The sequence below is a fragment of the Chenopodium quinoa genome, unplaced genomic scaffold (genome assembly GCF_001683475.1).
Source record: "Chenopodium quinoa cultivar QQ74 unplaced genomic scaffold, ASM168347v1, whole genome shotgun sequence".
Lineage (NCBI taxonomy): Eukaryota > Viridiplantae > Streptophyta > Magnoliopsida > Caryophyllales > Amaranthaceae > Chenopodium > Chenopodium quinoa.
This window is the reverse complement of record NW_018742879.1, coordinates 1,602,392-1,721,266: the sequence shown is the minus strand read 5'-3', so window position 1 is coordinate 1,721,266 and position 118,875 is coordinate 1,602,392. Positions and strand designations below refer to the sequence as shown.

Here is a 118,875-nt window from a genome sequence, read left to right as displayed (position 1 = left end):
TCTAAATGGTTTTATCCTAAGCCTACTGTTATGAGAATTTTGTAACACTAACTTAATAGGAGCATGGTCGGACCACTTTCTATCAATATGGATCAAATGAGCTTTCGTAAAACAACCCAGCCAAATCTCCGAAGCCAAGGCACGATCTAGTCGACACTGAATATTTTCCCCCTCATCTCTACCATGTCATAAGTGAATTCATACCCTGAGAAAGGGATATTTCGAAATTCACAAAAATCAACCGCACTCCTAAAAAATTATCCATTTGCCAAAAGGCTCTATCATTACCACCCGCCTTCTCGGAAGGAAACAATATTTCATTAAAATCACCCAAGCACACCCACGGTAGCTGAGATTAATGTTTAAGCTCCCTAAGAAGCTCCCACGAAAGATGTCTATTGTGCACCTCCGGCCAACCATAAAAGCCCGTCAATCTCCACTTCTCATCACCTAACCCCTTAACCACCTCAACATCAATGCGATGCACCAACATAGAACGAAGAACAATGTCTAGACCCTTTCGACTTAGGACACTCATTGAGCTCAGCGGGGTTGCTCAACCGCAACTGCCGCCTCCCGCCATCCGGAGGTTTCACTACTAACAGAAACTTTCTTCACCACATTCCCCACTTCTATTCCACCTCCCCCCTCTCTTTGTCTCTTCCCCAAACCTCTTTCCTCCTGATCATCCACCATCATAGTGTCTCCTGCCCCATTCCCTCTTACTATTTTTTTTTCCATTTTTTCCCTCCACTCGAACCCTTCGATCCCTCACTCTCCGTAACCACCTGCTTCCCTCAGTCCAGACTCCCTTGCTTCACAATAGAGACTTTCCCCACCTCACCCCTATTTTCAGCTCGTACATACTTATCCCCGTCATTCACACCTTCCTCACTCACCTCCTTCACATTATTACCTCCAATCACACCATCATTATTTTTTTCCCCTGAGGAAAAAACAAACTCCACCAGGGAGCTATTGTCAGGATGCACAAAATTCGTGGCACAAATAGAGGGAGCCCCACTGACGACCTCCGGCTCCTTCTCACAAGTATCAAGCTTGGTAACGAACAGTTGTTTCTTAGAAGCACAAATAGCTTCCTCTTCTTCCTTGTCACGTAGCCATCCCTTACTAGGCGACGCTTTTAACCATTTCCCCCATCGTAGCTTCGAATTCCTGCTCTCCTCCGACACAACAATATAATCACGTTCGGCATGACCCATAATCCCACAAGCATAGCAAAAGAAAGGAAGTCTTTCATAGGCGAACTCCAATCGAACTTCCTTTCCTGATATGTCAATAATACCCTGGTTCCTACGCTAGGATTTAGAAACATCAATCATTACTTTTACACGTCTGAACCGATCAAGTCCCAACAAGTCATCCTCTATCTCAATCAAGTCTCCCAACCCCGAAGCTAATTGTTTCACATCATCATTCGAGCGGCAATTGAATGGTAAGTGTTTGATTCAAACCCAAAATGGAGAACGAGTTAGGGATACCTTTTTTCTGGTTACTCGTTGCCTTCAACCTCTTTTAACAGGATTAACATGTTATCAAAACACCAAGGTCGGCCCTTGAGAATCTTCTCTTTGTCTTTCCAATGGAATAATTGGATAGCATACAAATTAGGACTTAAAACCCTAAAAACCACCCCGTTTGTCGGAGCCCACACCTTTTTCAAGGTTTCTCTGAATGCTTCCACATTGTATGGTTTATCCGTTAATAATTTACCAATTAGTAGCAGGTTAAACTTTTCATCTGAAATCGCCTCAGTACCACCGCTAAGGTCCACGACACTACTATCATCATCATCCAGTTTTAGTCTCGAGCATTGATTAATAATCTCCTCTGCCATCTGAATCCAAGCAGAAGGAAACCAGGCAGAAGCCGCTATCGACGGCAGGAAAACCTTCACCCTAACGAGAGAGCAAAACCCTTTCTTTCGAGGGAGTTCAAGTCAACTCATTTAGTAATAACAATTACTTAAATAAATTTACAGAGTGATCATTTAGAAAATAAATGAAGGAATACTATGTTATACATTAAAATAATTTAAATTAAAAAAAGGCCTCTTGCAAGGATCAAACTCTAGATCTCTTAAATAGAATCTCGTTGCCCTAACCACCACACCATCTCATTTGGTAAGATGTTGTACTACACTAAATTATGGTTTTAACCTGATTTTTTTTTTTTTTTAAAAAAAAAAAGTGGGAGGACAACCGTCCCCCCTTCACTCCTTGTAACTAGGGGTGTACAAAAATTGGCCCGGACCTGAAACCGGACCTGAACCGACCTGAACCGGACCGGACCTGACCCGGACCTGTTGATTCAGGTCCGGTCCCGGTTCTTAAAAATCCAGGTTCCCGGTCCCGGTCCGGACCCAGTCCAAACCCGGGGTTTTCAGGTCCGGACCTGAAACCCGGGAAAATCGTAATTAAAAAAAAAAAAAAAAAAAAAGAAGAAAAACCAAACTCTGAAAAATTGAAACTGAGTTTTCGTGGACTTATTTGTATTTTCGGTGGACTCATTTGTATTTTTGGTGTTTGAGAATCGGGACTTTATAGACTTTATGTAGTTTTGTAATTGATAATTTTGGTTTGTATGTAATTATTAAATTATGCAACAGGTCTAAAAATCACAAAACAGGTCCATATGCAGGTCCAACAGGTTTTGTATTAAAAAAAAACGAAAAGACACAAAACAGGTCCATTCAGGTCCAAACCCGGACCGGACCTGATTTTTCAGGTCTGGCCCGGAACCGGACCTGTTAATTTAGGTCCGGTCCCCGGTCCTCATAATTACCCAATTCAGGTCCCCGGTCCAAACAGGTCCGGTCCAGGTCCGGTCCGGTTTTGGACCGGTGTACACCCCTACTTGTAACCTGCTGGCTCTGCCACTCTATGTGATCAGCCGCACAAAATACGTGTTGTTCACATTAAAACAGCCAATTAAATTACTCCGTATTAATTTTCGCTAACCGAATTAGTTTATATATTAGTCTATACTTTCTCTGTTCTTTTTTACTTGACCTGTTTCTTTTAATCACGTTTGTCAATGCAAAACTTTAACGGTCAATAAATTTAATTCTCCGTAAGTAAAAATTATAAAAGTTATATATTAGGAAATTTTGTCAGGAAAAACCTTTTAAAGCAACTATTTTGTCAGGAAAATCCTTATAAAAAAATTTTGCAACTTAAAACCTGATTTAAAAATTTTTTTGTTGAAGACAACCAAATGCCACTTTCCCCTACACTACTTCCGGTGTTGATCACACAACTTCTGGTGTTGACCCCCATGTGCCCTGCACATGTGAATTTTTTTTCTATTTCCAAAAGTAAAGTGGTCCCATTTTACACTATAAATTATTTTGTTACTATTAGTGGGGTATGGAAAGTATGAAGGAGAAAAGGTGGTGGGGTATGAAAAAATAGAAGAGAGAAAGTAAATGGGGAGGTTAATAAATATATGTATGGAATTGTAAAATGGGAAGGGTATGTCATAAAATTAGTGAAAAGTAATAAAGTTAGTGAAAAGTGATGTGGACTAATAAGGTAAGGAGAGAGAAATTATGAAATTGTGAAATGGGAGGGGTATAATTAGTATAGCACCATTTTGAAAAGGAAACTTCACATATATAAGTACTGTATTATGTTTTGCAACTAAATTAGCATTGAAACAAACAATGTACTTCAAAGTCTCAATAGTTCCAATAAACATGACTTTTACGTTACTCGCCACTCACCAAGAGATCCATAAGAACAAAAAATAGAAAGGATGAGGAAGGCGGTTTACAATAAGCCAAGTTTTGAAACTACGCTAATTTTGTTGTGCTAATCAGATGCTCAGAAAGAGCTGCAGCTATTCATCATCATCTGCATCGATATCGAAATCTTTAACCTTCACATCTGCATCTTCTCCATACTGGATGCTCATGTCAATCTGCGACAACACATATTGAATGCTGTTCTCTTTCCTCAAGTCAAGAGGTATGAAACTCACCATGCTGTATTCATCTACCAGATCAATCAAGGCTTTGTTCAACTTCTCAAACTGTGGAGCCATGCGACGATTTAATTGTGACAGTAACATCTGTGGCTCGGGGCTCAAGAAATCGTCAAGGTCTTTCTTGTTCTTCACGAGGTCCATTTTTGACATGATATTAACGTGGGGCAATTCAAGCTGGATCATTGCAGACAGAGATGACAAGCAGCCACTGATAAATTTGGTAACATCTGTCATGAACTGTGAGTCGAGCAAATAAACTACACAAACATTGAAGCTCTTACGCTGCAAGTGCTCCACAAAGTTTTTAAGAACTGGAACATGAGAAAACAGTTCAATTTGCCCAGGACAATCAAAAACCAAATAATCATCATCCAAAAAATCATCTAGCTTTTCAGTAAGCCAGTCATCGAGATTATCTTCAAGTTCCTCCATGCAGTAAATCAAACCCCCATTAGGACCCAATCCAAGTTCATCCATAACATCCTCCAAATTAATAAGTTCCCTGATATCCACAGCAACAGGATAGTCAAAGTTTTCAGCAGCAGGATCTAGGTTTATGATATTTATTGTCCGACGCATGGTTTCACAGTGTCGATACAAGCTCGAGCAGTAAGTTGACTTCCCACTTCCTGCAGGACCAATGACTAACTGTGCGTACCCCATCACAACTTTCTCAAGGTTTTCCTGTCACCAATGAGCTAATTAATCAAACAACAACAGCATTCCAATTTAAAAAAAAAAAAAAAGAATCATGAGCATGAATGCGAAAAGAGTAAGATAAGAAACAAAGGGCACACACAGTAAACATGCAATTTCCATTAAAATAAGGGGAATTAAGGGAAATCCCTGTTTAGAATTAACATAAAGGAGGCAGAGCTGAATGTAGAAAGGAATATCTTTTATTTTGAACAAAAGAAAGTGGAAGTTAAAAGTAATGGAGTCCAATAATTGACAATAAAGAGCATGACGAAGATATCTGATGAGACACCACTTCAGGAACAATCAAATTCCACCAACTCTACTAAATGCACAAAAAGATTGAGGCCTGAAATTCAAACAAGCAGTTTAATTGACACAGCACAAACAAGAAGGGAGAAAACTAACAAATGCTACTAATTAAATTACGCTTACATTTGACCAGAAGAAGCAAGACAATATCTACAATCCAGATAAGACATAGGAGTGAGAAATTTCGAGATTTTTGAAAGCAAATCAAACACTCCATTGTGAGCTACATGCCCTATCCTGAAAGGAATGCCTAAGAAGGAGAACACTCTCTTCAAAATATGAATCTTTTACCGCATTACTTTGAAAGATATAACTAATTAAAAAATGCAACTTGATAGACTGAGAAGAAACAAATTTTCAATCAAATTCTTATAGGTTTTACTGGCATGCATCCATCACCTATTAGTCTATTACAAAATTCATCCATATTTGAAATTCTAAATCACCCATCTTCCATGGCTATTGCTTGACAGATTAAGTACTACAACCAAATGCCCTCATAACTAAAATATGCACATTCCTAAAGGACCTAAACAACTAATGACTAAGACTCAATGTAGAATCAAGGTATTTTAGATGACTTAAGATGACTTAGGGCCAGGCTGGGTTACAACATAACAGGCTTGGTGGACATATTTTAACACCAAAAACTTATCAGCAGATTTCAGTTTGAATTTCATTTAGATGAAATATCGACCGGTAAGTTCATTGATAAACCATTGAATTGAATTAAAGGGCTTCAGAAAATTGTGTTAGATTTGTGGAAGTGCACTTGTGAGAGTTGAAACACGATAGAATATGCAATTTATAGCCCTTCGAAATCCTGACGTGGGGCACGAGTAAATATGGTTGAGCATCTCTAAAATTTATCAAAATTTGGGTTGTAAAAATCAAATTTAAAACATTCCAATTTACGGTAGTATACTCACATAAATAGATTAAAGTTTGCTTTCAAGAAACGCAGATGTTTAATATCAGAAAAGACCCTTTTTAAAAAATCTGGGCAGCATATAAAACAGTCTAAACCATGTTTACAGTTCACAAAACATATAGTTATTGAGTTCTAGTGAAAGAGCCTAAGAGGTGTCCATGTGCTACCTTGGTGAAATCTAGCTCAATTCGGGGTTTTCTACCCTTCAATTTGCTCCAATACTCCAACTTAGTTTGCTCCTTGAGCATTGAACGAAAATTAACAAACAGGCCACATAAGCTAAAATTAGTTTAAATTATTTATTAAGTCAAGTAAGTAAGATTCTCAAGTTAATTTTACTTTGGAACTATTACCTCTACACATCAAGGATCAAAATTAGAGTCTTATATACTTGTAATCAATATAAAAACTCATCATAGAAATTATTCATATCAAAGCTAGCATCTTAAAGCCCCAAATACATCTTCAATACCTTACACACTAATTTCAACCATAATTTTAATTAATTGACATAGTATAATTCATCAAATACTTGAAAATCAGAAAAATGGAATGAATGAAAAGCATATAAGTTAGGGTTTGCTATATAAATATAATTTAGCATCACAATTAATCAAAAAGGGGAAATAGGAAGAGAAGACGCCACTGTAATTGGCAGCAGCAATTGTTTGAAACCCTAAAACGAAAAAAGAGAAGAGAGAAAAGGGAGGAAGATTACCTGGTACTGGGTCGGTGGTCGCCGGCTCTTTTTCCGGCGAGTAAGGAGAGCACTGAATTTTTTGTGTAGGTTTTTGTGTTTATGAGAAGTGCCGAATCAAGAAACGGGAGTTAAGCGTGTCTCGAGACTCTTGCCGGTATTATATAAGGTGGGTTTACATTATTTTTATTGTAAGACAATTATTTGAAAAGTAACTTTAATCTCTTTAAAAAGTAACTTTTAATTTAGTAATCTGTTTGATTGTTTTTTAATGTGTAACTAGTCATAAACCCGTGCGATGCACAATTGTTTATTACATTATTATGTTATCTGTATCATTGCGACATTGCCGATATTGGCAAATTAACAATTTTTTCTAACACTTTTATCAAAAAAGCTCATCCTCATATATTCATCTCCTTCCTTAATAGTTACCTCGATTCGATACCTACAACAGTTAATTGCATTTAGTCTTTAATTTTACATAGTGTAATATCTAATTACTTATATCTAGGCCTTATATAATGTACGATATTTTTTTAATTGTATGTACCTTTGAATAAGGAATTCTTCTTCCTGTTGGCATTTTTTGCACATGCGTTCTTCATCTAGCTTTGTTTTGCATGCTCTACAGGATTCGTATCTCCAATCAGATTCTCTCACATGTATCATTTCAATGTGAGCATGTCAAGTGTAATTTGCTTGCATATCTTACTAAAATGAGCAAAATGTTTCGTTGCAGTGTATATATATTGATCAGAGTATATGTAGAAGTGTTATCATACTTGGTTGTCTTCTTGTGCTAAGTAAATTTGTTGCAATTCTTGTAGAGTTTTGCGATTCATGTTCATTGCTTTTTCTTGCTTTGTGGCTCTGGTATTTGAATCTGGACAACATTTGGAATAACTCTTCCCACACTGACAATTTTGTTTTTTTTTTTTTTTTTTTTTTTTTTTTGTAAGTATTTTGAATAGGTTTGGGATTAATATCCTTTAATCAAATTGCTTTTATCGGAAACAACATATCTCATATACAAAATAGCACATTGTCAACACCAAGCATAATGCAAAAAAAATAAAAAAAGTGCCCTTACTAATCTCCCTTTCTCCATGATTAAATAAACCTTCATGCATTAGACAAATTAAAAATTAGACAATATCCTACACTATCAAATATTCAAAATTGGGGAAACCAAAGGTAAGAGAAACAAAATTCCAACCTAAGTTAAAATTCATACCAATTAATGAAAGCATAAACGTTATCGGAAAAAATTCAATCATAAGCAGTAATCAATTAATCAACTTATTAAACCATTTATTTACCAATCAACAAAAGCCCAGATATTAGAACAAAATTAACTTAAAAAATTATTGAAAAATAGGGGCAAACCTGTAAGTTTCAATTAAGCAAGGGCCTTTTAAAAGAAACAACTTTGTACAAGCATCCATTTAACAATTGCCATGAAGTCATGAACCTTTAAAAAGCATTTTAGTCAAGAAATTGAAACTTATATCAGGTACATATTAGATATTGTATGCACTATAGAAATTTATTTAAAATTACTAAAAAAGGGAGAAGGAGGGGAATACGGGGCCTATTCTATCTTCATTGATGGGCATGATACTAAACTCTAATGCCCATTATTACTCAATTTATTTATAAATCTTGGATGAAGAAACTAAGGGGAGGTTTGGTTAGTGTATTTTTGGATTATAAACAGATTCGATTAAATCGATATCGTTACCGTGTGTTTGGTTCGAAGGCATGGTAACAATTACCATTACCTAAGGGTAATGGTCACCCCTCATTTGTTACTTCTCAAAAAGTTGAGGTAACAAATACCCTTACCTTCCTCTTAACAAATAGCTTTTCCATGGTTAAACCAAACAAATGAAAAGGTAATAGCTAAATGATTCATTTCCCCCCTCTTGTTTGTTTTTTTCCACTCCATTTCCATTATTCAAACCAAACGCCCCCTAAGGGTGAATCAAACGTTGTATGCAAATTTTAAATGGTGAAACTGAAAAGAAGTGTTGTTTCGGAAGGATAAGCAACCGAATGGGGTAAATTAAACACAGAATAATTTTTTTATTTTTTTAAAAAATAAAATTAAATAAAATAAATAAAGAAAGAAGAAAAAGGAAAACCCAAAAAGTGACGTGGCACTCTATATGTCTTTTAAGTTTTCCTGTTATTAATTGAGATGGAAGAGGGTTTTTTTTTTTTTTTTTTTTTGTAACTAAATAAAAATTATTTTAAAACAGGAAACAACAGGAGGAGGACAAGTGTCCCTCCAACTTCCTGTTTTAAAATAATATATAGTGTTGATTTATAATTGATAATATGATTAATCTAATACAAATACATTATTAGTGTTTTTATGGGTAAAATTTATGCGGTGCTTTTTCTATGTGACTGACCACACTGTGTGGTCGGGATTACTTATTCGGAGTTACTCAGTCAATCAGGGGTTACTTATTCAAGGGTTAATCAGTCGATCAAGGGTTACTTATAAAGATTACTTATTCAGGGGTTACTCAGTCGATCAGGGGTTACTTATAGGGGTTACTTTAACCCCCTATAACTAACCCTTGTCACACGGTTTGACTAGCCACATATAAAATTTTGTGAAACTTATGTTAGAAAAATAGTAACTTTTGTATAGTCTGTATAAGAATTTCTGTAAGAGGTTTTGATTAATCCCTCTCTATTCCTATTCACTTTCCTTTAATTATGAGAAATGTAAAACCTTATTTAGCTCAATTTATTTTTACTTAATTATTTCAGATTAAATAAGTTCAGATCAGATTAAATCAGGAAAAATAAGTTTAGATCAGATCATATCAGAAAAAATAAGTTTAGATCAAATCATCGTTTTATGTGCAGTTTTTAATCGCTAAATATCTTTAATTTCATAATGAAAAAAATTATGAAAAATACATATTAATTAAATATATATTATTACGAATCTAATAAGACCTCACTTGATATATTTTTTCATTATAAATTATCGTACACTTAAAGTCAAAGTTTGGTCAAATTCGACAATCGTATCAAATCGGACTACACAAGATCAGATCAAACTATTTCTATATAATAATATAACTATTTCTAAATAATTTTCTCTTTCGTATATAAAAAGTAAGAAGGGACTGACATTCCACTTACGATGATTACTATTTCTAATCAATAATCTAATACTAAAACAGACACTGGGAGTAACACGTGTTACATTTTGGTGCTGTTTTTTCCCTCCAAAACTCCCCTCCCTTTATAGAATTTTTTATTTTTTAGAATATGTTTGTATAATACAGCTATAATAATATTACTTCAAATCTTTTATATCTTTATAATAAATATATTCCTATTTATTTGGTTTTTTATTTTTTATTTTTTTTATTTCTCTTCCATAAACATTTACCTAAAATATTATTCTAACTCGTTTCTAACTATCTTTTAAACGGATTATTATTATATTTTTCTAAAAAAAAAGAAATAATAAAACTGATTCATATATAAAACTAGATGAAGCCCGTGCGATGCACGGGCTTCATCTTGTATTTATTTCAAATAAAATAATTACTCTCTCTCTCTATGTATATATAATAAAATATTTACTCTCTCTCTCTCTCTCTCTCTCTCTCTATGTGTGTATATATATATATATATATACTTTGTGATATTTCCTTTCTTACTACTTGAATTTTTTATTATAAAATGAATTATAAATTTTGTTATCACATTTAGATAAAATTCTTGATATAAAAAAGATAATATTTTATTTCACAAAGTTGCATGTGTAGTTGGCTACCGTGTGGTTAGGATTACTTGGTCTAGGGTTACTATGTTGTTAAGGGTTACTCGATTGATCAGGGGTTACTCGAACGGTCAGAGGTTACACGATATGGCAAACCACAAAAAACGTGCTAATTTTACTTTTATAATTAATATAAAATTTTAGATCTAAAATAAATAGTAATTCTATTTTTCATCGGCTAAAATATAACATTTTCCTATGTGACGCTCTAAAATATTTTACGTAGTGACTTTGATAATTTTTTATTTTTTATTACAATCTTACGTGGTGGCTTTAAAAAAAAACTAATCTTACGTGGCATAATCCTATTGTAGCATTATAAAAATACTAATCCTACGTGGCGGTTTTTTTTTTTTTTATTATAATCCTACATAGCATTTTAAGAACGTGCTAATTTTACTTTTATAATTAATATAAAATTTTAGATCTAAAATAAATAGCAATTCTATTTTTTATCAGCTAAAATATAACATTTTCCTATCTGACGCTCTAAAATATTTTACGTAGTGGCTTTGATAATTTTTTATTTTTTATTATAATCTTATGTGGTGACTTTAAAAAAAACTAATCTTACGTGGCATAATCTTATTGTAGCGTTTTAAAAATACTAATCCTACGTGACATTTTTTTTTTTTTAATTATTATTATTATAATCCTACACAGCACTTTAAAAATTCTAATCTTACGTGGCATAATCTTATTGTAGCGTTTTAAAAATATTAATCCTATGTGGCTCTCTAATAATTTTTTAAAAATTAAAATCCTAGGTGGCGCTCTAAAATCTCGGGAAAAAACTCCACACACACACACAAATACTATTCACATGACTATGTTATACTATTAATATATTAAATATAACATAGTCATGTTGGGTCTTATTTGATTCGTCTCATTGAGTAATTTATTAGAATTCAATAGTTATATAATTTACTAATACGCAATCAAAAATATTTATAGTCAAAGTAATGTGTTGACCAACATGTACAGTTAAAGTAAGAAGTTTATTTTGAAACTGAGGGAATATTACTTTATTTTACATGAAGAATAAATGAGAAACTAAAATTAAGAGAGAGAGAGGATGAAAAGGTATTACAATGACTACTTTGTGAATTGAAATTTACTTGTGAAAAAGTATTATGATGATTAGTTGATTACTTCGATAAATACTACCTCCATCTCTAAATGATTGTGTCTGTTTTCTTAATCGAGCGTCCCAAAATGATGTATCCGTTTCTAAGAATAGTAAATAATTTTATCATAATCCCATATGAAATACACATATATCCAAAATCTAATATTATCATCACTTAATTTTTATCATTCTTATACAATATTCTCTACTTTATTTATTTATTTATTTTTTTCTTTCTCATATAATATTCTCTACTTCTAATCTTTCCATATAATATTCTCACGCTCCTCCCATTTTTCTTAATTACATGAAAAATAAGAAACAGGCAGATCATTTAGAAATGGAGGTAGTATATTATGTAAATTTACATCGGTATCAATAGCTTAGTGTTTTAAGGCAAGTAAGTTCACTCAGGGGACAAGTGCTCTTTGTAAGCCTCCCCACCCCCCCCCCCCTCTCTCTCTCCCGAATGTAAATGTAAATGTAAATGTGTATCAAAAGCATATGATTTGACTGCATACATGTCATTAAGCCAAATCATCAAACTTTAGGGCATGCTTGGATTGAGATCGAGTATTGTGTTACTAGGGTAATAATAAATAAAAAGTCAAAGTAAACAAAATGAATATAAATATAGGGGAGGAGGAGAAAGTGATGGAGTAATTGCAAGGAGTTCTATGTAAAGGTGGTGTGGTGACAGGTGAATTGAAGATAGGAGAACTATTACCCTCATTTTGGGAGTAATGGTTACACTAGGGGGAGGGCGGGTAACTAAAACACCTTGTTATCTCCTTACAACACCACATCTAATCACTTAATTATATATGTTTTTCCTAACTTGACTTTTATTACCCCCCAATCTAAGCATAACCTTACAATAATAATATAACTAAAACTCAATGAAAGATGAAAGATGCATTAGTCTTTACAAAAGTAACTAATATACATGGAAATGGTTAGGGAAGAAGCCATCTGTAGAGCCATCAAGCAATATACAACTTGGTATGGCGGTTTATTACAACACCTTTCTTTGACATACATAAACAAAATTATTACAAGCTTACAACTCGTACCATATGATATGACAGAACTCATTTTAAGAATTGCATCAAAAATCTCTCATCAACTTTTGCCCAACCCCCACGGCACTCAGTGCCTTAAATGTTTTTATATCAACACGGACAAAATTTTTAAAAAAATAACAAGTGATGCTATTACGAGTAAGATTTTATTTGGTTGATAGCTAAATACATGAAAATTAGGAAATAAAGGTTTGAATACAAAATTAATTATGAGAAATTCCACTTCTCTCAAAATAGGGGAATTTGCTTACCTAATCTCCTTAGGGTAAATACGAAGTACTACGTATAAATTCTCATAGGAATTTCATGTTCAATTGTTTAAATGATCAACCAAACAATTTAGTTCACTTCTCTTAAGTGAAACTCCATGTAAATTTCAACTTTAGCAAAACATGCAACCAAATGACCTTGAAATCGAGGGAGATGAGAAACAAACTAACAATGCAAAGTTGGGCAAGTAGTTGTCCTCGCCTATTATTGCTAGTGTACTACTCCGTATTATTGATGAGTAATTGAGTATGTCTTTCCAAGTCAACTTCTAAGTCGTCGGACTTTATATCAAGCATAATAATTCAAGGCCTAAATAAAATTCTACGTGTAGTTTCTTAATCTATAAATAAGACTTGCACTTGATAGCCTTAGTATAACTCAATAACACATAATAGCCAAACCTCAACTAATAATGGGTGTTAAAATTTGGTCATCTCCTCTTTTCTTGCTAGTTATAACTTTAGTTTCCTTGGCCTTAAAAGCCAATGCTGGAGGAATTGCTGTTTATTGGGGCCAAAATAGGAATGAGGGAACATTAACAGATACATGTAGAAGTATGTTATTTAAGTATGTTAACATAGCATTTCTTTCCAAATTTGGGAGTGGCCAAAAACCCGAAATCGACTTGGCTGGCCACTGCATCCCTAATGGTGGTGGGTGCCAAAGAGTGAGCGTTGGCATCCGAAATTGCCAGAGCTTGGGGATTAAGGTCATGCTCTCCATTGGTGGTGGTAACGGGAGTTACTCTCTATCATCGTCCGAGGATGCTAGAGGCGTTGCCGATTACTTGTGGGATCATTTCCTTGGAGGCCAATCCCAATTTCGACCACTAGGTATGCACTGTGTACGCATGTTTTGCAATTTACTCAGATCGTAGTAATTTATGTTAAAATTTGGTATAATACTCCCTGCAATTTATTATTATTATTGTAACACTTTGGCTGACATAGAATTTTATGTCTTACTGAGAATTTCAATTTATATTTGATTTAACATATCAGACTAGATCAAATCACATTAGACAAATTAAATTGGGGGAAATAAAAAAAAAAACATAGACTAGCATTAAGTTGTGCATAAAATAATTTTTTAAAAGTGTTTTGAAATTCTATTATTCTCATCTTCTATTCATTCTTCCTTTCCCTAGTTTAATACTTAGCTTAATTATGGAGTGCATTGATATAATGATGTTGATTAATTAATTCAAACTAAGTTGGAGTAATTTTAGGAATATTGGTTTTTAGTCTTTCGTTAAGGACTTAGTGCGTGGTCATAGGATATCTAGTTGAGATGTTAGTGGGTAAGTGTGTTAGCTAGTAGTGGTTTCCATATTTGGCTTTGGTAATTTTTATGATTATCCTATTTAAACGAATGGATGTATCTCATTTTTCTGAAGCAGTAATCACAAACATTTGAAAAAATCGAATCTACAATAAAATATTGTATATTCACTACAAAGTTACCTTAAAATGATCAAAAATTACCCTTTAATGAAATAAAAGTTACCCAGTATATATAAGTTACCCTGATATAAATAAAAGTTATTTATGCTTTATTAATAAAAGTTATCCAAAAAAGTGTAAAAGTTACCCTAAATTCAACAAAAGTTAATATTACTGTACATGGGATGTATACAAATGTTTTTGAGCAATAATATATTAAACGTTCACGTAGTTTTGCTCCTTTATCTTTTTCATTAGTTTCATCTTTTATATTCAACAAATGATATGAATCATATGATCTTCTATCTTCTCACCAGGCAATGCTGTACTAGATGGCATAGATTTCGACATCGAGTCAGGTAAGCCACACTACCAAGCGCTAGCACGGAGACTCACCGAGCATGGCCAACAATCAGGGAAGAAAGTTTACCTAAGTGCTGCACCACAATGCCCTTTCCCAGACCAAAAGCTCAACGGTGCCCTAAATACTGGGCTTTTCGACTACGTTTGGATTCAATTTTACAACAACCCTATTTGTGAGTTCGATGTTAGTAACCCTGAGAAGTTCAAGAATTCTTGGAGAACATGGACCTCAAATATCCCAGCTAAGAAGTTCTTTGTTGGGTTGCCTGCTGCAGCAACAAAGAGCGCTGCTGGAAGTGGGTTTGTTCCTGCACAAACACTTATAAACCAAGTGCTCCCTTTTGTTAAGGGAGTTGGTGAAAAATATGGGGGAGTTATGCTATGGGATAGAGCTAATGATGTGAGAACTAAATATAGTCAACGCATCAAGAATAGTGTCTAATTATGTACGTGGTCAATAATGAACCTATTTAAGTTTGTGTACTCGTAATTAAGAGTCTAATTAAGTACGTGGTTAATAATGAAGCTTATATACTGCTGTACTCGTAATTAAGTGTCTAATTAAGTTTGTGGTCAATAATAAAGCTATTGAAGTCAATGCCAAATTAGTTTATGTTTATGTTAGACTGTAGTAATTAAGGTGCTAATGAAGTTTTTTTAAATTTGTAAGAATATATTACGTGTCTATGTATGAATCGTATGATGTATTTTATCTCAATTATCCTTCTATCAAATACGAATTGAGGTTTCAGTTAAAAATTTTGGATGTTAATAAGTGGGCCAACCATTTCAACCAATAGAAATGGTTGTCTATGCGGGGTACACATAGACTTTGTCTATGCTCACCCTTTAGGCCTTTACATGAGGTGATGTATTTCATAGTTTATACTTCTTAACTCTCATAAAATACAAGAAGTTTGGTCTCTAGTTATATAGAACAATATTTCACTACATTCCACTGGTTCAAACTCAATAACATGGGTCAGAAAAGCACACCACATGTTTTAAGTTGCATAATTATGGCTAATTCTAGGCTCCTGGGAGTAAGGTTAGTTCATATATACTACTAAGGTTCGTATGAAATTTCTTTCAAAGTACCTTTGAATTAATCCACATAATGTGTAGGCGAATAAAGGTGATTCCTATCCCATTGTATGTATCAATTGACTTATAGGAGACTTACATTTAGTACAGACTTGAACAATGTACAGTACATCAGACCATCAATTGTAAAACTGCAATTACTAACCTTGGAACAATTTTAAATAAAGGTGTGTGGTAATTGTAGCCAACTATTTTTCTCAAAATTCATATCCCTCTGGAGTTGTGAAATTGAGAATACAAATGAAATATTTACTAAAAGTTTGAGAAAGAAGGAAGAACAAAAAAACCATAAATGAACAAATTTGGGAGGAGTTTTTTCCAAAAAATAAAATAAAATAAGAGTAGATTTATTTTTTATGGGGAGTGAGAACAATTGAAGATATAAATTTATGTGGAAGAAAGGGAGCGGTTACTATAAGAATTTTTTTTTTAAAAAAATAAAAAATTCTTAATTTATAATTGTAGATAAGAGAGGTAATTTTGCAATTTGAGAGGAGTATGTAATTTGGGAATAGTGAAATTTATCACCCAAAATACCCTTTCACTTTATATATAGGATATAACATATTACATTCTCCGTCTTCTAATTATTGTCCTTACAGGTTTGAATGTACATATTAAGAGTAAATAGAGGATAATGTACATTTATTTATAGTTATAGTTAAGTGTAAAATAAGTAGGAGGATCTCATATCGATCATATGAGATACGATTATACGAAAAGAGTGAGAGAGAGAGTGAGATAGTTAATGGTAAATTGAGTTCACATCCATGAGATAGATGGGTTGGGTTACTTGGGTAAGATGAATTTTTCATTTAAGCCCCTTTAATATAAAATGTTTTCATAAAAAATAATTTCCAATTTCTTTTAATTTGCTTGATTGAGAAGGGGTGTTTAACAATTTTCCCAATAGTGAAAAAAATTGGTGGGAAATTGCATCGGCAGAAAATATTTTTCTTTACTACATAAGGGAAATCATATTTTCCTCCTTCCTCCTTATCTACATTTTGTTTTCCTTTCATCCATCCTTACATTATTTCCATTCCAATTTTTAATTTCTTTTAACTTTCCTTGTAACAGGCAAACAAAGAAAAATTAATTTTTTGCAAATGTGTATTTTCTTGCAAATATGTTTTCTATGAAATCTAATTTTTCAATGAAAATGTTTTACATATCAAATCAAACAGGGTCATAAGGTTAAAGATAATTATTTCAAGATCGACCAAAATACTTCGCAGCTTACAAGACACTTATTTGAGGATGGAGAGACTAATTAGTAGACTAACTTTTGACAATATATGTACATCTATGCATGTTTGGTGTTGCTGAATGCACATGTTCTATTACGTCCCTCACACAAAAGCTCTTTGGGCTTGAATTGTGGAAGGACTCTTCTGTATATGCAGCACGAGACTCCTTATACCTAGTGTAAAATATCCCACTTATAAAGAAAAGTAGATGAGATTTGAACTTATAATACTTTTGTCACATACTCACATTAGCTCTTATTACAATGTTACATGACCAATTTAATCAAAGTTTAAGGTTATGATTGAAATCAAAAATATGTTATATACTTTATCAATATCATTAATTATACATTAATTAAAATCATAAAATTTTACATTGAAATTATATAATACTCTATATAAATAATATAGAGTATAGAATAGTATAAACAATTAAATTGTGTCAACTATTCAATTTTATTTTTTGATGTTTAGAGAGTCATAAGGGCTAATAATGAGAAGCAATCTCGTAATCTCTTAAAATCGAAAAGAAAACTCTAGCTATTTAAGTTAAACCTCAATCAAATTGTGTCAACTAATTATTTATCCCAACACTTAAACGGATAAAATATACAACGTATACTTTCCATAAGTGCAATTGCATCAACAAAAGGACGACACGCTATGCAAAAAATAAGAAATCGTCTTAAAGAAGAATTTGATTTTGTGGCACTATCCTTAAAATCTTTTTACAAGGAAAACTAGAAAAAATCTACAAAAATCTAAGGAAATAATAGATCTAGAAATGACGTGGCCAGCCCCCTATCTCCAATAGACTATCCTATTTCATATTGTCCCTTTTTCACTTTTCCTTCCTCCGTGTCCTTTCTCTTTCATCCACGTCCCTCTACTTTGCTAAAATGCGCCTTTCACCCTTTCACTTCAATCTCTCTTATACTAATCCTAGATTAATCCTAATCGTCCACGTACCCCATTATATATGTAAGCATCACCCACTTGACCATTTAATATTTTGTATTGCAAATTGAAAATTAATTAGGCTATGTTCTTTTTGTATTATTTAATTATTTAAACTTGTTCTCATTGGAATTAGGTAAGTACAGAAAAATTCTTAGGAGTATTAACATAATTATGGAGCTATCTTAATTCAGGTGTATAATATAATCTTAGCTCGTCTCTTTTTAATTATGGCGTACATTTTTATTTTTAAGTTATATTTCACATATTTTAACTATATACTCCCTCATTTCCAATATATAGAAACTGTTTGTGTTTTTTCACGGTACTTAAGGAATACATTAAGGAGAAAATTGATGAAATACATTAATAAAAGTGAAAAGTACAATTATAGACAAAAGTTAGAGAGAGAAAGTGGAAAAAAGTATAAAGTATGTGCAAAATTCAAGGGTAATTTAAGAAGTATAATAAATAAAGTTAAAAAAATGAGGATATAATGGTCTTTATATACTATCCAAAAATAAAAACAGGAACAACATTTTGGATCTCTAAAATAAGAAAACAAGAACTATATTATGGGACGGATGGAGTACTTCATATATAAATACAATGTCCATAACCCGTAAAAATAAAAATAAAAAATGATGTCCATAATTCTGTTTTGTATTCCTTGATTTATGCTTTCAATAATTGGATCAATTGGACAAGATTGTATTGTAGTGAGGGGGTTGATTTAGCCCGATCATAGTCTAAAAACACGAGAACGGCTAAACAAAATGAATTTAAACAATATTTTAAGCTCAACTAAAAGTAAAAAAATTTACCAGTAACATTCAATACTTACCTATTGTAAATAAATTAGGCCATGACTAGTTCAATTTTTCGGCTTGATTAAACAAAAATTAATTTTATTTAAATGTAAATAAATTATAATACATTAATATTATTATTAATAAATAATAAAGTAAAGTCACATTATCATATATAAATTCAAATAAAATAAGTCCAAACAAAGCAATTTGTTGAGTTGTCGTAATATAATTGGACGTCAAGAGACTATTTTTTTTTTTTTTGATAGGAGGAGACTCTATTTGAACTTGCGATGATAATTGGAGAAGTGAGAGAAAATAAAAGCGAAAAAAAAAATTGTTTGGTCGGGGAAGAGGGCCCCACAACCTACTAACATACGCCGTGTAGGTCCCACTAACCCTCAATCTAACCGTCCAATCTCCATCAAAGCTCAATCTCAGCCGTCCAATTTTGTTGGTTCTCAAATATCATGATGGATATTTACCCTCCTCTTTCTCTCTCTCCTGAAAAAACTCTGGAGAATTAGGAGATGATGAAAATGGCGTCTTCAATTAAAATCTTCACTGTTCCACTTTCTCTCTCCTCTGCTTTTAGCAATTCTGCTGCTCTAATGGAAGTTCTATAGTTACGAATTAGTTTCTTATTAGTTCTCAAAATCAATTGAAAATATTCTTCCATTTTAATGGCGAAAATCATGAGATAACAGAATTAGGGATTTTTTTTTTTCGATTTTTAATTTTAGGGTTTTGTTTTTGGGGGAAAATGGAGATTGATGAAGTTGGGCCTAGTAACGTGAAGAATACTACTGATCAGTTTATTGATCGAAGCAAAGTTAGAATTTTGTTGTGTGATAATGATTCGAAAAGCTCTCAAGAGGTTTTCTCTCTCCTTTGCAAGTGTTCTTATCAGGGTAATTTTATTTAATTTGATGTTTTTAGTGTTGTTTTTAATCTTTTAATTGTTCTTTTAGTTAATTAGTTGTACTTTTATTTTGGAAATATCTGTTGGATATTTATGTTAGATATTTTTCTATGATACTTTTAGTACCCTGAAAGTGTCTAATTTACATATAAAATCTATAATATTCTTGTTATAGAAATAGTTGTTATATTGTTCCGACTCCTCATAATTAAGGATTAGCAATGATTTCGATTTCGATGAAATCCTGTAGTAAATAATAATTGTATGATTGTACCCTTGAGATCTTTTTGAAGTAATTTTTTGGATATTAGATGTACGGAGTAAATTCTTTTTACGGATATCTTAAAATAGTATATGTAACTATTATTTCTGGACGGATGTAATATTTTAACGGAAATTAGAGTACCGATATGAAGCAGGCCATGTTAATATTGCTATTTTGGGATTAGCTGTACTTTAAACTGATTTTATAATGATAAAGAGTATTGAGAGTTATGCTGAATGTTGGAAATTCGAGTTTGTGGAGTAATGTAAAGGTGATAAATGATGTGATTAGATGATATTGAATTTAGGGATAGGAAGGGTACTGCTTACGATTGAAGGATTGCAATAAGGTTTTAGGTTTCCCATTTAGTTAGTGGTTTGTGCGGATTTGAATTTTTAATATTGAAAGATGCTCGATGGATTAGAGATATGCTGAATGTTGGAAAACTGAGCTTGTGGAGTAATGTAAAGGTTATAAATGATGTGATTAGATGAGACTGAACTTAGAGGTAGGAGAGTACTTCATATGATTGAAGTGTTGCAAAGGTTGTTATTGGTTCTATGTTTCCCATTTAGTTTGTGGTTTGTGCGGATTTGAGTTTTTACTATTGAAAGATGCTCGATGGATCGGACATAGTCAAGGCTGTCAAATTTAGAAATAGGAGGGTACTTCATATGATTGAAGGGTTGCAAAGGCTGTTATTGGTTCCAAGTTTCCCATTTAGTTTGTGGTTTGTGCGGATTTGAGTTTTTACTATTGAAAGATGCTCGATGGATCGGAGATAGTTAAGGCTGTCAAGCTTCTCCTTAATCATGGTACTAAAAGAGTGTTTGTACTTCATAGTTGGTTTAGCTGCATGTTTCTTTTTGGAAAGTTATATTGTTTCACTCCTTGGGTTACTATTGTTTGCACCTGACATCTTCTTCTTTGCTTCTTCTGCTTGAACGCCTTAATCCCACTTCTTCTTCTTCTTCTTAATCCCATAAGTGTGGTCAGCTACATGACCCAAAAAATTTGATGATTATGGTGAGATATAAAGGAAGTTTATGCTTGGACTATTGGATAATTTGGTTATTGCAATAGCATAAAGAAATTACTGGTGAGTGACTCAGGTGAGTGATGTTTTTTTTTTTTTTGTTCATACTTTGTATATATTCACTAAAATCAGGGGAACTTCTGTTTTGCACTGTAAAGATCTGTTTCTCCTCTGTAAAGGATTTTCATATAACGTATTGTTTTTGGAATTCTTGTATATAACATATTGTTTTTGGAATTCTTGTCGTTTTTTAGTTTGATTTTTAATGTTATGAACAGTAACCAGCTTTGGTCCTTTATGGATCTGCCACTGACTTGTGACTAATATGACAAATTGTGGAGGTGATATTTTTTGGTAAAAGTCGTGTTCTACCTGTCTATCTTGTTGCCATCTCCCATCCATCTAGCTTCCAAGTCACATTTTCTACATCCAATTCCTAAAACCATTCCTTTGGACTATCCTTTGAGGGGAGGTCTAAGTAAAGGGTAAATTATGTATGACACACCTTGCAATCGAAGAATGCTTATTCATAATATTTGGATGGTCATTTATTCCGGTAATACTAGCTTGGCGAAATCAGTCTAAGACTTTAGAGTCCTATTAACAAATGTGGATTGCCTTTGTACATGTCAAGTATCATCTGACGGAATTTGATCACTTGTCAAGCTACATGCCAATTCAGTATATTTATCTCTTTGTTTTACTTTTAATTACTTTGCCCATGGTCTTACATTTTTGCACTTTTTCCTTTTAATTTGTGTGGCTTTCATTCTTTTATGGAATTAATTGTGTAGATGTGGCCCATGTGGGGAGGCCTAATTTTCTTGTTTGCATATATTTAATGATCTTCTGGCTACTAACCAATGAATTTACTTGTTCCTATGTGTGTTTGTATGCTACAGTGACATCAGTCAAGTCTGCTAGGCAGGTTGTTGATGCACTTAATGCAGAGAGTTCTGACATTGATATTATACTTTCTGAGGTTGATCTTCCTACAAAAAAGGGGTTCAAGTTGTTAAAGTACATAATGCGGGATAAACAGTTGCAACGAATACCTGTGATTAGTATGTTTGCCACTATTTCCAATTTTTTTGTTTGAACTTAATTATAATTTATTTATTTATTTTTATTCTTCATCTTTTTGTTAGTGATGTCAACACAAGATGAAGTTACTCTTGTTGTGAAGTGCTTGAGGCTGGGAGCAGCAGACTTCCTTGTGAAGCCATTACGGACGAATGAGCTGTTAAACTTGTGGACTCACATGTGGAGGAGGCGACGAATGGTAAGTGTCAAGTAGTTTACATGCCAAATTGCTTGTTACTGATTTTGTGTGATCCTATGTAGCTACACCCTACAATTTATTTGAGATGAAATAATTGGTTTTTGCTTGTGAAATTTAGAAACCTCAGTCTGCTCATGCTTCATTTCCAACTAAGAAAATATTTTTTTATCAGTAAGAGACATCTAATTATTTGGGCTACTTATTATATTGGCAGCTTGGCCTCGCAGAGAAGAATATCGTGAGTTATGACTTCGAGATAGCTGCATCAGATCCCAGTGATGCTAATACTAACAGCACAACACTGTTCTCCGATGACACAGATGATAAGTCCCGGAGAAGTGTTAATCCAGAAATGAGCATTGCAATGCAACAGGAGGAGGAGGTCAGTGTGTAGACAGGCATAACATTGCCCCTTAGATTTTATTTGTGTGTTAAAAGGATTTTTACATGCACTCCTCCACTTTTGTCCTTGATCTGTGCAAGCCATTTTTATCAGTTTGAGCTTTTCTTTATTTGTGCTCTGTTTTTGTTTATAAATCGTCTGTATTAATTCTCAGTGCCTATAGAATATTTTCTTGCATGAAGTGTGAATTCCTTGCATACATTAAAAACTAGTTCTAAATTAGTGATTGAGAAGCCTGGGGAGTCTCATTGGATAAATTTGTTTAACAATGTTGTATATGCAAGAAACACAAATGCACAATGCAAGCTACTATTTGCAGCCTTTTAGTTTGTTTTTTTTTTGGAGGATGGGAAGGATTCTTGGGAAAAACTGATTTTTTGGCCTCTATCTTGCTATCATGAAATGATTGTTCTGCTACCTTTCTGTAATGCTTTGCATATAGGTTCTTTTGCGAGGTACAAATTTATCCTGCCCCCTCTCCCAACAAAATGGGAAAAAAAAAAAAAAAAAAGAAGCCACGCTTGAAATTGCAAATCACTTTAGTAGTTTAACAAAACTATTTACAGAGTACCAATTGACATCCTTTAATGATTTTATGTACGAAAAAGTATGTTGTTTCACTTTAACACTTGATTAGGAGAGGGGAGAATACGTACTTGGCATGAGACCTTGTGTGTGTAAATTTGAAGGGGGTTCGGTGTTTGGGGTTTGTGACAAAATGTGGTGGATGAGGAAATGGACTTGGTCACTCATATTGGAACTTTGCTTTCTTTGGCACAGAGTGACTGGAACAAGGTATGAGCTTTAGTGGAATGGATCAGATGTTTTTGTAGGCAATCATGTTTGTTGCTCTAAAACATGATGCTAACTTTGTTGGTTTGTTCACTCCTACAGATTATTACCCTGGTTAGTTACTAAGCTGGATGGTCACAATCCTGGATTTTACACTTTAGATGAGAATCTTTTAAAATGACGAAACTGACTGTTCTTCTTTGGGTTCTTGATTGTTTATATATTAATAATTTCTGATCAAAATAAATAAATTCTGATCTAAGTGTTCGTGTAAGGAGGCTCTTCAATTTTCAAGTGTAGTTTTTTGTATAAACATAAGAGTTACTGCCTAAGCTAACATTTTAACTGTGTCAATTCATCTTGCCAAGTGAGAACACTTTATTCTTTTGGTGTATTACATTTTCGGGAGTAGAGAGGATGGAAGCAGTCTATGTTTGCATGGTGACATGACTCAATTTTCATTTTGTATTCTATTTGACTCTCTGAGAATGGTGTGAAATAAATGAGGAAAACATTTTGGCATCAGGCTTGCATGGCTATGATTTTATTTTATTATTTCTTTTTTGTGTATGTGTGTGTTGGGGGAGGGGGGGTGTTATGGATATATAGGGATGGAATGACAAAATATTTCGATGCTGTGAGTTGAAGTTTTCTTGGCTTTGGTCTTGTGGCTTTTCTAGTTTTAAGTGGATGAATTTTATGTAATGTTGTTCATGATTGTCAAACTGTTCTTATAATTTGCATGGACGACTAATTGTCCTCTCAGTGATTATTCTTAAATTTGTCTATTTATGAAATTATTTATTTTGTATCTCTCTCTCTCTGCAGGATCAAACTCCCTCCATTTCATAATGTTTAACTCACATGGAGGACTAATTCTCCTCTTTGTGATTATGCTCTGTCTATTTCATAATGTTTGACTTGATTTTAGTAAACTATTAGCTCCTATAAATTTGGAAATAGGAATTGGGTTTAAGTTATAGTGTTAACAGCAAGAGAATTGGAGTAGCAAGGTGGGTTAGTGTAAGAAAAAAGCTGGTAAAAATAGGAGAAAGTGAGTGGGAATGTGTAAATATTGTGGGGTAAAGAGGGTAGGGTGGTAATATTGGGTTGCCAAAAAATAAAATGAAGTGGAAGTTGCCAAAAAATAAAACAGAATGTGAGTAGAACATTATGTAATGAGGGGAGTATGTATGCTTTTTTTTTTTTTTTTTTTTACCCTTGAAGATCACATCTTGCCTCACTTCTTCCTTCTGCAATTGACTGTTTCCATTTTCCTCATTTTTTTCTTCCTGTTTTCAGTGTAACAAAGTTACTCCTGATGCTGTGCCTGCAAATTTATGTGACTGTCGGTCTGCTATACCAGCTCCAAGTGACCGCTGGACAGGTAAGCTGCTTTGCATTTATAAAATTCTTCCTTTCTTATGGTTATTTATATGCTTTGTTTCCAATCAGGTTTTAGTTTAATTGTGCTGCAGTTCTAAGTCTTGTAATTACTGACATTGAAATATGACTCTAGAACATGTATAGAATCCCATGTGACTCGATTAAAACTTACTTTTTAGGTTTTTGTTTTTTCCCTTTCAGTGAACAGTGCTATATTTTCTGAATTACAGATATGCTGTTGGTCGTTCAAGTGAGTATTGTTTAATATAAAGGGGTTGAGAATTTAAAAACTAAATCAGATTTGTTACAGATGTACATTTTTGTTGGGTTAAGTGTGCAAGTCTATTTTGTCATTTGTCTGTGGTGATCATTTTGAGAATCTTTATGCTTGTTCAGGTTTTGTGCCATTTTCCAAAAAGAGTGAGCCATTTTTGAGAAAGAGTGACCTTTTTCCTAAGAAGAGTGAGCTGAAGATCGGTGAATGTTCTGCATTCTTCACTTACGTCAAATCCGGCGCAGTTGAGAGCAATTGTCGAACAGTTGTTGATGTTGAAGCTAATGCTGCTCAACCTTCCAGACCAGATGATAAAACAGATACTTGGAATGGGCATGTAATCAATGGCAATATGAGATGTGAAAATGTTGACGTGTGGGAAAATAACTCACATGGAGAAGACTTCCCCAGCAGTACCAGTGTACCTGATTCCACTTCCATGGAAAGGTCGTGCACCCCTCCTGTAACTATGGAATTAATGCGAAATAAATCTAATGATGAAGGCTTGTCCGAGGTGCACATGCAGCCGAAAAATGGGATGCAGTTTGATACCTCAACTTTGGCAGCACATACTGCTTATCCTTACTTCATGTCCGGAGTCATGAGCCAGTTTATGATGCCATCATCAGCACATACACAACAGAAGGATCTTCAAAATCATGGTCAATCAACTATGATGCCTCATTACAACCACCTTTCACATTGTCCACCGCATGTACCTGGGATGACACCATTTTCTTATTACCCAATGGGTGTATGCTTTCCACAGGGTCAGTCACCTGCTAACCACCAAGTGACATCATTTGGTAATTTACCTTCTAGTGAAACAAAATTAAGCAAAGTTGACAGGAGAGAGGCAGCTCTGATCAAATTCAGGCAGAAAAGGAAGGAGAGGTGTTTTGATAAAAAAATAAGGTATGTGAATCGCAAAAAGCTTGCTGAGAGAAGGCCACGTGTACGTGGGCAGTTCGTGAGGAAGGTGAATGGTGTGACTGTAGATCTTAATGGAGATCCATCTCCTGACCTTTATGAGGAAGATGAAGAGGATCCTAATTCATCTCCAGAAGATGACACTTCTTGACTACATATTTGAGGAAAACCATTTTTCTGATGGATCACTGCTGTTGCTGCCATAATTGTTTTTTTTCCAAATCTGTCTGAGCTCCATTTTTCATGTCCTTTACGAAAAAAATATGGCATGGATTTGTTATTGCTCTCTGGAGCTTGCAGGCCTGTACCTTCGACTTTGTAAGCATCTCTGTTGTGGGGTGATTTATGCAATCATGGGAAATTTTCATCTCCAACATCTGCTGTCCCATGAAGCTCCTTTTAGAGGGAGCTGCCTGAAGTTTTCATCTGGAGGTGGGTGGTTCACAAAGCATTTATATGGATCATCTTTATTCGTCATTCTGCAAGTGCTGCCGCGTGAAGTTGGGAATCCAACTTTATTGGTTAAATGAAGGGTTTTTCTTTATTTATTTTTCCTTCATGTCTTACCCATTATTGTAAAGAGGCGCATAGTGATCAGATGTATCTATAGAAAAGCTGAAGAATTTAACTTCACTCTTATCATGTCATAATAGCTGTGAAACCTGTTTATTTTGGTCTATGTTTATACTTAAATCAGGTGGTGCCTTCTTGATGCGCATCTTACTTATGCTGGGCGTGGCCTGCCAGAGAACTTGGGGATCTGCTTGACTCTCTATTTACTAGTAGTTGTTTTGTAATTACACCTCAACCACATTTGGATGTCCTTTTTCTCCTTTCAGGCTAGTTGAAATGCACACCGTTATCTACCATCTTTAGTTAACCGTCTTGGTTTCCTATTTTCAAAACTTCAACCATGTCCATGTATGATGAGAGTATGAGTTCAGTACATCTTCAAGGTCTCGAAACAGGACCTTGGGCAAATTCTTACCCTTGCACGGTGCTAGGATAGATAATCCTAGCACAACATATATTGTCTATGTTCGATAAAGTATAGGTGTTGTTTGGTTGGAAGATAATTTCCTTGGAAATGGAATTTCCTAGGAAGTATTAAAATGAAGGTGTGTTTGGTTGGAGGGAAATAAGCTAAAACATGAGAAATAATTATTCCAAGGGAAATACAAATTCCCACAACCCATGGGAAATTACTCACCAACTCCCCCTTTGGTGAGTTGAATTTCCTATATTGTCAACCAAATAATTTAGCTCAATTTCTAGGAAAATCATAAGGAAAAATCTTTGGTAGCCAATTTTTTTTTTTTTTTTTTTTTTTTTTTTTTTTTTTTTTTTTTTTTGGTAAATAGAAAATTTATTACCAAATAAGAAAGTTACAACTTATAAAAAGAGTTGCAACATAAAAACAACCAGACTACAAAGACCAAAAGGCCAAACAAATCCCCAAAACAGTTCAAGGCTTGAAAGTAACCACCTTCTAGGAAGGGTGCTAACTCAAGCCAAGAACTATCTGAACCCCTACTACTGACCACCTTCTAGGAAGGGTACCAGAAAAAGGGCCAGACAAACAACAAAGCCCCAAAGGACTACAACACACTACCAAATCTAGAAACAACTAACAGCAAAGAAAAACTCAAAATAGCCCAGCATCAGCAGCAACTACTAAAGAGCTCCACCATCAGTAGTCCAGAATAGCTTCTTTCTGTCATCAGTACAGTACTACACCTGCAAGCAACTCTATACACCAGCTGTTTGAAGACAATATCAGCAGGGTCACAATAGCCAATTAAACAAGACATTATTTCTTTGAAACCATATGCTATGGACTGCTTCAGCTAGAAACATCAAATGCAGCCTACTAATAGAATCAGTTCTTCTGCTTCTCTTGATAGCCCAGTCTGCTTCCTGTTTAAACCCTTGAACTGGTTTTGAACAGTTGAGAATCTTCAAAACCTTTGCCCAGATCCTGCTAGAGTAATTACACAGAAAGAAAAGATGCTGAACACTTTCATTTTCCTGTAAACACATAAAACAGATAGGATCACAGGACTGATTCCAAGTAAGGATTCTATCCTTAGTCAACACCCTATTCCAATTTGCTAGCCACAACATGAAAACACTCCTTGGAGAGGCACTATTATTACAAATAATTCTCTTCCAAGGGACTTTATCAGCTTGATGTCTTAGCTTGGCATATACTTTCTTGATTTGAATCTTATTATTGCCAGTCACCAAGTTCCAGCCACCTAAATCTTCAATAAAACTTCTGTATTTCATGAGTTTCCTGAGAACCCAAGATCCTTTTTGAGGTATTGCAGCTGTCCAGAAGTCCTTAGCCTTAAAGTAATAGACATGCAGCCATTTAACCCATAAAGAGTCAGCTTTATGAGTAATATCCCAAGGAACCTTGCAAATAGCAGCTATATTCCAATCACACAGCTCAATAACATTCCAGCCTCCACATGATTTAGGGAGACAAATTATCTTCCAAGCAACAAGAGATTTCTTTGTGGGGTTTGCCTTCCCTGTCCATAAGAAAGCTTTAAACCTACTTTCAATCTCTTTCATAATCTTTTTAGGAAGGATAAATATATGAGCCCAGTAGGTTTGTATTCCAAAAAGCACACTCTTAATCAATTGCAGTCTTCCAGCATAAGATAGAAATCTAACTGCCCAGCTTTCAATTCTAGTAGTGATCTTATTAACCAGGGGCTTACATTGCTGAATTGTTAGCTTTTTTGAGGACAAAGGAACCCCAAGGTATTTAAAAGGAATAGTGCCAGCAACCATACCAAGTCCTCTGAGAAGAATATCTTGTTCATCTTGAGTGATTCCCCCAAAGTACACCTCACTTTTAGTGAGGTTAGCTACCAAACCAAAAGCTTTAGAGAACTTCTGGAAAGCCTCAAACAGAAGCTGAACAGAACAGCTATCAACTCTTGTAAACAAAAGAAGATCATCTGCAAACATGAGATGAGTAATGGACAACCTTTCACACCTTGGATGAAAGTTAAAATCAGGCTTCTTACCAAGCTCATGCAAACATCGAGAGAGATACTCCATTCCTATAGCAAAGAGAAAAGGTGACATAGGGTCTCCTTGCCTTAACCCTTTCTTTGCTATAAAGGGAGCACAAGGAATACCATTAATCAGAACAGAAAAGGAAACAGAGGTGATACACCCCATAACCCAACCTATAAACACAGAAGGGAAACCAAGCTCATTCATTACAACCTTGAGAAAGTGCCATTCAATGGAGTCATATGCTTTCCTCAAGTCAACCTTGATCATGCACCTAGGGGTTATATATTTATGACTATACCCCTTTATAAGCTCAGTAGCTAACAAAATGTTATCCCCAATGTGCTTACCCGGGATAAACCCAGCTTGAGCCTCATTAACTACCTCTCCTATAACCAAAGCAAGCCTAGTAGTGATGATCTTTGAAATGATCTTGTAAAAAACTGTACAACAAGCAATAGGCCTGAAATCACTCACATATGAAGGAGTTTGAACCTTAGGCACCAGGGTCAATGTAATGTAGTTCCACTGAGAGCTCATAATACCAAGTCTCAAAAAAATCATTCACAGCCTCATAGATATCAAGTTTGACAATCTCCCATGTAGACTTAAAAAATTTCGAGTTATATCCATCAATACCAGGGGCTTTCTCATCAGCAATGCTCTGAATAGCACAATCAATTTCAGAGACAGTAACAGGAGCAATAAGCAAACCCTGAGAACCAGCAGAGAGTTGTCTTCCTGCTCTTACATTAACCAAATCAACAGCTTTAAGAACAGGAGAGTTTGAACCCATTAGATTCTTGTAAAAGTTGACTATTTCCCTTTCCACATCACCAGGAACTTTTAAGAGAACCTGCTGGTCAGTCAATATAGTATCTATTCTGTTCCTAGCTTGTCTGTGCTTCATCATGGAGAAGAAATATTTATTATTTGAATCCCCAAGCTGCACCCAATCAATTCTGGATTTCTGTTTATAGATGCTCTCCTAAACAGATCTCCAATGTCTCAACTCCTGTATAGCATGAACTTCCTGAGCCTCCAAATCAGCAACAGAAAGTTGAGAACTAGTGGCCATTTTAACCTGAATATCCAGAAGATCCCTCTGAGCTAGCTCAACTCTCTCATTAATGTTATTATAAGAGTTGAAATTAAGCTCCTTGAGGTGAGCTTTCAAAATTTTCAATTTTTTCAAGATTCTACTCATGGGTTTACCAGGAACCCCAACACTCCAAACACTTTGAACTATATTCATAAACTCAGGGTGACTGATAAGGTGGTTCAAAAACCGGAAAGGTCTTCCCTTCCTAGGAAGAGGGGGAAGGATCTCATATAATAAAGGAGTATGATCAGAGAGAGAAGGAGGAAGGTAAAGAGCTTCAACATTAGGAAATTGGAGAAGCCATTCAAAATTAACAAATCCCCTATCAATCCTGGTTTGAGTCCTAGGGCCACTGTGAGCTTTGTTAGACCAAGAGTAAAAGGGCCATTTACTCTTTATCTCAACCAAACTCAATCCTCAACAAACCTTCTAAAATCTCTGGTTTCATAATCAGAGATGTCACTCCCATTCAGTCTGTCACCATCATGCAAAACAGTATTGAAGTCTCCTGTGCATAACCAAGGGAGAGAGATAGGAGCTATATTTCTAATACCCTCCCAAAGGTCCTTCCTATCATGAATAGTATGCAAACCATACACAAAAGCAACCATAATTTGCCTACTATAATCATAGGTACTAACAGTGCAATGAATAAACTGAGACAAGACAACACTCACCTCAACATGAATTTTATCACTCCTCCAACCTAGCCAAATTCTACCTTTTCCAGAAGCTGTGTAATTACAAATTCAAGTATAACCATGAGAAATTTTGCACTGGATCCCTTTACTGTTCTTCATCTTGACTCTTGTTTCAAACAGACAAACAACATCAGCATTAGATCTAAGAAGGTGTTGTTTAACATCAGCCACCTTGGCAGGGTCATTAAGACCCCTAACATTCCATGCTGTAATAATCATTGTTGTGGAGGGGGCCCACCCCCGCTAGGCTCAGTGTTCTGACAACTAGGTACAGGGACTTCATCAATAGGCAATACATTAAATTGGTTAGTGATCAGAACAACACTATCATTAACAACATCATTCTCCTTCCCTTTTCTCTTAACTGTTTCCCAATTCCCAGTAGGCTTATCTTGGATCCCAGTGCCTTTTCTCCTTTTTTGCACCCAAGTCTTTTTTTGAGTTTGTGCCTTAGGAGCATTCTGGTCTTGAGTCACTTTAGGCTCTTCACAAATGTGACCAGCTTTGTTACATTTTTTACAGAACGGGGGGGTCCATTCATACACAACAGCCAGCTCAATTAGGGCTCTCAACCCATACAGATTTAGGAAGAGGTTTAGTGATGTCAATTTCAACAAGCATTCTAGCAAAAGAGACTCTTAATTGCCTTGATGTGCACTCATTAGCACAAATTGGCACCCCCAAAGTACTACCTATTCTACTCAAAGTTTCAGGGCCCCAACAGTTAAGAGGCAGATTAGGTAATTTAATCCACAATGGAACAGTGCGCAAAATTTCAGCATGGAAATCAAATTTCTCAGACCAAGGTTTAACTATAACAGGCTTTTCAAAAAGCATATAAGGACCTCCACTTAGGACAGAGTTCAAGTTATCAGAAGAACACAGATTAATTAAAAAATATCATTCATCATGCCAGAACACATCAGGATTATTCACCAATCTCCAATCATTAACAATAAATCTTTTAATAGCTGTAATTGTAGGGTAAAATCCAACAACATATAAAACAACAGCATTAGTCCATTTTGTTCTTTCCTTCCTCAATTTCATCAACAGGAAAAATGGCAATAGACTTACCATCTTTAATCTGGGGGGGAACGAAATTTAAAGAAATCCCTTTTGCATTAAGTTTCCCAGTAAAGTCTAGATTTCCAGTACTCCCTTTCCCAATATTCTAAGACTCATTACCAAAGGGGCCAGTTGAATCACTTTGCAATCCAGGGTTTGCAGCCTGATTGCTAGGCAATGGAACAGTAATCGGAGGAGTTACTGTTCCATTGGTTTTAGGGCCAATCGATCCAAAGCTCAGGGCTAACATCTCAGCACGAAATTTAAAGAAATCCCTTTTGCATTAAGTTTCCCAGTAAAGTCTAGATTTCCACTACTACCTTTCCCAATATTCTAAGACTCATTACCAAAGGGGCCAGTTGAATCACTTTGCAATCCAGGGTTTGCAGCCTGATTGCTAGGCAATGGAACAGTAATCGGAGGAGTTACTGTTCCATTGGTTTTAGGGCCAATCGATCCAAAGCTCAGGGCTAGCATCTCAGCATCTCGCCTAGTTATCAAACCTGCAGAGGGGTGAACAAGTCCAGGAGCAGGCGTCACAAGTTCATCCCCTTCATCAAATACCTCATGAACAACTTGAAACCCAGCTAAAGCAGGAACAAATAAGGACTCAGTAATTTCTTTGGAGACCTTAGAGAGAGCAGGGGTAGCTTGCTTCTTCTTTCAAGCCATAGAACCAGAAATTGGGAAGAAAACCAGCAAAATCAAGCCACCATAGACTCAAATGTGTTTGAATATAGCCAAATATAATTATCTTTGGTAGCCAAATATTTTTTAAATTATCTACATTAGCCATATAATACTGTAACTTCATTAATTATAATACTGAGACCATTATTAGCCACTATTAACACTAATAAGTAACTATGGTTAACTAATGATTAATTTTTGAATTATAAAAAAGAAAAAAAAGCTACCATCATATTACGTATTAATTCTCTCTCTGCCCTCTCTCTCCAACTACAAACATGAAACATCACTTCCATGAACTCATATTCAGAAACCATCCATCTCCACCATAATTCGAAATTCGAACACCATCTTCTACCTTTCAAATTTTCGACCTTAGAACTAGGATTCGAGATTAATTTTTAATTTACGACAAAGGTGGATCGGAGTAGAATTGGGCTTATTTCAACCATTGGAGTTTACAAAATTCTGAGTTGCGATTGATCGAATTCAACGGACGACGTCTGGGTTGTGGTTGAATTTGCACATAAAGATCCTATCTTTATTGCGTAATTATTCAGGTATGTACTCTAAGTTTTCAATTGATTTAATTGATTTCGTGTTCTTGATTTTAATGTGCTCTGTTTTGTGATAGCATGTCGTGTTTTTCAATTGGAATGTAGGGTTTTTACAGAGTGTTTAATTGAGTTTTTTTCTTGGATTAAATGTAAAATAGGGGGTCGTTATTAGAATATTTGTTATATATTAACCTGTTGTGTTGAATTTGTTGCAGAATGAATGACCAAATAGTGCTAAGGTTTCAATACTGAAGAACTACGAGAATGGAGGAATATAAGAATGGTGGAGAAGATAAATGGGTTTTTTTTTTCTTCTGATTTAGGGTTAAATAAAGAAGGGGGAAAATTTTTTGGAGGGAAAAGGATGGTTACAGTTTGTAGGGAAAGTAATAAGGGTTTAATAGTAATTGTATTACTTAATTACACTTAAGTTAGCCATAGTTACTTATTAGTCTTAAAAGTGGCTAATAATGATCATTAGTGTTATAATTAATAAAGTTACAGTATTATATGGATGATTTAGATAATTTATAAAGTTTTTGGCTACCAAAGATAATTAACAAAACTTGATGGCTACCAATGAGAATTTCCCATGATATATAAATTTCCATGTGAACCAAACGAGCACATAGTTTGTTCGGTTTTTTTATTTTTATTTTTATTTTTATTTATTTATTTATATATTTATATATTTTTGGCAGGAAAATTCTAGTCTTTGTTAAAATAGTACAAAGTATAGTCTATGTTAATTGAAGCGTTCCAAAGTTATTAGATCTTAACTGAAAAAGTTTTATTTAGCTCCCTTTAATGAGTTATACATGACAAAGAAATAAGATTCATTTAGGCTATCTTGATATTAATTCTTGAAGTTGTTAACAGAACCATATTGTTTCAAATGTCAGAGTGCAGGGAATTCAGTATTTCTGTGAAAAAAACACACCTCTTTGCAATTTTTCACATGTTCTCCGCCCATATCATTTTTTAAGCAGCATGTTAATTTCAGTTGACGCACAGAGTATAAATTCATCTCTGGATTTCTGCATAGTCTAATGACTTCGAACTTCCCACAGCAGATAGATACAAGCAACAAGTATCAGAGGCAATTACCCATAGTATGTTTAGGGGGAAAAAAAATTACTGTAAAAACAAAGTACAAGTATTTGAAGTAGTTGTTAACTCCAAAACAAATATTTCAAGTGCAAACCTTTACACAATAGCTGCTGATTGACAAAGATGGGACTTAAGGGCAAACATTGACACACCAGGCTATATTAAACTTGGCCAAAGAATGTGAAGTGGCATAACATAATATGAATTGACGAACAAAGAAACTTAGCAACAACAAAATGATAAAATGATTAATCACACTGAAGATCATGGATATCAGACTGCCAACAAGGCGAGTTGCCAAATACTATAGAGCTTTAAATACATAGTTGACAAACTAATGGATCAACTTGAAGTAAATGATCAACACAACTACAAGGACCAGTACTGCGATGATAGTACCAATAATCCATTTGTTCCGGTTCATTCTCCTTGACATTGCAGTCAGAATTTTCTTGCTTCTGCCAACATTCTCGTCAACCCCGTGAAGCTGGGTACAATAATTAGCATAAAATTGATTAGAAAACGGACTTCACAAAAACCTCAAAATGTATGCAAATACTGAAGATTAAATTCAATGTTTACGGGTTTCCAAGGGAAAAAAAAGAGATACATGTTACACAAAAGGAAGCACTGCTTACTGTATTATGAGCATGCAAAAGTGAATGGCGTTGCGAATGCAAATCTTCTAGTATAGAAACCCCAATAGCTTCAGTTTCCTGCATGGTCATTCTGCTCTGCCTGACTCTGTCAGTGGACTGATTCAATCTCTCTGTTGACATCAATAGCCGCCCTCTTTGATCAGCAGAAGCCTGAACCGCGTATAAACAAACACAAAAAAAATGAAATGATCAGCAAGATTCATATAAGTAGTCACGTTTAAAAATATACTACGTACTTTATATTTTACAAACAATTCACAAGTTTCTCTTCAATTTTTGGATGAAGAATATACTTCCTCTGCTTTTTTTTAGTTGCAACACTTTTATTTTCACAATCTCCTAGGAAATTTTGGAAGAGGAGAGAGATAGAGAGAAAAATAAGAGGGACCCATGTGGGTAGGAGAGAGATAGAGAGAAAGAAATGTCAAAAATGGAAAGTCTTGCAAGTAATTAACAATTTTCCAAAATAGGAAAGTGTCGCAACTAAAAAGAAATGGAGGAAGTATAATAAGTCAACTAATTGACTAGAGTTGTTCGCCATACAGATAATGAGATAGGTCATAATAAACAAAATATACAACACTAACCATCAGTGCATCAGCCATGCCCGATTCCAGTAACGCATCTCGGGCGGCTTGACTGTCTGTAGAAGAAAGTCTTTTGATCTCAGATTTCAGGTTGCTTAGGTCATTTTTATACTCTCTAAGCTTGGTAAGTACCATAGCTTTCACATTCGGCTGCAATGCTCTTGCCTCCAGGTCCATTTTCCGGATCTGGATATGTTCAAAGAAGAAACATGTTTGTAACCACAACTTGCAAAGGGTTGACTTAAGATTAATGTTGATCAAGAACAATTGCAACAGAAAAGATCTTATACAATACCAGTGCTTCTGCTTCTTCCAATCCACTTTTGATTTCAGAGACTTTCTGTTTCTTCTGTTCTGCAAAGCAGCACTGGATAAATCAGACAAAAAAATGGCAATAGCCACACCAACGAATGATGATCCAATTAAAATATTATGATTAGGGAAGAGAAGTGCCATACAACATCTTGAGGAATGTAAAAGTTCGTTTTAATTAATGCAAAGCAGTATATATTTCTGTCTTAGTAATTTAGTATGCAGACTTGCAGAGTTTTCCAGGTTGTGAAGCTCCAACCTCCAACTATAATCAATAGTCAAAGAAAAATCAAAATTTGTCTCGTAGAGAGTGCTATCAAGTTGCCAAATGAGGAAAACAGACATTGCAGAAAAACACTGGATATCTTTCTTTAAGAAAATAACAGCGCAAAATCACCCATTCGACTGGATCTTATGGAGCCCGTTCATTCATCACATGATTTAGGGTTGATCATAGAATAGATTCATTAGATGCTGCACCTTAAGATGTCTATATATTATTTATCTTGACAGATTTAGCAGGATTGAAAGATAAAATTCTGTCCTCGAATTAAAAGTGTCAACATAATGCATCTTAATAAACTGTACTTTATTCCCCATGAAAAAAAAGTTGACCAATGACCTTCCAATCATCCAACTACCCCAACAGAAACAAAATCTTGATATTTGTTGTTGCTGGGGTAAGCTTGCGGATGGGCTTCCCCTGCTTAACCGACCCACAACCCTGCAACACTGAGAAATACGTATCTTCTAAAGTTGTATTTTACATCATTATAAACTCCAAGCTCTCTATATTAGAATTAAATGTGCTCCCATCACTCAGCAGTCCCCAGTAAGAAATATACGACAAGGATCAAAATGATTGTAATACAGAAAACATAGCTCTTTTCTCAAATAACACCATAAAGATCCCCTTGCTTTGGTAAGTAAAACCAATGAAACTTGCTTCTTCAAAAGTTTATGTTACCAGATAAACAGGTTGGTCAAGTCTTATTGATACGATCAAGATAGATCCCTAAGCGCAAGTTTGGAGGATTTTGAAGTGCACAAGCAACAAGGAAAAGGGTTTATAATTCGCTCTAGAACCCTTATAAATCAAGCATAAAGACTCAGCACAATAATCAAAAATCAAGTCTCTCTCATATAATACAACTAACCCTTAAAATGGGAAGCTCAATTGAACCCTGTAGAAAATCTCTACAACAATTGAAATATTAGAACTCTTAAAGAAATAATTAAAATATTATCAATACCAAAATTTATCTGAAGCTAACCAAATACTAACTAGATTGGGAAATTGGACATGCTGGCTTGGGCAAACTGTTGCTCCATTTCTCAGAACCCAAAAACAACTTTAAATCACTAAGTATATCCATTACAGCTTTGATTTACAAGATAAGCCACACCAAGATAATAAAAATCTCATTAAGATTATGTGATTTTGAGTAAGACCCTTTGCTACCACATCACCTATAGGGAGATCCTACCAACATCTACCTCTTATTCTCCCGAAGCTAAAGGGATCAAAAGTGGAATTAATATGAAATAATTGGTCCAACTACGATAAGCAGGCAAAGCTAGCAAACAACTTCAACCCAAAAAATGGCTATGCTAAGAATCAAGATAGATTCAACCCAAAAAATGGCCACGCTCGAGTATTCGATATTACTCAACTTTTGATTCCTTCCTGAAAAAGGGAGGGTATACAATGCTGCCATGATCAATTCCTATTCTAACGACTTCGCCCCAACTTCCCTACAAACCATCTGAGTTTAATAACCTTAGGGATTAACCCAAGACAATAATCCCAAATTATACAATCACAAACCATCCAATCATTCAACCATTTCTTTCCACCCACTTAATTATAACTGAAAACCCTCATTCTACATAAATAAAGAATTTGCCGCCATAATAACACAAAGTAGTTCACCAAAACAATAAAGGAATTCAGAAAAATTGGGAATCACCTCCATTGAGAGCAGCAGCAGCAGAACATTTCCGAGTCAAATTCGCTGAAATTTCACAATATTGACGCTCATACCCTTCAAAAACCTGACTCATTTTTCCGAATTTTTCTTTGATGACTAATTCTGAAATTTGGTCTCTGTCTACCCTGATTCCAACAAAATAAAGGGAAATTTGATTAACATCAAATTCAATTCGTAATGAAAACCCTAGATTAATCAATTGGGTTTGATTAAAAAGAAAATTAACTAAATAATTAAGGGGTAAGAAGACGGTTACCAGAAAATTGATCGGAAATTGACGCCGGTGATCGAAGGTCATAATTTGATTTATCGAAAAAGGAGAGATCCGGGAATTTCCAGCGAAAGGAGTTTGCAGCGATTATTTGGTGTTGGGGATGATCTTGGCAATGGCAAAAATGCAACTTTTTCAACACTGTTTTAAACAAAGGAACTTTCTTTATCTTGTTTTTTGGTCGACAGCTATTTTGTTTTAGAGTATGATTTTATGCGGTTTTAACTTGTAAGGGTTTTAACTCGAGCATTGTTTTGTTTTCTTTCGGTGTTCCCGACTTCCAGCTAAACTACGGAGCAGATGATATGAGTAAAAATAGTTGGTTTAAGTGTGTTTAGGTTAAGAAAAGTGCACCTTAGAAGTGAAATATGCTTAACTATTTATAAATTCTCAAGTTAGTGCTACATGTTGGTTCACTTAGTTATTTTGTCAAGTGGGTGGTGGGTTTCCACGTGGCCATAAGTAGTTTTCCACGTGGCTGGCAAAACAAGCTGATATAGATAATGGGCTGGTATTGGAAATGACCCAGATGTCAAGGCCCAACCAAATTTACCTGATCCATATCGGTGTCGGTATTGTCCCGCACACCTCTATGTTTCACAAACATAGAGACATTCCTTCGGACTATCCGTATTTTGGTCAAAAAGAGATAATCCGCCGTTATTTGTAAAAGTTACCGTGTCAAACATTTTAGTTAACGCCTACCTGCTATTACTTTTAAGTCATATCGACACATATACCCTTGATAAACATATCTCATTAATGGTTAAATACCCCAATAATATTTGTTATACGCCTATAAGTTATATTTGCACCATGCTCTCAAGTGTAGGATCTGATTTTCGATGTGATACGACTAACGAGTACGAGTATATACTGTTTGGGTCCAATTTACTCCAATTGGGCTACTTCACAAATGATTCAATTACAAAGCCCAAAAAAGGTTCAACTCTCCTAAAGCATGCCAAATCAATCAAAGGCCCGGTCAACATGGCAAACCTATCTGACTTCAAAGCCCAATTTATCTATTTGAGCAAGGTATAAAAGCCTTGACTTCCCTCTTTTTTACATTCATTCACTTCAAGCCTCAAGCAATTAACTCTCTTGCATAGTTTTCTCTCTAGAAACACTGTACTGACTTCGGTATCGAAGGGGCCTTCCTCGACATAACCCCCGAGGCCAGTTTACGTGTGTTTGCTATGTAGGAATCCCTCGTCCAGTCATCATTTGGGCCGAGTCCAGTTTTCAGCCCACAAGAAATATCCAGACGAAGGACCTATTGTTTTCATCCGAAACAATTTGGCGCCGTCTGTGGGGATGACATTAAAAAACAAGACAAAAATCCATCATCTTAGCAACATGACTAAGAGCGGAAAGAGCGCCAAGAGTGCCAAAAAGAATGGTCCTTCTTCCTCAAAGAAAGGCTCAATTCCATCTTTACCCTCGAAGAAGGAAGCACCTTCTTCATCATCTTCCGAGGCTACATCGTCAAGGAATGTTGTTGGATAGATCACCTCACAACACAGTTCAGCTGTCAAGTTCTCATCAGCCGAGCCAGTCAATTGCTAAGAGTCCAACTCCTAGTTGTCATTCCCAGTCCCGTCCAAGGGGGACGCCCTAAACGGGTCCCTCTACGGAGGAAATGGCAAGAGCCCTCACTACCTTCATGGATTTCATAAAGGCCTAAGCGACTCAGCATCCCCCACCTCCTACTCCCTCAGTGCGCGTTGACACCATAGAGCAGCCAAGGCACTTGAGAAGGAGGATAGGGCAAGAGGAAGGAGAGCGAGTTCCATCTTTTAAGGAGCTCGAATACTGGGACGAGGACACTTGGAGAACTGAACGAGAAAGAAAAAGAAACCTACAGTTCTTCGATGATTCCGAGCTCCGAAGTATCAAAAGAAGCAACACCGCATCCACGCTGCAAGAGACTGCCCGCCGAAACGTTCACGAACGCATCGGTCCGAGGGAGGGGAGCGTGCACAGTTGCCTCACCTACCTCGAAGGAACTGCACCTTACCTTGCATCATCCCAGCCGAGGACGAAAACCACTTCTACCTCTCTAAGAGGGGGAAGCGAGGTCCCATCACCTGGGAACAAGGGGAAAGTTGTGATGGTTCCCTCTAGTTCCCCATTCCAGAGCTGGATTCTAAAAGAGCATGTGGCGACAGTAAAAATCTCGGCACACATCACATATGATGGTACTTCGGACCCGAAGGACCACCTTGCCTCCTACGAGGGGCACATGCATCTGAACCCCAGGTCCGAAGTGACCTGGTGCAAATACTTTCCAACAACTTTGAAGGGTGTTGCACAAGCATGGATCACCAAAGGTGTAAAGGAAGGCTCAATAACTGGTTGGAAAGACCTCTCAAACAAGTTCAAAAGCAAGTTTTCTACGGCAAACCACCAAGAGAAAACAACTACAGAGCTCATGAGCGTGCATCAAGGGGAGGACGAAAGCCTCCGAGACTATAAGCGCGGTTCTGCTGAAGGAGGAAGACAAAGTCCAAAAGCCGATCTACTTCGTCAGCCACACTTTGACGGATGTCGAGAGCCGCTACCCTTTACTTGAAAAAGTTGCATATGTAGTAGTGGTTAGCGTTCGCAAACTAAGGCCCTATTTTGATTGTCATAAAATAGTGGTCTTAACTGATCAGCCACTGGAAAAATTGTGTGGGATCAACAGATGCTGACTACGTCCTTCGGGAGATTCACCTCGGCATCTTTGGGAATCATATCGGGGAAAGAACTTTGGCCCACAAGGCACCGAGGGCAGGGCATTATTGTCCCATCATGATCCTGGACTCTAAGGAACTGGTCATAAAATGCGAGAAATGTCAAAAATTCGCACCACTTATCCATCAGCCAGCCCGAGATCTCCAGCCGATTCTGAATCCTCTTGTATTTTCTTTATGGGGGTTGGATATCTTGGGACCATTCCCAGATGCTCCGTACCAGAAAAGATGGCTGATAGTCGGCATTGACTATTTTAGCAAATGATCAAGGACGAGGCAGCCTCGAACATCACTGAGCAAACTATCAGGAAATTCATCTAGCAGAATATTATCACTCGCTTCGGAATTCCGAAGGTCTCTGTCTTCGTTCATGGGGAGACAATTTGACAATCAGTCGCTGAGGTGGTACTCTGACCAATTCGGCATCAAGTTGGCCTATTCTGCGGTATGCCATCTGCAGAGCAATGGTCAAGCCGAAGCAGCAAACAAGTAGATTCTCAATGCACTTAAGAAGAGGGTTGAGGATCAAAAGTCCAAGTGGATATAGGAACTCCCTGGAACCCTCTAGTCACTTAGGATAACCGAAAAAGAGGTTACGGGACATTCACCATTTGAGCTGGTGTATGGGTCCGAAGTCGTCCTTCCAGTCGAAATTGACACAAAAAGTTTGCGAGTGCACCACTTCTCAACCGAAGTAAATGAACAACTCATGAAAGAATCCCTCAATTTTCTAGACGAGGTCAGAGATTCGGTTCGAGACAGAATGACTGCATACAAACAAAGAATCAACAAGTTTTATAGCCGAAGGGTCAATGCAAGACCACTCAAAATAGGGGACTTGGTTCTTCGAAATGCCGCAGTAGTGAAAAAAAGCCGCATTCATGGGAAACTCTCAGCCTCTTGGGAGGGATCTTATGAAATTTATGATGACCTTCAACCTGGAACCTACCGAGTTCGTCAGTTGGATGGAATCGGGTTGAAAAACCACTAGAATGCTAATGTACTGAAAAAATTTCATGTGTAAACCCTTCGGGGAAGAACAATCTATGTAAGTGCATCTTTTAAAATTAATGAAAGGCCTCCGAGCCACCGTTCTTATCAATTTTGAAAGTTTCTATTTTATGTCTTCTAGGTTTTTTTAAAAGGGTTTCTGTTCGGCACTGTCCGAGGTATAGCCCAACAGCGATATCATACTTCGGATTGCCGCCAAACCCGCCCAATAGGGAACAATGATTTCACTACCGAAGTATAGCCATATGAAGGCATGGTACTTCGGATAAATCAGTTTCTTGGGACAAATAGGTTGTGGACAAATTTGAAGCATAGCCAAGCACTGACATTGTGCTTCAGAGGTGTTATATCCGAGGCATTGCCATACTCTGGCATTGTGCTTCGGATAGTCATTCCCTCGAGAAACTTTCAAGGGTCGAGAGAATACCGCTCTCAAAGTCTAAGACTTCTGAGCAGCGAACTCATAGATTCTTCAAAAAAAAAAAAAGCATAGAAACTTCAAAAAAATTTTGCTTAATACAAGGCAGAACGAAGAAAGTCTTCATCTATACCAGTTAAACAAAGCAAATACCTTATAAATCCGAAGACTATGACTTCAGATTTCTGGGGAGGGCAAGAACCACTTAGCCAGTCTTACTTTTTCAGCAAGTGGGGACCAAATAGGTTCAAGCTGAAGCTCAACACTTAGAAAAATTAACAAAAGAGCTAAGTGCAAGACTAAGTAAAAGAGGCAAAGTAGTTGGAGAAGAAAACAATGCATTCAAAGCAGCAAATTATGCTCGGATCCCCGAGTTACAGCAAATCAAGTTCGGAATAAACAGAGACATATCCTAAATCGGCAGCCGTCCACTAAACTCTCAATATACCCTAATAACTACAAATAGTCGTTACTGCCTCAATAACCACGAAATTCAAATGCTAATTAATCATTTGCTTTCCTCCATTTTGCAAATCAAAACCCAACTCGTCAAACTTTCGAATCGAGTCTGGGGGGCAAGTTGTTTGGGTTCAATTTACTCCAATTAGGCTGGTCCACAAATGATTCAATTACAAAGCCCAAAAAAGGTCCAACTCTCCTAAAGCATGCGAGGTCAGTCAAAGGCCCGATAAACATGACAAGCCCATTTGACTTCAAGGCCCAACTTATTTATTTGAGCAAGGTATAAAAGCCTTGATTTCTCTCTTTTTACATTCATTTCAAGTCTCAAGTAATTAATTCTCTTGCATAGCTTTCTCTCTCTAGAAACATTGTACTGACTTCGGCATCGGAGGGGTCTTCCTCGGCACAACTTCCGAGGCCAATTTACGTGTGTATGTTGTGCAGGAAACCCTCGCCCTAGTCATCACTTGGGCCGATTCCAGTTTTCAACCCATAAGAAAGGTCCAGACGAAGGACCTATAGTTTTCACCTGAAACATATACTAACACACGTGCTCATTTTATCAGAGTTACAATCTTCCAGAAGTCCATTTCTTCGTAACTTGAATGGTCATTATCCATCCCTAACATAAATACATAATTAGAGATTTAGAGTTATCTCGTATCTCATCAAATTTTTAATTGCAAAGTTCCCGCGCTTCTCAAATTCGACCCATCAAACTTCAGATAATCACATTATATTCATTTCAGCTTCAAATTCAATCTTGTATAATCGTAAAAGAAGCGATCATTATTGTGATTTATGCCAACCAATCTTCAGCAACAATTTGGAATTTGAAGTATTTTTACTCTTATGCCTGAATTTGCGTGTATTGCTCTTGCTCACCAAGTGTTCGATGAATTGCCTAAGAGAACGTAATGTAAAAAGAATATATACCCTGAAGCTGAAAGGTTTTCGCTTTTCTCTGTATACCACAATGGTAACACTTCCTCCTACTACTGCTCTACAAAACCTTCCTGGGTTTCAGGAGCTATGCAGCCTTGTTTTGACTCCTATCGGTGGCCTAAATGAATTGGAATTAAGTCTTAAGAAATGTGAAGTTCACTTAACCCCTTCAATTGTGGTGGAAGTGGTGAATCATTGTAAAGAGGAAGCATCCACGAGGCGGTTGCTTCGTTTCTTCACATGGTCATGCAAGAGTTTGGGTTCAGCTTTGGGGGATAAGGACTTTAACCATGCCATTCGGGTTTTTGCTGAGAAGAAGGATCATAGGGCAGTTGACATTTTGCTGGCAGATCTTCGTAAGGATCAAAGGGTTTTGGAAGCACAGACTTTTGGAACTGTGGCTGAAATATTTGTGAAGATGGGGAGAGAAGGCGATGCATTGGGCATCTTTAAAAATCTGGACCTGTTCAAGTGTGCACAGGACAGAATGACTGTCACTGCTATTGTTAATGCGCTTTGTGCAAAAGGCCATGCAAGAGGGGCAGAAGGGGTTGTGTATCATCATAAGGATAAGATATCTGGTGCAGAGTCTTGTGTTTATAGGAGTATATTATATGGTTGGTCTGTGCAGGGAAATGTCAAGGAGACTCGTAGACTTCTCCAGGAGATGAAGTCGAGGAAAATTACTCTGGATCTTTATTGCTTCAACACATACCTTAGGTGCCTTTGTGAGTATAAACTTAAGAAAAACCCGTCTGGGCTTGTGCCAGAAGCTCTTAACGTGTTCATGGAAATGAAAACATACAAGATCACTCCAAATTCAATAAGTTACAATGTGTTGCTTTCTTGTTTGGGTAGAACAAGAAGAGTAAAGGAGTCGCTTAGAATCTTTGATTCCATGAGGAAATCAGGTTGTGCTCCTAATTGGGTGACCTATTATATTTTAATTCGGGTTTTATACTTGACAGGAAGGTTTGGAAAAGGTAATCAGATACTGGAATTGATGGCAGAAGATGGGCTCGAGCCACCAGAAAAGTTTTATCATGACCTGGTTGGTGTTCTTTGTGGGGTTGAGAGAGTAAATTATGCATTGGAGTTGTTTGGTCGCATGAAGAAAAGCTCAGCTGGTGATTATGGTCCGGTGTATGATGTTTTGATTCCAAAATTTTGTAAGTGTGGTGAATTTGAGAAGGGCAAAGAGCTTTGGGATGAGGCAGAGAGAATGGGTATTGCTCTACAATGCTCAAGAGATGTGTTGGATCCTTCAATAACCGAGGTTTTTCCGCCCAAGAGGAAGGAGATCTCTCTGAAATTCAAGGATACATCAATACTGAATACTATTGACAGGGGTTAAATCGGTCGCTACAATCTAACTCTCAATCAAACAATACTTATACGAACACCCTATAACCAAGTACAAAGGCAAATAAAGGTTCGGTCCACGAGGAACGAGAGTAATTACAAATCAATCTTAAACCTAAGCTAGTTCGAAATCAATGGAAAATGGTGTTCTAAAATACTACTAATAAGATGGAATAAATCAATAAACTAAGACACTAGGGAGAACGGGAATTCACCAAACCATCGGTAACTACGCAACAAGGAATCACAGAGACAAACGGGATATGCAAAGACTATATGTCTGATCAATATAATGTGATAGGAAGACAACGGGCAATACTAAGCTTGGATTTCTCATGCACTTAACATTACTCGATACATAATCAAACCACATTCAATAATGAAATACTCAATTCACAATCTCTTGTTCAAATCAAGGAATTCATGCAATCAAATTCAAGATTCTAGGTTAGCTACTCCTATTATAATGAATTAACATGCAATCGCATATAATCAATTTAATCACAATCCGTTTATCAAAATCAATCCTCAATTACATAGATTACCTAGGCCGGGTTTCATCCCGAAACCCTAGCTAGGAGACTACTCACACATATTCATAATCAAAGCAATAATGAATTCCAAAAGCATAATAGATATAAACATGAATTCTGATTAAGGAATAATAAAGCTTGATTAATAAACAAGAATGAATAATACCAATTGTATTGATGCGAATCAATGGAAAAGTTCAGAACTTTGATATCCGTCGTCAATGAATAATACAAAGAATCTTCGCAAATCTTGCTTCAAATCAATCCAAGAAAACTAAAATCTCTAGAAATATCTCTAAGAAAACTAATGAATCTCTAATACTAAGAACGTTCTTCAATAACTCTCTACAAAGGCTCTCAAAACTATCTCTAAAAACTGTCTTTTAATCCTCCTAAAATCGGGCCTTATATACGTCTTCTAATTCGGAGAAGTCAAGCGCGCAGTTAACCCTGGATCAGCACGGCCGTGCTGAATTTGGCACGACCGTGCTAGCTTGTCAGTAAGTAAACCGGGTTTCTTCTTCAGGTTGGCACGGCCGTGCTATATATGGCACGGCCGTGCAGCTTCCTGGCACGGCCGTGCTAAAAATGACACGGCCGTGCAGCTTCCTGGCACGGCCGTGCTAAAAATGACACGGCCGTGCTGAATATGCTCTAGCACGGGGCTCATACTGAAGCTGACACGGGCACGGGCAACATCTGGCACGGTCGTGCTAATGGCCTGCACGGCCGTGCGGGTGCGTGGATACTGACACGGCCGTGCTATTGGCTTGCACGGCCGTGCTGCCTTGCCTGGGGTTGCTTGCTTATAGGCCAGCACGGGTGTGCCTATGGTAACACGGCCGTGCTGCCTGTGCTATGTAATCAATGCACGACACTTGAACTTCCTTAACTCCTCGGACTCCGGTCAAGGCTAGCTCGGTTACGCATCAAGGGCTCGGGATCCGATTAAACTCGGTTGACATTACCTGAAAACACATCAAAAACAAACCGAAAACCCGTGAAGCACGTAATATGGGGAACGTAAGCATAACAAGGTAATAATCGGCCAAAGCGGCCCCAAATACATCCAAAATCATCCTAAAATATGCCCTAAAGCGCGCCCTAAAGTGCGCTTGTCAAAACCCCCCAAGCTACACTTTTGCTAGTCCTCGAGCAAAAACCAAGGGATACACACACACACAGGATCAAATAAACTATTGCCATTACATATAAATCCAATTTAGCACAGAATGAAGTCAATGGATCCTACTTAGAACAACCAGGCACGGAATGAAAACTCACTCAAACAAGCAACGAGACACACAATCCAAGGTGTCGTTGATCAAAATGCAAACAAAACCTAAACCAAGCATAGAGAACAAAGAAGTCATGCTTCCCTCTAAACCCAACCAAACCGGCCACGTCCTCCCCTTTTGCTTCAAATCACCACCCTAATTGGCCCCTCGTGATTAGGGGTGGCAATTCGGGTCAGCAGGTCGGGTTCGGGTCAGATTTCGGGTCAATTTCGGGTTATGCTTAGAAACTATTAAAAATGGTGTAAAACTTAATATTATTACGAAATATGAAATTTGGCTCAAATCGGGTCGAATTCGGGTTGTTCAGGTTCGGTTCAGGTCGGGTTCGGGTCTCTCTCAGTAACTTCGGGTCGGGTTCGGGTCAGGTTTTCGTGTCGGGTCAGGGTTTGCCAGCCCTACTCGTGATTCCTCGAAGGAACCGGAAAAAATGATATTTTGAGGAAATAACAAAGGTATCCCGACATCTCGATTACGCATAATCTTTCCATAGGGTTGAAAGGTATCTCCCTCCACCGTTTGAGAACCGAACACCTCTAAAGTCTAAGGGTCTTAAAAGGGTTGTAATGTATTGGCAATGGGTAAGGTAGGTGAAAACAATTTTAAAAAAAAAGTGGTGTTAATTCCTAAATGAGGCGCAAGAATCACAATTCTCAAAAACAATAGTTCAAAAGATGTAATTCACTTTCCACAATCTCATTGATTCACATTCTTACACATCTCGAATTATCCATATAATTCACACTCAAATGACCTCTTTCAAACTTCAAAACTTTATTTATGTGTCCTTGCCTTTTTCACAAGTCGGACGGCTTTTCTCCCTTTTTTTTTATTTTGATTTTCTTTTCCTTTTTTTTCAAAAACAAATTTTCATATTACATCTTTACAATTAATCTCACTTTCAAACTTGCTCAAACCAACTATCGATCATTATTCTTGATTTATACACAATAAGCTCAAACAAACCTTGCGAGGTAAACGCTTCACAACTAAGGGTTGGTAAAACATCGGCCATCGGGTTTGTAACATGGGTAACCAAGAATGGAATTAAAGGCTCAACATGGTTAGCAAGTAAGATGATGTAAAAAGAAAATTAATTTGTAACAAAACAAAAGGAACAAAATAAGAAAAATGAAAAAGGTGCCCTCTTCCTCCCTTAAAAGTGTCAAGTCGGTCTCGGGAGCTACTAGTCAACACAAAGATCGAAAAATGCGTAATCAAGGATCCAAATATGCCACTCAACAAGAATGATGAAGGCTAGAACAAATAAACCTCACGGGATCTATAAAACAAAGCAACTACCAATTAAGGGGATCAAATCTACAAATGGGAAGCGACTCCATCTTACCACAGCCCAAAGGCATAGAGTTTCACATGACAAAAGTGTTCTAACCAACTACCTTCGCCTAGACTCGTCTACATTGATCAACAATAGACTCAAACTGTGCATTCATTACTGGCTTAAGTAGAAATAGATATTCCACACACATTCATTCACGTTTTGAATCCAAATATGAGCATTATTCCAAAAGTTTATGCAATTAGACAAGTTATTCACGATCCAAAAATATAGGAAAAGACTATGAGGCAAATCAAATAAACTAGACTACACATTCTCATAACAGAAGCTTTTCCTATATTGCACACATATATAAACAACTAAGTAATCTAAACAAGCTAAATGGCTCATAAAGAGGCATGAAAATCACATAATAATCCCAATCGACAAACAAGTGATCGAATGATATCAACATCAACGATCCCAGGTTACTTAGAACCGATCAAACATCCTCGAACCATTCAACTTCTTCCTAAACTAAACTATCCTAAGCACACACAAAAAAAAAAGATCTCACCAAATTTGCTTCCCGGGAGCTTCAATTAACGGCCATAGCATCGTTCTTCAAACTCATGCCGCGTCTCGAATGTTCCCAATCTGCAAAAAGGAAAGACATACTAGCAAACAAGTTAAGGTTAGTCTAGGAAAGCAGTAAATCTTTTTGTTTTTGTTTTTCTATTTTTTTTTTTTCAAGCAAATAAAAACTAAACTACCAAAAATCCAAATCCCTAAATACAAGTAAGACCCCCCCCCCCAAGCTAGAATCAAACATTGTCCTCAATGTTTACACATCAAGGACTTACAATAGTAAGGAGAGGGAGGTAACTAAAGGGAAAGGGAAAGGGATCACGAGCTAGGCCCGCCCGGGCCATAAGGGAAACGGGAGGCCATATCATCAACACTCCTCTTCAGGTCTCTGAAGGCGGAGGTCATATCCACGTTCGACCGGCGCAAATCCGCTACCTCGAGCCTCAAATCTTCCATTCCTTGGCGGAGCCAGGCGAAGTCTTGCGCCGGGATCTGCTGGGCCGCATCCGGGCCACCCTCCTCGTCATCATCATCATCATCAGCATCGTCACCTCCTTGGCCCCCGTGGGCCTGCTCATCCCCCTGGTGAGGCTGGGGATTGCGGTCTACATACTCCGTGCCTCCGTCCTCGTTCCAGGCGAAGTCGGGGTCGAAGATCCAGTTGTCCTTGTTGTAAACCACCGTCCTCTCCGGATCGGGCAAGTAGGCGTATGGCTTGCCTGCTACGAGCCACAAATAGCAATCCGGCTGGGATGTCCCTTCAAGCCACTGCATGGCTCTCAAGGTGCGCATATCAAGCCTCGTAGTGCCTGGGATAGCCTGCAATCCAGAAAAATCAATCCCATTATATTGCGCAAGAATGGTGATCATGCCACCGATAGTAATATCACCCCTACCCCGGGCTACACCGTCGAGGTGGTCTAGTAACCACGCTCCCATGTCTAGACGCCCGTCCCCACGGGTGAGGTGCCAAATAAACTGTAACTCCCTACTGGAGACTACACCCGAACTATCTCCTCTAGCAAAGATAGTAGAGGAGAAGGTCCTGTGGGACAACCGAAAGGCGGGATTTACGATGGAAGTCGCCTTATCCCGACGGGGATCTCTATCCATTTTCCCCGTGATTTGCCGCCAAAACAACCCGGAGTTGTAGTGTTTTGAGTGGCCATCCTTAGGACCATATTTCAGGTCGGATGTCCACCCAAAGGCGGCATTAACTTGGGCTACCGACATTTGAATGGTGCCCGAGTTCATTAGTTGAAAGGACAAGTACCGGGGTGAGTTATTCTCATCCCGATGCACGTACAAAGAAGACAAAAACTCGAGGGTAAGCCTCTTGTAAGTGAGAGCATGCATGGTAAGGAAAGAATCAAAATTGGTAAATGAAAATAGTTGAACCATGTCGCTTTCGATCCCTAGAGCCCTAGCGGCTAAAGGGTCGTAGAACTTGGTAGGCCGGATCGGCCGGTGGGATAATCCTACAAATTTGTCCAAAAACGACGGGTTATTAAAAACAATACCCATGGTGTCCACCGAGGGTGGAACCATGGATGAGGATGCATCGTCCCGACCCGGTCTCCTAGTCGATGTCTTTGTTCTAGGCATGTTTGATTCAAGAAATTAAGCACAATATACCAATTAACAAGCAAGAAACTATCCTAGCATGCAATGTACTACCCTAACACTACTAGTTCACCCAAACTTGCAACAATAAAGCACAATTCAACAACAAATATTCAATAAAACGAATGAAATTGGACAAAAATTGCGGAAATCAATGAGTTTAAGAACGAATTCACCGAGGACTCCACGAAGTGGAGTTGTGGCGAGCTCAAAGAGGGCCGAATTTTGCGTCCAATCACTTGAAAAATGCTCTAAGGCAAGGAGGGTGCCGAGATCTTGAAAGAAGAGTATGGGGAATTAGGGTTTGATGTGAGGAATTGAGGGAGGAGGTTGGGGGTTTGGGTTAGTTTAGAGAGAAAAAGGGTAGGAGAGTTGGAGAATAATGAGAGAGTGTGAGTGAAATCGTGTTTAAAAACACGAAAGACTATCCGGAACCCGTGCTGCACGACCGTGCTATAACTGGCACGGCCGTGTTGGCTTGGCAGGCTTTTTTGCGAAATTGAATTTCAGATGGCACGGCCGTGTTAAAATTAGCACGGCCGTGCTGAAGTTTGGCACGACCGTGCCGAATTTGGCACGGCCGTGTTGGCTTGGCAGGCTTTTTGCGAAATTGAATTTCAGATGGCACGGCCGTGTTAAAATTAGCACGGCCGTGCTAGTACTTGACACGGCCGTGCTGTCTGATGGCACGGCCGTGCTGTCTGATGGCACGGCCGTGCCGTCTGCTGCAGTCTGCAGGTTTTCTTTTCCCTCAAGGCACTCATCACTCTCTTCATTCCGACTTCTAACCAATCTTCTACCTGCACAAAAACACACAAGAGCACACAAAACTCACACAAAATAGGAGCTAAACCAACTACAAAACAAAAGAAACTACTCTAGTAAAAGCAAGAAAATCGGGTTGCCTCCCGGAAGCGCTAAGTTTAACGTCGATAGCTTGACGTGGTCACATTCAACTCTTGTGACCGCATTCGAGCACATCTATCACACCAACATGGGCTCCCTCATAGTATGTCTTCAACCTTTGCCCATTAACCACGAAGGATTGCAACCCACTAGAATCATAAAGCTCAACCGCACCGGAAGGGAAAACATCTTTGACAGTGAATGGACCCCTCCATCTTGACATCAACTTACCGGGGAAGAGCTTCATCCTAGAGTTATATAAGAGGACTTTGTCACCAACATTGAACACCTTCCGCTCTATTTTCCGGTCATGGAACTCCTTAGATCGGGACTTGTATAGGTTCGCACTGTCATATGCGTCTATCCGAAGCTCCTCCAATTCATGAAGGTCCAACATCCGTTGCTCTCCCGCGCTTGCTAGATCAAAATTTATCTTCTTGATAGCCCATTGAGCGCGGTGCTCTAGTTCGACCGGGAGGTGACATGCTTTCCCGTAGATCAAACGGTATGGGGTGGTGCCTATTGGGGTCTTGAAAGCAGTCCGGTATGCCCAAAGTGCATCATCAAGCTTATCGGACCAATCTTTCCTATTCTTCGCCACTGTCTTCTCAAGGATGGACTTTATCTGTCGATTGGAGACTTCCGCTTGCCCACTAGATTGAGGGTGATAGGTTGTCCCGAACCGTTGATGTACTCCATTCTTTCGAAGCATCCTTTGAAAGGCCCCATGCACAAAGTGTGACCCGTTGTCACTTATAACCGCCCTAGGAACCCCGAACCTTGGAAATATAATCTTCTTGAAGAGTTTTACCACCACCTTGTGATCATTTGTAGGGGAGGCAATTGCTTCCACCCACTTAGACACGTAATCCACAGCCACAAGTATGTATTGGTTCCCACGGGAGGAAGGGAAAGGTCCCATAAAGTCAATGCCCCACACATCAAAGATCTCAAGTTCAAGTATGGGTTTTTGAGGCATTTCATTCTTCTTGGAAATGTTTCAACTCCGTTGGCAAGCATCGCAAGTCTTCACAAATGCCCACGCGTCCCTAAAGATATGGGGCCACCATAGCCCACATTGCAAAACCTTTTGGGCTGTCTTATTAGCCCCCATGTGACCTCCGCAAGGGTCGGAGTGGCACATTTTCAGCACACTATGAACTTCTTCCTCTGGAACGCACCTTCTTAGGAGACCATCTACACCTCTCTTGAACAAAATTGGATCATCCCATATGTAATGCCTTGCATCGCTCCTAATCTTCTTCCGTTGGTGCTTGGAGTAATCGGGGGGAAACTCCGCATAAGCTAAGTAGTTTACCAAATCCGCAAACCATGGTAGAATCTTCTCCTTGAGGAGGTATAAAACATCATCCTTCAACTCATCACAAATGGGCAGCCCATCATCTTCTTGTTGCTCCCTCTCCATGCGCGAAAGGTGATCCGCAACCACATTCTCGGCTCCCTTCTTGTCCCGGATCTCCACATGAAATTGTTGTAAAGATAGGACCCATCGGAGGAGGCGTGGTTTGGATTCCTTCTTTGAAATTAGGTACTTAATGGCAGCATGGTCGGTATAAACAATCGTTTTGGAACCAATGAGGTAGTCCCAAAATTTCTCAAATGCATGAACAATGGCTAGGAACTCTTTCTCTGTAGTGGTGTAGTTCCTTTGTGCTTCATTTAAGGTCTTGGACATGTAATAGATCACGTGAACCCTCTTCTCAACTCGTTGCCCAAGAACACCTCCAATAGCCGTATCACTAGCATCGCACATCAACTCAAAAGGTAGGTCCCATCGTGGTCCTTGCACAATCGGTGCCGAAATCAAAGCTTTCTTAAGTGTGTTAAAAGTTTGTAGGCACTCTTTGTCGAACTTGAAGTCGACTTCCTTTTGCAATAAGGCAGTCAAAGGCTTGGCTATAAGAGAGAAATCTTTTATGAATCCCCGGTAGAACCCCGCATGCCCTAGGAATTGTCTTACCCCTTTTGAATTGACCGGTGGTGGTAGCTTTGCTATAACTTCAACCTTTGCTTTGTCCACCTCTATGCCTGCATTTGAGATCTTGTGACCGAGAACAATACCTTCTTCAACCATGAAGTGACACTTCTCCCAGTTCAGGACTAAATTCACTCTCTCACACCGTTGTAGGCACTTCCCCAAGTTCACTAGGCAATCATCAAAGGAGGCTCCCCCAACAGAAAAATCGTCCATGAAAACCTCCATCTCGGCCTCCAACATGTCCCCAAAAATGCTCATCATACACCGTTGAAAGGTGCCCGGTGCATTGCAAAGTCCAAAAGGCATTCTCCTGTAGGCAAAAGTACCATATGGACAAGTAAAAGTCGTCTTCTCTTGGTCATCCGGGTTTATAGGTATTTGGAAAAACCCCGAATAACCGTCAAGAAAGCAATAATACTTGTGCCTAGTTAGTCTTTCGAGCATTTGATCAATAAAAGGGAGGGGAAAATGGTCCTTTTTGGTAGATGCGTTTAGACGTCTATAGTATATGCACATCCGCCAGCCGGTCACCGTTCTAGTTGAGATGAGCTCACCATTCTCATTCTCAACTACAGTCATTCCCCCCTTCTTAGGGACAACATGCACAGGTGAAACCCATCTAGAGCTTGAAATGGGGAAGATGATACCTGCATCAAGAAGTTTGGTGATCTCTTTCTTCACCACCTCCCCCATTTGAGGATTGAGTTTCCTCTGCCTCTCAATAGAAGGCTTCGCACCATCCTCGAGAGTTATGTGATGCATACATATAGCGGGGCTAATACCCTTGAGGTTATCAATGGTATAACCTATGGCACTTTGATGCTCTCTCAATACATCACACAACTTCCGAGTTTGATCCGCATCTAAAGAAGAATTCACAATGACAGGATAAGTTGAATCAGGGCCAAGAAATTCGTACCTTAGATGTAATGGTAGAGGTTTCAATTCTATTTTAGGGGCCTCGTTTACCTCTTTTGTGGTGGCCTCAGCAAGTGCATACATGGGTGTAATTTCCTTGAAACCGGTATCACCATCACCTTCCTCTAGCATTTGCTCCTCTATGTACCTACTCTCATCGGTATCACTTGGCTCAAGATCATGGTTAGTAGAAAGCAATAGTGTATGCATACTAGAGACAATCGAATCAATAGTGTCAATCATCATGCAGTTTTCGAAAGTAGACAAAGGATATTGCATGCTTTTGTTCAGATCAAATTCAAGGACCTCCTCTCCTACCTTTAAAGAAATCTTGGCACTCTTCACATCAATGAGAGCACCAGAGGTAGCTAGGAAAGGTCGCCCAAGAATAATAGGTATATGGTTATCTTCATCCATTTCCAAAACTACAAAATCCACAGGTATCACAAATTTCCCAACTCGTAGGGGAACATCTTCTACCTTACCCTTAGGAAATTTGATCAAACGATCAGCTAACTGTAGGGTAATGTTGGTAGGAAGAAGTTCTCCTACCCCTAATCTTTGATATACAGAATATGGCATAAGACTAACACTAGCCCCAAGATCACATAATGCATTATCAATTTTCATTTTATTAATAGCACAAGGGATTGAGAAATTACCTGGGTCTCCCAATTTTGGAGGCATCTTGTTCATAATGATTGCACTACAATTCGCGGTGAGGTTAACAGTTTCCACCCCATCACAATTCCTCCTGCCACTCAAAATATCTTTCAAAAACCTAGCATAGTTAGGCATTTGTTTTATAGCGTCGGTGAATGGTATGGAAAGGTGAATTTGCTTCAAAGTATCTAAAAACTTACCGAATTGAACATCCAACTTATGTCTCACAAACTTATGGGGGTAAGGAAGTTTTTGCAATAGATTGGGCTCTTTGAGTTGTGTTACTTCATTTTCATTTAAGACCTCTACAGTTTTATCATTCTCTCCGGTCCTCTCCTCCTCACTCTCTATAACAGTATCAGTGGTAGGTGTAGTCACAGATTGACTCCTAGGGGGTACTACTTCATCGCTCCCCCTCAATGTCTTTCCACTCCTAGTGGTGATAGCATTTACAGAGTTTTTAGGGTCAATACCTTGAGGTGGGAGTTTTGACACTCCAACCCCATCCTTTATAGCACTAGCCAACTGAGAAATCTGGGTTTCAAGCATTTTATTATGTGTCATCACTTCATTAAACTTTTTGTCACTGGTGGCCATGAAAGTGTTGAACATTTTGGTCTGTGCTTCCATCATCTCCTCCAAACTAGTCCTTTGCGATGGTCCTTGAGCATTGTAGTTGTCATTAGAGGCTCGGGAGCCACGCGCATTAGACTGTTGGGGATTTTGATTTTGGAAGTTGTTCCTGTTACCATTGTTATTCCAATTTCCCCTGTTATTGGCATTCATGCTCTGATTGTATTGCCCTTGATTACCTGCATTTTGTTGGTAATTATTCTGATTACCAAAATTACCATGTTGATTATAAGACCCTTGGGGATTTTGGTCCCTTTGGTTCCTGTTTCCCCACTGGTTTTGCTGTTGGTAGTCAGAATTATTACCCTGTTGATTATAATTGTTCCCTCTTTGATTAGGTGGTAAATATATGTTATTGTCATTCCTAGGTCTATTATCATAAGACAAGGCATTGACTTGTTCATTATCACACTCATTACCATCATTATAGTTGGATTGAAATTGGGAATCTACGTTACAGGCAGAGGTATCATGGTCATAAGACCCACAGTTTTCACAGAATATACATCCAGCAGGCATATTATTAGAGTTAGAGTGCATACCTGCTCCCTTAGAATAGGATGGAAGATTTTGATGCGGTGGATCGTTGAGCTTCTCTTTGATAATTGACATTTCCTTACCTAGATTTACAATTTGCGATGTCAAATTCCCGATTGCATTAAGATGGTCTACCGAATAGACCGCTCCTCCACTCTTGCTCATGGCCTCTCGCTCTCCATCTTGCCAATCCATGTGGTGTCGTACCACATCTTCTATGATATCAATGACTTCTTCTTCGGTTTTGTTCATAATGGGGCCACCTGCTCCCGCATCCAAACTGGTCTTCCCTTGAGGACTCAATCCTCCATAGAAAATCTGTAAAAATTGATATGTTGGGATTCCGTGGTGTGGGCACTCTCTTTGATACTCCTTGTACCTTTCCCAGGCTTTGTAGATTGACTCCCCACTCCTTTGCCGAAATCCCTGGATCAAAGCTCTAGCATCGGCCGTCTTCTTTTGGGAGTAAAGTCTTCCCAAGAATGCTGTCGTGACATCATCCCAAGTGTGTAGAGAGTTTGGCTTCACCTCCTTTTCTAACCATTCGAGAGCTCTCCCAATAAGTGAAAAGGGGAAAAGCTTCAATCTCACGAACTCTTGATTCACCCCATTAACCTTGATGGTATTGCAGTACTTCTCAAATTCGTTCAAATGAGCCAAAGGGCTCTCATGCTTGGCACCACTAAACTGCCTTCTCTCGATGAGGGTGATCATAGCCGGCCAGATCTCGAAATCATTGGCCTCAGTAGTGGGTGGAGCAATCACACTTGAAGCTCTATACGCCCCAGGAGTTCCCAACTCCTTAAGGGGTCGTGGTGCTGGCCGATTGGGTTGGCGCGGTATGTCTGCCATTGGAACCTGTTGTGTGTTGTGTTCCTTTCCTTGAGAGTTTGATGACGTCAATCGAGATTTACGATTGCTCTTCAAAGTTCTTTCGATTTCTGGATCGAAGGGTATTAATTCTCTCTGTTTAGACCTGCGCATACACACTAACCAAACCAATTAAATAGCAGGGCTACAAGTGTAGCCAAAAGGGAAAAATCTTTTTGTGCTTTTTTTATGATGAACTAGACTCAAGAAATCAAAAAGCAATTAACAAACACCGCTCCCCGGCAACGGCGCCATTTTGACAGGGGTTAAATCGGTCGCTACAATCTAACTCTCAATCAAACAATACTTATACGAACACCCTATAACCAAGTACAATGGCAAATAAAGGTTCGGTCCACGAGGAACGAGAGTAATTGCAAATCAATCTTAAACCTAAGCTAGTTCGAAATCAATGGAAAATGGTGTTCTAAAATACTACTAATAAGATGGAATAAATCAATAAACTAAGACACTAGGGAGAACGAGAATTCACCAAACCATCGGTAACTACGCAACAAGGAATCACAGAGACAAACGGGATATGCAAAGACTATATGTCTGATCAATATCATGTGATAGGAAGACAACGGGCAATACTAAGCTTGGATTTCTCATGCACTTAACATTACTCGATACATAATCAAACCACATTCAATAATGAAATACTCAATTCACAATCTCTTGTTCAAATCAAGGAATTCATGCAATCAAATTCAAGATTCTAGGTTAGCTACTCCTATTATAATGAATTAACATGCAATCGCATATAATCAATTTAATCACAATCCGTTTATCAAAATCAATCCTCAATTACATAGATTACCTAGGCCGGGTTTCATCCCGAAACCCTAGCTAGGAGACTACTCACACATATTCATAATCAAAGCAATAATGAATTCCAAAAGCATAATAGATATAAACATGAATTCTGATTAAGGAATAATAAAGCTTGATTAATAAACAAGAATGAATAATACCAATTGTATTGATGCGAATCAATGGAAAAGTTCAGAACTTTGATATCCGTCGTCAATGAATAATACAAAGAATCTTCGCAAATCTTGCTTCAAATCAATCCAAGAAAACTAAAATCTCTAGAAATATCTCTAAGAAAACTAATGAATCTCTAATACTAAGAACGTTCTTCAATAACTCTCTACAAAGGCTCTCAAAACTATCTCTAAAAACTGTCTTTTAATCCTCCTAAAATCGGGCCTTATATACGTCTTCTAATTCGGAGAAGTCAAGCGCGCAGTTAACCCTGGATCAGCACGGCCGTGCTGAATTTGGCACGACCGTGCTAGCTTGTCAGTAAGTAAACCGGGTTTCTTCTTCAGGTTGGCACGGCCGTGCTATATATGGCACGGCCGTGCAGCTTCCTGGCACGGCCGTGCTAAAAATGACACGGCCGTGCAGCTTCCTGGCACGGCCGTGCTAAAAATGACACGGCCGTGCTGAATATGCTCTAGCACGGGGCTCATACTGAAGCTGACACGGGCACGGGCAACATCTGGCACGGTCGTGCTAATGGCCTGCACGGCCGTGCGGGTGCGTGGATACTGACACGGCCGTGCTATTGGCTTGCACGGCCGTGCTGCCTTGCCTGGGGTTGCTTGCTTATAGGCCAGCACGGGTGTGCCTATGGTAACACGGCCGTGCTGCCTGTGCTATGTAATCAATGCACGGCACTTGAACTTCCTTAACTCCTCGGACTCCGGTCAAGGCTAGCTCGGTTACGCATCAAGGGCTCGGGATCCGATTAAACTCGGTTGACATTACCTGAAAACACATCAAAAACAAACCGAAAACCCGTGAAGCACGTAATATGGGGAACGTAAGCATAACAAGGTAATAATCGGCCAAAGCGGCCCCAAATACATCCAAAATCATCCTAAAATATGCCCTAAAGCGCGCCCTAAAGTGCGCTTGTCAACTATAATTACCAAGGGTAATCGTCTTCTACAGATCGCAAAGAAGCCAAAATTTCGTAACAAGAGAAGGCAGAAAAAGAAAAAGCCTAAGAAGAAAGCAGCATCAACTTGATTTGGTTCATATGATAAACTTTATTTGTTTTCTTTTTCTACCAATTCTGATCTAGTGTAATATTTATCTGACTGAAAATGAGCCTTCTTATGTAATTCTTGAAAGAGGCACACAACGGTCACATATGATTTTGATGAAATTATATACAAAGTGTCACGAATCTCATATCTGTCTGCAGCTACAAAAATTTAGTCTTTCCGACTTTCAGTACCCTTGTTCTCTTGAAAACATGTCTTCTGATGTCCATTTGAGGTTTTGGTTAGTTAAATCCTTTACTTATCAAACTGCCAGGTTTTTCAGGTTTTCTATTTAAGAGAGGTCTGAAATTCTGTGCAAAAGGATCTTTTGGTGATCGTAAGGGCCTCGATGAAATCAATTTTGAGCCGTATGTAGATGCAAAATTAGAAAGAATGCTCATTGCATAATCTAGAAGGGTTTACTGTGGATTGTGATATTAAGAAAATATACATTAAGACGAATTCAACAAAATTCCACGTGACTATGTTATCTTATAAAGATTAATGAGAATTTACGGCCAAAATTTTCATAGTTTAACCTAAATATATATCAGGTAGAGTATGACTCCGTATATTACTACGTGGATACAAGTAATGGTGGCAACGTTTAAACAAGTATTTGATCTTACCCCCCATATTATATTACTTGCCCCCAAATTATTTATATGCACATGATTACTCCTTATCTATACTATATACTCTCTCCGTCTCCTAATACAAAGCCTCTTTTGGTTTTTGCGCGAGAAATAAGAAAGTTGTAAATTCTTTAAAACTGAGAAAAAATTGACAAAAGTAATCTCAACTTTGTCTCATTCGCTCAAAATAATCCCAACTTTGGATTATTTTTTAATAATCTGAACTTATATCAATTTGGTACCAATAGTCCCAACTGGTCATCTAACTTGTTACAACAAGTTACCTGACACGCGTCGGCATGTAATTGGTCAAAAAAATAAAAATAAAAATAAAAATAAAAAAATATTTCCAAAAATAATTAATTCAATAACCAAAATAAACACCCATCACTTCATCCTCCACTAGCCCAACCACCCTATCTGGCCAGCCCTCCTGCCCCTCCCGCCGCGCCAAGATCCTACGCTTTCGCCGGCGTCGACACCGGCCCTCCGCCCCTACCCCTGTGCCGCCCCCTAAACCACCATTACCCCAATCTCGAAACCCCTCTCCCTCCCCCGAAAACCCCTAAAAAACTCCTCCTCCACCGCAAAAAGCCCTCAATTGCCCCTCCTCCACTTTCGAAACCCTTGCACAATAATCAAATGCTGCAATTCAGAGCTTTCTCTACTTTGACGCGGGCAGCGCAGCTGGCGGAGAATAATCGGATGGTGGCGGCGTAATGGAGATGACGAAGGTTGAAATTGGTGGGGAGTAGAGGTGAAAAAATGATCGAGGATCTTGCTGATTTCGGCATCTCGCCATTGTTGGGTATGGTGGTTTAGGGGCGACGCAGGGGGTAGAGTGAGGGCAGCGCCGATGCGAGGGCGGAGGGCTGGGCGGGGCAAAGGGCTGGATTGGGCGGGGTAGGGAGGGTGGCTGCTGGTGGTGGTTTTTTTATTTTTTTTTTATAATTATTTTTAAATTATTATTTTTTAAAAAATTAATTAGTTTTATTGAGTAGTTAAGTGTTAATTAATAAATAACACTTTTTTAAGAGTTAATTAGTATTTTTTGACTAATCACGTGGTGACACGTGTAAATAAACTTTAAAAAAAAAAACTTACTTATTCAACCAGTTACAGGTCACTTGGAACCATTGAGAGTAAATTGATATCAAAGTTCTGATTATTAAAAAAATAATTGAAAGTTGGGATTATTTTGAGCGAATAAGGCAAAGTTGGGATTATTCTAGTCATTTTTTTCTAAAATTGATTAAAAGTACATATGTGCATGTGGGGTTAGAGAGAGATAGATAGAAGAAAAAAAGTAGTTGGTAATAATTGAAAAGATAGAGAGAGAAAGTGTTAGAAATTGAAGTTAAAAATGCAAAAAAGTAATGGAAAAAAAATGACAACTCATAAAAAAAAAAAGGGTAATAATGTTAAAAAATACAATCTATTAAATAGAAAGAGGCATTGTATTTTGGGTTATCCAAAAAGGAAATAAGGCTTTGTATTAGGGGACGGAGGGAATACTAAAATAATTACCAAATACGACACTTGACACAATTCTATGATTTTTTTTTTTTTTTTAATTTGTATCAAATAATGTAAAATTATATTAATATAAAAAATATTTATGTAACAAACAACAATTTTAAGGGTATATAATAAACAAATTTAAAATTTTAAAAAAGAAATGTTACATAAGTCATTATTAATAAAGCTTACCATTATGAATATGTGGATTTGCACATGCACAAAATTAGTAATAATAATATTTTATCCATTATAAAATACTTGTCACCTATATTAAACAGAATATGGTGAAAGTAACATCGATCGTTGACCTCCAAAAATGAATGTATAAGCTAACGACCGAGCTATCTGGGGTAAATGCTAAACAAACAATACAGAAATCTCTCATACCAGAACCATGGAAGACAATAAGAAGCTCAACATAGTAATGTTCCCATGGCTAGCATTCGGTCACATGCTACCTTTCCTACAGCTCTCCAAACGCTTAGCTACAAAGGGACACCATATTTTCTTTGTTTCAACCCCTCGAAACCTCAAACGCCTTCCAAACATCCCTGAAAACCTAGCCCCTTTGATCACTCTAGTCCCTCTTCCGTTACCTCGAGTTGAAAACTTACCACCAAATGCTGAAGCCACAACCGACGTAGGCTTTAGTATGGGGTTTGATCTTCTAAAGAAGGCCTACGACGGTTTACAAGATCCTATGAAACTTTTTCTAGAAAATTCTGTTACTACTTATCCATTAGACTGGATCATCTATGATTTCAGTTGTTACTGGTTACCTCCTATTGCGGAAAAACTTGGAATTCAAAAGGCCTTCTTCTCCGTATTTGGTGCAAGAATGCTTACAATCTTAGGTCCATTAAGTCAGGATAATGGTCCTGCTGCTGATTCATTTACCAATGCTGAATTCCTGACTACCCCTCCACCGTGGATCCCCTTTCCGAAAAGCACCGTCTACTTTCTACCTTACGAAGACTTCTTCAGGTGTTTCTGATTTATTCCGTTTTAAGACTGTTTGTAACAGCAGTGATTTGATCGTTGTACGTGGTTGCTTGGAGCTCGAAGGTGAATACCTTCAACTTGTAGATAAACTTATCGCTGAGAAGACAGTGCTTCCTGTGGGATTGCTACCTCCCTCTATGGAGGAAAGCCCTGAAGATGAAGTGCATAACTCGATTTTTGGTTGGCTGAAGAAACAAAGAAGCGGTTCAGTAGTGTATGTAGCCCTAGGGAGTGAGGTTGAACCAAGTCAAGAACAGCTAACTGAATTAGCACTTGGTTTGGAATTATCTAAGTTGCCTTTCCTTTGGGCATTTAGGAGATCAACTGGTTCTTCTGCAGACCTGCCTGACGGATTTGTTGAGCGTACTCAAGACCATGGGTTGGTTTGGATGAGCTGGGCACCTCAACTCAAGATACTGCAACATGATTCAGTGGGAGGGTTCTTGACACATGCTGGGTTTAGCTCTATCATCGAGACACTTATGTTCGGAAAGCCATTAATAATGCTACCATTGATGGTGGATCAAGGGATAAATGCGAGATTTATGGTGGAGATAAGAGTTGGAGTAGAAATACCAAGGAATAAGGAAGATGGGTCATTTACTAGAAGCTCTGTGGCTCAATCACTTACATTGGTGCTCAAAGATGAAGCTGGTAAGATGTACAGAGATGAGGCTAAGAAGTATAAACCAGTTATTGCTAATGAAAGCTTGCACGGCCAATATATTGATAAATTTATTAATCATCTAATTAACTACAAATTTGAAACATAACGATCATCGATCAATTAATTCGCTTATAGATCTATATTAAGGTCATATTTCTCAAGACAAGAATAAAATGTAATATTTTGTTTCGTCAGTCTATTTTCAATTGTTGAATTTGCTTATAAACCTTTGTTGAGGTCATGTTTCTCAATAAAAGAATAAAATTCACTCTTTTATTTCCTCGAATTATTTTTAGTTGAAACGTGTTGTATCTGCACTATGTTCTTAGAGCAATATTTTATCTTGAAGATAAGTTTCTCAGCTCAATCTTTCAAACATACTTTGTAATCATATAGTATTCGAAGGTTAACTACTCAAAAGATATATTAAGGTGGGATCCTTGAACCGTGCAAAAGAAGAAAATTAGAATGTTCTTGGTGGCTCTCCCTGGAGATACGCTTTGCGATGTACCTCTGCCTAGTCTGCCAACATTCTTTAATAATTCAATTGGACAATTATCTCTTTCGATGTGGGCATGACAGTGAATTTATTGTGCGAAATGGAACAACTTAAAAGCGGAAAAGGGTACGAATAGGTATTTGTCGAGCTAGCTACCATTGTTGGGTATTTATTTGGTAGGATCTTGGACGGAAAAGCGAAGAAAAGCAAGAGCAGAGAGCTTGGAGCGAGGTTATCAAATTGAGCCAGAACTTTCTAGATGAGGGTGATTCAATTCTATAAGTTGAAACTTGAGCGAGGTTATCAACACTCGTGAAAGCTAGAGCAAATCTAGCTAAACTGGTAGCCAAATGTTCAAATTGAAGCTAACTTTAGGCTTCATTTTAAATTGGAAAAAAAAGTCAATAAAAAGTCCTATAGCTAAGCAAATCTAGTAAAACAATCTTCAACAGAGATTAACTTGGATTAAATAAGTGACATTAGCCATATATTTTACCATTACACGTATAACTGGGCAGAACCTGAAAACCCACATGTAAATTAGTCCAAGTTATTGCCGAAGCATCTGCTGCAACTGAAGGACTTGATGCCTTTGTTCTGGAGGCAAAAGATTAATCTGCTCTGGCGTGAGACTCATAACTTGCTGAAGCAATTGCTGCTCCACCTCAGGGGTTAACTGCAAAACCGAACACAATTTACTAGGTGCAAGCTTCAAGAATGTATAGGTAAATGCCTAAATCACCAAACTTATGTAAAATGCATAGGTTACAAATGACTTACTGGAGGTGGACGATGAGGCTGATTGCCAACAGGCTGTGGTCCTGGGCCCAAAGATGGTGCAGGAAGCTGTGCACCAGACGTGTTTTCTCGAGAAACAGGTGGCCAAGAGGATGGCCTTTCCATCTGCATTTTGTTACCGCTCTGGTGGTTAAAGTCAACGTTCATATGTGAGCCTCCTGACTGGGGAAAAAAAAGAATCAAATAAAGAGGTTTAATAATACAGAGCCACTTTGCCTAAACTCAATACACAATTTTTTACTACTTTAAAAGATTATTTAGGGAAAATTGAAAGCTGCTCATACAGGCAAAATCAGTCAAGTTGGCTCACAATGAAAATCAAACATCTAAAAATTTTCTACACAAATTGACAAACAGGCAAGTTTTACAATTTTGGAAAGATCAAGCACAGATGGGTTGCATGATTGTGTCAGATACTCTCAGATTAGAATGTTCTCAGGCTACAACATATTCAAACTAAAAGAGTTCTAAACCTAGCTCGGCAAGAAACCTCTAATTAAAGGAAAAAAACAGTATATTGGATTAATGTTCTTCATTAACCCAAGAAGAAAGATAATTATAAAGAAAGCTTGAAAGGAAATATAGAATTTCAGCAGAAGAAATGCATCATTTAAGACAAAAGTTCTCTTTGCTTATTACTCATTTTTTCAACATCAAACCAGTTCAGACTAGATCCCACAAAATAATGTATTTTCTTATATATTAGTGAAATAATACGGTCAAAGTTTTCAAACCAGGAGATAAGATCAAGATAAGACCACACCAGGCCAAATCAAAAATTTCAAATCAGACCAGATCAAACCTTATTTTAGTAAAGAGAACATAACCCAAATCTACATCATAATCTCTTCAACAAAACAGGTCAATACTCTTATAAAAAATTAATTTCATATAAGTACATGCATTGAGCTTTGAATTGATCAATGCTGGAGATTTTTTTGACTAGTTAGACTAAGCAGAGTTTAAGGTCTATACAGCCTATATACACACTTGATAAGTGTCAAAAATTTTAAGGTTCAGACAGTGGAAAATTTCCGAGATCATTACTCAAATCTTAAGAAAGTATGTCATGAAAAAATATATTGCCAAGATGAGTTTGAATGAGTTCAACTCATGTTTATAACAAATTAACTGAGCAGCTGACTTTTTTGCTCAATTTGACTTTGTATTATCACATTATAAAATAGATCTACTATAGGTTGCAATACAGTTCTGCATCATATCTTGCACAATCTTATCCAAATCACCAAGAATAAATCCTGAGTTAACCAAAGATAATTTCCTAATGACCGAAAGAAGGGCACATGAATTGATACTCCATATAAGATTTGGAAAGTCCCTCACACAGTAAAATGGCTGATGGCACATCCCTCAATTATGCCCATGCTTATCACCTTAGTGCACCTCACAACTTCTAAAAAATTGTAAGTGGGTATCTCTTAGCCAGATGTGTCTTTTATGGTCCGTTACGATGAAAGGAAAAGGAAAGCAAGAAAGACAAAAGGAAATAAATCAAAAACCCATATTTATCAAAATTCGTTGGCTGGAATTTTTTTTTTTAAAAAAAAAGAAAAAAAGGAGTTTCTATTCTTTATTTACTGTAAGGATGATGGTTTACATAATAGTACACTTCTACAAGTGTCCACTATGCCCCAAAAAATATCATCTTCAAACAATCTCTCTGCTTTCATCTTTAACCACAGCCTTCGTTCGTGTCACCACCCTCATTCTTGCCGTCTTTGTTGCATTCACTGCCAACTCCTAAGTGAATTCCAATTCCACAACTTCTCTCAACAAATGACAAGTGTATCACTTGCTGAAAAGTAATCGCTCTCAAGTTCCAAACATTGAATATCAAAGGGCCTAGACAGCTAGACCTTGACATTTGATGTTAGACCACCGAGGAATGATATGACAATCAAACAGCAAAATTTCATTTACCAGCAAGAGAGAGGAAAAGGCCTACACACTTGCCCTTCTTTTCACAGGTCTACTTATTTGGCCTTAAGAGGTGGTGTTGGGAGTTATTTAGGCATGACTAAAAGAGAGGTGGAGTTGGGCAGGGTGTGTGGCTGTAGTTGGGTGACGAGACAAAAATCGCTGAATTGACAGGGTCTTGGTGAGAGAGGAAACAAATGTGGGTTGTAAGCTGAGTATAAAGTTAAAAAGGAGGTGTTTGCACTGGATAAGGAATAACAAAGATGAACCTTGGCTAATTTGGCAGCTTGGTGGTGGTATTGGGATATAATGGGGATGGCTAGGTGGAATGTGGAGTTGCATATGGCCAAGGAGAATCCACATAGTCCCAGCTGAAAATCCTCCTCCTCCCCTCTTCATGGGGAGAAAGGCATAAGGGGTTAAGGGTAATTCTATTAGGAGGAATTTGGTTCACAAGGTGGTATGGGATTGGAATGAAGAATGAAATCAGGGTGGTAAGAGAAAACTTGAATTTTCAACCAATGTGCTTAGTTTTGTAGAGGAATCATGAGCCACACACACCTCTCCTTTTGGGTTTCTAAAATGCCATACCTTAGGTTTGAGGTATGGGTTTACAAATGAAAATCTCTAAACCAAACACTTTGCCTGGGTTTTAGCCATTCCAAATTGATAAATCATACCACTTTCATCCATGTGCCTATTTTTATCTTTTTAATCAAACTTTAAAAGTTTGACTGAAAATTCTCATTAATAACATACAAAAAAACAAAATCATGTGGCATATTGTTTTATTCGTCTCAATGTGTGGTTTTATAATATTAACTTTTTGTCATTTTTGTTATTGCGTAACTAAAGATTTTGATGGCCAAAAGCACTTCTTGAAGACCGCGTAAAAAAAAAAAGGGCACTATATTATGGGACGAGGGATTACCTTATTAGTGTCAACCAAAAACCCCTTAAGGTTGCTGGGAAATCGAAGAAATACAACGAAAGGTTCCATAATTCCCTTTCCTAATTACTTGAAACCAAACAAACCCTTAGCTTGGTTCTACAGCTTCTACTACTCTAAAGTTTTAACTTAGTAATAAAAATTTATTGGACAACATCCCTCTCTTACAACTTCAAAATTATGCTTCACAACACACTATATACACAAAAAGTAAAATGCACTCCACTCTACACCCATGTTCAGTACCTTGCGTGTCAATATACATGCCACCTAGCAACCCCTCACTGCACCAACATCACTTCCTGACCCCAAAAATGCAGAGAGGAAAAAGGGACACGTTGCTAGACAATAGAGCTTAAAAAGGCTACAGGCATAGTCGATAATATAACTTATGACCAAATAGATTGAATTGTAATTTTATGAGCGCAATCAAGGTTGTTATAGAAAACTTATATCCAGATACAAATAGAAGCCAACAAAAAGCAAGATAAACACAATTAATTGCAACACAACAATCACTTGCTTAGTAGCATTGCACTATTGAATATTTGAGCATTACAAATACCTGATAGAGTGACTGATGAGGTGGTTGATGAGGGAGAGGAGGCGGTTGCCCTTGAGTAAATGGTCCAGTTCCAGTAGGAGGCCTGCTACTTGTCTAGAAATGTCAATAGAAAGCAATTATAATGAAGTAGAATCATAACAACGTTGACAGATGCTAGGGAATAATACAAGCCAAGCCAAGCCAACCCATCCCCACCCCCTCCCCCAAGAAAACACAAAATGAAGACATAGTAACCAACAGTTAACATTCCCCCCCTCCCCTTAAATTACAGCTTACATGATACATAGGCTGAGAATGGTGCATTTGAGGGATGCCAGCATTCTGAAAGTTGACATTTGTTCCAATTTGTGATTGATACTGCATCTGTATTGGAGGCCTAGGCTGTGGAGGTAGTGGAGGTTGTAGCTGATGATGAGAAACACCAGTTGTTTGCATTGGTTGCTGTAAATGGCCAGGAACAGGTGGCATGGGGGGTTGATGAACAGGAGGCGGCTGTGATCCAGAATGCATCGATAGTGGGGGCATATTAGGAACTTGAGAAGACTGCGGATGTGGCATTTGGCTTGCGTGGGTATTCAAGGGACCCCTATGCTGCTCAACTACTTGTGGTGGTATGGACTGAGAATGCATACCCTGCATAGGAGTTGACGTGATTGGCAATGAAGGTTGATTATGTTGTTGCTTTCTCACAGGAACTTGAGCCTGGGATATATTTGCTTGGTCCGGCAAACTAACTTGCTTAGGTGCTGAGTGAGCTGCATGGATATTTGTTTGCTGAACAGGAGGTGATGGTTGCGGTGCTGCCTGAGGCTGATTGCTCTGAACCTGGGTCATAGACTATTAGTTATGCTAAACTAAGTAGCTAAAGGTGCAAGAAATTGTACACAGAGAAAAGTGTTACCGCTTGCGGCACCTGCACCATACCAAGCATGATTTGTGCCTGTTGGGGCATGCAATGGAAATTTAGAATCAACAGCAAAACAAAGGTTGCAAATAAAGACTACTTCAAGTAAAAAGCTATTCCAAGAGATAAGATTAGTGTGCGTAATTCCACTTATATGCAATTCGTAAAAGAGCAAACATGATTCCTTCAGAAATAAAACCCTGCCACTAATATTCTTAATTACATCAAAATCAAGACTCTCCAATACAGAAAGAAATACAACAGTATCAATATAGAAGACAATTACAATGCATGAAAATGCAGAATTGTTTGGAGTTTATACCAACACTGAATTTAACATCAATTACCAGCCACAAAATCTAATGGTCATGCATCATCAGATCACCACATACCAAACTGCTAAAGTTGCATAACAAGAATATCAAAGATTGAAATAAGAAATAATGTAGAGGTTACACAATCAAATACCATTTCATAACTTATTAAAGAAAGAAAATACATTTACCATCTTAGTGTGGGATTAGAGAGTTAACTGTAAGAGAGTTTCCCTCAATATTATTGATCAAGAAACTTTCAAACCAGTATATCAGCAGAAAGTATTGGTGCTGGATTGAAATTCCTGCAGCACTTGCTTGGTATTGTAAACTGAATTCCTTAACTTACAGCTTCCCACTAAATAAATACTCCTCCGTTCTTTATTAGTTGACACATTTCTTTTTGGCACAAAAATTAACAAGTGGGAGAGAAATGCTAAAGACAAAAATACCCTTATTCATCCCCACCCACACTCCAACCTTTGGATTAAAAGTATGCAACCAAGAAACCTCACTCATAGTATATTTGGTGCTCGAAAACAGTATCAACATCAGTTGATTATTATGGTGATTATGGTCGTGTGTATATGTAAATGTTTACAACAAAGATCAATCAATCAAAGCCTTAATCCTATAAATGGGATCGGCTACATGAACCAAAGGTGATTATTCTATATATTCATCCACAAAAATCTTCTTCCTCCATCCCTTACGATCAAATACCTCATTCTCATACAAATCCATATGCTTCATATATTTCCTAACTCCTTCCAACCAAGTCATTTTCGGTCTTCCTCTACCTTGTTTAACCTCTCCATGATCTCACTCTTCCACTATTCGTACCGGTGCACCTTGGGTCTCCGTCTTACATGCCTAAACCAATGCAGACGATTTTCTCTTAGTTTGTATACAATACTTGCAACACCCACTTTCTTGCGAATAACTTCATTTCTTATTTTATCTCATAGGGTGTTCCCGCACATCCATCTTAACATGCACATTTCCGTAACCTCCATCTTTTTAATGTGCTTCTTCTTAGAAACCCTACATTCTGTACCATAAAGCAACACTGGTCTTATGGAAGTCCTATAGAGTTTTCCCTTCAACGGTAAAGGAATGCTTTGGTCACATAACACTCATGTGGCCGCTCTCCATTTAAGTCATCCCGACTTAATCCTGTGGACCACGTCTTGATCAAATTCACCATTCTTCTTGATGATCGATCCAAGATATTTAAAACACTCACTCATGGTCAAATCCTTTCCGTCCAAACTCACTACAGCGTCACTGGTCCCCCTCTCTGTGCCAAAGCGGCATACCAAGTATTCAGTTTTACTTCGACTTAGCTTAAACCCTCTATATTCCAACCTTTGCCTCCATTGCTCCAATTTGGCATCAACCCCATCTTTAGTTTCATCCTCCAAAACGATATCATACGCAAACGACATACACCATGGAACCTCATCTTGAAGAATGTTTACAACAAAGTTTTTTAAAAAAAAGGGAACAGAAAAGAATGTAGTTCAACTAGCTAAAGAAAAGGCCATTATTCAAGAACAGATTGGAGATTATGATAGCTTCCTCTCTCATTCACCTCATCAATTCACTTTCTCCTGTCAAATCACTTAACCAATCCTCTTTCCAGTGACCAAAAGCCTTAACTGTTGTGACTTGCTATGTATCAATTAATGTTTTCAATTCATTCAACTGGATTCCCTGACTGCCAGTTGCATCCTCTCTCCCCTTGATCTGTCTCCTCACATTTTCAAAGGACTGCCGGTGCTATACTTCTTAAAGTTTGACCCCCCCACCCCCTCTCCTCCAGTGATAAAAAGGGCAAAAAGTCACTTAGTGACCCCAAAAAGGATGTGATATCGATAAAATTTTGGGCTCTTTACATTTGATTCTCCACAAAAATGTACCCAAGATTTTTTGTTACTCAGAGAAACAGTGAATCAGAAAGAACATAACATAGATTAGAGTGTAATTTCCAAGGGATGGAGGCATTTAATTACATGCTTAAGATTACATGATCCCGTCATCTACAAATGACATTTGCCAATAGCAATGCACTATGAAAGATCTGTACCATTTCGATAATTTTCACATGTCAAGGCCTCCATATGAATGTGGAAGTAAACATGCCTTCCTCTCATAACAAAGGAAAATTTAGTAGATTATACAGAGTACAATACAATTGCATTTCTTTCTTCCTTAAATTGTTAGGCACTTCAATACGTGACATAACATCGAATATAATCCTAATATCTCCAAGGTAACACATTTAAGATAGAAAAAGTTATCTCTACCATTAAGTACCACACTCCTTGCTATTTAAGCATCTTAAAGAAGTAATACCAAATATAATTAGAGATGGGCTAATAAGAAAGACTAATTCCTCAATGGAGAGAGGCGCGTTGATGATGTACGAGTAAAAGTACATTAATTCACCCAATTGCGTAGTAACATGTCCCCAAAACGGTCAAAACCATGCCAGATAATTCAGATACTCCAATAATCAAATTCAAAGAATATCAATTCACCAACATTGCAAAGAAATGTCTCGTAGCGACGTACAAAACCTTCCCAGACAATTCAAATAATCTCGTATTCAACTCCAAAATTCAGTTCACCCGAAATTGAACATTAATACTTCTATCCTCATAACCAGATAAATCAGTATTTTATGCAATGATAACAAGCTTATAAATTGGTGACAAACAACATAAAATTTTATAAAATCCCAAAAATAACTGATAAAAACCTAATTCAAACCTGAAATAGGGCTCTTGTTAAAAGAGGGTTCTGAATCAAAATCTTTCTCGCTTGATGCTGATTTTGCTCAATTAGCGACTGTAAAACAACAAAATTAACAAGATTATCAAAAAATTTCGCAAAGAAGTTTCAGTAATAAAGAGTGTTAATTGATTAGTTTTGTAGTAATCTAGCAATGAAAATAAAGAAAAATAGGTCGAAAATTGTAAAGAAAAAGAGAAGAAGAGAGATAAAAATTGCCTTCATTTGACACATGATGTCGTAAAGTTGATTTTTCGACATTCCGGCGAGGTTTGACGCCAGGCCGTCGCCGGAAATTTGATTTCCCGCCATTGCGTTCCGGTGAGAGAGAAAGTTGATGCTGTAGAGACTAGAGAGTCGAGTTCTATAATTATGTTTTTTTGAACAAGAGGGGAAGTAATTATAGAGACAATCTATCCTAAAAGGCTAAAATTGGTTACGGGTTACTCGTCACTATTATAATAAGTGTTATTTGAGTTAATTTGTTTTTTTACAAACAATCACATGGTGCACAAAACATACTTAATAGATCCGTAGTAAGGTTTTGTGTTATTCATCAATCACTAATAGTCACAGACCATTATTCGGAGATAAGTTTAATTAAGTTCTATCAACAACCCTTCAAAAGCGGAAATAAGTGTTACTGTTCTCATGAATAGTGATTTGTCGCTTTTACCCTTGTTCTTTCACTATATTTGCGAATCTGCCCTTTCTTTCACTATTTTCCTTTCATTTTTTTTAAAAAAAGGAAATTTAAATTGAAAGTGAGCGACAAAGAGGAGGATTGCATGTGTTTGTAGTGGTCATAGTTTAGGTGATTTTTTTTAATTTTTTTTTTTTTTGGATTTGCATTTCATTCTATATATAAGGTTTCATTTAATTTGGACGAAGTATATTTTTGGGGTTTGTTGAAGCTTAATCAGTGAGATTAATCATCTAATATTTAGGGAATTTGCGATCACTATATTGAATAGCTATGCATTGCTTTTGTGCCAAGAACTTACCTTTTCCAATGGATCAATATCCTACCTACTCATGACTATGAACATTACCATTTACTAAGGACCTTGAAGATGGACATATATGATATTGTTTTGGATTAAAGGTTGTTTGTTAAAAATAAGCATGAATTTGTTGGTTTGAAGTGATCAATGGATGTTTGATCTCTATGTATGACATGCATCCGTATAATGTTATTGATTTCAGTATATTTTTTTATTTGAAAATTGCTTGCTTTGACATTGCTGTATACCAATAATATTATTAGCTTTACTCCTTCAACAAAAAATAATTTGGAGGACCTATTTTTCAAGTCTTCAATGTATGCCTTATCTTTATGCATGACATACATTAAATTAATGTTATTGATTTATTTATATTTATTGATTTGAAAATTATGCATAATTTGATAATTCGAAAATAATTCAAGTTTTTGCTTTACATGCATCGATGGATTGTGATTGCTTTGTAATTAGTGTGTTTTGTTTTGAGAATGAGTTATTTAAATCAGCTGTGTGCATGTATCTTTTTGGGTTCTATGTGAGTTTGTTTATGGTTGTCGAATTCTCGGGTTGTGGACTCTACAGAGAGTTTCATTGTGTTATAAAATAGTATGCTAAAAATTGTGTTCTGAATTATATTTGGTGGTTTTATGGACTTATATTAAGGTTTTACAAATAATGACAGGTTATGGATGCTCTTCCTACACAAGTAGTGATGCCTTTTTGCCCTTTGTTGAAGCAAGTTACCAGTTACTTGAATTTTCTTGATGCAGATTTCCAAATGCTTGATGAACCTAGGAGCATTGCTTGTGATATTGTTAAGGCAGATAGTGATTCCGTTCCATGGTTTATGTTGGTGGGGATACTGATAATGTAAAGTAATCCTATGAAATTGCATCTAGGAAAGCTGTGTGTGATCTTATGAATAAGTATGAAATAGTTATTAAGGATGTAACTGCTCTACAAAAGCAAATGTATGATAGGAGTGGCCAATTGTACTATTTTAAGAAAGAGGAACTAGAACGTATTGAGAAAGGAGAGTCTAAGGTTTATATACATGAGAATGTCTCTGATAGCTTTGAAAACAAGTCCAAGAAGATTGTTATTGATTTTCTTGATGTGTTAAGGGCTATCTTAAGGTCTATTGATTTGAGGTGCACTCCGATTGAGACTATTGAGCATCTTCTTGATCAGTACACTTCTTGGTTTACTGTCATTCACCATAGGAATAGTTCAGGCTTTCGTTGTCTATTTAGTGATTACTGTGCAAGCCCATCTGCAACAAAGCAAAATCTGGCTAGGAAGGCTATTGATTATCTTATTGATGTGTTTATCATTCAGATAGTGGATGCTAATTATAGGGAAACAACATGTAGGTTTGATGCTATATTGTATACTTTGGAGAGGGAAAGTTATTTAAGTGTGAAGGAACGTGTGTTGGGAATTAAAGAAGAGCTGGAACCGTCTGCAAATCTTGTTGAGCAGGATTGTATTACTTCGGTTGGAAAGGAGGTTCAAGTCCCTCTGTCTGTGACACCTGCTAGACCTTCTAAGAAGCGCTCTCTATGATCTATAGTTGTAGAAGGTTTAGATGTTAGTTTTAAGCGTATAAAGTTTTCAAAGGACTAGATGTCTTATTGTGTAGTTCTTCTTTTTAAAAAAAGGAGCTAGGTTATTTTTTGTTTAATCGGCAGAATGTAGTTACTTCTGGTATGTACATGATGTAGAAGGTTGTTTTCTTATGCTTTTGTATTTAACTCTTTTATGAAAAGAGGTAGATTTTCTAGGATTTGTTATGTTTTGTGTATCGGATGTAATAAATTTGGTGTATTTTTTGGTAATAATATTTGCAATTAGTTTATGTCTTGTCAAAATCTTATACATTTACAGTTTGAAACTTGGTTGCATTCAGTTTATAATTTTATGACATACTAAGTTAGTGCCTATTATGTTATGGAAATTCAGGTATTATAAAGCATAGCTTTTGAGTTTTTTAGAAGAAGAAGAAGAAAGAAAAAAAAGAAAAAAAAAAGAAAGAAAGAGCAAACATCAAAAGGTAAAAGAGAGTTTGCTGGAATCAGCAAGTGTTGCAGCATATAGGTGAGTTTGATCAAATGCGTTCTAAGATTTGTATTTAAAGTTGTTTAGTTTATGTTTGCATGGTTTAAGGATTGTGGCTTATAAATGAAATATTTGTTAATTATGATTTAGATCGATTGTTACAAGCACCCTTGACATAAAGAGAATGTAAGAGTAAACATATAAGAGGTTTGCAGGTTGAGTTTAATGGTGGTATGCAAAGGTATTCATAGAAAAATCTTGATTCAAGTAAACTGATATATACTATCTACTATTTAAATATACCTGATTTATGTGAAAATGCAGCTAATTGGGAATATGTTGCAATTATTATCTTGCAGATTGCATGGAGCTAGAATCTAGCAACAAACCTACTAAGAAACCTTAAACCAGACATCCAGTGACAATTAACTATCTGACATTTTGATTATCTATTACTTCTTCTTCTTAGTTTTTACAATTTTGAAACTTTAGTGTAGTTATTTGCATTTGTTTATTTCAAGTAGAAGTCCCTGATGCAATAATTGGGAAAATAAAAAAATTTATGAAACCTATCAGCTTCCTGCTCCTACTTATTGTCATAGATGTATGGATACAAAATTTGCATTTGAATCTCTTCACTTTTGTTGTGGTGATGGTGAGATCAAAGTTGCTACCAATGAGTATCCTTCGCAGCTTGTGAGGTTGTTCACTTCAATGGATGAAGATGAAAAGCATTTCAGACAGTATGTGCAATTATACAACAATTTGTTTGCTTTTACCTCATTAGGTGGGAATTTTGATGCTAAGACAAAAAAAGGCATCTATGTCTTCAAGTTACATGGGCAATTCTATCACTATATTTCAAATTTAGTTCCAGGAGATGCAGGGCCAAAGTATATGCAGCTCTATTTTTATGATGGACAACATGAGATGGCTAATCGACTATGATGTTTTTCCAGAGTTAAGAGAAGATGTGTTAGCAATACTTATGGAGGTTTCTTAGATAAATCCTTATGTTAGATTTTTTAGATCTTTGCGAGAAATTCCAGTCACTGAATCAACACATATTTTGATTAATAAGACTACGGTTCCGGATCAGCGTGTTCATAATGCTCCTATAATAGATGAGGTTGCAGTAATTTGGCTGGAGAGCACTTTTTCCAGTGAATCTGAAAGTCCTCGCATATTGGTTTCTGGTCAAAATGATTCTTCTCATAGGATCATGCAATTATGGTTGTTATAATCCTTTGCAATATCCACTACTTTTTCCATATGGTGATTGTGGGTGGACCCAGGGCCTTAAGAAAATGTCTAAGGGTGGAAGACGGCAGATATAGTCTCAATCGGATCCTATTTCTTCATGCAGTGTGCATACTACTGAAGACTTATTAGAAGAAGAGGCCAGACATATGTCATTTACGTGTTTTGGATTTAAGGAGCATGTTTTCGTAAAATGTGATTATGTTTTATTACATATCAAGTTCAATGTTTTGCTATTGTTGTTTGATACAATTGTAATGAATTTTTCCAAATGTGGTTTTGTAGGTGCAAGTGCAAATGGCAGTTCATCTAAGACCGATAGTATTATTTCAGCTCGGGAATACTACGCATATAAGCTTCAATGTCGGCCTAATAATTTATTACTTAGATCTGGTAGATGTTTTCAACAATATATTGTTGATATGTATGTTAAAGTGGAAAACACACGATTGGATTTTTTCCGGGAAAATCAACAGACAATAAGGGATGATCTTTATCAAGACTTCTTGATACTATTGACTGTGGTGAAATTAAATTGTGCTGCAAATGTAGGCAGAAGAGTTATACTACCTGCAACATTTATTAGAGTTCCTCGTGATCTTAAGTAAAGATATCTAAATGCAATGTCATTGGTTCAAAGGTATGGTAAGCCTGATCTATTCATAATAATGACATGTAATGCTAATTGGCCAGAAAAAAAACAGGAGTTTGCTGTTGGAGAAGAAGCACAAAATAAGCTTGATTTAGTTGCAAGGATTTTCAGAGCAAAGGTACTTGCTTTAAAACACTTAATTAAAAAGAAAAAGGTGTTTGGAGAAGTAGCTGCGATGATCTATGTTATAGAGTTTCATAAAAGAGGTTTGCCTCATGCTCATTTTCTAATTATATTGAAACCAGAGTTCAAAATTAAGTGTCTTGATGATTATGATAAATATGTGTGTGTTGAAATACCACCTGTTGAAGATGCATATCTAAGGCAAATAGTGGTTAAACATATGATGCATGGTCCTTGTGGTCATTTGAATCCAGAATGTCCTTGCATGAAGCATAAAGAGAATCCTGGTTATTATAAGTATGGCTATCCAAAGAAACTTTGTGATTAAAATCTTAATTTAGTTTGATGATATAATTAGTGGTTTATTTTCCAACAGGCTAGTGATGCAGCAGCATGGAACATAATTTATCAGTACAAGTGAAGAAGACTAATTAAGATAAATCTTTCATTTTGCTTTTGAGAACTCCAATTAGCAACTTAAGATTATACATAATTATTATTAGACTAAATAGAATACCTAAAGTTAGCTATACCTTTCTTCCCCCTAGAAATAGGAAAAGCAGGAAAAAAAAAGATAATTTAAAATGACAAGTTCTTTTGCTTTTGGAAAATTAAATCTTTGCAATGTAGTTTGTGAGCAGAAAACTAAGTCCTCATTTGCTTAATAGAGTAGTTGCAAAAGGTAATGTTTAGACATGTTATCTATAAAAAGATTTGGTTTCCTTGATTTATGCAAAACAAGGTGGTAAATTACTGTTGCATGCTACAGAAATTACATGTATGCATTTCCTTTAGATCAAAATCCAACTTACTTTCCAGTCTACAGTCTTTTGCATGCAATTCTTTTTTTTTTTTTTTTTTAAAAAAATGGAAATAAATTAACATTACACCCCTACTATAAAAGCATTGTTAAGCTTGAGCATTATTCTCATTCCAAAAAATAGAAACAAAAAAAAACATTTAGAATAAACAAATTTGCAGCAAAGGCTACACCAAGCATTCGATTCCTTGCTCTTTCACAGATATCAATTACACATGAATTGCATTATACAAATTTGTAGTTGAATTTTAAAGTTGTGCATATATTGCTAATACTGATTATAGAGTAGGTTTAAGATTTAAAGCAATGCTATAAGTTCAATTAATTGCAATTAGTGAGAAATTGCATTATATAGAGTACAATATGATAACATTAAGAATTCCTATATGATGCATGTATAATTGTTGCTACTTTCAACTCAATCAAAGACTATTTTGAAACATGCTGAAGAAAAAAAAGGGGGGGTTTATATCATCAAATGTCAGCACATTCTAAAACCCAAGAAATTGTGAAATTAGTTAGATCAGAATCTCAAACAGTGTATTGTTTGAATTTATATATAAACTCTAAAGTGAAAATTTGAAAAGAAAAAAAAAACCTTTTTTCTTGAATCAGAATAATATTTGTACATTTCATAAGACATGCATGGATTTTAGTGTCTTCACTGTTACCATATCAATTTAATATTGTAAATTTCTTATTTGAATCCAAGATCTCAGTTATAAAGTGAAAACATTCAGGAAATAGAATTATTCTTCATTTGAAAGTAATATGTATATACTTGATTAGGCATGCATGTTATTTAGTTCCTTCATTGCCACCATATTGACTTAATGTGCTCCATCATAAGTGGATTCTTATTGTTGCTACCTACACTTATTTATAAAGATTACTTCCATATAACTTTAAATCTGGTTGCAAGATGAATTGTCATCTACTGTGAAATTAATTATTGCCTTTTCCATAGTTAAATGAGTAGAAATTATGTTTATCAAATGTAGATATAAACTATGTACGATAATTTGTTAAACTATGTTAACTCATGCCTTAGTCAGGGCATTTCCATGGCACCTTTACGAAAATACCTAAATGAACTTGATACAACAAGCAGATGCTATAAGGGTAAAGTAAGGGTTGCAGAAAAAGGCCGTCCTCGAAAATCTGAAAAAATGTACGCTATTAGTATATTATCTTGGAAGATGACAAGGTACAATAACTCTAATCATTACGCGCCTATATTCCCTATCATAAATCACAAAATTAGAACAATATTGTGATATGTTTTTGTAATAATTGCTGTTGACAGAAAAACCGGATTAAAATGAAACTTTTTGGCAATCAAATTGAAGCATATTGGAATGTTATCAGCTTCAGGGGCAACTATGAAATAGCTAATGTTGTAGTCAGAACTTTGGATTTACAGTGGAGAGGTAGGGAAGATGACCTTCCATTTTAAATGACATTGGGAAGTAAAACTCTCATTCAATCTACTGACCCTAAAGGAGAATCAGTTTATCCTAGATATCAATCTCTTGCATCTATCCCAATAGTTCCTGTTGATGATGAGACATATGGTAAACAATTCAATTAAACTACCAACATGCAGAGTTTATCTTCGGTTTAAATATATATATATATAAACTATACCTAATAAAGAATACATACATTAGCTTCGTTTATTTTGTCATAGACATTCTTGTGATTGTCCTGAATGTTTCGAAGGAACCAAGAAAAATAGTGACAACTCAGAACAAAGAAGCATCTGTTCGAGATCTAATGGTGATTTATCACAGGTAGTAGTTGTTACAATATAGCTAAACTAATTGCAATAAATGGTTTTCATTTCATCAAAACACACTAATTATTATTAATATTCTAACTACAGTACTGATCAACCGGTGAAAGTGTCTACTTGGAATGATCTGTCTAGAGATCAATGTGAAACGCTTGTTTCAGATAGCGAGTCTCTTAAAGTAGTTGGCTTCACAGCTTTGCGTCCTATCACTCGCTAAGGTATGACATAAACTCTATTCATTCACTAACCCTATAATGTAGCACATTTATGAACTATAAATATAAGAACACAGGTATTGACATTCAAAAATTTTGTAGGGTTTGCGCTTGAATCAACCATGTCTACTTTCATAATTAAAAATCCTGAAGATGAAAAAGCAACAGTTTTAGCTGAATGGTATAATATCTCAAAATTGTTTTGAATTATTTAATTTAAAATGTATAGATACTCATTTATAGTGCCATTAGATTCTTATATTTCCTTTTTTTAACGAGTACAACAAAGGGCAAAGAAACATCAAGCTATGCTAATTGATCAGCAGAGACGGCTGAATGCTACTTGTAATCCTTCAGCAGAAAGAACTCTAACAACTATAGGCCGTCTCAAAGGGAAAAAGGTACATTAATAAGATATAACACCTAATTGATTTCTAGCAATAGAATGCACAATTAACTCTGCTACATAATATAAGTGTTTAAAACTTCACCCTAATTGTACATGTTATTTGTGCAATGCACTCCACAGACACACTTCCACAAGAGGCCTTTTGGTTGAGAGTTGTCACTCTTGATCTAGAGTTTGAAAAATTGAGAGCATACATTGGATGTTCTTACCGCGGTAAACAAACAGATGTCCCTCTTGGGACAGTTTATGATTGCATAGCGTGTTCAAGGAAGGGCATACATGCTGCTTATAGGTATTGCATAGCGTGTTCAAGGAAGGGCATACATGCTGCTTATAGGTATTGCATAGCTCCTAGCATCAATTAACTTCTATATTAATGAAATGTATAATACAAAACAAATTTAACATTGTTTTTCATAATATATAGGGCGACAATTACTTTCAATGTTTCTGATGGAACTGGAGCATTACAGTTGAATGCTTTTGCAGATGTTGTTGTCAAACTATTTGACATGCCGCCAATAGAAGCTATTTATGAAATGAAAATGACAGTAAGCAATATAATCTATAGAAAACAAAAACTTACTGCTTACATCAATTGTAATTACTTTTGCTTATTGGTTTCTTCACTTATTATTTATTGGATATGTGATTAGGAACATACAGATAAATTCGATGAGATAACTTTTAGGCTAGCCACAACACATTTCCTGATCAAGATTAGACCTATAACTGCACTCACAAAGAACAAAGTCTTACTATGGGGCTTCAAGGATATACAATTGGCAAACACACTAACAGCTACCACTCCTCAGAGTAGCTCAACAAAGGCTGAAGTCAAGATGCAGCGAGATCCATCAACATAGAAACTGTTGATGCTGAAGTTATTGGTCAAACTCAAGAGAAACCAAAGGTAGATTTATGCGAGATGATTAAGAAAGAGACACTAGAAAACATCGACCTTGCAAACTTAAGCTAAGAGGAAGAAGATGCTTGTGTGATAGTTGAAAAAATGGCTGCAGAAAATGAAACTTCCCAAAACAATATAGAAGATCATGGACACAAGAGAAAAAGGGATAATACTGAGTCAGAAACTTATATCATAACACCATCCAAGGATGTCATAAATCTGCTAGTCCAGAATGCATCCAACAAGTCAACTATCACCACTGAAAAGGAATCACAGCAGACTACTCTTAATGCTATCAAAGGTAAGGCAATAAGGCTTGAGGAGCAACCACATGGAGGAACTATGCTCCAAACAATCAAGCAGGAAAAAATGAGCACGCGTCGGTCATTCCAATTTCATGATGATGAATAAAAAGGTCAAGGGGAACAGAAGATCTTAGCTCTAACAGATCACATGGAAAGCAGCTTCAACAACAAATTAGAATATATATAAACTTTAAATTCTACTTTAAATATTTTGTAATCAGTGGCTTTGATTAGGAAAAAGTTTACTATAATTACCTGTTCCTGATTAACACCACTTATTTAAGTATCGGCATTAACTTTGTACTTAAATTTTTTGCTATCGGCTAGGAAGTCAAGTGAACAAGTAGTGCTTTTGGATGCTAAGTATGTAGGAAGAAGTAAGCAGCTAAACAAATATGTAAATAGGCAACTTTAAGCTATATTCTGAAGTACCTTCAGAAAATGGCTTGCTATGGTAAGGAAATGTACCCTCAGTTTTTTATGTGAATATAATAATATCTATTATCTAATCATGATCTCCAAAATCTGTAATCTCCATTACAGAGTTATTTAGTTCATATATACAATCATTTGCATACATATTTCTCTGAATAACTTAATTTAAAAAAGATGTCCAATCACTTCAACTTAGGAGACAATATCAATGCTTTATTTATAAATTCCAAATATTAGATTACATAGGCTTACATATTCTTATCCCTTTGAATAGGTTCAATACTAGCTCGCCTTTCAATCATAGAAAAAGAAAAAATTCTGACATAGAATTCCTTATTACCAGCATAACAGATAATCATTGTTTCACGATCAACCATGTAATTTTCATTAACAAAACTTTCCCAACCAATATCAAGACACATATTAATTAGTTCTTGTATCTTCAGTAACCTTCATCAGTTGCATAGGCCATATACGGCTATTAGGACCTCGAAGAACCTCCATAGGACTACAAACTCTAGTCAACAAGGCAGTCCAATCCTTTGGAAACACCTACAATATTCATATATAGAGTTATTTCCAAACACAAAAAACATGCTACAAGTCTTTGGGACTAACAAATTAAACAAGCAAATAATTTACCAGCTTGTGTCTACAATCATCTCCAAAAACAACAACATGACTTGGAAAGCTTCTATACATCTTTAGAACTAACAAAGTATGTGAAATAACTTATGTTAAAAACGCACCTGTATTTATACAGAATCAAATTCCATTAACAACAAGCATAAACTACATTGTCAAAGTGTCTTAATTATGTAAAGACATGCTTAACCTAATTAAATCAATCTAAAAATAGGATTAAAGGTCATAGTATTCTTCAATCCACTTTGACTGAAACAGTTTTATCCTAATTTAACTCTCAATTCAGTCTGTCAAAAATAGATCTATCCTGATTAGGGGGATTTTCCCTTAATCCACCTCTCGCCATGTGGACCAATTAGGGCCTGACAAGTGTCACCCAGTTGGACTTATCAGGACCTGCCACATGGCGCGCTTCCATTGGTCCACCATGGACCTCCTATGGTATGCCATGTAGCCCTCTCAACCTTGCCTAAACAGGTAAGATATTGGGCCCAATTCCCAAGGAAGCCCAGTCAGTCCTAGGGTTGGCCAAAACCCTAGAACCTGGCACGCTTCCCAAGGCTATAAATACGGTCATAAATGCTCATTTATGACAAGAGAGACTGTTCACAAAAAACACTCGGATTTACACAAATCCTAAGGCAATCACACACTACTCGGTACCGCCTGCTAGACCCGTCCTAGCATCCGGCACCCATTTACACTCTGCTTTACAACTCCTTCATCTACTAACTTGATCGTTGGAGGCGGAGCTCCCTACCCAAGGAGTCTCTGTTATCTTTGCAGGTACAGGCGCGTGGTTCCAGCCTCGAAGTTGTAACTCTCCCAAGGGACGTAGAAAACCCCGGAACATTTTGGCGCCGTCTGTGGGGAGAGTACCTTTGAGATGGCATCACAATCTGTACCGACTAATGGTGACAGGCGTCCAGAGGACGACTACCAAGAAGACGAGCCTCATGTTGTTTCTGATCAGGACACTGAGCCTGAAGTCGAGACTCACACGGCCCCAGACGGGTCCTTGAGGGCTCGACACACTACTCCTCGTGAAAGGCAGGAAAGGAAAGACCAGGCTAGTCCATGCCAATCAGTTGGGCCATCGACCGACTCTCACCAAGCGGCCGACTGGACAGCTCCTGTCTCGAGAAATGATCTCATGGTCATCATGAGAAGTTTCAAGGGTAAGATTAAAGATCTCATCAACAAAAAGGCGGTCGTCCCCCAAAAAGGGTAGTCGAGCAAGAAGCCTTCCTATTCAGGAAAGAAGAAGTCATTAAAAGACCGTGAGGCAACCCCCCACCCTCGCCAAGAGGAGAGGCGGGTACCTCTACTCAATCTATCCAAGCACCGTATCCCAGCCTCATTGGGAAGGAAACCAATCCGCCTGGTCCAACCAAACGACTCAAAGAAGTCCTACTCAGACGCCCGACTGCTGATTCAGCAGAAAAGGAGCCAACAGCAGTCTGAGTCGGCCTCCACTTCTGATTTTCTTGACAGTGTACAAAACACCTATATGAATCGTTCAAGGTCAAACTATGAGATCCAGACAGGCAGTACACACTGCGGTTCTAGCTCTCGCCAACAACAGTCGGCACCATATGCCACTCAGCCGCCATATGTGCCGCAAACTCATTACTTTCTGTAAGCCAATGTTCTGAAGTTGTTGACACAGCCGGCTGGCAGATTGTCGAACCACTGCTGGGCGACTCCCTTCAGAGTGGCAGGAAAGCATCTACACCATGTGGCATTGTCCAATCCTTGAAGGTACATTAGATTGGTGAAGGCTATAAGGTGATCCTCTAGGTTAGCAGTGCCATCGTAGGCGCCTATTAACACATTTTTCACTTTAGCCGGCTGGGCGGCTTGTAAAATTTCCTTTGAGAAGGCGGTTGGTTGTTCTCCCAGCTGGAGCAACCGTAACTGCCAGTCCAAAGGCGGGACATTCTTAGCCATCTGACCTCCAAAAGGATGAGGCGGCAGAATACTTATTGATACAGGGAGTTCGTCGGACCTCATCAGCCAAAAGTGCTTGACCAAGCTCAAGTACAGGCCTGAGAGCATACAACCTGTCTCCCACCCTCTAGTAGGATTTGGGGGGGGAGTCTTCCATCCAATTGGTCAGGTTGACTTGCCCGTACGTCTGGGTGAAAGAGGTGAGGGTCGCCACATGGTCATTCGTTTCCTGGTTGTGGAAGAGCTTACTGCCTACAACATGATCCTAGGGCGCCCTACCCTTAATGACTCCAAAGAAGTTATCATTCCGTCCCTTATGTTGCTCAAGTTCGAGAAGGACGACAAAATAGTCGGCTCCATAAGGGGGGACCAGAGAATGGCCCGAGAATGTTACCTCACTGACATCAAGACAACGGTAACTTCAGACGGCCCAACGGGAAAATCCATAGAAGACGCGTCTGCCCAAGAAGCAGGCGGCAGGAAAAAAAAATCCTCCGAGACGGAGGTCCAGAAAAAACATAAGCAATATCAATCACTGGCTGAGGAGCGGCCGGATGAATTCCGCCCTCGGCCAGCTGGGGAGCATGTTGATGTCGCCCTCGATGACAGTCGGCCAGACCGAACTGTTAAGGTAGGGACGACTGCTCTGACTGAACTTGGCAATGACCTCTGCCAACTGTTGAAAGAATTCCAAGATGTTTTTGCATTTGAGGTGCATGAGATGCCAGGAATTAGTCCAGACCTGGCGGTCCATAAGCTAGCTATCGACCCAAAAAAGAAATCAGTGCGACAGAAGAAAAGCCATCATGGTGAAGAAAGAAACCAGGCGGCCGCTGTCGACGTAAAAAAGTTACTTGATGCGGGATACATTCGGCAGTGTTTCTACCCAGAATGGGTTGCAAATGTTGTTCTAGTCAAGAAGCCGAATGGTTCCTGGCGCATGTGTGTGGACTACACTGATTTAAACAAGGCATGTCCGAAAGACAGCTACCCTTTGCCAAATATTGACAGCTTGGTCGACTCAACAGCCGGCCATGCCTTGATGAGTTTCACGGACGCCTATTCAGGCTTTCACCAGATCCCTCTATGGAAGAAAGATCAAGAGAAAACTGCCTTTTTCACAGAACAAGGGCTCTATTGTTACACGGTCATGCCGTTTGGTCTGAAGAACGCCCCGGCAACCTTCCAAAGAATGATCAACACTGTGTTCTTTGAACAAATTGGAAGAAATGTTGAGGCGTATATTGATGATATGATTGTAAAGTCAAAACTTCAAATGGACCATTTGTCAGACCTTCGAGAAACATTCGCCACACTCAGGCGGCACCGAGTCATGCTTAATCCAAAAAGTGTGTCTTTGGAGTTGAGTCTGGGAAGTTTCTCGCATTCCTGATAAATCAAAGGGGAATAGAGGCAAACCCTGACAAGGTGCAGGCGGTCATTGACATACCGTCCGAGAGGTACAAAAGCTAACAGGCTGCCTGGCAGCCCTTGGAAGGTTTCTAAGTCGAGTAGGCGACAAGTGCCTGTACTTTTTCCAGGCAATCAGAAAGAAAGCAAAGTTTGAATGGGGGCCGGATGCTGAGTCGGCCCTCCAAAAGTTGAAAGAGCATCTGCATTCCCTGTCGAGACTCGTCAGTCCTTTGCCAAAAGAAGTGCTTTACATGTATCTCGCAGTATCAGATCATGCTTTAAGTGACGTCCTCTTAGCTGAAAGAGACGGCTGCCAACTTCCAGTCTATTTTGTCAATCATGTTTTGAAGAATGCAGAGTTGAGGTACCCACTGGAGGAGAAGTTTGGACTCGCCCTGTACATGGCAGTGAAAAAATTGAAGCGTTATTTCCTAGCACATCTGGTGGTCGTCTACACAGACCAGCCAATCAAGCGGCCCCTGACGACCATGAGTCGTCAGGGCGGATGATAAAGTGGGCAATTGAGATCTAAAGTCTTAAGGTCACTTTCGAGCACAGAAAAGTTGTGAAGGGGCAAGCCTTTGCAGACTTTATAGTTGAGATGACCCGGCCACCAGAATGTGAAAAATTTGACCAACTCTAGAAGGTCTATGTTGATGGGAGTTCCACAGCAAATGGTTGTGGGGCAGGTATTGTATGTCAGTCGCCAGAGGGCGACAAGTATGAATATGCTCTTCATTTCAAGTTTCAGACGTCAAACAATGAAGCTGAGTATGAAGCCCTTTTGGCTGGTATCCGCATGTGCAAAGCAGCCGGGGCAAGAAAAATAGTCGCCTGTTTTGATTCACAACTCATAGTCAGCCAGTTCAATGGGGATTATGAAGCCACTCATCCAGCTATGGTCAAGTACCTAGAGGCCGTCAAACAGGCGGCAAGCTCGCTTGAAGATTTCCAGTTAACCCAGGTCCCAAGGTCCGAGAATAACCAGGCGGACGCTTTGTCCAAACTGGCGTCCTCGGCCGCATGCGACACTCCTAGAACTGTATTCTGGGAAGTAATGGAAAAGCGGAGTATTGAGGAAAACAACGTTGCAGTCCTTGATAGAAGCTCAACATGGATGGCCCCAATCAGGACATACCTGACAGACGACACCTTGCCGAATGATCATCATTAGGCGGCCTTACTAAAGAAGCGAGCGTCCAGTTTTGAAATGGTAAAGGGAGAACTCTACAAGAGAGGGTACCTTAAACCCTTCTTGAAATGTGTTACCCCAGAAAAAGGGCGAGAAGTCCTAGACGACCTACACTCTGGATATTGTGCCTCTCACATAGGCGGTAGGTCGCTTGCTCAGAGAGTGAGGCGGCAAGGGTACTTTTGGCCGACTCTGGAGGCGGACGCCATGGATCTGGTTGAAAAATGCGACAAGTGCCAGAGGTTTGGTAAATTGATTCATCGTCCAGCTACAGATCTAACGGTTATCCACATCCCAATACTATTTTCTAAATGGGGCATGGATATTCTGGGACCCTATACGCCTGCATCAGGTGGCAGGAGATACATCCTGGTAGCGGTCGACTACTTCACCAAATGGGTGGAGGCCGAAGCAGTCAGGGGCATCAAGACCAAGGATGTCATCTCCTTCATTTGGAGGAATGTGATCACTCGGTTCAGGGTGCCTATGTCCATGGTTTTTGACAACGGTCCCCAGTTTGAGACGCTTGTTCTCAAAACTTGGTTGAGAGATAAAGGCATTGCTTACTTTTTTGCATCAGTCGGACGACCGCAAGCAAACGGCCAGGTCGAAGCATTTAACAAAATCATCTCAGACGGTATAAAGAAGAAAATTGAAAAAGCAGGCGGCCTATGGGCAGACGAACTACCACATGTTCTATGGGCCATAAGGACGACTGAAAAAGGAGCGGCTGGAGAAACACCTTTCCTCCTAACATATGGGGCAGAAGCCGTCCTACCCATTGAGCACTATGAGCAGACTCTCCGAGTCATGCTGTATGATGAAGATGCAAACTGGGAGGCAATGCGCCTAGAATTGGATTCCCTTCCAGAGCGTAGGGGCAATGCTGCTCTACGCCATGAAATATACCGCCTGAGAATGACTCGAATCTACAACAGAAGAGTACACAAGCGCCCACTCAAAGTAGGGGACTTTGTACTAAGGAAGATGGAATCAGTCGGCAGGGCCAACGAGTTGGGAAAATTAACTCCTAACTGGGAAGGACCCTACCGAATCTATGAGGAGGTCAGGGACGACACCTACCGTCTGGAAACTCCCGAGGGCCGACCCCTACCTAGGACTTGGAATGTAGACAATCTGAAAAAATATTACTTTTGATGTAATCAATCAAAGTTTATTAATGAAAGTTCCAAGTTTATCCTCTTTTTATATGTTTCAAAAAGGAGTACCTTCCTTCTGTCTCAAGACAGGCGGATACCCTCCATCACATACATACTAAAGGGCACGCCAGTTTGTCCACCATACGGCTAATCAACCCAGGCACCAAGCTGCTTGATTACGCTTAATTTTTAAATTAATACGACCTGTCCCAATAATTAGCAGGCGTTCGACGACATGCCATTTGTATGAGATTCGTCGCAGAGAACATCTCCCATTTGGGTGGAATAATGCTCTATAAACTACTTACACGGCCCCTATACGGCTGTCCACAAGGACAACGTATCCGTTTTGAGACAAGGATAACTCGACACTTTCATGAGTGTTAGCAGTTGACATCTGCGTCGGATAGTCGCCTGTGTTACTTGGGATAGATACAGGAGGCGCCCACTGAGTTAATAGTCAACCAAAATTGACGAATCAAGGGGATTAGTCGGCCATTAACGACTGATACCTCTACTACTCAGGATTAGGAGTAACCACAATTGGTTAACGCCATAGTTAAACTATAGTTGTTCTTCCATACTTGGTCTGGAATCATAATAAGTTTGAGCAGTCCGCCTGGTCTTTGGCAAAAAAGGCACTCAAACAAACATTCCTACTAAGATATGCTAAATGAATCCGAGCAATTTAGAAGGACCTCTCGGTGTCCGACTAGATGCGATAACACCTACTATGTCTCTCGTAAACATACTAAGGGACTTATGACAATCGATAAAACAGTGACTAGCCGACTAGGCGAACCCCTGTGTCTTGAAATGCTCTATAAGTTGGTTAATTCAGTCGGTACCTTACCACTGTGACTAAGTGCATTTCAGCCAAGGCTGGTTATGTTTGTTACCAGGGTCCGACTGTCTATGGCCGACTAATTACTCACTTTTCAAGAAGTAATCTAGTCATCCAGGGGCAAGGGCAGTCGGCATCAAAGTGCAACATCCTAGCTAAAAAGTTTAACATGGATGCGCCATTCAAGCGGCTACTAAGTTGCGAAGTTTAAAATGTTTGGCAAATTCAACAAAAACAAAAAATCAAAAATAGCCTTATGTAGCAGCAAAGACGACTCTACAGTCGCCAATTCATCTCAAATTAAAGCCAGACAAGCTGGCAAAGTTAAAGTTAAAACCAGACTAGCTGGAAAATATTCAGAAGCCTCAGCCTCCTAGCTGGGTAAAGATACATGAGTACACGGTACGAAGGCCGGATCAAGTTTGAACATAGAAAAGCTTAAACAGTTAGAGGGACCTCGCCTTCAGCAGCCGCCTTCTCTTGCTGGGGAGGGGACACTTGATTGCTCTGAACAGTCTCCTGTTCAGGCGCCTTTTTTGAAGACTCCCCTTCAGCCCTAGCAATTGCCACCACCTCTTTAGAAGAAGAATAAGACTCGGTTTCCCCCTGGCCATCGCCTTCTCCCATGACCGCCTCGTCATGCTCTTGAGTGCAGGCGGCAAACTGGTCCCCTTATGTTGAATAGTCGGCGTTTGGATAGAGGCGGTCCCAGGTCATTTTCATAATGGCACCGCAATCCTCCATCATGTCAGCGACCAGGGCCTTTTTCTCCTCTTCGAACCTCGACTTATATTTTTGGGCCAGTTGTTTTTCCTGGTTGGCCAGGCGCTGCTTCAGGCGGGCGTTGCTGGCTTTCAGGTCCTCCGCCGCCTTCACAGCTTCGTCATGGGCGTCGGCCTTCCCCTGGTTCTCAGAGACTTTGAGCTTGAGCTCCTTTATTTTCTCTTTGGCCGCCTCCAGGTCATCCTTGACTTGCTGATTCGCAGCCTCCTGTGCAAGCAATATGTCATTCGTCAAGACTTCATTTTGAAAAATAGAAAACATGGCCTTATCCATAGTGGAGGCGGCGAGCTCTTTGGCATACTTTACCTCTTTGTTCTTTTCTTGGATGGGCCGACGGAGACCGTGCACTCGCAGCATCGACTAATAAAAAACAAAAGAACAGTCGGTCAGCTAAAGGTCCGTCTCTCAAAAGTAAAGCACTTTGTGAAGGCTTAAAGAATACCTCGGCCAACAGGGCAACGATGCCGTCTAGGTTAAGGGTGCCGAACCCTCTAACCGTTTCCTTCTCTTGAGAAGGGACCGCCTGCAACATAGTCTTTGCTCTGGCAACGAGGTCTGGCCGAGAAGGATGATCACCTGCAAAAAGTGGCGGATGGTTAATATCCGGCTGGCAAACTCAAAGAAGTTCTCAAAGAAGTGTGTAAACAAAGTTACCATCAGGCGCCTTCTCCTTGTTTTTCTCGGTAGGACGTTTGTCCTTTTCCTGTTGCCGACCCTTCTCTAAAGGGAAGTTAGCAGCAGGGGACGACCCATGTTTGGTCGCCACATGTTTACGGGGACGGAAAGGGGTGCTTGTGTCCCCTCCCGCTAGCTTTCGGGCCTTCTCGGGAGGCGGCTGAGGGGTCGACTGGTCCTACAAATAAACATCACAGTCGGTCAGTAGGGCTCACTGAAAAGCAAGAGGTAAAGAGATTGGATTGAATCATGAAGCCTTACCCCAGCCGGCTTATTGGCTGGCGATTCCTCAGTTGGGCGTTTGCCCAAAACCGCCGAGCAGTACTGTGCTGCCGCCTTTTTCAAAGCAGAGACCTTCTCCATTGCTTCAGCTGCATCAAGAAATCAAGAATCAGAAAAATAGACAAGTGACTAAGTCAGTATGGGAAACAGGCGGACAGCTACCTTCAGACATTTCGGTACTTAGCCCACAGGCGGCCAAGTACGTCCCATCGTACAACCAGTTGTATTTGGGAACATATTGTTGGGGGACAAAAACTTTCTTCCCAGATTCAGGGTCCGCCTGAATGTCAACTTTAAACAAGCCAGCGTCTAAAATCTCACGCTTGGCCTTGGAAGGAACATGCGGAAGGTCTTTGCCGGCTAAAAAGGATGGATCCCTATTCCATCTATTGTACTTAGCATTTTTGGCCTTGTCAGGGCAGGTGATAATGTAGAAGGTGGTCCGCCAGTCCTTCCACTTGTTCTCCTTACCCTGTGCCATGGCATATCCCCTATGGGATGTCAGCTGAAACCAGCCAGACCCTGTTGCTTTTAGAGTCCGACTAGGGTAATTCATTTGAGCAAACGCCTCGAAACTGGCGTCTACTCCATGCATTTTGCACCCGGCCACATAGCCGAGTATGTTGAACCAGGAATTGGGGGCCAGCTGCCACAACCTAATCAGGTATCTGTCTAAAATGGCCTCGACGGCCGGGTGAAGAGGAAATCGAAGGCCGGCCTTAATAGCCGCCTCATAATAGCCAAAGCACTGGTCCTCATAGCTGGAACCAGTCGGCCAAACTACTGTATCTTCTCTATCAGGGACCGACACTAAGTAGTCGTTCCCCATTACATGCTTGGAGATGAACTCTCCAAATCTCTCTATCATGACCTTCCGCATCCCTTCAGGCACATGGTGAAAATAAGGGGCATAAAAGTCTCGGTAGGATGCCATGGGCTCGGCCCAGTTCTCCCCCATTGACACACTTAAAGACTCTCTAGCTGTGTGAATCCTAGAATACAGCTCTTTAGAGTCGAGAGAGTTCTGGCTTTCGCTACTGGCGTCCGACTTGTCGTTAGAGTCCGACGAGTCGTTTGGTTGCAAAGGTTCGGTCGATGCCGCCTCTGTTTTAGAAGGCGACTCCTCAGTTTGGTTTGAGGTTTGAGAGGGTCCGGTAGGGACCGCCTCCTCTTCAGGAGACGACTCCCCAGAGTCATGGAGGATTGAGTCGCCAGGTGTACTTGGGGTACCCGATCTGTGATCAGGAAGGTCATAATGTGTATAAGAGCCGTCTGAGTTTGTTATTCGGCCAGTAGTCTTAATTCTTGCCATGATGTCCTGCACAGACATGGAAACAGTCGGATGTTGTGCAAAGGACAAGGGTGGTCCTAGAAAAGTGGAGTCGGCACTCCTAGTCCTGGATTCAGCCGTCCCCGGTGACCGACTAATCGAAAACCTAGGTCGTGCCGAGTGTCTTTGAGACACCATACTTTGTAAAATAAAAAGAAAAAAAAAAGATTCAAAGAATGGATGTTTACCTGAAGTCAAAAGTTGAAGTAGACTGGAAGTAGGCGCCCGAGAAGAAAGTAAGCGGCGGGGTACGACTGCTCTGTAAAATCACAAAAGGCAGGGGTCCGAGAGATCTCTTTATGAAAGCAAAGTGAACAAATGTGAACAAAAGACTTGTTGACCAATCCTATTTATAGGGAAAGAATGAGCAGCAGGGCATTCAAATTCAAAAACTTGGGCGGGAAAATTCTCGGCCAAGCTATCCGTCGACACCTGTCGTCTCCCCATTGGACGACGCCTTCCACAGGTCACACATGCCAGGTCACGTGCCACCTGTGAGGGGCAAATGATTAGGGGGATTTTCCCTTAATCCACCTCTCGCCATGTGGACCAATTAGGGCCTGACAAGTGTCACCCAGTTGGACTTATCAGGACCTGCCACATGGCGCGCTTCCATTAGTCCACCATGGACCTCCTATGGTATGCCATGTAGCCCTCTCAACCTTGCCTAAACAGGTAAGAGATTGGGCCCAATTCCCAAGGAAGCCCAGTCAGTCCTAGGGTTGGCCAAAACCCTAGAACCTGGCACGCTTCCCAAGGCTATAAATACGGTCATAAATGCTCATTTATGACAAGAGAGACTGTTCACAAGAAACACTCGGATTTACACAAATCCTAAGGCAATCACACACTACTCGGTACCGCCTGCTAGACCCGTCCTAGCATCCGGCACCCATTTACATTCTGCTTTACAACTCCTTCATCTACTAACTTGATCGTTGGAGGCGGAGCTCCCTACCCAAGGAGTCTCCGTTATCTTTGCAGGTACAGGCGCGTGGTTCCAGCCTCGAAGTTGTAACTCTCCCAAGGGACACAGAAAACCCCGAAACATATCCTATTTTCACTGACAATAACACTTGACCAATTTAAAAAGTCAAAATCTACTATAATAAATAGTCAAGCACTATTTTCAATGTAACTTATCTTTTTAGCAATTTAACTCATAGCTTTAAATCTGTATAAAAGCTTAAATGAGGGTATAAACTCCATTAACAAAAAAAAAAGCAGCTGAGAAAGAAAAACTCATTCCTAAACAATACAACTTTATACTCATAAAAACACTTTACTCCTAGCTGAAATATCTTTAGCTTCTATGCAAATTTCATCAAACATGGAGTTTTGAGGAAAAACTCCATGGCTTAATGAATGACACTTGCAGTGTGATTCTAAGGCAAATCAAATATGAAAAAAGAAGCACACTACAACTGTCACTCATTTGAGACATGGGTTTTTTTACTCCTTGCTAAAAGATCTTCAACATCTACACAGAATTCATCAAACATGCATATATAACTAAGATCGAACACACTTCCTTCATGTGGGTCTATATTCTAAACCAAGATCAAATTCACTTTCCTATGGATGATTGTTTTGTTAACTCTTTTATGAAAAGAAATATATTAACAAGGTTTGATATGTTTTTGTATTTCTGCTACAATGAATTTTACATATTTTTTTGTGATTAATATTTACAATTAGTTTATGGTTTGTCAAGATCTTCTACACTTACAGTTTGAAACTCGGTTACTGAAAATTAAATTAGGCTTCTTAGCCAAATCATGTAGCTAACTACGATGCTTTAAGATTAAAGGAAACATTCAATTTAACACTAACCAAAAATAAACTTACATATCCAAATGCTTAATTAAACAAGCTGAGATACAAATTCAAAAGACATCAATCTTAAACCAACTCCTAAATAGAAATTTAGCACTCTTCTTATTAGTCCCTTCACAAAGACATTACTAGAAAAATAGAAATATAGTCTTACTAACACAAACTCCTAAATAAGACAACCATTTCTAAATTTTACACTAAGACTAAATCTGCATAAAAAATAATGGGATCTCCTTTTCTAAATTTAAGCAAAGCACCTTCATCTACTTGGACATTGTAACGGTCAATGAATTCTTTAACACCATTCCTAATAGTACACTAAGTGATCGCTTTATACTTCTTCGCAATTTTCAGCTGCACTTCAAACTGTGTATCAAAATTCTGAAGAATTACATTAGTTGACTCAGGAAAACCATTGAAATGCTTTTTAGCAAAATCCAGAAAGACATTTTTCCATAAGAAAATCATCAAATTAAAACAAATTGATACACAGAAAAGTAAGTTAAAAAACAAAAGACAAAAAGACAGAAAAGAAAATGACAAACGTACTATAATTCCTTGATTGATATAAGCTTTAGAAAAAGAAAAGAGGAAATAATCTTCACGGCAGGAAGCCGCAAGCTCAGCAAGCCAAGAGTTTGTCTCTTTCATTTTCGGCGAGAGCCCTTGAATAGCAGGCTTATGTCCACGCCTTTTTCCAGAACTGCCACTATCCTTATTCTGTCCTGCTCCTATTGCCTTCTTACTTCTCCTAGAAGCATGAATCTCAATAGAGAATGAACTATCCCCTAAATGCGTAAATATTAAAGCGTCACTAACATATAAACCATTATTTTCCACAAAATCTGACCACCTTGAATCAAAGTATGTTCCCTATCCATTGGCACATTCTTCATGTACTAAAGTAACAAACCAAGATTTATCACCACCACCCAAAGACAATTCAATATTCAGAAATCCATCATCCAACACATCTCTGAAGCAATCAGGAATACGTTGATCATACATTTTAAATCACAAGTTAAAAAGACAATCTAAATTATAAATCTAATAGACAAGAACACTCAATATCCTAAAAATTGTTGAAGACACAATAACACAGCAAAAAAACAAAAAAAACATACCAACTTTTCATGTTGCTCATTATCTTTTATCGAACAGTAAATGTAGCTGGAAAATCAACCATAGAATTCCTTATTAGAACAACTAATTCTGAAAGCAATAAGAAATGAAATTTAACAGAACAAAAAATTTCCAATGTAGTCACTGCCCTTAACAAAAAGATGCTATATATAGACAAACAAAAGACTTTGAAACAACTATAAAATTAATTACAATTGACTTAGAAAAACAGAAAAGCATATACATCAAAGAGTAAGACTTTGACAATTGACCTTGATAATACAACTGATATCTAAGATTCCAATAACCTATGCCTTTAAACATTTAAGACAACCTTTGCCACATTTCAGCAACAACAATAATAATGGTAAATTAACCAATTTTGAAAACAGCCTTATCAATACAATCCATTTGTTCTTTATAGTGTTACCAAATAAAGTATCACTGCTATTACACTTAATTGATATATACATGCAAGCAATTTTTTGCAAAATAAACAACAAATGTTTGCCAATGTGCTATCAATCTTATCTTATTTGGACTACTATCAACTAAAGAAAGTACAAAATCACAATAAGTATTCACAACACTAAGTGAGACCTATACATGTGGTAATGAAGCAAACAACCTTGGAGATGACTATGGCAGCATCATGTGCATCTATATTCTATACTATAAAAACCAAGATCAAATTCATTTCATAAGGTAAAACCATAATAACAATGATAAACAATAGCAATGAAGAAACTCACTCCTTATTCCAAATTGAAGAATTTGGTTTCCTCCAAGAGTCTTGTTTCTCACTATCTTTTCCAAACTTGGTCCCTTCAGAACCCCAACCAAATGAATTCCCAAACTGCTTTGACTTATCAAAAGTCCATTTATCAACACTTATTGTAGACTTCTTTGAAGTTACATCTGTAATACCCCGTACTTTTATATGTATTTTAACTTACATAAGTATTTCGATCTTAATGTATTTAAATAATTGGAAATGAATTATTTATGGTGTTTCATTAATTAAAAAAGAATTATTTTAATTAAAAGTTTATTTTTAATTATTTAACAATCTTGAAAATATTTTATTTCATGATTTGAAAACTTGGGGCATATTATTTTATAAAAGGAAATTTTAAAAGTCAACGGGTGTAACACCCTAGAAATTCCTTTCCTTTAAAATACATGTTTTGCCCTTTTAAAATACGAAATAGGAAAATCTAAGACAATACCGCCACCATGAAAACGGCTAAGGCAAATATCAAAGACACACAGGGAAGACTTTATTTAAAACCATTCAAAACAAGTCAACTTAATAAGTCAAACCAAAAGAAAGTAAAGCTAAACAAAGTCAAACAAAGTCAACCTACAACTTGGAGCCATTATAGGCCCTTAAAACCAAACAATACTAAAAACCTTTACGTTAGTCTCATGAGCATAATAAAATAAATAATATTCAAAGCAAATAAAACACATCATACTCCTATGGAAACTAAGAATGATTCGCTCTTCACTCATGCCCATCATGAAAATGCTTCATCACTTGAAAAACTTCTCTTTACTTGTCCCCACTACTCGCCATTAGAAATAGGACGTCGTAGGGTCAAGGTAAAGACAAGGCCAAACAAACATACAACACACAATCACACTACTAGAAAACACCTTATTTATGACGGAAAATATCCGTCGGTACACCTTATAAATCTGTCGGAAAGGGCTGTTTCCGATGGATTTTCGTTAAAACACGTTGTCGGAAACCCCTTTGTAGGAAATTTGGCTTATACCGAGGGATTTTCCATCGGAAAAGGCCCTACCGACGGAATTTAAATTGTCGGAGCCTATGTTTGACCTGAATGGGCAGTCCGTCGCAAGCTTTCGACGGAAAATTCCGTCGGAGTTGGAGAGGTTTCCGACAGAATTTTCCGTCGAAAAAGGTATATTCCGATGGAATATTCCATCGGAAAGGTCAATAAAAAAAATAAAAAAAAAACAGGCCACCCCCACCCCACCCCACCTGCCCAGACCACCCCACCCAGACCCACCCAGACCCACCCAAACCACCCCCACCCACACCTACACCCAACGCCACCAGCCTACATCCCCTGCCCCCATACCCATCCCCTGCCCCATACCCCTTAACCGCCACCACTCCCTACCCAGATCCACTTTCCCCACCCAGATCCACCCCCGCCACCAGCCCACCCCCTGCTCCTCTACCCACTTTCCCCACCCAGATTCACCTCGCCACCCACTCCACCTTGCCACCCCCACAACACCAAGCCCTTACCACCACCACCACAATAAACCAAATCGAAAACAAACGAAAAAAAATCCGAAAAATAAACGGAAAAAATCCGAAACAATAACCAAAAAATCGAAATAAACAATTTATAAACATACATTACAATTTCATTACAAAATTACGAAAAAATCGAAAAAAAACAATTTATAAACTTACATTACCAAAAAAATCGAAAACCCAGATCTAAAAACGTACATTACAAATTTATAAACTTACATTACAATTTCATCAAAAATATAATTATAATCATAAATTTTGTGAAAAATAAACCTAGATCTACAAACTAACCAATATTCCACCTATATTTTCGGCCTTCTACAGTGGTTAACGGTGGATGACGGTGAACGGTGCTCCCACGATGATGCTTGACAGTGCTCAATCTACTACGGTGCTCCCACGATGCTTGACGATGCTTCTACGGTGGACGATGGTGAACGGTGCTCCTACGATGCGGTTGTGTTTGTATATGTTAAAAGAGAAGAGGAGAGGAGGGAAGCAGAGAAAGGGGAAAAAGAAGAGGAGAAGAGGCGGTGAGGGAAAAATGCGAGGAGAGAGAAAAAGAAAGGGGAAAGAGAAAGAAAATAGAAAAGGGGAAAGATAGAAAAGAGGCGGAATTTTAAAGGGGGGTGGGAGTTCATTAGGGTTTCAATGTTTAAAGGTTTTTTTTTAAATAAGATTCCGACGGAAATTTCCGACGGAATGTTTGGTATTTTCGAGGGAATATTCCGTCGGAAATTTTCGACGGAATTTAATTCCGTCGATAACTTGATGTTCTGACGGAAAATTCTGTTGGAACCCTATTTTTCCGAGGGAATTAATTTCCGTCGCAAGTATTCCGACGGAATTTCCGTCAGAATGTACCTTTTCTAACGGAATTTTTTGACAGGTTCTAATTCCGTCGGAAAGTACAAATGTTCCGACGGAATATAGGTCCGTCGGAACGATTCCGTCGGAAAACGACCTATTTCTAGTAGTGTCAGTAATGCTGAGTACATAAGCGTAATAAAAGCACACTAACATGCTTTTATCCTATCATCACACAACTTACCTTGTTGCACCTGTAAACAAGCATACAAGACACTCAACACTTAACTAGACAAATACAATTGTCCATTTAATTTTGATTACGCATCGAACGAGTTTCTAACCAAATCCCTGCCCCAATTAAATTGAGGTAAACTACACCGGGAGCTAACCAGGTAGGCAAATGTCACATGAAGTGAGTAGATTTCCTACGCATAAAATAAATAAAAAGGAAAATGCAGCGTCCTGTACTCCCAGTAGAAGCTATGGTTAAATATAAAACCCCATAACTCCCCCTATATGTTCATACTCAAGGTATATACGTTCCAAGAGTTTTGGTGCGTAATCTCGTTCACTTTACGTTGTTTACATATTATTATACTTGGTGATGACTCTCAAACCATAACACAATCAAACGTTATACTTCATTCAAGCAACCAAACATACCAATTTAATTCCTGAATAATTAGTGACCACATAAATTTAATTGTTGAACCCTTTTTATTCTACCTCAGTGTCAAAGACACCTTAAACGCATAATGTGCCGCATCTATGCCTCGGTGTTAGAAACACCTTAAGTGCACATAGGCACTGCAATATAATTTATTCATGTGTACTAAGACACTTAAATAGCTCCTTCCTCATGCTTATAGCATCAATAAAAATTATACGAACCATAATAAAATTTCCTTTTCATATTCCAAACCAAATTAAATATTTAGTTTAATTAATCATCCTCTCTATCATGCCAACAATAAAATTGTGGTTCATAATCAACATGCCAACATAATTAATTCAAATCACCAATTCATCATAAATAGTTCATACATCACAAATCATTTACCAACATCAATCCAATCAACAAATTCAACCCAACACCTATCATGATACTACTTGGAATTAATTTATCAAATCCTAGCATGCTCCTACATATTCAAATAATTACCAAGTACGCGAACGTACCTTGAATATGATCTCAAAATTGCCACGACTAAATAAAATCACTCACTTGGAAGTCTCCTACAAACCAAAATTACAAAGAGGCATTAATACCTATTCCACACAAATTTCCAGCAATATATACACTCTTTTAATCACTCATAAACCCTCTAAAATAAGCTGAAATTTAATTTAAAACCCTTACTTTTATTCCCAATTAATGGGTAATTAAAAATCCTTTCAAGAAACTTAATTGTAGCTTATATATAAAAATTCCAGCTTTATTAAATCATATAAAATTGCTGTAATTGTGTTTTAAAACACTTATTTCAATAATTTAAATCATCCATAAACAATTTCCATCAATATATATATATATATATATATATATATATATATATATATATATATATATATATATATATATATATATATATATATATATATATATATATATATATATATATATATATATATATATATATATAAACTTAGAAACCTAAGGTTTATAATTTGGGGCTTTTTAATTCAAAATCAAATCTGAAAATTTATATACAAAATACTTATTATCAAACATCATAAAAATCATCACAAAACCCAAAAACAATAATTAGATTAAGGGTAGATTTAATTAAAATAAAAAAGAATAAGTTTTTTTTTTGTTCGACACCCACAGCCCGACACCACAGTAGGGCTGCTGCTGCGCGTCTGCTAGTGGTGCCGCTGCTGTCACCAGCGTCTGCTGGTGGCTGCAGCGGTGTTCGGTGGCGTGTGGTGGTGGCCGGCGTGTGTGGTGGTGTGTGTGGGCGGTGACGACACAAAATAAAATAAAGGGGGAAGGGGATAATTAAGGGGAAGAGAAAATAAGAGGAGAGAGAAAAAGAGTTACCTTTGGGTATTCTCCACCTTGGGCAAAGTTTAATTTACCCATGTGATGGGTATTTATACTCTCTTTTCTAAAACCTTCCTAGACTTAAATTCCCTTTTTACCCTTAATGATCCATTTCCTAGTCAAACTAGTAGTTTGACCTTTTTTAAAAACTCTTTGACTTTTAAAATTTCCTTTTATAAAATAATATGCCCCAATATTTCCAAATCATGAAATAAAATATTTTTAAGATTGTTAAATAATTAAAAATAAACTTTTAATTAAAATAATTCTTTTTAAATTAATGAAAAACCATAAATAATTCATTTCGAATTATTTAAATACTTTAAGAAATACTTATTTAAATTAAAATACGTATAAAAATACGGGGTATTACAGTATACCCCCCTTAAAAGAAGTTTCGTCCCGAAACTTGGGTAACAAAATTCAAACTTTTTCCTCACTTTGTATTATATTACTGTACTCTTTTGTCATACTTTTGCCTTTAATGTCTCTTTGAAATCAAAATTACTCGAAATAACCATTAAAAATGTGCAAAAAGCACAAAAATAACTGAAAATTCGGGGAAAAAGCGCGAAATTCTACCACATTCTACCCCCTTTAAAGAAAACGAGTAACGTCCCCGTAACTCACCATACCTTAAACAACTCAGGATATTTCTTTTTCATCTCATCCTCAGCTTCCAAGTTGCTTCTTCATACTCTTAGTTAGACCATAGCACTTTAACAATCTTAACTTCCTTATTGCGTGTACTACGCACTTTACTGTCAAGGATCTTGACAGGTCTTTCCTCATAAGTTAAGCTTTAATCTAACTCAATGGTTTCAGGTTGTAGTACATGTGACTTATCAGGGATGTATGAAATACATCATGCACTTTACTTAGCTCCATAGATAAGGCCAACCTATAAGCCACTTTGCCTATCCTTTGCAATACTTCATATGGACCAATATACTTTGGGCGAAGCTTTCCTTTCCTTCCAAATCTCATTACACCTTTCATTGGTGACACCTTTAACAATACTTTGTCACCGACCTCAAATTCCTCCTCTATACGCTTCAAATCCGCGTAGCTCTTTTAGCAATCTTGCGCCGCTTGAATCTCCCTTACCTTCTTAACTGTATCCTCAATCATTTGAGGCCCTAAAACCATTGTTTCACTTATGTCGTTCCAACAGATCGGATTGCGACACTTCCTTCCATATAATGCCTCAAATGGAGCCATGCCAATGCTTGTATGGTAGCTATTATTATAGGAAAATTCAATTAAGTCCAAGCTATCTTCCCATCCCCCTTGGAAATCTATTACACAAGCCCTCAACATGTCTTCCAAGGTTTGAATGGTTCTCTCAGTTTGCCCATCTGTGGCAGGGTGAAATGATGTACTCATCTTAAGTGTTGTACCAAAGTTTTCCTGCACACTCTTCCAGAACCTTGAAAGAAACCTAGAATCTCTATCAGACACAATATCTTTTGGAAATCCATGCACCACATTTTTTATGTAAGCTTTTGCAAGTTGCTACATCTTAAAGGTCTCCCTTATTGGTATTAACGCTGCAGATTTTGTAAGTCTATCCACCACAACCCAAATGGTGTCTATCCACTCTTTGACTTTGGGAGGCAAGTCACAAAGTCCATTGAAATACAATCCCATTTCCATCCAGGAATTTCCAATGATTGCACAGTTCCTTGCAGCCTTTTGTGTTCTATCTTCACTTTCTGACAAGTTAGACATTTTGCCACAAATTCTACAACCTCATTCTTCATTTAGGGCCACCAATACATCTTCTTCAAGTCTTTATATAGCTTGTCCCCTCCCGGGTGTACTGAATACGGCGTGTTGTGGCCTTCTTCCATCAACTTTCTCTTTACTTCCTCACATTTTTATAGTACACACCAACTACCCTTGTACCTTAAATCCCATCTTCATGAATTTTGAAATTTGTAGCTTTTCCTTGCTTTATTTTCTCACGAATCCTATCCAACTTTACATCTCCTGCTTAATTTTCCCTTATCTCATCAAATATTGTTGGTTGAATACTTAGGTTCGCAAGTATGCCTGCTAGCACTTCCCATTCTACCACTTCTAGATTCATTTTCCTCATTTCTCTACATAACTCATCAGCCACTATTAAAGTGTTCAGTCCATGACTGGTCTTACGACTTATAGCATCTGCAACTACATTTGCTTTCCCCTCATGATATTGTATGTCTAAGTCATAATCCGTCGTATATTCTAACCATATTCTTTGGCGTGAGTTTAAATCCCTTTGAGTGAAAATGTATTTCAAACTCTTATGGTCTGTGTAAATCCTACATTTCACTCCATAAATCTTTAGCGCAAAAATGATTGCAGCTAGTTCTAAGTCATGAGTAGGGTAATTTACTTCATGAGTCTTTAACTGTCTTGATGCATACACAATCACCTTCCCATTTTGCATAAGTACACATCCTAGACCATTCTTGGATGCGTCACTATCTACGTCATAAATTCCACTATCGTCTGGCAGTGTAAGCACTGGCGCTGTGTTTACCTTTTGTTTCAAGAGTTGGAATGCTTCCTCACACTTGTCATCCCACTCAAACTTCTTGTCCTTCTTCATTAGAGAGGTTATAGGTTTAGCAATCTTTGAGAAATCTTTCACAAAACGCCTATAATACCCTGCTATACCTAAGAAACTCCTAACGTCAGACACTATTTTTGGCGTAGGCTAACCTTTCACTGCCTCAATCTTTGCTGGATCTACTTCTACCCCATCTTTGGACACAAAATGACCTAAAAATACTACTTTCTCCAACCAAAACTCACACTTAGTGAACTTTGCGTAAAACTTGTTTTCCCTTAGTGTTTGCAGAATTGCCCTCGGATGTTCTACATGTTCTTCTTTACTCTTCGAATACACTAGTATATCATCTATGGACACTACCACAAACTTGTCCATAAATGGATGAAACACCTTATTCATCAAGTCCTTAAAGATTGCTAGAGCATTCGTCAATCCAAATGGCATTACTGTGAACTCATAATGTCCATACCTTATTCTAAATGCAATGTTGGGAATATCTTCATCTGCAATCCTAAGTTAATGGTAACCAGACCTTAAATCAATATTAGAAAAAACAATTGCTCATCTCAACTGGTCAAATAGGTCATCAATCCTTGGCAATGGGTACTTGTTCTTTATAGTGACCTTATTTAACTCCCTATAGTCAATACATAACCTCATACTTCCATCTTTCTTCTTCACAAATAACACTGGCGCTCCCCAAGGTGATGCACTTGATCTTATGTATCCCTTTTCTAACAAATCCTGCAATTGTTCCTTTAACTCACTCATCTCTGCAGGTGCCATTCGATATGGTGCCTTGGAAATTGGTGCTGTTCCTGGAACTAGCTCTATTGTGAAATCAATTGCTCTTTTGGGTGGCATTCCAGGAATCTCTTCTGGAAACACATCCAGAAACTCATTTACTACTTCTATATCTTCAGGCTTAGTTGTCTCTTCATGTTCCATGTTCCTCACACTACAAAAATACACTGGATGCCCCTTCTTTATATACTTTGCCAATTGGATTGGATCATACAGAGAAAGTGAGAATTGAGAATTAAGCTAAAGTTTGCATTCTTCATGGCATGTATATTAAATTTTGGTCTATGTAGATGCTTGGTTGATGCCGATGGTTAAGATTTCACTATTAGATTATCTTTTGAACGGCCACGAGTTACAGATTAACCTGAGAGTTTTATCTATTGACATAAACATAGTGTATGTTCCTACATACTACGTACAAAATGATTCTTGTTGGAATTCTTGCTATTTATCCGTGATGAATTAGCATAGTTGAATTTAAGCTGTGTTCATACTTTACGAGGGATGGGGGGCAGAACACTATGATGCAATAGAAGCTCTCCGTATTCATACAAGAAGATGAATCCTTTTTGTGTGCCATTTGCAACAACAAATATGGCATCGACCATGCTTTTTTCAAGATTAGCTTTTTTCATAGCCAATGACTGAAGATACGTGTTCCCGGGTTGGTTGGGAACGACAGATTTCTTAGATGAAGAAGCACCATTAAATCCGGCCATTTTGAGCAAGTAAAAGAAATTGCAGAGAAAACAAAAAAAAATTGCAGAGAAGACTTTAAGAGACAAACTTTTAGAATATGGAAGAAAGCTATATATATATATATATATATATATATATATATATATATATATATATATATATATACATATATATATATATATATAAATTATGCAGAAGAAATAAATACAATCAAACCAGCACTCATTCGCTCACTTCTATGTCTCTTCATCTGCAAAACGCTACAATGAAGTAGTGTGATGACTGATAAACACAGCTTACGTTTTCCAAGGAAACACTTGATATTCTCATTGTAGCATTATATACGTACTGCATAAGAACATTCTAAAAATAGAAAAAGATACATATGTACTTATTCGTAGGAAATTAATGTACCAAAAATTAGTCGCACCGCTATTTCTCCCGCAAACATGATTTTTAAAAAAAAAACAAAAAAAAAATTTCTATGTTCATAATTAAGTAATTTACATGTAATAAAAAGTATGCACTTATCAACATAAATTTATAAGACAACAAAATACATTCCTGCAAAACCAATTGAAAAAAAAAATCCTACCTTTTCAAAAAAATAACAAATACATACAACACGATAAACATCTTCTTTATAAAATAATCTAATTACAATAGCACAAAAAAAAAAAGTCCTAATATTTAATTTTTTAAATTCAAAATAATAATTTACAACCAAACCTTACTTTTTGGAGGCCACAATGGTCATTACGTGGCAAGAACCATTTACTCCCTCAATCTCAATTGATATTTGTTCTTTTCATCATTTCTTTAAATTAAATTAAACCATTGACCCTCGGCTTAAAACAATATCAACAATAAAAAATATTATGAAAATTAAACTATTAAGGCCCTCAATTTTTTTATTAGTATTTCAATATTCAATTTACAATTTCAAATTTCACATTATACTACAATTCAAATTTCTTTTAAAAAACTTAAAACAAATAATAACTACACCGCTTAACAACCACGCATACACACCAAAATATCCACACCCGGTACATTACCATTTTGGGCGATCGCGCCCAAAACAGAAATGGAAATGGATCCACAATATCCACAATTTCTCATTATGCTTTTGTTGTGTTGTAACAAATCTTTGATATAATAAGGACCACATGAAGAAAACAAAAATGGGAATGAATCAGTGGAAGCTTTGCCTCCACCTACACCTCCTCCAGCAGAAATACCTCTTCGCTTAAGCCTTTTCTATCAATTTTGCCTCATTTGCGCTACTCATCAGATGAAGATAGTTATAAATCTAAATTTAAGAATAAAGTGAGGCAAGAAATAAATCATTGTATACCATTCTGATAACTAATCCAAGTCAGTCTAGGCTAACAAACTAATTAATCTAAACTTGTAACATCACAACAATAGAAAGAACATCTAGCAGCCACAACATTGTATTTTGTTTCATTTTGCTTTGCTTGTTGAGAAAATATTCTTCAAATTAGAATGCATCATCCATCTCACCATATTAAAAGTTTAAATGGTATTAATGCATTATCCAATTTCATTTCACAAGATAGGCTGACAATTTTCTTGCATCCTTTCTCAACAACATTATCATACAAAGGTGTAGTCCATCCAATCTTTCTACACAGGTACATTATAAAAGTAGAGAAGAAGAAAATTTGATAACCAATACAACTTATCAACAATTACAATCTGATAATAACAACTTATCAAAAGTTATACAAAGATAAACAATTGCAAAAAAAACAATAAAATCAACAAAAAAGAATCTATTTCACATCTAATTACTTATATACACATAGTTTCATTAACATATTTAAAACAAATATTTAAAATGGAAAAAAAGTTATTTCAACTTCGATTCCTTAAAATGAAACAAAATTAATCCAACCAATAATTATAACCAACAAAAATACACATTCCTTTTTTTTTTTAAAAGAAAAACAAAACAAAATTAATCGGTAAATATTCAAAAAAAAAAAAAACCTACCAATAGTATTCACAATTCCTCTTACCAAAAGTTACTATTCATGCATTTCTTTTCTTATCTTATCTTTTTTTTCAAAATATAACCTTCACTATAAAAAGAATACTAAAGCAAGTACATAAACAATTAAAGTAACAACTATAGAAACAACAAGTTATGCTAATCGCAAATACTAATACAATAATCACGTCTAAAACTTATTAATAATCCTAATTATAATTTTCAACATACAACAATATTTTTTTTTTAAAAAAAACACCGAATACTAGCATACCCACACTTACGTGACAAAATATGCAGACTTGATAATATCATTTTGGGCTAATGCGCGCTTTGCGCTCATTTGCTCAACTAGTTCTAACAAAAGTAAAAAATGAAATTTATTGTATCTATAGTACTATATAAAGAGAAAGGGTTTCTTGGGTGATAAATTTGCTTTTTCCCAAAATAGCCTTTCAATTTGCAAAATTACTTATTCACTTTTTTTTTAAACAAATTCACATATTTTTTTTAAAACACAATTTATTTTGTTCTTTTTGTTACCCTCCCTAAAAAATATATATATATAAATTGTTTAAAAAAAAAATTAACTGCTCACAACTGAGTGTTTTTTTTTAACGTTTCACAGTATATATATTTTTATCCAAAAATTCACGCTTTTTTTTATTTTTTTATTTTATGTTTTACAGTAAAAAAAATTTGTTGGGTATGATTTCAATGATATCAATTTCATGCGTTTTTTTATATTTTTTGTATGCATATTTTCCAAAAGTTCATGTCAATCGCTAAAGAGTACAATTTGTCAATAAATAAAATCACAACCACTAAATCTTATAACATTTTAAAAGGATAATTTTATCATTTATAGTACTATATAAAGAGAGAAGGCATTTTGGTTGATAAATTTGACTTTTCCCTATAATAACTAACCCTTATTCTTGGAAAAAAAAAACAAAAAACAAAAAACTACCCGGTATTTCTTTTATTGTTTGTGATAAATAAAAAATTTATAAAAGTACTTCTAATATTCTGTTAAATTTTACAATAATAATCATTACTGAAAAAAATCAACAATAATCATCGATCAAATACGGTATACATGTCACTTTCCCTCATCAACAATATAGTACTGGACTAATCGCATCTATTGCTTAACTGAAGGGATTTACAGTACGTTTTTATCTTCTTTTTTTTGTTGCATAGAAACTATAAATATATTTTTAGAATTATTTTACAAAAAATCTATCCTAATGAAAATATATATATATATATATATATATATATATATATATATATATACGGGGAGGTTCCGCTAAAAACAGAGCTTATGGTGAAAACTAAAAACAAGCAATCTTAGCCATTCATTACTAGCACAAAAGATCAGACGGTTCTAAAGCCCTAAGATCATTCCAACCTTACATATAATCAATTCAACCGTTTTAAAGGTTTTTTTTTTTTTTTTTTTTTGACAAACGCAACGTTTTAAAGGTCACTACATGCTAAAATAAAGTAACTTTATCTAAATTGACGATATTTACATAGAGTCACTATATATAAAAATAACGTAACTATATACAAAAATAGGGTAGCTATTTCAATTTTTACAATATTTACATTAAGGTCACTATATACAAAAATAGGGTAACTATTTCAATTTTGACCATATTTACATAGAGGTCACTATATACAAAAATAGGGTAACTATAACAATTTTTACAACATTTACATTAAGGTCACTATATACAAAAATAAAGTAACTATATCGTCTGAGTTTTTGACACCATTTACATAAAGGTCACTATATACAAAAATAAAGGTCACTATATATAAAAATAAGGTGACTGAAACAAAATTTACAACATTTCCATAATTCTAAGGTCATTATATCGAAAATAAGGTAACTATATATTAACTTCGGGTAATTATATCAATTTGACACCATTTACCTAGAGGTCGATAAATATAAAAATAAGTATTAAAAAAGTCTATGTAGGATTCGAACCTACATCCCGTGATTACACGGTGCTCGACCAATTGAGCTAATAGGCTTTCAACATACCAAAAACGTAGAGGCTTAAGACCAACACAGATTTTAGATTCATAAACATATTCACCGAAGTCAAGTACCTTTACAAATAAACTCCTCCCAGGTTCTCATGACACAGGCCCTAAGATTATAGGAGCTCCGGAGAAATATTGTCATCATGTATACTCAGATTACCTATGGCAGCCTTGAAACTCAACGAAGAAGGAAACACCTAAGCAGAACAACTTCAGATCAGCTAAACTAAATTTCAAAAGAACGAAAGCAACATACACAACATAATTAAATATCAAAGTAAGAGGTAAGATCAGGTGAAGCTCAACAACAGTAAGAAGATTATCTTGCGACAAAGTGGTGAGCTTAGTTTTATCCTCCATCAAAAGAACTATTTGTACACATGCCATATTCAAGACCAAGCTCAAAATTACTCTAAACTACCCCCTTCTTAAAAGACCTTTGGCAAACAGACAGTGCAACAGAAGTTGATGGATCAACACCGTTGTTGATGAGTGTCTATTGATTTACTGTCACTGCCAGTTTCATATCTTGCTTCTTCAACATTTGATACCACACATAAAATCCATAACAGCAGTAATTGTAGGCCTAGCGACAGAAAATGATATGGTGCTAAAGTAGTTCCAGGCTCACCTATCTAACTTCTACACAGTTGGTGCCTCAATATCAGTTAAATTGATGCTAAGAATAAAGATGTGAAACTTGCAGATAAACTCCATTTATGTGTTAGAAGCATTTCTAATGTTATCAAAGATAAAAGGAAGGTATTATTAGTATTAGCACCTCAGATCAAACTCAGATTCACGTCCAGGGGTGGTTTTCTCAATTACAAGTCTGTCTAATACTCCTCCCTTAGAAGATCCAGTAGCTGACACAGCCATAAGGAATCCCGGTGGTGGCACAATCCTTTACAAAAATAATGTTTATCCCCTGGGCATAAATCCAGAAAGATCATTCCAGTAATAACATAACACATTCTTTTAACAAACCACAGTCAACTGCTCCAATGAGTGAAGATAAACCAATCAAACATCCAAATAAATCAAACAATGAGGATTAAAAGGGGAAAAGGACATCCAAAGTTTGCATCACTAAAGCAACCAAGCGAAAAAAATCATAATTTTTATCTTCCAATTGGAATCAATGAACAAAAAGATTAGAGAGCATAAGTTCAGCAATAAGCATGTAACATGACTAACATCAGTATATTGCTTAATATTTTACCATATACTCCTAAAACACCATATGAAGCAGTATATCGCTTTCTGCATAAAACTCCTTAAACCAATTTCATTTGTGAAGGCATCAAAATGCATCCCATGGTGAAGCTCCTTGTATCCTGCAACGCAGTCTTTATGCAGTTGTCTGCAATCACAAATGAAAACGGAAAAGGTCATTGTTAGCAAAATATTGATAAGGAAAATTTAGAACATGAAATTGAACAAAAATCACAAATGAAAACGAACAAAAACCAAGCAAAATCAAACAGGAAATCGAACAAAATTGAACAAAATCGAACAGGAAATCGTAAAATTAAACAAAATCGAACAAAATAGATAAAAAAAAAGTCGAAAAAATTGATGACCTAAGTCGCAAACTCGCAGTGGAAATCGAACAAAATTGATTAACAAAACACACAAAATCGCACAGAAATCGAACAAAATCGCAGAAAAAAAAATTGATAAAATTGCCAAATGATATCGAAAATTAAACATCTGAAATCTAATCAAATTATGAAAAAAGAATATTCAAATTTGATGAGAAAAAGTCGAAAAATCGCACTAGAAATCAAACAAAATTGATGAACAAAACACGCAAATCGCACAAGAAATCGAACAAATTCGCAGGAAAAAAATTTGATAAAATTGCCAAATAAAATCGAAAATTAAAAATCTGAAAATCGCATAAATCAAATCTCAAAAATCGCAAAAATTAAAATCGGAAAAATCAAATTGAAAAATCGCAAAATCTAGTTGAACATCATGCGTTTTTCATGAAAATTTGAACAAAATCGGAAAAAAAAAAAAGTACCTGATTTGAGCAATTTAGGTTGTTTATGCGAAATTTGAACAAAAATTCTTCAATTTCCAGCAATTTGTGTTCAATTTTGGGATTTGAGGAGAGAGAAAGACAAGAGGTTTGCAAGTTTGAGGAGAGAGAAAATTTTGGACGGTGGGTTGGGGGTTTTTGGGAGGATATGTGTTTTAATCTCAGCCGTGAGATTTGATGGGTCATAATCTACGGTCTTAATTGTCCGTTTTCATGTTTTTAGCTATAGGCTTGTTTTCACATGATCCACACTCTATATATATATATATATATATATATATATATATATATATATATATATATATATATATATATATATATATATATATATATATATATATATATATATATATATATATATATATATATATATATATATACACACTACAAGGGAAAATGGTAAAAATTCAATAATAATAAAAACAACCTTCATAGAGTTAATATACCATTACATTTTTTTAAAAAGAAAAAAAAGCTAGCCTGTAGTCATTTACCAGAAATTGAATGCAGCGTCCCTCTATATATATAAACCTCAAGCCTCACCACATAAAGAGGTAAACTAAAATAATAACCATCTAATCCTCTAACTTCCCTCAAGCTAATTTTTCTTTAAAACTATCTTTTACTTTCCGTTCTTCACAACTACCCACTTTTTTGTGAGCAAAAAATAGTAGTGGATATTGGATAGTGGATACATGTTAGAATAAGAAAACTAATTTCGTCAAAATAAAAAGGAAAAAGAAAACTAATACCCATGTATGTAAAGATATAATCATATAACCACATTACTCTTTGTTCATACGGAGTAAAAAACTAAAAACCCTGAGATGTCTTCCATATATCTTATATACTCCCTCCGTTTATTTTTATTTGTAACTTTGGCACGAGTTGCGGTTCACGAGGTAAAAGATTGAAGGGCAAAGATTAAGAAAGTATAATGGTGATTAAAATATCATAGGATTATGTAATTAAGGTGGAGAGAGAATGTTTGGGTAATTGATCAAACCACCCACTGCCACCACCAAGACCAGCCACCACCGCCGCCGCCTTCATCACCACCACTACCACCCCCACGAAACCACCACCACAACCAACCCCACGAAACCACCACCACAACCAACCCCACAAAACCACCACCACCCTCACGTCATTCTCTCCTTTTTCCGGCAGCCCCCTCCCTAACCAAAAAACCCAAAATTCTTACATTCCCCTCCACCACCAGCCCTAACCACCTCCAACCCAGACCCACCCCCAGACCACCCCACCACCCAAACCCACCACTAACCCAGACCACCCCACCACTCAAACCCACCTCAAACCCAGACCATGCCATTTCCAGCACATTTTCTGCAATTCACCGAAATTTCAACTAAATTAAATTAAACTCAGGAAATAAAAAACGGAAAGATAATAGAGAAGAAGCAAATCAACTACCATCAATAGATCTGAAAACCGCTCTTTTTTTCACAATCGGCATAATTTCATTCTCCGATTTCTTCCTCTTCCTGAAATACATTCTCGCCACATCACTGCGGCCGCGGAACAATCTCTCTCCTCCGAACGCTTGGAGCTCAATCTTTGGCATCGAACCAGCGAGGAACTCACCAATAGTAGTAAAAACCGACATCTTAAGCCCAACGAAGTATCTCTAGCAGAAAGCCGATGGTCATAGGGAGCAGACAGATGGAAGGTTGTTGTGAAGGAGGAGAGAGAATGGTGGTGGGAGGGGCGGTGGTCATGACTCTTGAGGGAGAAGGGTGAAAGAGATGAAGAGATGAAGAGGGTGAAGGTGAAAGAGATGAAGAGGGTGAATGGGTGGTGGGTAGACTAGGAGATGAGTAAATGGGTGGGTAAAATTAGGTTAATGATTTTAGATTAGACAAAAAAGTTATTGTGATTAAAATGAGATAAGGGTAACATTAAGAAAATCTGAATTTTTAAGTAAGGGTAAAATAGTAATTTCAAGGGTTTTTGTTTACCCAAAATGAAAATAAAATAGAAAGTTGCACATAATTGTGAGCGAACTAAAATGGCAAAAGTTGCAAATAAAAATAAACGGAGGGAGTACATATTTTCATCTTTATCAATTGTTTTTAAATTTGCACACACTACTATTAATGGAACCTAATAGGTTTCTTATAGCGCACACACGCATTGTGTGTTTCCTACCTTGTGTATGAATAAATTCAAAGAAAATTTTGAATAGCGAGTCGGTAGAAATAAATTTGATTAGTAAAAATAATTTTAAACATGGTAAATACAAGTATATGAATGGTGGTTATGTTACCAATTTACCATACATTCATATGTCTTAATTTTTTTTTTTGGGAAATTATCAATAGCACACCCAAGGTTTGGGCCTTTATCAATAGTACACATGCTAAACTATTGTTTATCAGCTGTACATGCGTGGTTTATACCATTATCAAAAGTACACCTACCATTAGACAATCGTTAAGAAAACGTTAATTTTCAGTTTAATTACAATGAATTGGCTAAATTGCCCCTCCTACCCCACATACATTAACTATCTCCCTCCAAACTCCAACTACCTAAATTAAAAACCCGTAAAAAAAAAGGAAAAAAAAAAACTACTTAAATTAAAATTTTACCCTAAACAGAAGATCGTTCATCTTCTTCTTCCTTCTCACACTCTCCCCTGTTTCTGCTGCTGTGAGGGACCCTAATTCAAGCACGTTTGGAGCAAAATTCGTGGAAATTCTGCACTACATTGTTGATCGTAAAAGGTTAGTGTTGATCTGAGCCTTCAATATTGTGATCTTCACATAAAATAGTTAGGTTTTTGGTGTTATATGAATATTTGTGTAAATGATTGAAATTTGATTTCCATTGTACAATTGTTACTTGATTATGTGTTGAATTATGCATGATATGCCTCTGATTATGATTTTTGCTTAATTTTGTATTTGGGTGTGTTTAAGTTGATATTTCTAAGTTTTGTAGTGATAGGTTACCCTAGGTCAAATTATGTGTTATGGGCTGTTGCATATCATGTTTAAATGATTTTCATTCATTAATGATGGGATTGAATTGTGGTATTTTTCCCTAATTTTGCAGAATGGGTGACAAGATTTTGATAAGATTTAATTATAAGGTTCATAATATTGATATTGAAGTGGATCCTGATATGTGAAATCTCATGGATTTAATGATTGAATTTGAAGATAGGTTACAGAAAAAAAAAGAATAGTTATATTGAACCCTATCTTTGCTTATGCACATAGAGGCAAGCATGAGCCTATTGATGATGATGGTGGTATGATTAGGATGTTTAGAACAGTCCCTGTTGCTAACATGTATGAAATTTTGGTTGACACTGCTAAGGATTCCAGTTTCATGAATGATCTAGTGTCTGAGTTTAGGGCAAAGCAATTTGCTGCTGAACAAGCTAACCAGACTCGACCAGAACCTTTAAATGAACCACCATCACCTTTAAATGAACCACCATCACCTATAAATGTTGCATCACCTACTGTTGGTCTTGAAAATAACCTCTCTTCTACCCATCCTTCAAATGCTCCAATGACCAAACTCAAACCTAGGATAAGATTGAGGTTGACATACCAATCCACCAATGATGCTATTGCTACTACTGCTAGGGATACTGACATACCCTCATTAGATGATACTACTGCTGACCCCTCACTAGATGATATTGCAACTGACCCCTCATTAGATGATATGTTCCCTAAGGAGTTTAATTATGATCCAACTATTACTGCTGCTGATATGCATGAGGAGCTTGAGGGTAGTGTTGTTAACATGTCTAGTAAGGAATATACTAAGGGTAGGAAGGCATTTGAGAAAGCTTGTGAAAAAAGTGCTGCATCTAAGGGTAAGGGCAAGGGTAGGGGGAAGGGTGAGATTTCTGCTGCATCTAAGGGTAAGGGCAAGGGTAGGGGGAAGGGTGAGATTTCTGCTACACCTAAGGGTAAGGATATAATTGTAAGTAATTCTCTTGGGCAAAGAATTCCCCCATATCCAGAATCACCAAACACCATCTTTAAAACTCTTGCTGTAAGGAGGAGTCCTAGATTTACAGTCCCACAAACTAACCCCAACATCTATTTACCTGAAACCACCTTATTTGATAGGAAAATTCCTAAAACCACAGCTATTAGGAAGGGTGTGTGGACAAAACCTGCAAAAAAAGTCCAAAAAGTTCAAGAAGATGATAGAAATGTTAGTGGTGTGAGGAGAAAGGTGAATTTTGATGATGCAAGTGAGGGTTCTGATGATACAAATGAGTGTTCTGATGATGCAACAGAGGAATCTGATGATGCAAGTAGGAGTTCTGATGATGCAAGTGGGGGTTCTAATGTTGGAGGGCCTGAAAATGATGATTCTGACAATGACTTCATCATATCTGATGACATTCAAGCTGATGAAATGGAGGATACTAGTGAAGTTCCACATATAGAAGATAATTGGGAGTATGAGGAATGGCATGGCTTTATTGATTCTGATGATGATGCCAGCTACTTCAACAAGCTTTACAAAAATGGAGAAATTTTTGAAGAGAAAGAATTTGGGAAAATCCAGCTAAAACCTTGGATGCTTTTCATTGATAAGGGTCATTTGAGGGAAACCTTGAAGGACTATGCTGTCCAAGAGGGATTTGCTTTGAATGTGGTGTATGCAGACAATAGGAGGTACACAGTCACTTGCTATGCTAAATGTTGTGACTGGAGATTACATGCAAGCGTTCTTCCAGATGGAAGGACATGGGCTGTGAAGAAAATATGGCCTGATGTGCATACATGTAGGGGTTTGGAGACATACAACCCAATGTGTACTGTCAAATGGGCTGCATACAAAGTGATGGAGGATATTAGGGCTAAACCAGATATCCCTGGGAAACCTTTGAATGAGCTGTTATTTCAAAGGTATGGCATATACATGAAGCAAGCTTCTCTGTACAAATTGAAGAGGTATGTGAGAGATGTCCTGTTTGGAGGGCATGATGAGTCTTACAGTCACTTACCTACATATGCAAAGGTGCTTAAAATTACTAACCCAGATTCAGCATCATTTGTAGCATGGCATGAGAGTCAGAGCATCCCAAGGGTGAACTTGTTTAGCAGCATCTTCATATCTTTTGCTGGGCAATGGAAGGGCTTCCTAAGTAGTTGTAGGCCATTAAATGGTGTTGATGGGGCACATTTAAAAGGTAACTATGGGGATATCTTATTGTCTGCCATTGCAATTGATGGAAACAATGAAATTTTCCCAGTGGCATATGCAATAGTGACTGCTGAAGACAAAGAAAGCTGGTCATATTTCTTTTGGCATTTGCACAACCTTGTGAAACACTCAGATAGGACAGATTGGACTATAATATCTGACAGACAAAAGGTACATCATACTTAAGTTTTCCATTATACAGTTGCATTCATACTCTGTTTGTGTAGTGCTAACTGCATTGAACTTATTCTTGCAGGGTGTTGATATAGCTTTGAAGCAAGTTTGGCCTGCAGCTAAGAGAAGATATTGTTGCAGACACCTTAGCAGAAATTTCAAAAAGCTTTTCCCAGGTCCTTTGATGTATACCTTATTATGGAAGACCTGCAATGCAACCTGTAAGTACAGCTTTAGAAAAGCAATGGAGAAGCTTCAAAAGGAGGAAGGTGAAGAGGTGATGAAGTGGTTTGCAGACATTGGTGATCAGTCCAGATGGAGTAAATACAAATTTGATCCAAATGTTTGTAATGACTCAAACACATCAAACTTTGTGGAGAGTTTTAACTCAACCCTTGGGGTTGACAGGTGCAGACCTGTCCTAAATCTGCTGGAGGATAAATTATCAATACTTTGATTCATTTTTACCTACAGTTGCATATGCTATGTTTTGCTGAATTGATATTGTTCTTGTGATAGGAATTAGAAGGGTTTGTATGGTGAGGATGTCAGCTAGGCATAAGAACTCAAAGTCATGGAATGATGATGATATTTGTCCTAAGATAGCAAAGAAGGTTAAGGACATTAGCAAGGCAACCAGCACTTGCAAAGCATACCAGTCTACTCCAGGGGAGTATGAGATACATGAAGGCAAATCTCAGTTCCCATTAAGCTTGAACAGCAAGATATGCTCTTGTGGTGCTTGGCAGCTATCTACATACCTTGCAGGCATGCCATTAGGGAAATGGTCCATGCAAAGGTTGATCCCTACAATTACATCAGCTCTTGGTATTCTGTGAAAACATACAAGCAACTGTATGGGCACTGCATACATCCAGTGCCTGATATGAGTCAGTGGCCAAGCATGGATGCTTTCCTTCACATTGACCCTCCAAAAATGAAAAAAGGTATTGGTAGGCCAAGTAGGAACAGAAAAAGGGAAGAAGGGGAGGATCAGCTTGGAAAAAGATCAAGGACAGTCAAGTGTGGAAGCTGTGGTTCTTTTGGACATAATGCTAGGACCTGTAAGGGAGGTTTAACTAGTAAAGAGGCAGCACAACAGACTGCATTAGTACTTGATGCTTCACAGCTGCAGAGTCAGCCCCCTCTTAGCCAATCACAATCCCAAAATTAGAGAGCTTTGCATGTTCTTGCCAACAGTTGCTTAGATTTTAGTGTATTGAAACTTTGTGGTTTATGTCTCTACTAGCTTTTGGTACTCTAACATTTTGAATTATGCATTGTGCAATTATTTTGGTACTCTTAACATTTTGAATTATGCAATGAATGGTCAATATTTGTGTATTGAAAATGCATTTTCAATTTTCAACAATTGTTCTACTTAATTGAAAGAAGTTCAGCAGCTATATTTCCAAAAAAAATAACATACTTAGCTTTATTCATATCAAATAGCATATTACAGCAACATTACATTACTTCAAAGCTACTAACAATAAAACGAAATACATAACAACACCAATTTTAACCACCAAATGAACAAAGTCAGCAAATTCATCTGTTTTGTGCATAAACTCATTGAATTCTCTCCTCAAAATTTGAACACTTGTAGCTTCAGGTGTATTACCCACCCTACCTACTGTGTCACACACCATCTGCTCCTCCTTAACCCACATGAAAAATTCGCAGAACCTGCACTTGTAGTACGGCCTCCCTGGGTTTGAAACAGAGCTTGAGAATCGTATATCAGCAGCTCTTGTAGGGTCATAGTTGCAATTAACTGATTTAAACCACAAACTAGTTCCATTCTTGTTGCTTGAAGAACTCATGCCAGAAAAAGACATTGAGAAGCAAAAATTAAAAAAGAGAAAAGAGAAATTTGAGAACAATGTAAACAATATGTTGCAAATAAGGGGGTGGGTTCGTTTAAATATAAAGAGGGAAATCAAAGAGGGGGAAAAAGGAGGGAAATCAAAGAGGGAAAAAAAAGGAGGGAGCTTTTAAAGTTAAAAAATCATAATTAAACTGAAAATTAACGTTTTCTTAACGATTGTCTAACGGTAGGTGGACTTCTGATAATAGTATAAAACCACGCATGTACCGCTGATAAACAATAGTTTAGCATGTGTACTATTGATAAAGGCCCAAACCTTGGGTGTACTATTGATAATTTCCCTTTTTTTTTTTTAGAAACACTAAACCTATAAGTATGATATTAAACGTGTTAAATACAAAGTATATGAACGGTGGCTATGTTACATAAATCCATTTGGTTTAATTTTTTGGATTATGCTTATATGTAGTCCTATGGGCTATATATAGCATTTTCCTTTTTTTATTTTTTATTTTTTATTTTTTATTTTTTTCATTATACCCTTGGTACATTTTTTTTGTAAGAAGCATGAACCTCCTTTGATAGACCATGATTTTTCACAAATTATTAGCCAACCCAAGATCATGTTCTTGGAGATACAGGGGAGGGGAATTTTTTTTTTTTTAATTGGTAAGGAAGATTATGACCAGTCCTCAACTCTCACGGTTATTTTAGTTCAGTATTTGCGCGTCAGGGAGTAGAGGGGAGGGGCTGGAAATCCTTACCCCCAGGTACCCTCACTTGGTAGGATTTGAACTCCATACTTCTAGCATATGAGGTAAATGTCTTACCAAGTGAGCCAACACTTTAGGGTTGAGATCCCCAATAAAAAATTAACCTTACTTAATAGGAATTTAGCGGTATAAGGCAATTAAAAAAGTGAAACGTGATTGATTATGCAACTACACCAAACACTACTTAATTAGTACTGTAGTTAGTTTGGGGCATTATTTTCCCTTTGTAATAAAAAGTGATTGATTACAATCATTTTGTGTTTCTTGTAATCAATCACTTTTTAGTACTTTGCTATTTTAAACATATTGGTTTATTAGCATTCATACATTCTTTCTTGTAATCAATCCAAACCTAGTACTCCGTACTTCACTAATTTTATGTCAATGCCCAAATTATATTCAGGCCCGTTTATGCAGTTTTGGTGACCTAGGGCAAAAACATAAATTAGGGCCCTAATTTACATATAGAATATAATATTAAAAAAAATTAGGTATGTAAAAAGAAAAACACATATTTTATTATGACTTATTTTTTGATAGGATATTTATTATGATTAATAATCTTTAAAAACATCAAATTTTACAAAAAAACAAATCACATTCCTATAACTCTCGTTGAAGCAATTAGATAAATCCCGTTGAAAATTGAAGGGCAAAAGAA

General features: G+C 37.2%; 6 protein-coding genes and 1 pseudogene across 7 annotated transcripts; 4 read left to right on the top strand and 3 right to left on the bottom strand.

The window, feature by feature from the left end:
- Positions 1-3,613: 3,613 nt before the first annotated feature.
- Positions 3,614-6,822, bottom strand: LOC110726415 (GPN-loop GTPase 3-like). Its single transcript, XM_021905895.1, has 2 exons — positions 6,666-6,822; positions 3,614-4,692 (listed from the first exon to the last, which is right to left on the bottom strand). The coding sequence occupies exon 2, from the start codon at positions 4,669-4,671 to the stop codon at positions 3,862-3,864; it is 810 nt and encodes a 269-aa protein (XP_021761587.1). The 5' UTR covers positions 4,672-4,692; positions 6,666-6,822; the 3' UTR covers positions 3,614-3,861.
- Positions 6,823-13,324: 6,502 nt separating this feature from the next.
- LOC110726229 (basic endochitinase-like) lies at positions 13,325-15,489 on the top strand. The gene is made up of 2 exons (XM_021905691.1): positions 13,325-13,778; positions 14,705-15,489. The coding sequence occupies exons 1-2, from the start codon at positions 13,358-13,360 to the stop codon at positions 15,190-15,192; spliced, it is 909 nt and encodes a 302-aa protein (XP_021761383.1). The 5' UTR covers positions 13,325-13,357; the 3' UTR covers positions 15,193-15,489.
- A 3,697-nt stretch (positions 15,490-19,186) lies between these two features.
- On the top strand, positions 19,187-26,887 carry LOC110726414 (two-component response regulator-like APRR1). Its single transcript, XM_021905894.1, has 6 exons — positions 19,187-19,781; positions 21,996-22,157; positions 22,242-22,375; positions 22,590-22,757; positions 24,873-24,957; positions 25,353-26,887. Exons 1-6 carry the CDS (start codon positions 19,634-19,636, stop codon positions 26,309-26,311), a joined length of 1,656 nt encoding a protein of 551 aa, XP_021761586.1. The 5' UTR covers positions 19,187-19,633; the 3' UTR covers positions 26,312-26,887.
- A 7,664-nt stretch (positions 26,888-34,551) lies between these two features.
- Positions 34,552-38,464, bottom strand: LOC110726413 (vesicle transport v-SNARE 13-like). The gene is made up of 6 exons (XM_021905893.1): positions 38,227-38,464; positions 37,950-38,095; positions 35,963-36,021; positions 35,668-35,853; positions 35,060-35,230; positions 34,552-34,908 (listed from the first exon to the last, which is right to left on the bottom strand). The coding sequence occupies exons 2-6, from the start codon at positions 38,041-38,043 to the stop codon at positions 34,756-34,758; spliced, it is 663 nt and encodes a 220-aa protein (XP_021761585.1). The 5' UTR covers positions 38,044-38,095; positions 38,227-38,464; the 3' UTR covers positions 34,552-34,755.
- Positions 38,465-40,930: 2,466 nt separating this feature from the next.
- LOC110726277 (pentatricopeptide repeat-containing protein At5g61370, mitochondrial-like) lies at positions 40,931-45,169 on the top strand. The gene is made up of 2 exons (XM_021905731.1): positions 40,931-40,941; positions 43,798-45,169. The coding sequence occupies exons 1-2, from the start codon at positions 40,931-40,933 to the stop codon at positions 45,167-45,169; spliced, it is 1,383 nt and encodes a 460-aa protein (XP_021761423.1).
- Positions 45,170-61,540: 16,371 nt separating this feature from the next.
- LOC110726228 lies at positions 61,541-63,065 on the top strand (annotated as a pseudogene).
- A 606-nt stretch (positions 63,066-63,671) lies between these two features.
- LOC110726412 (cleavage stimulating factor 64-like) lies at positions 63,672-72,099 on the bottom strand. 2 transcript variants are annotated; one of them, XM_021905892.1, is made up of 7 exons: positions 71,889-72,099; positions 71,649-71,726; positions 68,557-68,595; positions 67,932-68,474; positions 67,656-67,748; positions 64,186-64,365; positions 63,672-64,081 (listed from the first exon to the last, which is right to left on the bottom strand). In XM_021905892.1, the coding sequence occupies exons 1-7, from the start codon at positions 71,979-71,981 to the stop codon at positions 63,956-63,958; spliced, it is 1,152 nt and encodes a 383-aa protein (XP_021761584.1). In that variant the 5' UTR covers positions 71,982-72,099; the 3' UTR covers positions 63,672-63,955. The 2 variants fall into 2 exon arrangements, with proteins under 2 accessions (XP_021761584.1, XP_021761583.1); XM_021905891.1 differs by having other exon boundaries at positions 67,932-68,480; positions 71,889-72,098.
- Positions 72,100-118,875: the final 46,776 nt, after the last annotated feature.

Coding starts and splice junctions, on each gene's coding strand:
- LOC110726415 (XM_021905895.1), bottom strand. CDS start 4,671: ATGGGGTACGCACAGTTAGTCATTGGTCCTGCAGGAAGTGGGAAGTCA.
- LOC110726229 (XM_021905691.1), top strand. CDS start 13,358: ATGGGTGTTAAAATTTGGTCATCTCCTCTTTTCTTGCTAGTTATAACT. Junction 13,779..14,704: donor ATCCCAATTTCGACCACTAG/GTATGCACTGTG, acceptor TCTTCTCACCAG/GCAATGCTGTACTAGATGGC.
- LOC110726414 (XM_021905894.1), top strand. CDS start 19,634: ATGGAGATTGATGAAGTTGGGCCTAGTAACGTGAAGAATACTACTGAT. Junction 22,158..22,241: donor GCAACGAATACCTGTGATTA/GTATGTTTGCCA, acceptor TCTTTTTGTTAG/TGATGTCAACACAAGATGAA. Junction 22,758..24,872: donor CAATGCAACAGGAGGAGGAG/GTCAGTGTGTAG, acceptor TCCTGTTTTCAG/TGTAACAAAGTTACTCCTGA.
- LOC110726413 (XM_021905893.1), bottom strand. CDS start 38,043: ATGAGTCAGGTTTTTGAAGGGTATGAGCGTCAATATTGTGAAATTTCA. Junction 35,854..35,962: donor TGGAAGAAGCAGAAGCACTG/GTATTGTATAAG, acceptor GAACATATCCAG/ATCCGGAAAATGGACCTGGA. Junction 35,231..35,667: donor GCATGGCTGATGCACTGATG/GTTAGTGTTGTA, acceptor TACGCGGTTCAG/GCTTCTGCTGATCAAAGAGG.
- LOC110726412 (XM_021905891.1), bottom strand. CDS start 71,981: ATGGCGGGAAATCAAATTTCCGGCGACGGCCTGGCGTCAAACCTCGCC. Junction 68,596..71,648: donor TAACAAGAGCCCTATTTCAG/GTTTGAATTAGG, acceptor ATGCCCCAACAG/GCACAAATCATGCTTGGTAT. Junction 64,366..67,655: donor CTCATCAGTCACTCTATCAG/GTATTTGTAATG, acceptor TTTTTTCCCCAG/TCAGGAGGCTCACATATGAA.